The sequence below is a fragment of the Rhamphochromis sp. 'chilingali' genome, assembly GCF_963969265.1.
Source record: "Rhamphochromis sp. 'chilingali' genome assembly, chromosome: 21".
Classification (NCBI taxonomy): domain Eukaryota; kingdom Metazoa; phylum Chordata; class Actinopteri; order Cichliformes; family Cichlidae; genus Rhamphochromis; species Rhamphochromis sp. 'chilingali'.
In genome coordinates this window covers 21,844,099-21,965,994 of record NC_137949.1, presented here as the reverse complement: position 1 = coordinate 21,965,994, position 121,896 = coordinate 21,844,099, and the positions used below count along the sequence as shown (strand labels likewise).

The following is a 121,896-nucleotide window of genomic DNA, read 5'->3' as shown; positions in this document are numbered from 1 at the left end:
TAGTCTCTCACCGCGGGCCCCTAGGCAAAAACTAGGAGCCGTTCCATTTTGGCAGAGAGTGACTCCCACATTAATGATGACTGTCAAATGCCAACGTGGCTCACTATACCAGCTACCAGATGAAGTTAAGATGAGTCTCTTCGAGAAGCCACTATGCCTAAGGCTGTGCAACAGGTGTGTGTATATATGTGTTTTTGAATATTTGTATAAGAAACAGACTGAGAGTGAGAGAAAGAGAAAGTGTGTGGTAACCCCCTCGATCCCTGCAGCCCCATTTGAATTCTTGGGGCTTGTTATTTTAGCTTGCACTAAATGTTCGAGCGCTGACTACCCGCCAGAGAGAGAAAGACTGACACTAAGTTGGCTACGAAGCGCTCGGATGACAAAAAGGAGAGTGATGAAGTGGCAAACTGTAGAAAGGGGATATTCTTATATCGATGCCAAGATGAAACGGTCCCAGTTAAGACAAAAACAACAACACGAATCTACTGTTACAGGACACGCAACACACAATTATACAGTGACGAAAATGTGGGTTCATTTTTTCTTTTTATTTGTTACCAATACATGAAAGAACTGTCCAGTTGTTGTTTTTGATTTGAGGTTTTTTTTTCAGGAAGGTCTTAAAAAGGAAAATCCACACAACATTTTATCAATAAAACCTTGAAAACATATAAAACTCAGATTTTTTTTTGGAGGTACATTAAAAACAGAAGAATCCCATCGAATACTGTCCATTTTCATGGTGCAGGGTGCACCAAAACCTTCATATTTTCCATAGCACTTTTCTTGACAAAGCCAGAAAATGATTATTGAAAAAACTGAACTGCATGTTAAATTGTTGTTGTTGTTGTTTTTTTTTAAAATAACGTGGAAAACAGGAAGCTCTCAAAGATGTTGACAGTTTTGTGACTGATTGTCTCAGGCAGGACGGTTTGCCCCCAGCATCCAGTATAATTATGGAACGACATCAAAAGAGACTCTCCGCGTGCCTTTGCGATGCCATGGGCTTCTGGTGCCAAGTTTGATCCGTGTATTAAGAACAAACTGGCAAAAACATATGCATTAATAACTTTTGCAATAAGCTTTCATAACGTCAGTGTTCTTGTTAGACATTAAAACACTATTTCTGCTAAGGCTCAGTAGTACACGGATGAAGATAGGTGTAATCAATAAGCAGACTTCCAAGGAATCCTCCAAAAGTTGCAGTAGCACTGGGAGCAGTGCTTTGCTGCACAATGAGGTGTTCTTGAAGGCTGCTGAATTTAAATTTAAATATGATTTCTACTCTACACTATGTCTGAACTTCCTGATTGCATCTTGTATTTGCATTTATGAATACATATACCATAAAAAGATGAATATGTATATATATATATATTATAATGTGATAAAATAGGAGACTGGAGATTGATCGTTGTACAAACTCATCTATATATGTTCAAGTATAGCTGTAAATAGACAGAAATCAGGATAATCATAAAAATGCCTTCACTCTATTTTTGGTGTTTTATGTCATTTGAACACATTTCAAGTATTTCTATATAAATAGAGTTCATATTCTGAAGCGTTCAGCTCAGTCTACTTTGTCTTTGTCTATTTAATCTGTGATTGTTGCACCAAACCAGTGAGATGAGCCCAAAAAAGAAGAAAAACATGAGAACTACAACCAATGAAATGTGAAAACACTATGTTAATGCATGACTTCATTAGGAACACTGATTTGTCAATGATTTTAAACTCAATGAAGACTATTTTCAGGTATTAGAACAGTTCCTTCAGACTCAAAATGTGTTGTAGCATTTTGAATGTGGGAAATGAAAGCTGCATTTTAAAACATAATATAATGCTGATTTGGTAATTTGAGTTTTTTGTATTCAAGATAAAAAAAATATCGAATTTATTCCGATATGACTCTGATCAGGTAACGATACTTGCAGTAAGGCACAGTTCATAAGGCACCATTGTGGGGTTCCCTGTTTTGTTACCAGTTTCTCTGCAGCCACTCAGACACATATTCATAGACCAACAGCATTACTGCTCCACCTGTGAGAGAATATAAGAGAAGTACCCGTTGTGAATTTGATTTTCAGAGGCTTTACTTCCCCAGTGAGTTTCTGAGAGCAGGAACATGTGAAAAGCTTGTAGCACTTGTTTACAAAGGAGGTGGACGGTATCTCTAGCTCACTGTATTTCCATTTAAAGCTTATTATTGTGGAATATTATGTAAATACTGTTCCTTGGAATCTGCTGAGAAGGAAATAGTGTTTGCTACAGCCTTATTTCACTGGAAGCACTGCATGCAAAGTTGAAATGCTAATATGCTTAAGGGAAGGCTTTTTCTTGCTTAATCGCTCTCTTCACCAGCCTTATCTGCTGCAACAGGTGTGACAGATGTGAGGATGACAATGATTTCAATATTAACACGAGGAATTTTTTTTTTTCTTACCTGGTCCAAGCCTCATTATCTTGGGAACCAATCCCTTGTATAGTGCCAAATACCTGCAAAGAAAGGAAAGAAGAGCTGTAAGGTGTTAATGTGCAAAGATTTTAGCTAGAATCCAGTATATGTAAATCGTTTCAGTTTGCGTAATGGCTGTGCTGCGATGGAGTTGAAATGTAAATTAGTGCAAATGGAGTGGTGGTGTGTAAATTTTAGACTGCACATAAGTACTTCTCATGTGTCCTACTTCATATGTCAAATCCAGCACAACTCAGAGGCAAATTTTAAACCTCTGACATCACTTCATTTATTAAATATCATTTTAGATGCTTTGCAGATCTCAAAGAAAACCAATGTAAGTGAACTCTTGTGTATGATAATCTATTATCATTTGATCTAAAAAAGAAATTCAGAAGCTGCCTAGCAATTCATGAATCAAGCCCCAGCTTTATTAGATGTAATGTATGCAATGCATCAATACTTACAGTTCGCTATTATAATAAGCAAGTTCTGAATAGAGTCATTTTTACATGATAAATCTATTTGTTTTTGTAAGTGTTTGACTGATCTGAGTCCTTCCATATGCTGGTTGTATACATGCGCCTGTGCTCTTGCTTGTGAATGCATGAATGAGTATACATGTGAGAGCCTGTCTGTCAGTCTGTCTGTCTGCTGCGCTGCCTGTCTGTCACTCCATCAGGTATATAGGGTCCAGCGGCCAGCGCTACCGAGTACCTGCTCCTTAATGCATTCAAGGTGATCAGTGGCTGTCCGCCTCCGCCTCGTGCTCCCTGTCCCGCTCCCTGCCCCCGCCACTGATGGCGTTAATAAGGCTCGACCCACTTCCTCCCTGGCCCTCTGTCTGATTAGATTGACCCGTGGAGCGCCGTGCGGCTCGTTAGGGTCTGCTTAATGACGTCTCCCATAGGGACCACTAATTAGCTGGGACTGTGTTGTGTTAGAGAAGGGGACTGGATGTGGCGGATGGGGCACCATCCATGCACCCCTGCAACGACAACATTTCAGTGCCATTCTTGCAACAACCTCTATACTAACAACATCCACTAACTACAAACATATCGCTGGCCCTTGTCTAGCGGAGCAGCATGGGGGAAAGTGGAAAGCCTGAGGCAATTGCTAGCATAACATACATCTTTCCTTGAAGCTTCCATTTAGAGCTGTCATTCTTTGAGGCATGAAAATATGTTAACATTTACTAAACAACTGACAGGCTGCAGAAATGTATGATTGTACTCATGGGGAATACAGCCCAGAATCTAACATCATTATTTAGTTTCCATTCATTGGATCACAGTTTTGCATGAAGCTATTCGTGCTTTTTTGCTGTATTTAGTGTAGGAAAGTCACTCCACACAATCAAACCCTGCTAACTTGTAGCTCCAGCTGGTACATTTGTCTTCTCTGACAGCCAGTTTGGCAGATAACCAACTATCGACTGCTAACAAAACAGACAAAGTGGCTCATTAATTCTTGAATGAATCAGCATTCCAGCTTTTGTCCCGAACATCCCCTGTTTTTCTCCTCCCACATTTGTCCATACCCCTCTTCGCGGTACACTAGTGCCATGGTCTGGAAGCAGGTGCGGTACTTGATCTCTCCTGGCACTGGCTGGGGGCCCTGGATCCGGCTCTTGGCTACATCGAAGGGAATATTCACACAGGAGGAGATGGTCCCAGACAACAGGCCGATGGTAAACTTGCGCAGGAACTCTAGGGTAGGGTCCTGAAAAAGGAGGAGATAAAATTAGGTATGCCTTTTTAAGGGTGACACTTATATTTTTAAAGTGTGAACCACAGGGTTAAATTTGGTCCCATAAAACATAAACAGCAAATAGAGCTTTTGGAAATAAAAAGGAAAGTAGTGACAGGGAGTTGACAAAGTCAGCGCTGAGACATTACGTGTCTACGTCTATGAGCGAATGTGGGGGAGAGCATGAGGGGACTTGTGCATATGATTGCAAAGCTTGCATGAAAGCCCTGATCATTTTATGGTAGCGGGGGGCAGATTAGTGCTTCCTGACTGCAGTGCAGCATTCTGATTGGCTGAGCAGAAGCACATGTTCACCGGGGAGCCAAGACAGAGGATTTATAAACAGGGTTCATGCAGGCAGACTGGGGAGGCATATGGGGACAATTTGGGTAATTGGGCTGTGACTCGGCACAGGGGTATTACTGTACCAAAGAAGCCCAGACTCAGAGAGCTCTGACAGCTAATTGGCCAGGATATTTTTACAAATGACAGCAGCCTCTCTGGTCCAGGCCTTTCTCAAGCGGCTGGACACCCTGAGAGCCGTGGTAAATCAACAGCTAATCCCACTTTTTCTATTTTTTTTCAAGTGGGATGTGGAGAAGGGGGCAACGTAACTGTGGCCTAAGTACACCCATCAACCCACTTCCTAACAGCCTTAAGCAAACATCTCCTCACACATTCACTTGTGAATGATGGCAGTGTGCTATCTGCCTCCTCTGTTAGTCAAAAGGCCACATGAGAGAAACCTGGACTCGACAGTCTGAATTCGACTGCAGACAAGTTTGAGTTGCAAGCTCATTGCTCATGTTGCTGACACAAGGCCTTTGAAGAAACACCACTATCAGCTCAGCCTGTGAATTGCACAACGTCCGCAATATTTCTGCTTTTGCTGTCTCGACAATGGCCACTGTTAGCATCTAACAAACAGGATCGCTCCATCAATGTGCATCGAGACGGATAATTCCCAAAAAGCAACTGCCACAATCTAAGAAGGGAGCTATTTGAGTCATCCAGCCACATAATTATCATTCACAGAAGATGACCACTTGGTTTTCTGTACATCATGCGTCATTGGAAAAATGTTGAAAATTTAGCAGAGCCTGGCCTCCCACTGTAACCCTCCTCTTGAAAATAGTACAGTTGTCTGCTTCCAATTAGTTCATTGGAGTTAATCTAATGCTCCAGTTTGCACATGTGGAACTGGCGTATGGTAATGTTTCCATTAAACAAAATTAACTTTTGTTTGGGCCATCAGGAACTGCCGGATGTGTAATCTGAAACTTTGAGGATGTTATGAAGAGCAAACAGAAGAGGTATTAGTGGGGCTGATCTTACAAGTCCTCTCTGATTTTTGCTTCCTTCCCTCCATGCCAGTCAGGCTAACTAATAATACTGTTAAATACATTTGGTATTTCCCTGTGGCAAGGTTGTTGGCACACATGCATATCACATAGCCTATGGATAGCAAAAAAACTAGGTGTAGTCAAGGTTACCAATGTCAAAGCAAGGTTAAAGTGGTTTGGAAAAAAACCCCAAAACAAGTAAGTGTGTGATCATAGATTATGATTGGCATATTACTGGGTTGGTAGGAATAGCGTCCTTGACATTGAAGTAGAAGCCAAAGTAGATCATGTTGAAAACTCCATGGCGCCCCAGTGTTGATGTTAATCCTTTATTAAGGCCCCTCAGTCCAAAGCCGTCTGACTTAATTATCCGTCTTGCTTGGGCAAAGGAGGAGGGTTGCTGTATTGGAAAGATTGAATTCGAAAGAAACACATGTGAGCAGATTTCTATGGAAAGATGTGTAGATTACCAATATTTTACACATTATGACAATATTTGATTTCAGTCAACCTCTTTGAAGGAATCCCTGTTGGCCTGGAGACTGACTTTCACCACCTCGAATGGATTGATCACTAAAGCCTCAGTCAAGCCAGAACCAAGCCCTGCTGCAGACAGCGCCTAAAGGGGAGTTGGACGTGATTTAGGACTCAGAATGTGGAGATAATATTTGGGTAGAGACAGAGCAAACTAGATAAACTGATGAAGACAATGAAGAGTGACAACGTGTCCGGGTTACAAGAGCTGCCGTTGTTATTTCATTTCCAGAAACCTGAGTCTTTTTGTCTTGTCTAAAATATGTATTCGTCACAGCCATCATTGTTACTTCTTGACAAATGCTTTAAGACGCCTGTGTTTATCATCAGACAGAATGCCAGATGACAGATGGGAATGAGAGGAAGGTGAGTAGAAAGTAGGAATGTGAGCAAGGTAACAAACTTGCACTGAAGAAGCCAAAAAATTATTTTCTGCTTTCATTCATCTCATCACAATCAACATGCACTAATGTAGCACCGATTTTATACAACTGGCTGTTGCAACACTGCATGTACTTACATTGGTCTGTCTATTTCTGCATCTAAGTGTGTGTGTACATGTGTGTGTGTGTACATGTGTGCGTGCATGCGTGCATGCGTGCTCAGAGCGAGGCGTAATGGGAACATGTCAAGAACGTGTCTATAGCTCATTACTCTTCCTGCCTCTTTATCCTGCTGTCAGAGCCCCGGGACCCATCCTCTCAGACATGCCTCGCGATGTTTACACAGCCAGCGAGCCACGTTTTAATTCCTTATTTGTATTATTACTGTGTGTGTCCTCATTAATCAGAGTGAAGGCATTCAGCTGTGCCATGCTGAATAGGGGGGAAGAGAGAGCACCATTCACAACCAATCTGTAATTCACTTGCACTAATGATCTGATGTGATTACAGTACTTGATATGCGAGGGCCTCTGGGGGGAATGGGGTTAGAGGTACTTGAGGAAGAGGAAGGGGTGGAAAGAAGATAGTCAGAAGGAGGCATAAGAAGAGTGGGAAGAGGGCATGATGAATGGGACAGGTAAACATTACTCCAGAAATGGCTGTAAAAACAAGATGAGGATATTCTCCACGCTGGGGCGGCTTTGACACTGAGCTACAGGTAAGCCATCCATCATGGCTGACACTTGGCTGCCACCTGAATAGGTGGTGTGCGGTGACCACACCCCACCAATACAAATCTTTCTAGCTTAAAACTCTGACTCAATATAACAGAAAATCAATTACTCAAGAAGGATGAAACCTCTTCTTACCTCATGGCCTGTGGTGTAGCCAGTCTCCAGAATTAACAACCGCCAAGCAAGTTGGTCAAGTTGGTTTTAAAGTACTGTGTTAAATATTAGACTATTTTGGCTCTACTTCCAAACATCGGGGTTTGAAAGGAGTGGTGACTATGAAGTTTTGTGGGTTCATCTTAATTTAAGAGGCAATCTGTGTTTATGTCCAGGCTATAAAGAATCCCACCTGCTTAACTTGGGGATGAAGAGAAAAAGGTGCTACTATATAAACGATATAATCCCAGTGGGTTGTCCCAGTGTAGCCACGCTGCGATAAAATAACGTGATTAAAGTTAACTAAATGGGAACTTGAAATTTTAATACACTGATTTTTAACTGCCTTTTTTCTCGAATTGGGATTAGTTGCTGTTGGACGTGCAGTTGAGGTTGGGTAAACGATATTATCTGATCAGCTGTCTCAGTTGTTATGAATTCAACCTTTAGATCACTAGCATGTCACAAACTTTGCTGGACTCCTTTTGCTGTTTTAAATTGTAAGGTCTGACTTCCCATATGGCTGAGCTTATTTAAAAATGACTGAATGTCACAGCAGACAGGCAGTATTGTTACCGCCATAGCTTTTCTACTTGCTTTACATTCATTGTAGAATTGCAAAGTGATTTTTCGTCTGTGTCAGCAGTGAAGGGGCACACTCATTTTGTTTGAATAAGCATTAATCAAATTGTCAATGGACAAACCAGACTGCAGATTCCAGGATTATACCGAGTGCAAGCACTATGATTGCTGTTGTGACTCCAGGTTACAGATTTGGGTTGTCTTTTATATTAACACAACATACAGCATGGGCAAAACGCAGCACCTGCCCAATGTTAAGTCTGCACCGTAGTCTTATGGTAACTGTTGCTGTTATGCAACATTTAGCTCCTTCCTATCTTCAATTTAAAAAAAAATCTGAATAGATTCTCACACAGTGTGAGTCAATGAAATGAAAACAAAGTAATTATTACTTGTGTAATTTTAAAAAAGCCTTCTAATAAGCTGCCAGTTATACTGGATTAACACATACGTAGCAGCACCGAACAAACGCTTGTAGTTTTTGTGGCTGCTCTGTTGCTGGGAATGAAGCTCATAAAAGCAAAGGTTCAGCCAGAGACATGGAGTCATTAGTGCCACACTGATCACAGCTGATGTCCCAAACTGAGTGCCAACTACATATAAATGTTGCTTCATACATTTAAATGCTAAACTGAGGTGAAAGTGGAACATTCAGGGTTTGTTTCAGAAGTTCTAAAAATGACATTGACAGCTACATAAATGACTAAATGTGTGCTGAATTGCTCGCACTATGCCAACAGTATTAATTTAAGCTCTGGAAATCATTTCATGTTTATCTTGTCCAATGTGTGACCAAGATAAAAAACACAAAATGAGTAAGAATTTCCCTTCTAAACCTATTCCTTCATTACTAAAAGTTTTACATGAAACAGCACTGAAAATGAAATGTTAACAAGGACATTTACATTTTTATTAATTCATTTGCCTGGCAAAATTATTCTTGGCATTTGTCTTTGTTTTAAAAGCCTTTGGCAGGTGAGCTGTTTTTATACTCTAAAACATTATTCCAAATCCGGTGTGCGTGCGTATTTCTTTTTTCAAGTGAGAGTGTATTCAGGTGTCCCTGGATGGAAGACTCACCACACCGGGAGACAAAGGGGTCAAATTCAGCAACTTCTTGTACTGCTCAAAGGTGAAAAACTGCAGTGGGAAAGATCAGGATAAAAGCGCTGTCAGAAAGTGACATCTGTGCACACATACACACCCACATATGGTGTACATAAAGAAAGCTACCTTAAAAACACACAAAAGGAAAGGGGGAACTACATGAAGATTGCATGTATTTAGTAAACGAACATGAAATGACGGTACGCTTTGAATTTCAGACCTTGATCTTTGTGGAAAGACAAAAGTCTCAAAAGCAGACAGATCCACGGATCTGTTTATTTGACCAAGGGCAAAATGCCAGCAAGACTGTTTTAATCTGAGCTTTAATTTGTTTTCTGGCTCCAGACATTTCTCACCACCTAGCTTTGTTCTCAATGTGAGTGATTACCCCATCTTCTCAGTGTGAGTGCTTACTTTTAAAGTTCACACATCCTTGTTTCCAGCATCTCATTACAGAGGTGTTCTATGCCAAGCATCAGGGCCCTCTGCGCCACCCAACCCCCCGCTCACCCCAATCCCTGTCACCCCATTACACGTTAGCTCCAAATGCTAAACCTCATTACAAATATCCAAAGATGGCTCTCAAGAGATGGCTTTCTTTCAAATGCTTGTAAGTCAATATTTGGAAGACCAACAGAATGAACAGGAGTGGCTAAGGAGGCAGACATGGCAGAGGGCGTCATGTGTTTAATCAACACGTGTGTACCATGTTAGAACGATTGTGGTTTGAGTGTTTTCATATGGGAGTGAAGCAGTTTGCCAAGAAACCAGATCCTGAGCGTTGCATCATATGCCGAGAAGCTCTGCGGCCATCAGTGAACAAACGGCCATGTCCTTTGTCTCACCTTGACTGCTCTCTTTGGTGTCTCTGCCAGAATAGGAGGTAGGATTCCCTTGTAGAATCCAAATACTCTGTAGAAAGAGGAAATAAAATGTTTCTCTGTAAAGTGTAAAGTGTGTGTGTTAGTCCCCATAGGGAAATAGTTCCTCTGCATTTAACCCATGCACCCAGTGAAGCAGTGGGCAGCCACCAGTGCAGCGCCCGGGGAGCAGTGTGCAGGGACGGTACCTTGCTCAGGGGTACCTCAGGGTAGCCGTTCAGTGGAGTCGAACCCCCGACCTTCCGATCATGGGGCCACCACTCTACCTAATGAGCTATCCCTGCCCCTCTCTGGCACTGAATTCGACTTAAGTTTTTGTAAAATGTTAGTTTACTTTTACATTGTACGTGTAGTGTATCAACACTACACGTACATCGGATCAACCAAACTGCTGCTGAAATATCCTCTAATACACTGATAACTTTACATCAACTTATTATTCATCGTTGTAATGCAATACAGCTCAACACCACAGCAACTCTAACTTAGGATACAAAGTACAGATTGCATAGGATTTAGGAAGTTTTAGTTATGCATTTTGCCATGTTCCAAGACAAGTTTCAAATGGCTGCTCACTGATTTTCATATTGTATGGAAATAAGTGGAAGCCAATGAACGTCACAAGGCAGCGTGGTGCAGTGGACAGCACTGTCGCCTTGCATCAAGAAGCTTTAATCCACTATTCAGGGCTATGCATGCTTGATAAAGACTTGGCTTTGCGTGATGTCGCAGTGACTTGCTAGTCAAATTTGAGTTAAGGAATTCATACAATGTGCAGAATTCCTGTTTAAGGTTTATATAAAGGTTTAAAAATCACAAAGGGATTGGCGTGACATTTTCTCTTCCTCCTTATTCAGCAAGGCACATTTTCAGATATACTTTCAAACCACAAACCCTGGTAAACATGTTCTACATGAATATGCTGAGGAAATGATTTAAGGGTGTTTTTTCAGTATTTGATATGTTGGATATTTCAGAAGCAGTAGCTGTATAATTTTAGTCAATTTGGTCGTTTGCCTGTGCTCGATTATACATCCAGCCATGATTTAAGGCAGAGTCAGAGCCAGGAAAAATAATAAAATGATACAGTGAGTTATTCATATTGAGATGTGTACCTACATGGAACACAGGCTATATTTTGGAAAAGCGAATTTTATGTAATGCCTTCACAAACTAAATGAACAGATTGTTAAATTAGTCATTAACACACTTATTGGGTGCTTTTTTTGAATTATATACAAATCTCTTCTTAACCTTTCCATGCTGTGTTCAGATTCACTCAGATTCTTGGATATAAGCTGAGTTACCCTCTCATAGGTAAATGCCCCTTTGTAACCAGGTGAGGTATGTTAACGGCTGATGGAAAAGTAACAAAAGAGCACATATATAGATTCACACGAATGTCTGACTGGTTTTTGATGTACACATGCAAGAGGACAGTAGTAGGCTTTGTTTTGCACACTGCATGTTTCGTATACATTCAGAAGTGCACACACATGCATTTCCCACAGCCTTCAGTTAGGTCAAAACATGTTAGAACATTTAGGACATTTGTTTGAACTGGTCTAGTTTACATTAATGGGGCCAGATTGACATACTTTAACTTTTTCTTACTAGTAATATGTTGTTTTTGTCAAACTTTACCACGTGTGCCACAGGCTCCAGGTCTAAAACGCAGCACATCTGAAGCATCGGATACTTTGAGTCATTAGCTTTTGTGTTGATAGCAAACTGTTCCTGGCAACAGCTACCTCTCCTCCACTATTATCATTCCTAAATGTTGTTTTAAGGGGACTGTCTTGAATTAAAACAGGTAAAACAGGTTTAAATCTTCAAAGAAGGGAAGCAGCAGAGGCCACTACTCTTATACTATCAGTATAAAGGACAGGACAGGTCAGGACATTTTTATCCATAATAAATCAATCAATCTGAAGATGGGGTTATGCATGTGTAATTGCGATAAATATTTCAATAAATATTTTGTTTAATTGCCGTGCAAAGCTCAGGGCAACGATGTGTAAACACATAACAAACGTGTTGCTATGGAAAAACTACATTCTTTTGTGGTCACCACCCATCACAAGCTTTTTAGATTTCCCGCTTCCTTGTTTATTTACCATTGAGATATTTTCCATGATACAAATTCCATTCATGGAAAATGCAAAATATGCTCTTCGATCACAACGTTTCAAAGCTTCCTCTGTTCAATTTTTTTGTTGCTACCTTACTTCTTGAAAGAACACTTTCAAATGACATCAGTGGTTATTGTGAAACTGCAAGATGGCCTTAATAAAAAAAGTTTCATTCAGCTGTTTTCTTTTCTTTAAAAAAAAAAAATACAAAACAAAATAAATATTCCGTGGCTAGTTATCTGTGCCAGCTCTAACCTCGAAAAGTGAAAACACACATCAGTGAATCAGAGATGCACATTATGACATGCCCTTCATTACAATGTGGAATACAAGTCATTTTGAAGGAATAGTTACCAGAAACCTGATGGCGTTCTGAAGATTTACTTCTAAAACTCAAGGCTAATATTACAAAGTCTTTGCTATGCTACAAAATAAGAATTTCTCTTTCTCGACCTGCAGATAGAGACTCAAGTAGAGGCTCCAAATGTGGGTTGATGCACAGCTAAAAAAAAAAAGGTTCAGAGAAAAGACACGATTTACTCGGTATTTCTCAGTTGTTTCAGGAAATCATCTAGCCTCCCCCCCATTTGTCATCTAAACAAACACACCACCCTGACAGCAATTAATGGGACTAAGGAGTCAAAAACTAATCTTTTAGGCCTTTCCAAGGAGTTTACTGACAAATAAAAAGTAGCCTTATTACCAAAAATAATTTCTTTATCTAAAAATAAAAAATAATAGATAATAATATTCTGTAAATGTACACATGGTCATTAAATATTTGTTGTGGCGAAGGGAAAGCGAAACTATCAGAGAGGGCAAACTGATATTGAATACAAGTCAAAGAGGACAACATGGCGTGGCCGACTGTATCCTGTGAACAGCAGCACCAGCTCTGTTGTGGCAACATTCTCTAAAAGTCAACAGAGATGATCTTGGTTGATTGGGTACAAGTGTAAATATTTTTGCTGCTGGAACACATTTCCACTGACTATAACCTGAGACCGACAGGCGATTACGCTTGCACAGAATCCACAGCGGCGAGGGCGCCTAGCAAAAACAGCAGCAAACCACAACTAATTATCAAAAGACTTTTCATCAGGTGATCCAGCCTATTTGATCAACACCTGAAGCTACACAAGCAGCGCTGGCTCTGGGTAATTGAGCCCGCATTATCATGCCAGAGCAAGGGATTATCGCTGAGCAAAATGCTGCCTGGAAGCCAAAAATGAATCTCTTATATGGTTTGTGTAAACAAGTTATTTCAGTCAGACGGAAGGCCTTTCCCTCTCCTCTCTTTGTCCATGCAAATGGTGGCCACAGATTTCCCGGGTGTGGTCAGGCTGGGGAGCCACCAGGTGATGAAGGAGGAGTGAAATTTGTTACAGAACAAATATGGCCTCTAGTGAGTGGCCATCATTTGAATCCTTATTTGATTGCCAATGTAAAGTACACACTAAGTCCCTTTTTGTCTTTCCTAAACAAATGGCCTCCTGACACAGAGCGAGGGATGAGGGATGTGTATATCCCAGCATTAGTTGGGTGTACTTGTATGCTTGTGTGTGTAATTTGGCTTTCATTTTCATAAACCTTTCCTTTTTTAACAGCCTTCATCCATCTGGAGAGAAGCGTGTCAGTGACACAACTACACAAAAAAGACCAACTAAATAAATCCACTAACAGCGATACCAGTGACAGAAATAAAAACAGACAAAAATAGCGTAACAGTGAAAATGTGCAAACCTGGAAAGTTGCTGCGATTTACATTTTGGAACACACATTTTATTTTCACAGTCTTTGAGGAAACTGAAAAATGTTGCACAGGGAATATTTTAGCATTTCCTAGTGCCTGTTAAAACTTGACATTGCTCCTAACAGGAACTAAATAACAGAATTCCCAGTGGCCAGGATTAAATCCACCAAAACTGCTTCCGTTTATGCAACTTAGATGTCACCTAAGTCACGAATAGCTATAACTAGAATAAAAAAAACCCTGTGTTACTGACGTAAGAGATTGTACGATAAACACTTTTACCTGCTGTAACAAAAGGACGCTATAGCACATGTTGTGGTTGTCAGGGGTTTGAGATTTGGATTAATCTAGCACAGTCTGTAAGATAAGTAGGTTTAACAGTAGTTTAACAGTATACTGTTCTTTCTTGCTTTGATTCTGAATCATTAGTTTTTATTCATCTCTGGCTTTCTTCCACATTGTGTCTTTTGTCCTGACTCCCTCTGCTCACCCCTTACCGGTCGCGGCAGACGGCTGCCCCACCCTAAGCCTGGTTCATGTTTCTTCCACTTAAAAGGGAGTTTTTCCTTCCCACTGTTGCCAAATGTTTCCTCATAGTTGATCGTATGATTTTGAGGGTTTTCTTTCTAGTATTATTGGGTCTTTACCTTTCATTATAAAGCACCTTGAGGCAACTCTTGTTGGGATTTGGCACTATATAAATAGAATTGAGGATTAGATATATGTGTATTTTCCTTTATAAATGCAATGCAAGTAGGTCAGTTTAGGATCAAAACTAAAAACAGAAGAAAGCAGCTGGCCTTGACAATGTCTCTTTACCTCCTTACTATATCTCCATCAAAAGCTCACTAATAATCTTGGACTATCTTTCCTTTATAAGCTATAAAACTTAATTTCCCTTCAGAGATCCCAGTTATGCATGTTTCCAAAAATGCCAAATATTCCTTTAACCTATTCCTTTCACCGTCGCATTTCATACATGATCTGGATCATCATAATCGTATCTGCTCTTCTTCACACTACCACGAATGTATACATATTTTTTGCATGGGTGGTCCCAGCTGGATTCAACCCCACATCCCTCAACCCTACAGTGTTAGTTCCAGGCATTAGTCACTCATCTTCAGTATTTCCACCGTTCTCATGTAATGCATGGACCCTTTTAATATAACCATGGCCGCGCTTTGGGTCCCGACCCAGTCTCTGGATACCACACTAGCAAAGAATGCTAGAGAATAGAGTCTTTTTGTTTGCCTCCAGACGGAAACACTTAACACATGCTCACGCTGCTGCACCCACATGCAAAAAAAGAAAGAAGTGCAGACTGTAAGGCAATACACAACCAAGTGTTAGTGAGTGTAGTTCACACGGTCACACACTTATGAGCACAGCTACAGGATTTCATGCTATATTTTAGAGATGGCAAATGTAAAATTTTAACAGATATAACTCTTAATTCGTGTTAAGCATTCACGTGCATCTCCTTGTATATGAAATTAAATACTATAGGTGCAGCTATTGTGTCCAGGCTTGTGTCTTTCTTCAGCTTAGTCACTGAGCTCAACTTTAGAGCTCAGGTTTCCTCCCTCACCGCCTCAAAGAGGGAGAGAGAGAGTGAGAGAGAGGTCTGGTGTTGGCCCTGTTCTGCCATGAGCTGACGGGAGAAGTTTATTTTTAATAATAATTCTACAACAGTGGGGCCTAACATTATTTATATAAATTATAACTAAGTGGTTTGGCCTGTAGGTAATCCTCAATGTGCTACTGGGGAGTGATTACATACTCAGCAAAAATATACTGTTAATGATAATTGGTCGACAAGGAAGTGGATCTTCCGTATTCAGTGATTCTGCGGCACGTCTCGACTTTGTTAGATGAGATCACACTCAAACAGCACTCAAAAGCTTATGTTGATATTGTGAACGCCACGCTTTATGTCAACCATTTTATGTGCCAAAAGACTTCTCTGGAAATTCGTACAAGGTTAGTCCCGCAGGACACACCCAAAAAGTAGGCAAAGAAGCGTTAAATGTCACACTGTCAGCATGCGTATGGGGTGAAGAGGGCATGGCTACTGTAACAGCATAAGTGTGTGTGTTGAACTCCAGCCAACTGAGGATTTCTAACTGTCACTAGCCAGCCTCTTGCCTTGCGCTCACTCACACCTTGCAGCAGATCAACTTTATATCCGCAGTAAAGCTGTCGGCTCATCGTAAACAGAGCGAGTGGCAAACACTTTCTCCTACGCCTGCTCTATCTCACAGACCTGTGACAGGGCAGGCAGACGAGGAGGGAGCATGGCAGGATGGCTGTCTTTAGTTAGTCTACTCGTATCCTGTACGAGATACAGCGTATAATAAGGTATGTTCAGTGGTTTGCTGCACGATATTTTTGGAGGCTGACAGACACATCAGCCATTTTTAAGGAAGCCAAACTGTAATGCTCACATCCTTATAGCCACCAAACCACATAACTTTTGGTTACATTTAAATAAAGCAGCATGTTTGGAAGAAATGTCACTCACAGCATAGCTGACTACATACTTTTCTCCCTGATATGCTGTTAGTATGACAGCAACAGTAGCTTTTCCTAAGAATTAAAGACATAAAAAGCATAGCATACCTATGGACACAACAGCATAAGCAAACACCAAGTTTTTGGTGGCCAACTTAAAGTTTTGCCTTGATGTCACAGTACATTTTATTGTTCTAGGTTGTTGTAATAAAGATGCATTCATTGAGTTTGTGCTTGACTTTTGCCCCTCAAGGAACTATTAAAAAGAAATGAATTTAATAAGCATAGGCAAATAATGGCACTATCAACCTTTGTGTTTTTCATGTGCAGGAAAACAGAAAGACTCATGAGTGGCTTCCCGTGTTATTTTGAATCACTACTGAGGATAACCTACCCTTCACTCTGGAAAATTGTCCGGAAGCAGTGACCCAGGCTCTTGTAGCTGGTGGGGTCAGTGGTGCCTCTTTGGATCTGAAACCTGCAACAAGAAATTTCTGATTAAAAATTCAGTTACTTTAAATATTATGATCATCAGCTCCATCAACTTATGTTAACTCTGCATAGGGACTGTTATCATAGCTAGATGTTGGTTTCTTTTAATTTCTATCCTCATTTCCTGTGTAGGCTATACTCCGACATGGCTTCAAAAGCACAAATTTGAGCTTGTTTTCCCTCTATTTTCTTCCCTCTCTTTTTTCCCTCCTCCACTATGATGAGAGGCTCCTTCCACTCAGTGCAGGAGAGAACTTAAACATTTATTTAACCCAAATGATCCAATTAACCATGCAACACACCAGGACCAGGCCTTTTGCACAAAGCATTTCAGGTACTAACATGCCAGCAAGCCTATAGTAACAGCTCTTGAGTTACGTGTAAATTTTTAATACGATGGAGCCAGTCGAGTGACTTTTTGTTGTACAGCAAACATGCAGGTACCTCTCTAATAAAGTCTGGTGAGCTGTGTGTAAATCTTGAAAGAATGAATAGAAATCATGCTTGTTAGTGGTAAAGAGCTTCAGGTACTCATTTAAGACTCCTCATTTAACACCACTGTATGCCTTGGAATTAGAGAAAACATGACGAAATAACTAACGTCTTATATGTGAAATGAGATGATGACAACTGTGTTTAACAAGATGACAAAATCTAACTTGAAGATCTTAAATAACATTAGCAATTCTGAGGAGCGAAGCAGGAGACACGAGTAAAAAAAGCAGGCAGTAATGGGACAAGAGAAAGATTCCCTCCTCATATGGCTTCAACTTCTAGGTCACAAGGTCAGCAGTAAGTCGTCCACGCGGGTGCCTGATGGGGCCATAAAGAGCCCCCAGGTTCCAGTGGAGGGGAAGTTTAGTGGGGTGAGCGGCCTTTCATATCACTAACAGATTAACATCTTAGAGGGGTGTCCCTCAAATCCTATTTGGTGGATTCCCAAATAGCTTGTAACTGGTTCCTGAAAACTAGTAAAAACAGGATAATAAATAGATGTCTGACACCATATTAAAGACAAGAAGAAAAGAAGGACTCAAGGTATGAGATGATGGTGAAACAGGAGGTACTGGGAGGAGGCAAAGACCAAGAAGATTTAAGACCACAGGGGCTTGTAAACAAATTCAAATCTGGCTTAATTAGAGTCATATGATGAAGGGGTCAAGGATGGAAGGCACTCTGTCCTCAGTCTCCCCCTGTCTCCTTTGCTTGCCCTACTTCGACCCGAACTGGCCCTAAGAGAGTGAGGTTGGCAATGCCGTGGTCCAGTTCCAGCCCCCTGACTCCACTCGTAACCCCGGGGTCACCTCATTTCCTCATGGCCCTCTTCTACCCTGTCATAAAAGCCAGGGACCAAGCAGAAAGGCCCAGGGAGTAGAAGATAATAGGGATGAATATAAGAACTTATGGCAGCAGGGGAACTGTCAGGCCCCTGGCTAGGAAACTGCTTGTGTTGCTTTTCACAGCAACCAGTTGTAGAAAACAAGACCCAAAGCTTCAGTTGGTTGTGAGTGGATGTCCTGTTTGGGGGGATTTGTGCAGACAAAAAGCTCTAGTTTCTGTTAACACGGCCTCAGTGAATACAAAGATATACTGGTTGGCTGAAGAAGAGCAAAAGATATCCTTTATATTGCTCTGGCAGATTTGCTTGGCCTTGGAGTCAGCCCTGCAAGTCATAAACTCTACAGACGGAAGACCCAAGGAAAACCCTGGGGCTTCTTTAAAACACACTGCTTGGAGCATCTTCTTCAATCATCAGTGAAAGCTAATGGAGATACAGTATACCAAGAGGTGATGAAATCTGCAAGTTCATCAAGGCTCCCCCATTTGTTCTTCACCCACATCCTACTCTCTCTGTACTTGTGCTTTATAGGCCCAGAGCTACCCGGGAGAGGGTGAAGGCGAGGGCAGGTTGGTGATTCTGCAAACGAGACAACACTCTTGTTTAAATAATACGAAAGACCTCGTCCACCTGACCTCCAATACCTATAAAAGCACAAATGTCAGGCATCCACAAAGATGTCAAAAAGGTAAAGGAATGTGCAGTAGAAGGCTAGAGCCCCATTCTTTGTATTTTTATGGATAGCAGAGGAGTGTTTCAGGGCTTAGCAAGGCTATGCCCGCTCCCAGACCCTTGTGGTAATGGGCTTGAATGGGCCACCGACAAAATGGGCTGTCATCTCATAGGTGGTGAGATGTGGAGGTGAACCTACAGACTGTGTTAAAAAAAAAAAGCCTATAGGAAGGGGGTTGCTAGGTTGATTCAAGCGCATAGGTTTGACTGGGCAGATTTAAAAGCCTTTCTTAAGAGATATGGATATTCCCTTAAAAGAAATTAATAGCTGGATGAGTTTGATGACTTGCTATTTATTTAAAAACTCTTATTTATAGCTGTTCAGACAGACTGACATTTAATTAAAACACTAAGTAGAGAAGTAATGACCTAATCTACAACAGGCAGTTACCTATACCTATCTATTATACTGTAGTATTTCATATAGTGCAATTTTCCCCAAGTATGAATGTTTTATGATTTATGTGTTTTGCTGCGTATTTGGACTGGTTGCTACAGTGAGAGCCTTGATCTGCCCATGCCTTCTCTCTTGGAATGCCAAGTGCTTTGACAAAAAAGGAGAGAAACAAAAAATATGATTGAAGAAAAAGAAGAAGTGAATCACAAGGGGGAGGAATGAAAGTTGAGCAATTTCTCATGTTAGATCTGAAGTACATAAGACAATCCAGAAGGAAACATAAAGGGGAAGTCTATTTTTTACAACCAGACAGTTAATTTTAATGAGCAGGATCATAAAGATGGTAAAAGTCCATTGCATTGGTACATGAGGTTACGACCACATTTCCGACATAAATGGTCCAACATGGCAAATTCCTTCAATTGTGACTTTAGCCATACAGTCTTGCATCAGGGTAAAGAGCCAAAATAAAAGGCTCCCGTCTTATTGTTTTGACAACGGAGATGACTTAGTCCCACAGAGTAAATAGTGTGTTCGATTTAAAAAGCACCATAAATTAAGGTGTATCACACTTAAGTTTGATTTCAACTCATCTATGCCCTGTCCATAAAGAAATGAGCAAAGAAAAAATTGATATATTAAATCTATAATAAAACTGTTACAGGAAAAACTGAGAATAGGAGCAGAAGGGATATAAAGACAAACCTTTGGAGAACAGAATAGGAAAAAATATTAAAGGGGAAGAAGATGTGAGATGGGAGCTCAAGGGAAGTGATAAACTTTTGGTGCTTGCAACACGGCAGGCTGCCAGAGTTTGATCTGGACCAGGCCAGGTTAGGTTTCACCAGCACCCACTGGATCTGGGAAATCCCAAATTATACATGCAGTCTGGATATCAGAAAAAAAGTTAGTCTGGTTGTTAAAGGGGCTACAAAATCCTTCTGTCATTCTGGATTCTCTCTCACACTGATAAAACTGGTTCCTCTGAATCCCAGTGGTGATGTTGGGACTGTTTCGCTAGTCCAGATGTCTGCTCATATGCTGTGACCCTTGTGACCTGAGATCAGGCAGTGTTACTGGAGAAGAGCAAGAAAAAAAGCTGCATAAAACACCATGAGGCAGGGCCAGTCTAAGACTGGGACCTCAAATGCTTTGAGCATTACAAACTTCTGCTTGACTAAGAGATAACTCTGTGTTAGAGTGGACTGTGGCAAATTTAGAACGTGACTGCTGCAGAAGTGGATCAGATAGGTGGAAAAAATGAGCAGTCTTACCACCATTTCCAGAAAACGATTGCATAACAGGAAGGATTTCTTGGGTGTTTAATCTAGAGTCTTTTAAACTCTGCCAACTGCTGTTAGCTGAAATTATGGCGCTATGGTGCAGTTTTAATTATGGCATCATATAAAAGTAAAAGTAAAACAGTAAAACCTCTTTTGCAGGTTCTTCAAGTACAAATTAAGAACAAAGAAAAAAAACTCAGGTTACTATAACTCAATATTATTTTTTTTTATCATGGCTAAAACTAGACCAACTCTCTTTTTCGATAATTAAGGTACTAGTCTTTCGATTGATTATCTCATCAGTCATAGAGTAGTCCAGGAGAGGACAGTAGAAGCCACGGTTGGGAACTTCTGCAATATTGTTTAGACTCCCATGAGCTACCAACATGACATGTCTCAGCCTTGGCTCAGGTCTCGACTGAATTTGCCAATAATCATACTTAACCTCCTAGGACCTGACATTACATTTTGGGTTATTTAGACCAAAATACTAAATTTTACACAATAAGGGCCTGATATCCACTTACGAGGACATTATACTGCTACTGTTCTATGAAAATTTTAAACGAATATCCTCATATGTGGCTCTTATTTTTCTTAAAAACAAAAATAAGGTAAAAAAAAAAAAAAATCTGGTAATTCTTTGTTTTTACATTCATCGGGCCCCAATATGCCGAAATATCAAAGAGAAATTAAAAATGCATGCGGTGGAAGAGTTCGGGTCTTAGGAGGTTAAACTACAGAGGCCTTGTTTCAAGAAATTCAGTCATCTTGCTGTTATATTCTTCATTTGTTTAAACATTTGTGTCATGATGTTTTAGGGTGTAGATGCCAGTTTGTCTCAGGGCTTGTAATATTGTTATTTAAAGACTTACTGATCAGAAAGTTGTTGAAAAAGAGTCACCCAGCCACGTGTGGATAAAGAAGAATACTGTTACCTTTCTCTGTTGCTTTTCTTTCAACTTTCTTTTCATCACATATATCTCTTAAACTCTTTCTTGGACAAACTGCTATCTGCCCTTATCTGGTATCACTGACTAAGAAGTAAGCATAACGCTTTGTGCAAGTGCAGGCCACAGTAATTTTTACTGGACGCCATCCAGATCTTTTAGCTTAAATCCAGTTATTTTAAGAGCTTGAGTGACATGAAGAATTATGGATCTAGTCAGTGATGCAGACCTATGAAAGTTACAACCAAATCATGCCAAGGTTTTTAAATAAGTCTGGAATGCTTGAGCAGTGACTTCTTCTCACCCACAGGCCAGATCACTTTCAGAGCAATGTCAACTACATATTACACACCTTTGTGTAGTCCGGTGCAGTAAACATGCTTGGCTCTATCTGCCTAAACACTGCATGAAAAAATGGGAACAAACTTATACCTACGCTTTAGGCACTAGTACGAAATATCAATTTAATTGGATTTAAAAGATTTAATGACTGAAAGAAAAGAGGCAATCTAGAGAGTAAAGAAACTGCCAAACAACTACGAGTTGTTCCAAAGCAACAACAATTTGTGCTGAGCTTGAAATGTTGTGTTAGAGCGACTCCAATGTGGGAATAGCTTCTCGCGGGAGGCTGGAACTTTAGTAATAAATAAAGGATGCACAGACATGTATGTCTGAGTTTTGAAATGGTGCGGCAGGGGGGCAGCCGTGTGGTTGCAGCACAGTGAGGGTGTAGTGAAATCAAAGCCCTCTATGTTTTTACTCTGTAATTAGTGCACTGGAATGTGAACCTCTTCACTGATAATGAATACAGGTGCTCAACTACAAACACTGACAGGCCATATGCTCTTTACATGCACCTCTATAACACAAACTTCTATAATAATCCATATGACTGTTAGCTATAGCTCAAACAGCTGTGTGTAACTCTAGTAACATCTGTCACAACTGTAAAACTATGGGTGTGGTTTTTAAGGGCTTTTTTATGGTTGAAAGTCAGGTTAAAATAAGTGGGTAGTAACATCTTTCAGACATGCATGCCTTTCTGTTAATCCAACCAAAATGTAACATGTCAGCGGTTTGTCGAAATTTCCATTTAATCCACAATAGCCGTCAACCTAAATGGATTGTTTCTGTAACACTTCCAAAAAAAAGTCTGAATGAATACAGTCATATTGATGTAGGATGATTTTACATATGGGGTGAGTACCAATAAGGACGCCAAAGAACTTGATGATCTAACTCTAGACTTCATTCAGAAGAGTATGGTTTGAAACCAAGAAGAAATGTAGCTTTCTGGACAACAACACAAACAAAAGTTCTTGGGTTGCAAACTGGTGCAACGCCAAGAGCGCAACTGTTGTGCCTTCAGCTGAATATGAGAAAACCAGGCAACCAAACAGGATGACAAACAGACTGTAAGGATCATACAATATAAGCTATTTTTCTGTGATGTTTTGGCATGTTTGAATAAACCCGTGAAAAACACTGATGTAAAAGTCACCAATGTCACGATGACACAAATCTGGCTTGACTAAGCAGTGACTTGCCTGAAAAGAGATGGAACATTTCAGTTCTTAGTTCTTTGATATTTTAAACGTTTTTCATTAAAACTGCTCAACAGAAGGAAGGGTATATTCAGGGATATGTCACTGTTTTTCACTGAACTATTTTTGGACTTATTGATGGCGTCATCTTGGGAGAGCTGCCCACATATAACGCAAGAGCTGACAAACTTATTTGAAGGTGAAGTTGCACTTAAAGGAAGGTTAGAGGAAGGATCATGAGCCTTGTATTGTATTGCTTAAACTCCTTTTGATTTTTTAATGAATTTTATTTTTCACTGTGCAATACAATAAAGTCACAATGGAGCAACAGTTACAAAAAATCAAAAATAACACAAAATCACCATCAAAAAGTCAAACACCCATCATATAAAAGACAGAAGGATCTCATAATGTTTCAAAAGCAATTTAAAAAAAGATTTTTTACTCTATTTTTGCAGCATCTGCAGAAAGTTTAGTATAGTACTGCACAGGTTTTGGAAAAACTGTGGTTATGATGAACAAAGGTATAAGTTAGGCACATTAAAACACTTGGTAGGAGAAAGATTATGGTTACGGTTAACAAAACCACAAATGTTAATTGCAGGTCTGTGACAAAATGAACTGTCAGCATAAACGTGGGATGTATTGACCGATGCACCTCCTCAACCCACCGCACCCCTACTTTCTGCCTTTCTACATCGTTCGCATTTCAGTCAGGACCGCTTTAGCGAAAGAAAATTATTATTTCCATTTGCAGTAATTTATATTTGGTGGTTCTGTGCTGTTCTAGTAGTCTCTACCCACCCTTTAAAGTGCATCAATGGAAAAAAAGCCTGAAGCAGGAAAACCAGCAGTACAGCTCTCTAGGTTACAGAGGAGAGGAGGCATTAATGCCAACCTATATACACAGATACACAGGATGAAAAGAAAGAGTTGGTATGAAGGTGGGCTGCAAAGCTGCTTGCAGAGAAAGCAGTGAAGACAGACTAAAGTAGAGCATTGCGATTGCGGGGCGATCGTGGCTCAAGAGTTGGAAGTTCGCCTTGTAATCGGAAGGTTGCCGGTTCGAGCCCGGCTTGGACAGTCTCGGTCGTTGTGTCCTTGGGCAAGACACTTCACCCGTTGCCTACTGGTGGTGGTCAGAGGGCCCGGTGGCGCCAGCGTCTGGCAGCCTCGCCTCTGTCAGTGCGCCCCAGGGTGGCTGTGGCTACAATGTAGTTTGCCATCACGAATGTATGTGTGTGAATGGGTGGATGACTGGTTGTGTAAAGCGCTTTGGGGTCCTTAGGGACTAGTAAAGCACTATACAAATACAGGCCATTTACCATTTTTACCACTGCCATTTGAGTATACAGAATAGCATTAGTTATTATTAGCATTAGTAATACTATTCTACAATACCAGATGAACTATGATTGCTAGCTTAGCTTGACTTTGAGGATTGCCTCAACCTGTGCTATGCTCAATATGAGTAAAAATAATCAACATAATCATATAAATAATTATTCATAGTGTGTTATTAGGATGGCAGACTTGGTAAGTACAACAGTCTAATGAACCATATTACAAACACTTATGTTGAACTGCATTTTTCACCATTGAGAAATGCAAGCGAGCGTGACTAGGCTATGACTATTCATATTGTAGTCCTGCCAAATATGCAGTTCTGCTCTGCCCATGAAAAGAATTGCTCTCTGCCTTTTGAACTGGACTCACAACTAACTCACTCAAGCAATGCACTGACTAAGTTGAGTTTATCCTGCATTCGCCCGGCATGTGTCTAGCTTTACATGTTGAGCGAAGCCTTGCCCTGCGGACTGAGAGCGCTGGGGGGGATTAGAAGCCAGCTTGACTACCGCTGACCTGCCTTTCCTTTACAAGGAAAGATCAGCTATCAGACTGCTACTGCTTTGTGCCCTGCTGTTTGAGGGTTGTGTCAGGGATTCCTCCTTAAGTGCACAGGGGTTCACCAAACAGTTGGGGGCAAACAGACGTGGAGGGAGGAGGCCTGAAACCTCTCACTATCCTTAGTGCTGTCACATGTTGCCCAAAAAGCCTGGATGTCATCTGTCAAAGCCCTCATCAAAGAGCACTTTCAAGCTCAGCAAGTTTCATGCGTGCTGTGACCAAATGAAGGTAGTGTTTCCATGGATACTGCCCCAATTGAGGGCTAGTACCAGGTTTTTCTAATCAGGCTTGAAACAAGCTACTGGCAGGCTTAGTGGGTTGCAGTGACAGCCATGTCATACAACACAATTTACAGAATTGCACAATTCAATACAAATCTTCTAAACATGTACAACAGGGATCTAAAACAAAACATTATATAATCGCTCAACTAACTACAAATTCAGAAGAAAAGATGCAAGTTTAAACAATAGATTCCACATGATATTGATGAAGTAGTTATGTAATAAGGTTTATATTAACAACCGTAGTGGTTAAACAACAACAGGTTAACTGAGACGTTTGCTGAAAAACTGAAACCACAGAAGAATGCAAAAACACGAGAAAGCGTTTGTATTTAAAAGGTTAAAAAGTTGAATGAAGCGCAGTTAGAGGACAAAGAAAGAGACTTAGAGGAACAAACAAGGAATACGTAAGGAGAGGATACAAAAAACTAGAATGGCAAAAAGGCAGAATTGGTGCAGAGGGCGACAAGATAGAAAGAAGGAGTGGCTCCGTCAGAGCGATTGCTTAAAAAATATGGGGCCTTATTAAAACAAACACATCCGATCATGTATGCACTGTAGAAGCAAAAATAGCTTCCCTGTGACACAAGCTGCTTAGGCAGACACAGACATGAGGAAGGTGTGGTTTCATTCTCTGGAAGGAAGCACAGCATAAGGGTTGATGGGAAGCTGTTTCAGATGTGTGTGTGAGTATGTTTGCGCATGCATGTTTATAAGGGTGGAGCTCCATGTAACAGGATCTCAACATGAAGGGAAATGCGGGCTCATTGAGACTCTCTAATGAGAGGGGGAACCTGATCAGATTCAGATGGGGTGCCCCGAGCGCACAGCCCCCCTACAGAAAGTGCCGCCCGACACCCTTTGTTACCTCCAAGTGAGCTGAGAACAGCCCATGAACCATGTAACTAGGTGGTTTCCAGGTTAATGAAAAGCTGTAACTCCGGTCCCACTGTCTCTCTCGGCTAGAGTGACGACTGCCCTCCCCTTCCCATGTCGTATCACCCCCCCCCCCCCTTCTTCACCTCCACATTCCTGCCCATGTCCATGACGGGAGTATCAGGGTCAAGGGCAATTAACTTTGCTTTGTGCGAAGTATGCTTTATTTATATCTGAGGCTTTTTATTATCCAGAGGAGTGCACAATATAAGAAAAGTCAAAACCTCTGAGTGGTATATTTTAAATTAAATTATCTGAAATTGTATGACAATTAACAGAAATGTGCATTATATTACCAAAAGGGCAATTCACACTAAATTCACTTTGCAGTTAAGAATTTTTTTTATCAAGACATAACCTCTACTGATTCATTTGCTGCACAAAAATATAAAATGCTGTCTTGTGCCCAAGAAACTGTATGTTTAACTCTCTTTTAACGATGAAAGCGGTTGTAAGTCAAACTGATGGCAGGTGGGCTCAGCAGGAGTCCCTCAGATGTAAGATAGATGTACTTGTTAGCAAAGGTGAGTAACAGGAGTCATGGCTTGACTGGTCAGTAAACACACCACAGAGAGTTAAAGTGCAGCAACAAAGGCAAAAATACACACTGTGAGTCATCTGACAAGACTTTTACTTTTGCCCATATTTAAAGCAATGTCGAATGTGCTTTAATGAAATGCTGGCTATCATTACTCAAAAGTGCTTTAATAGATATGTAGAGCTATTACATTGTCTAGCTATTTCTTTATCTACCAAATCAGTCATCTTGGACGAGTAAAAGCTGCCAAATGGTCCGTGACATTACATTTTGTTGATTCATAACAGCAGTATTTGGCTACTGGTGGAGAAGCAAACTGCTGATGTTAGTCCTAAATCTGCAGTTCGCTCCCCCCGTCCCTGTGAAAGAGGAGAAAGCCAAATCCTCATTCGCAATACAGGTAAACATCAACTCCACGGCAGGTACACATTAGGGCGGGTTTACTACAAAAGAAAGAAAAAGGGAGAAAGAAAAAAAGGAAGAAAAAAAAGCTCCTTTGATTCTGTGTTGGTGGAAAAAAGTAAATTTACACCAGTTGCTGTTCAATTTGGACCGGTGGACAATAAAGCAGGAGCCAGTGCCTAATAAGAGCCATGCCTGAGAGAGAGAGGGAGAGACACAGAGAGCGAGAGAAACCCAGTGGAGGTGTGTCTGCGTCTCGGCTCCAAGGTTCCTGCTAATAGATTTCAGCTCCCTCAGTTTCCCAATTAGCTGGTATGTAATGCTTGGTTTATGAATTCATGTGTAGATACTAAGTGTTAGAACATGTGTGAACATGTACAGTGTGAATGCATATTTACACATACATGGCATTGTATGTGTACGGCAAAGATACAAGCTGTGTGTGTAATTATCACGCCAAATAAACAGCAACTACCTGTTGTTTATAAATTCATATACTGATTATAGTGGTGATTTAAATTAATTTTTAAAAATCCCCTATTTAAGACAGAAAGGAATCAGATTACACTGACCAATTCCCAGCCAAAATCTGCCTATCAACGTCAACACATGGCGACACAAACAGAAAACAAACAGATAAACCTGTCCAGTTTTAGTGCAGCTTTTACCACTTTTTAAGGAAGAGCATTACAAAGCAAATAGTGAGTGCACTTTTAACCCTGACCCTGTGTGAGGATGGACAGGCAGCGCTCAAGACTTACCTGTAATAAACCCCAATAGCTTCCACACATGACCATAAATCACACGGTATGCCTTCAAAGTATCGAATATCGACTAATACAACACCGCTCACCCCTGGCTTTTATCCCCCGTGCTTCCTTTTCTGTGTTCTGGTGGTGGCACTGCCTTTAAAGTGCAACCATCTCACTTTTTTAAAAGGCACGCCGAGCAATTTATTTACCAAGAAACTGCAGCCGTAAATGACAGAAAAAGCTGCACAATTTACGGACAAGTAGTGAATGGGGGTAGGGGGGCCCAGAACGAAGCCAGGGGTCTTGGCTGGGCCTGTGAAAGCCTATAAAGCTTTAGTAGTAGCCCACGACCTGTTTATGGCTGGCTGAGACGCTGTGGTGTGAGGCTCCTGATCACTCTGCAGCTCGTGACTGCTGCCGCTCTTGCATAACACACAAACAGGAGATGGTAACGGAAACAAGGCATTAAAACACTGCAAACAGATTCGGTGACATGGGCTTTATTCTGCAAGTCTCAGAAAGAAAAGGTCTGGGCCTTTTTTTTAAATAAGGTAACGAGGCAAAAAAAAGAAGAGTGACTTAAAAACAGAAAACATCTAACCTTAACATTGTGTGAGGAATAAATGGGTAAATGATGCATTTCATTTTCCACAAAACGTCTGAGGCTCTTGGCATTTGTCTTGGCCTGCTTAAATGTGGATTGCAGAACTGGCTTGGCATGCTGAGCTGGGGGACCTGGTATGCTCGGAACTTCACAGCATAGATGCAAATGCCCACCAAGAAGATTCAAGGCAGATGTGGACTGAAATGGCGTCCTTGTAAGTAGCCATTTGGTAAAGGTATTGCAGGAATTTTTTATTTTGAAAATGTGGCTCACCTCGTCTTCACCACATCGAGGGGATGCATCAAGCAGATCTCTACCAGACCTAAAAAAAGTAAAAAAAAAAAAAAAAAAAAAAAAAGAACAGTCAAGATTAGTCACTTTAAAAAGAATAGGTAATTCGGTCTCTATTTTCCTTGCTTTCGTTTTTGTTCACTGCACTGATGACTGCTTACGAATGAAGATAAATGAAAAGCATTTTTTATCAGTCACTGGATGATTTCCAACGGTTTCAAGATTGTATTTCTGCAAATGCACTCCTTCTGCGTTCTGCACAGACTGTTTACCAGCATGAAACCAAAGCCTGCTCAAACATGACTGGTCAATACAACTGGACTACAAACAGAAACCAGACATTTCTGATGGTTAAGACAGCATTAAGTATGTTGAAGAAAGATTCATTGGCAGCATACGTTTGTCAGAAATGAGAGTAATTGAAAATTATGAGTTTGAGTCTCTATAGTTTCAAGTTGGCTTTCCAAATGCTCAGCAATTGCTACTTAGTCTAAACTGAGCATATTTAGGTTTGGCACAGTCAACCCATGCACACAATTTTTTTTTAGAGATTTTAGTAAAACATAACTAAATGTGAATAAAATAATAAATAATCTACAAACAGTGATAACGTGACAAACGTTTATCAGTCTATTTTTTTGTTATGACTTTTTTGTCAGTCTTCTGTTTTTGTAAATCACATCAGTGCTGTGAGCCAATCAAATCTTCCACATAGATCATGTGAACTTGTAGATGTATGCGAAATCTCTGTGACCATCAGATAGCAACACAGTGTGTGTGACAGTCACCCTGTAAACAATCTGATAAGAAGCTTGTTTAACGTCTAACTGGGGAAAAACAGTGAATGTTCGTTCATGTGATATGTTTCGCTTTCATTTTAAACCCATTTAAATTGGAAAGTTCTGTAAAAATTACATTTTTTCATGTTTCTACCAAATGGTTTTGAGGTGCAACCCATGCAAGTCCAAGCAACTTTACATAAGAACCTCATCAGCACTCTGATTATCACTCTGCCTTTTGGAAACAGCAGCTACTTCAGTAATTCTCAGTTTTTTATGCATTGGTCTGAATGAGAGATCCGGCAAGACTTCTTTTTCTGTCCAAAAACCCTCTGAGTGCTGAAGCCACCGACTATATCACCCGTGCAAACCCAGTACATCAGCAATATGCCAGCAGAATCAATGCAGCCGGGTGATCATTGAAAGGCTCTGAGGTTTCACACACATGCTAACTATGTGCATCTGTGTTGAAAAGCCACTGCTTTGGCACGGAGGCTCTCTGACTCAATCAGGATTTTTTTTTTTGAACTGGCGATTCTCACTGCATCCCTTTACTGGGGCTCTGAGGGCTTCCCTTGCAGATTCCACTGTGTGTGTACACAGCTGCTGTGCAATATGGGGCCTTTCTAATTTGCTCAATTAAACATATTGTCTATAAAAGCGTGTGTCTTCTGGGGTTTTTCCAGGGAAGTAATTATCAAGTGAAATACCACAGTAAAAATTACTTTGTCTACAGTTGCATCTTAATGTACGAATGGGAGAACTAAGAAGCACTGAACCAAGTTGCCAGTGGCAGAGAGTCAAACAAAATTCCATCTGTTACGGCTCAGTTGACCTGACTTTGGTTCTTAATGACACTGCGCTGGAGAGGTAAATGCAACCGTCCATTGGACAGATTGTTTTCTGTCTTCTCTATTAATAGGCCTGATGTGAAGACGAGGCACGTCAAATCTTTCAACGGGTAATCAGATTACATGATGAAACCAAACCTGCCTGTTTGCTCGATCAGCCTGTGCACTTTCTGGGAAGTGACTGAACATGCTCAAGGTGATTGTATTTTATTGTTCAGCACTTTGGTCAGCCTTGGTTGTTTTTAAATGTGCTTTATAAATAAACTTGACTTGACTTGACTAGAGGAGGAAGTGCAAAGGGGAAAAAGAGACAACTTCTTCAAACAGTGGACACTTGTGAGGAAGGCAAACAAAGATAAAGACATACAACTCTCCCCAACTCATTGTGAGCCTCTGTGTGATCTAAGTTAAAAGTAAAGCAGGAGTCGCATGTAAAATAGGTCCAACACCACGCCATAGTCAGCAGAGCAGGATTGCTCCCGCATTAAGTGTAATGGAGGGAAAATGCAAAACGTATTTTCGTGAATTGATGTGGAAATGAAATATGAGTTAGCCATTACTACTTGTATCATAACAAAAGGTGCTACTACATTTTTATGGCTAAATAAAAGCCCGTGTCTCTAGGTTGTAGAATGAGCAGAGATTAAAACAAACCCGAAATTACACTGAAAACAACAGAGCAGAAAATCTATTAGTAATCTATTATTTACATTCTTTTAAAACCATGGAATACATTTTGCATCTGTGCGTATCTAAATAGAGAAAAAGACGAAGATGCTTCTTTTGGCCGTTGACTTATTCACAAGAAGTCGACACAGCAGGCGGCTCGGCACATTTCATTTGGCAGATTTTCCCCCACATGCTGTTCCTGATGCAACCCCACAGGAGATGTGTGTCTCCTCCAAAGGGACGTGTAAACCATTACACTATGGTGTGACTATCTGTGCACATCTGAATACTTTACTAAAATGATTACTTTAGTTTTTCAACCTCAGATTACAGGAAATCTGTCATCCAGTTTCCCATACATGGATTAAATGTAACCCTAGACTAACAGAAAAATCTAATCCCTACTGAAAAACAACTTTTGATTTAGGACTAGGTTTAATCTATGTATGGGAAACTGGGCCTAAAGGATACATAATTATAACCAAACCAGTATAAGTAGATACTCTTTACCAACTGACAGGTCTGCCACAGTATGCAATTTAGGTACAGCAATTCATGAGGTGTGTTTCACTTCTCAGGGTATCATTATGTAAGTCTAAGTGCATTATGGACCACAGCGTGTCAGTTAGCAATGTATGCTGCTTTGTTCCTCCAAGATGGCAGTTGCAAAACGATTAAGTGATGACAAGCACTAATGCAAAACTCAGCTGTGTTTGTCTGAGTATTTGTCTAACACCCTTGCAAACAGGACATCTGAAGAAGAGTTGATGGCAGATGAACTGACAGGCTGTGTGGACTTGAAGAAAAAAAATAAAGTTTGTGGCCATAATCCTAAACTGACCTCTACATGACATCTCACTCACACAGCAGTTTATTTATAAGACACTCCATAGTGATTTCCAGCAGTGCTGAAAAATCGATTCATTTGTATTAGAAATCAATTTTATATTAGCACATATAATCACACTGAAGTTTTCTATTTGTCAAAAAACCTGTAAACAGCAGCTACAGTAGTTGTATGCAACCAATTTGTGATTATTTTGATAACATATTTGCATTTTGGGAAAACTAGGTGGAATAAAAACAGAACAATGATGTGGCGTGTCCTCTCACTCAAAGTACAAAGAATACACTGCGAGAAAGGGCACAGCAATTACATAAGTGATGACAGGTCCACAAAAGATGCAAGTTGTTGCTGCAATAAATTCTGATTTATAGAGACTATTTTCAGAGAAGCAATTAATTCCAAACAATTATGTTAGACAGCTCATTTTTTTCCTGCTAATGTCCAATGGAAACACTTCATCAAACTGTCTCTGTGTAAAAAACCAAGTATGTAATTTCCTCGACATTCTCACACCGCTGTGCCCCAGTGTATCCTGCCTTTCTGTTCCAACTGCCAGTGCAAAATGCTTTTTAATCATACAGTGCGGCCATAGTGAACCCACACACTCTCGAGAGCACTTCACACTCAACAGTCTCTGATGCAGTCACCGAGCATGCTGAGGACGCACTAAAGGGATGATACTACTGAACTTTTCTTATATTTAGCCAGAGTTTGGCTGCAACTCTTTCTGCAATTGCTTCCCTCCTCCAGCTGCAAGGAGGAGCCTAATATTACAGTGACCCACCATCTGGTTGATGTTTATGGCTTTGCCATGCATCAGTGAGTTGCATATTAGAAAATTCCATTATTTAAAGGTTCTTTTATTTCTGATACACAATAGTACTGACAGCACATTGCAGACACACATACACACGCGGAGGCGCACGCGCTAATGGCAAAGGAGTGTCTGGAGCGCAGCCATTTAGAGACACTTAAATATACGCCGCCACACTTGTATTTCAGACACATGCATTCAAGGCTAAGATGCAGTGTGAAGGTGAACTGAGCAGTGGAAACAAAAGAGCTGGGCACAACATTAGGTGAATTTTATGCCCATCGCCAATGCAGAGTGGTGAAAAAGAGCTTTTATTTTGGCTCTCACATTCACCACATGTCTGAAAAACAATGAGGATCGGTGTTAAAAACTGCTGCATCACACCACAGTCAATCTTTTTTTTCCTACACAGTGCAGTGACTCTTTGGAGCAGAACCAACAAGTAGCTTCACTGGTAACACGGGTATTCAGACATTCCAGGTCGTCTGATAACTTGTCCAAAGAAAGAAGATCATACATCACACAGATGAGATGATTATCTTCATTGGTTTTGGCATGGGAATGCATACAGTTTGCTCCCACGCAAAAGTGAGAAAGAACAACAATAGCGCACCAGGGAATGATTGCTCAATGGGTGCAGGTGTCATCCATCTTGCCAAGACACACATTGAATGACTGTAATTCCCAGCAACCACAAGGAGAAGGTCACTGCTTGGAAGCAAGATTTTCCTTGTTTAATGGGCTAATACTTGAAAGACAAACTAGCTGGTTATTTCTCATGCTTACTTGACCCAATGAATGCTATAATCTCAAACAATGGCTTAAACACTACTTTCTTAACAATATTTATAATATATTAATTATTTAAATGTAATAATAACTTATTTTAATTAATTCTATAAAATACTGACACTTTGAAAGTTGTAAAGATGTCAAAATTATGTACACTTTGTTAGTGAAATATCATGAAGAGCACGAAGAGATTAAAAAAAAGGTGACAGATAAACAGCTTAGTGAATTTTTTTCTAATGCATTTTAAAACCGATCCAACATTGCTAATTGTTTTCCAAAACCAACGTATTACTTGGTTCATTGAGAGCCAGAGCAGAAAATCGCAGCTTGCTCTGTGGTTTCAAGGCATGACAAGAAGCATGAGTGTCATAATGACAAAGCGTCACCTTGCAGGCCGACTCGAGTTTTAACAAGGGCACCTGACTGAACCTGCAGGAAATATCTCATGCCTCCATGTCCTCCATTAATACCTTTCAAAACACATCGGACCTGGAATGCTAAACAAACCCTGCAAGGTGTTGCTCCACTGCAGTCACAAAGCTAACATGATATCCATCAGCAGCGAGGCTGGGCACGCTGATTTAGAAAATCAACTTAATTTTAAGCTCTTTTAAAGCAGAAAGAAGGGACAAAGGGACAAATGAAAGAAGAATGTTTTTGCGATCAGATAAATTAAAAAATGCAGCGGTAGAGATGATGAACTCATGGGAATCACCAGATAAGTAAGTCACGGTTTATTTTGGCTGCATCTTCACTTTCGTGCTATTTAACAAAACAAAACCCAATACACACACACACACACACGCGCACACACACACACACACACACACACACACACACACACACACACACACACACACATATATATATACGTATATATGTGAAAAATAAAATAAAAAAAACAAGGCAAATCGAGGAAGTGCATGATATAAATGTGACATAAAAGTGCCCAAATAACATGGGGTCTCCCTGTTTCGGTCAAGCCATTAAACTTTAGTTACTACCAAGTAAGGCAAACCATAGTACTGAAATACAGCCCTTGAGCCAAAGGTGTTTTCACAGAAAACAGCTGGTGTAATGGTTCCAAACTGATCACATTAAAACTGAAATGGAGTATAAACCATTTTCACCCAATCATAGCACAAGCTATCTGTCATAAGTGTATAATGATGCCACGGGGAGAAAGTGAAATGCCTTTCTAGAAAATAAACCTGTATATTACAGATAATTAAAAAGAGAGGTAACTAAAGTAGCCAAAAAGCATTTCTTCATTATCTAAAGGAATGATGAATAAGGAATCTTAGTGACTTTTTCTTCTAGGAATGGGTCATCTAAATCATATATGGAGAAACTTACTGCATATGAATTTATTTATTTAAAAGAAAGCTTAGTACATGTGGAAAAAGAAAGCCGAGAGAGTGAGCCTGAGAGAAAGACAGAGAGAGATAGACAGGGCTATTATGAGCTATTAATCACAAATATCACCAATCATGCTTCCTGTTGTGGGAGTGCAGAAGCTTCCCAGTTAAGTCCCCAAACACTCCCTAATTCTACACTTGAAAAAGCTCAAAGGGTGCTTAGAAAAACAAGCAGGGTCATCTCTAGTGACAGTGGGGGATTTTTTTTTTTTTTTTACCCCCCGGGGGCTCTGACATGAAGTGCAGGCATTCACACTTTCTCTGGGTCTGAGATGTCTACTACATCATAAGGCACACACTGTGGATATTCTCACCAAAGTTAAGCCATTGAAGCTAAAATATTGGATCTAAAAGGTTCAGGATGTTAAAACTAGAATTAAGTCATTTCTCTCCTTTGTAAGACAAACAAACTGTTACATACATTTATAGACATAAAGTATCTTCCATGTTGCAGTGCGGTGGAATTAAAAAGGGCAAAACTGGGAATTACAATGCTTGTAAACACTTCAAATTACTTTTCAAATCTTTAAGAACACATTCAGAGTTTCACCATCCCAGATAATTTTTATGCAATTCCTCTTCTATGTTAAAATAAATAAGTTCTTAATAACAAATGACACATTTCCTGTCTCCTGCAGAGCCTTGGCATGCCCTGTTTGCAGGTCAGAAGCCATAAATGCACGAGTTGGCAAGAAGTGAGTGAAAAAAAAGAATCCTTTCCCTTCACCTTATACTGCCGCCTTTTTGTGTAACAGTTGAGCAATTTCCATCAAATCAAACAGCTCCTTATTTTATTTATTTATTTTTCTGTTTTCTGGCCTTAATAAATGGTAGGAGGAAACAAACAAAGATTGCATTTATCATGGAATATGCTGACTAGAATATTACATTTGTAAATGATATATTGGTTATTCCATAAGTGTGCTGTCTCCAGTTTAGATTTATCTTGGAAGTCATGGCATATTTCCCCCACTGGCTATGCACAGGGAAAGCATGACTCTGTCTCTGTCTGTCAAACTTGAGATGAACTCTGTGATATTGATGGAAGTGTAAAGGTGAGTCAGGTGCATGTGCAGCTGACTGGGTCAACCTGAGCTGTCTGCCCTGACAGACAAACGATAGATATCAGTGTCAGTGTGAGAGCCTGCATCCTTCATTACTGTCACTGGTTTCTTAAAACCTGTGGTGACATCTTTTCTTTTTTCTCTACATGGCCATCTGTAGGAAAAACAATACGATGCAAATAGCTACACCGTGAAGGCGGAAGTGGCTATCAGGCGGAGAAGAAAAGGGTACAAAATGGATGCAAAACCTGGTGTAACTGATGTTTGACAGGAAGTGCTCCGTGTCCTCTCAGGGTGATTTCTTTCATGAGGATTGCTTTTTAAGCAAATTTTCTCCAACTCCTGCAGGACACCTGTCACCATCTAAATAAACTCTGTAATCCTCTAACAAAGGTTAGAGGGTGTGAAGTATGGCTCTACAAATATGAGCGCAACATGCAACTATAAACCCTTCAGGAGGTTTGAGCTGCTACATTGTCCACAGGAAACCAGTTGTTCCCCAACCTGTGGGTTGTGACAGGTCACGAGATAAAACGCTCCAACAGCAGTACTAAAAAAATTAAAAACATTTGACTATGTTATACTTGTTTCTCATACCATTAAACATACATTATTTTATTCTTTGTTTGTTACATTTTTAACATACTGAGACTTTTATTTCCGTCAAAAAGGAGAGACAAGTAGCTGGCGGAAGTATAGATCAGTATTTGTAACACAAACTCAATTGAAAAATGACAATACAATTGACAACAGAGCCACTAACAACTACAGTTCCTCTTAAACTTAAAAGTTCCTGAGCAAATTTAAGATTCAAAAAAGCTGTTTTACGTATACAGATGATTCATACATGTCATTAAAAAAAATTAAAAGGCACAGTAAGTCAAATGTAAATGCACTGAATATTTTTATATGTAAAATATAAAATATGGTTAAATATAATCTCCAAACAAAGCTGTCATTTTATTAAAAATAAGCGGTAAGCGTAGCACGGGCAACATTGTTAATACGTTTCCTTGCTACTTCACTACGATCCTTAAAATCTGGGTATCAGTCATTGTACCATCTTGCTAAATTAAAGGAATGACGACAGAGGGGATATTTTATTATATATATATTATATACGTGTTTAGATTTTTCTAGGCAAAGAATTAGGTTTAATTCACGCAAATATTTAATAAAAGAAATACCGGGATTTGAACTTCCACCATTATGTATGACAGACACAAACGTCTTAAGGATATGTTTTTATTTCCGGAGGCTTTGCAGCCACCCATTTCATTCAACTGCCTCTACAAGCCCAGTGTAACATCTGCCAAATCAGCAGGTGAAAACCATGTAATTTTTAACTCAAATTATATGTCCGAGGCTCATCAAATGTTTTCGCTTGAAAACATTAATAATTATTTTCACATCTCTTTACACATCCACTTTGTGTACTTTCCCTAAAAATAACCTGCTGGTGCGAAACCTCAGATTAAGCCTACAGGTCAGATCTGGCCAGGAAACAAAGTGCATGCTTCTTGACTGTTGGTACCAGTTGATTTTATTACTATGTATTATAATATTATATATAAATTAATTTGTGACAATATTATTTAGACGTAAGACATGTCTTTAAAAAAAGGAACTACAGCATTAAGAGATTTCACTTTCACACCATCTACACAGAGCCTTGATAGAGAGAGATTACAGGTAACCAAAACAGTGCAAAAACATAAACAGCTCGTCCCCCTCCACAAACTCCTCTCTACCATCATGACTTCAGACAATAACAAAGAAACTGAGATGTTTATTTTCTGCATTAAGTTTATGCTACAGTGGATTTGCACACTGAAATTGATATAGCCCTGAAATGACTCTCTGGATCAAAATATTTGACTGCTGTTGTCAAATGTCCTCTGTTTTTAAAAACAACTCTTTCAGCCATTATGCAGGCTGGCATGTGTGTATACGAGGTGCTAAGCTTGTTTAGTGCACATTATGTCAGCCTTTAGACATTATTTTGTGGTCATCACCCCACATTGTTCTAGTCTGCACATGTTAAATAATTACACTATTACACAACTCTCCTCCGCCATGTAATGACACTGGAGAAGAAAATGAGCAGTAAGCACTGCTACCGAAGTGTTGAAGAGCAAATTGATTCTTAGCTTATACTTGTTCCCCTGGGGGTACCTCTGATGTTCTCATACGTTAGGTGGAATGACTTTTGAGTATTTTCTCTAATCTAAAAAGCCTGATATATAGACTGTCACTATAACAAATGGACTACGAGCTATGACAGGCCAGCTTCACAGTACACACTACACAATTACCAACTGTGCCGTGGGGAAGGAGTGAAAACTAGCTAGAAAGTAAGCAGAGAAATCAAAATATAAACCAAAACTTGTGACAGAAATTAAAATTAGGAGTATTTATGTGCAGGGTTTAAATCATTTCTTTGAACTGAATTATTTTAATGGCATCAGCTAATGAGAGCATGTTGACAGTGTGGAAAAAAGCGGAAATTAACTGGAAGGGCGCAGAACTGTGCGTGGATGGTGTACATTCATCTTAAGAAACAGCAAATATTGCATTTATTGAGTTAATCATTTAGAGAATAATTATCCTTGTTTGTTGATAAATGAAAAAAGTATTATTGCTGAACACAGTAACAAACTACATCCCTCATACCTGAGATGGCAACAATGGCTAGAAATAACGCTCTTTGTTAAAAGCATCTTTGGATATCAATGGCTTTCCTCAGTACTAGTCTTACAGCAGAGTAATTGTTCTCCATCACTGAAGATAAAACCTGACCCTTTGTTATATAAGACACACCTACACACACACCACATGAACTTCTGCTTTTACAAAAATTGTTGCATAATTTTCACCCTCCGGTATAATACCTTTAAAAAGCTGTACTCTCGCACACACTTCTCTGCTTTTGTCTGTTAGAAAACAACCCCTATCAAAGCCAATTGGCTTAACTGGCAGTTGTGCTTCATTTGCAGATAAGTGGGCAAAAGACATGAGTCACTAGTTTGGCACAAATTCGGTGGAATTACCAAGGATGATTGGATCAAAAATGTATGACACCAGACACCAATGACTGCACCTGAATCAACTTGTGCGCTGCCAATCAGATCGGCACTTCAACCATCTATGCAAAAGAGGAGCAGCTGCATCGGAAAGTTTCCTTAAAAGTGCAAATAAGGGAGAATTTCACTTGACTGCAATATATCAATTTAGCCAGTTACAAAGCTTAAAATTTTGTCACCTGCTCCACTGACTTTGGCCAGGAGCTAAAAATTATGCTGAGAAAATCTATATATAATGATATAGCTTAAATAGATCACTTCATGGCTGAATTTTGAGTAAGCGATGACATTAAAACACATTTAATTAGCAACAATTTTATAGTTGCATATATCTAGCTTCTTCTGCATGGCTTAATATTTACACCAAAAAAAGTTGGGTTAATAATATGACCACATATTTTGGGATTCAGAATATTTTTAACTCTATTAATGTTTTAAATGTCCTCACACATTTTCATACATATAAAAATACATATATAATAGTGAGTTCAAAGTCAGTTCATATGAAACTTTAGCTTGGTTAGTTGGACACTCAAATGATAAGGCTTCAAGGTTATGCGATGTAAGACAAATAGGATTGAAACTACTGGGGTTTTGCTCTGATTTGAGATGCAAAGTGGCACCGAGGGGGTTTGCTAGGGCTGACTAGATGCAGTGGTGCTGGGAAAAACATCACGACTACTTCCTAGACGAGAATAAAAAAAGTCGCTGCTGACTACAATTTCACAGCTAAAATAACAACCTCTAGTATTTTTATGAAATTGTACAGATACACAGCACATGGGCCATTATGCCGAGTCTTTATATGCTGCTGAGTGATGTGGAGCAGAATGGTAAATGGGTAGTAAGTGGAGTTTTCACCACGTGCACTGCCAGCATTAACTTCACCGCCACGTCACCGCGTCGCTATAACATCACTTCTCTGGCTGTAACCTATAGTTCTTAGAAAATTCACGTTTTGTAAATAAAAATCACACCTCATCCCATCTTCAACCCCCAGAGGGGAGAGCTGTGTCATTACTGTCACCTAGTGGATGGATGTGAGACAGAGATGGAGTAATACACAAAGAGGTGAGAGAAAGAGAGAGGGGGGGGGGGGGGGGGGGGGGGGGGGTGGAAAGCACATGTGGCCATTGACAAAAGATGACTCTGCCTGAGAGAAAGGAAAGCAGCTGTAGAGACCCTATTTAATGTATCAAGGAAATGGGAAATTAACCACCAGTAGTCTGTGTCACTGTAATAACTGTAAGATTTTAGTATCTGCTATACAGTTGTCATAGACAATCAATTTTTCTTTGTTTTTAAAAAAAAATGGAGACAGAACTGACCGCTCGGCCAAAACAAGCATAAATTCCCCCGGAAGCTCACCTTAGTCCATAAAAGCTGATAATAGAGCCAATAATTGGGAGGGAACACCAATAATGGACTTTTAGTGAGGCAGTAAATTCTTTAATTAGTTGTTAACACCTTGTGTCTATATGCTGAAGTCCCCCCGTTACAAGCTGCTGTCTACAGCGGGCTGGATGGACACTAAGGCTGAAGCCCAGTGACTCATCTTTTAAAAAAGAGAAGACCATCACTTTCAGTGTTATAAGGCTGTTGAGCACCTGTGTGCTATAATGGCAAGCTGCTGGGAGACGTATAAAGCTAGAAAAGCTACCATGTGCAAAGTTGTAACTTTGCAGCTCAGGATCTAGTTTGAGGTTGAAAATACAGCCAGTGCAGAAATCTTCTGCGGACCCAGGCTTCATGCCACCTGGAAGAAAGCGCATTTTGGCTGACATTTCGGGACGCATCATGGTAGGGACGTTCTCCAAACATACAATCTTTGTGGGCACTGGGTAAGGCTGCAAGGTAGATAAATGCAAATGATGCAGGGACTGAAAAACCAGCGGACATTCCTGAAGAGTGATACCATCTTTCAGGCAACAAACTATCCATGGTAGAAGTGATACAGTAGGAAAGAGAGTGAAAAGGCTCACGGGGTGGTCTGTCCTTTTTGTTCTGGGCTGCCTGAAAAGTATAAGGGGCAAAAAGAGAAGAGCTACAAGGCTGCTATAGGAGTAGAAGACTCGCTGCAGTAGCAAAGGGGAAGTACCCGCATGGTTCCCCTCTTGTCTTAAGCCGAGAGAGTTAAAGGCAGGAAGCCATTACCAAGTGTAAATGCACTCAGCCATCACTGCTTAAACACAGTCAAAATATGTTCCAGCACTTGAAAACAGTGGGAGGAGGTTGTTCTTGTTTAAATGTCTCTTTTATATATAAGACTCTCATACAAGACATCCAACTGAACAGCTTCACACATATAGTCAGCAAGCTTGCTGTGTCTCTTTCCAAACATTGCATAATGCAGCTCCAGATGCACGCTGGTGGTTTGAGCCTGATGAGAGACCGTGATTATATTACATACGACCATGGTTGGATGCAGTAATTATGCAATCAGGAGCAAAGCTTTGTGTTTTGTCTATGATTTATCAACATTATTTGAAACGGGGTAATAAATTGTCACAGGCGGGTGGACAGGCAGGCTTATTGGCTTAAAGCGTGACAGGTCGTCGCTGACAGCTTTTGTTTTGGCAGATGGCCCAGTGCCACGTCGCTAACCCAGCATCAGGGAAACTATACTTGGGCCTAATCACAATACAGGCCTTATCCTCAGCCTATCAGTGCTTTCAAGGTCACAGATATACAAATACGAGATGTAGAGATAGGGTACCAGATGCAGAGAGGCTTTGCAAGGGAGAAACTGGTTCTGTCATGTGCTGTGTGAACTGAAAGTGCTGGGAGTAAAAAAAAAAAGAAAGAAAAAAAAAAGGTCAATTTAGGGAAATCCACCATAAACCAGAACAAACACAGCAGTATACCTGCAGTCTTAGACAGTTAAGTCAAGACTGCATACATGATCACATGCCACTCAGAGCTGGAAATGAGACTCCAGGCTCTCTAGATGTAGTCATTTAAGAGACAAACCGAGGCGCTGCTTCACTGACACTGAATGAGGGATCGACTTTTTGAATTGACTCAGTGTCCAAAGTGATGCAGAGAAAGGTCAAGCAAACATTCTCCGGGTCTCAGATTCATTGTCAGTGGAGCAGATCCGCGTTTTGTCTCTCTGATGGCCTCCGATTATAGCATTGGCTCTTCGGTTTCTGGCTTTGTGAGAAACTTGCTGCTGAAGGAAACAGACAGAACCAAAGGTCACACATGTACTGAGCAGCATTTAGAAGGAGCCTCTTTAAATATATACTCCAGGAGTATCACATAATGCACATGCATGAAAATCACTGTCAAAAAAAAGAGCTTACATGTAAGCTAACATGCTTTAATTCAAAGCTGCACCGAGTTAATTTCACATGTGTGGATGCCAAATTGTTAATGAAATTCAGCAACACGCAAAGGACGAAATAGCTCCATCATCCTGTAATTGAGGGGTCAGGATCTCCTCGTTGGACAAACTCCAGCTGAACCGTGCACGCTTGTGGTGGTCGCTTTTATCCTGCCATTTGGCAGAAAAGCTGAAATAACTCCAAACTGTCAGCAGAGAATTATGAATGAGAGGTGGGGGGGGGGGGGGGGGGGGGGGGGGGGGGGGGGGGGGGGTTTGTTGTTTTTTAAAAGGGGGGAGAAAGTCACACAGTAACCAGACTAACAATATTAAAAGGAGTTTTTCCCAAAACATAACATACACCGTTTAAAACCGATCCGTAAAATGAAATAAATCGCAAAAAGGAAAGTGCAACTGTTTTATTGAGTATTTTGGAGGATTTAAGTAAATTTAATTACAACGTAACTGAATCTTTAAAAAAAGTGAGATAAAACATCATAAATTTCAGTGACCATTTTTATTTTTGTGTCAAATGGAAACACAGTATTTTCTTTTGGATTTGGTTATGTAAAGGCTCATAAAACTAACAGATGACACCTTGGCTCCGATTCACGTCAATGTGTGAGGGCCGTTGTGTAGGCGCTAGTCAGGCCTTGGGACAGATCCTGACATGTCCTAAAAGGATCCATCAGTTTGCTTATGTTTAGCCATTACTGAAGCCAGTTTGGCAACAGCGCTCTAGCTGCATGGCCTGTGTACATTTGGAGCAAGAGTGAGCCGCTGCGGTGTGAGAGCAGCAAATGCTTTTTGGGCATCGACCTTGCTATGACAGATGCTAACGATGAACTCTTGACACTGGCTCAACGGGTTTATGTTCCACATGTGTGTCTCTGTTACTGTCTCTGGTTTCCAGAAGGCTGCCCTGACTGACTCACTGTGGACATGGGTATGCTGTGTATGTGCATATGTGTGTGTGTGTGTTGAGGCCAGGGTGAGATGAGAGGAGCAGCAGGATCTGTAGCTATCTGGGAGGTTGCGCATAATGACACACCGGGGACAGATTAGGTTCCTGTCCATCAGGGTTCCATCAGGAAGACTCTGATTTACAGCCATGCTGACCAGCCCGCTTGCCCTCCACCCAAAGCAAACATACACGAAAAACACCACTACCTCTGTGTGGAGGCAGCTGGTGGGCTCGCACACATGTTGCATTTGGCTACCTCACACTCCGGTCATTTTTTTTCTCTTTACTTTAATGTCAGCGTAGATTCCAATGCAGGACTGTGATGAAGCAAAAAGACAAGCTTAAAATCACAATTTGATGTGAAATTCTTTGAGTGTGTGCACACGTGTCTGACTAAGCATTCTACTTTAGGACTTACCTCCCCTGAACAGTGAAAGAAGGGAGATGGACAGATCCATTAAACAAGATGTCACCCCCAAACACAACAATGATTAATCACACGCTGCAAATTATAAGCACCTGTATGAATGGACGGCAAAGGTCTCTCCCACTGTCTGACTGCATGCTTTCACTCTCTCAGACAGACACCCCACCACCTCCACAAGCCCCTTCTTTTCTTGCTGACCCTCTGCACCCCCCTCCCAACCTCACTCATACCAACAGGAAGTCTGCGTGAAATGAAATAACTCACTGGGCACAGAAATGGCCATTTTAACTTTAACTCCCTATGATTTCTGACACTTAAATATTGTCTATTTTTTCCATCAAGGATACAGAAATTAAATTAAAAAATTAAATGCAAGAAAAAAACACAACGTGTAAAAAGAAAAAGGTAATTTTTTGTTCCTCTTCCAACAAGCTGAATTTGGTTTTTGAAGACTGTTCAAATATAGGTATTTGTTGTGCCTGAAAATGAATAAATAAATGAATGAAATGAATGAAAGACTGTGGCCCTCTGTGTAAAAATCACCTGAATTCATTATGCTAACAAGCTGGCCCTGCTGATGGGCACACTGGCTGATGTGAGGAAATGTGAGTTTGATTAATGTGGGCAAAATTGAGCTGTGCAGACTGCTCCCCAGCCCCAGTTAAAGGAGTCGCCTGCCATCAGGCTCAAAAGTCTGCGAGCTGCAGAGCGGCACTCCGACCAGAAGTCCTCCCAACACTTCACAGCAAATCTGCAGCAGACCTTACCTCTGTTGACACACAAAACAAAAGTGGCCCCTGCCTGGACCTGTGTTAATCTAACTGGCACACAGACCCCTAAATTAAAACCATATTTCTGATAGCTTACACAGTGAGAGAGATGTGCTTTGTGTTCTGCATGCAACTGAGCAACACAGAGCCCCCAGGTACCTGCCTGTACAGTGCTTCTCTCCAAATGTTTACTTTGGATCAGACTGGCAGCCGAATGGTTGCAATTGACCCTCTACCAGGACGAGTTAGAGAGTGAACATGAGCCTTTTCCTTCTGGGAAAAAACATGGAGGAAAGCCACACACTCCTGAGCACACGCACACACAAATATGCATATCAACTAAATGAGTAAGTTAAATCTACAATCATTATAATAATACAAGAAAACAAACTTTAAGAATACATTGTTATGGCTGAGTCAATGCCTCACAAAGCCTTTTTGCTCAAAATAAAAGTGTGGACTAAAATTTCATAAATAAGTTGGAAAGAGGCCAGAAAATGAGAGCCGTCTAAAAACAACAACAACCAGAAAACCTTGCACACACACAAAGTCCACCTGCCACAGGTGTTAAAGCTCAGGCCTGTTGAGGCTCAGTGTGGTGGAGAAAATGGTGGCTGGCACACAGGATTGTGTCAGACACTGTCACCACCAAAAACATTCAATTCTACAGACTCCGAGACCTCCTTTGCCATTGGTCATCCACTCAAGAACAGAGAGAGGCTAGGATGTGATGAGGGTTGCACAGAGGAGGCTTGCTGGCCCCATAGACTAAATAAAACCTCTTAATCCTCATAAACTACTCCATATGAGTATTACATCCCTAACTATGCACAGCTCTTCCAAGGGAATGGAACTCATTTTGTGGATACAACATTACCAGAATTCCTCCTGTAGCTGCCTGGCTTCCATAATGGGTTCCGTGTTCTGCTGAAGACCGCTCCATTGCGAACCCTCAATTTCCCCACAAATATTGATGACAGAACGCGCTTATGATGAAAAATGCCCCGGAAAATGTAAATGAGCGGGCTGGCTAGATGCAATGATTACCGTCTATGACTGAGTATGTGTGTTCGGACAGGGAGTGCATGTTGCCTGAAAAGGATACAAACTATGTGCATAAGCCCTTTAGGGATTTGTTGCACCACAAGAAGACGAAAAAAAAAAAAAACAGCAGACCTAACATGACACCCTCTTTCTAAACGTGATCATACAGGCCTCCACAGTTGATATGATTCATCAATAAAAATCACATTCAAAACAAACACGTTCATGTAAACATTTCCCTTGTCAGCTGGCCTATTCATTCTGAGCACGCAAGCCCTCTGAGCATACACCTGAGCAGTGTAAGCGTGCGTCGGCTCGGGCAGGAAACAAGGAGGGGGGCGTTTGGGAGGGGGGCAGGTAGGCGTTTCACTTCAGGCCAGTCATTTGTCACAATTGTCACTGAATGCACAAACACAAATTACTGAATTATAACTGCGGATGTGTGTGTCGTGCCTTGGCTAAATCAAAACAGCGCTGGGAGCTGTCATAACAGGGGCTGCGTGGTGTCTGGGCCACCATGGGGTGAGGGAGGGGAGGGTTGGGGTGGGGTCATAGTCAGAGTCAGTTTATGCGACTGCTGTTTAGGTTGTTAGGTGTTTATGGGGGTAAACACAATATGGATGCATGGCTGACTGACATGGAAGAGAAATCAAGTTTGTATAATAAACATCCAGATGCATATTAAAGGTGCAGCAGTTAGCATTTTGAAACACTAATACATCACTGTCACATTAACTTTGATATATTGGTATAACTGCTGTAAACAAATCATGGAAACATGCAGTAGCTGCCTCCCTGCTTCCTGAAAGAAAGACAATGAGGCTACTTTGTTGAAATGATTGCACAGAATACGCTTAAAGTCAGTGTGTCTTGGCGAAGCGAGGCATACGAAAATAATTCCTTGGGTTTGGGCTTATAATTTCTGAAAATATTTTTGTCTTTCAATCTAAAAGTTAAGATTTTTGAGGAACTGAGCCTTCTCACTAATTTCTAACAAAATTTGCCATCAGCTCAGTAACAACTCAGTAAGGCTACCAGATTGGTTAGCAATGCATTCATGAATACAGTCTAAGCATACGTTCTAAAACAGTAAATCAACGACAACCATTTTACTTCTGGATACAACAAAAGTGCCTCATCCATCTGCTAAAACAAAACACCCAGTGTGGATAAATGAGATATTGCCTTACACTGACTCACTCTATTGTGCAGCGAGCGTGTGTGTCGAGGTGAACCACACAGGTACGGTGGCCCAGACACAGGAAACGTATTAACATGGACCACCGTTTACTCTTCTAACCACACTGCATCCCACGGGGACATGGATAAAAAGCTCAAGCCAAAAACAAACACACACGCACACAAACACGCACGCACACAAATCCAAACATATAAATTCACATACACTAGACAGACAGGCACACATGAATTTTCAATATACACCCTACTTTTGAGCAATAAAACAGACTCTTATCCATAAAGAAATGCAGATATACAAACACACAAATCAAGCCATACACACAATTTCAGACATAAATGAAAATATTTACACATGCACGCATACACACCCTCGCTCTCCTTCAGATAAACTCTACAGAAGCTCACACAGAAAGAGACATTTTAACTAACAGAGAGAAGCACTAGTTTCTCTACCTCTGCATGTTAACACCTGTCCACACAGACATTCAGACATTCACAAACTATCCATTAACACCTACATAAAACACCTACAGGCGCCCGTACTCTATTAAAGGTCAGCACCCAGCTCCTCAATTTCATGGCCCATGTATGAGGGAGGCAAAGGTGATTGTGATGACAGAAGGGCATGCGAGCTGCACCGCTGCAGACACACATGCACATACCTGGAGAACATGCAAGAGACTGCCCCTGTAGGGCCATAGAAACATCTGTGTTATACATGTGATTCAAAATAAATGCAAAGTTAAGGAGATGAGAGATAGACAAAAAATAATTATAATAAGAAGGATTATTTTGATTTTCAACTCTTTGTCTTGGATTTCTCCATCTGTATTTATTCATATTCCTCTTTCTAAAAATTGGAAATATCTGCTTTCCAGTTTTTTGCTCCTTTTATCCAGCCAGGTCTTTTAGAGGTATCGAGTTATCCTCTTTGGCTATCCAACTCTCTCTCAACTCTCCTCTTCCCCCCACCCCCTGACTCAGGAACTATGTCTCTTCCATGGCTGGGAGGTTGTAATTTGTTACAGGCAGCTGGGAAGCAGAGTGGTCTCCCTCTTATCTGGACAAGGGATCACCAGGAAAATCATATCAGAGCGAAGGCGTGTTTAAATATAGCCGTAATTGCGGCAATCATTTCTTGCTGTCTCTTCGACCCCCACCTACTGCTTTAAAGGCCCCACCCTCCGTTCCCTTAACTTTCTCTCTCAAGCCTCCCCAACAGGCCCCCGCCATTCCCAATTCCCTGACGTTTTTTTTCCCCTTGGCTTTTCAGAACAACCTCCCTCTTCCCCAGCATTTCCTCTTCTAGTATCCAGTTAATCCTGGCTCGTGGTGTGGGCTGGGGGGCTGACAGTTGCATGACAAGGAATGTTTCCCTTTGTAAGAGCCTACTTCCTCCTTGCGCAGTTTTAGCCTAATTGAAATGTTTCCTATTGAGCTCAATCAAGGGGGCAATTACCTAATTATTCGCTTATGCCTAACTCGACCCAGTAGAGAGAGACTGAGAGGTGGAGTGAGGGGAGAGGGCTAAAAAGAGGGGACAGAGGAGGAGGTGGAATAGAGGACAGCGATATGAATTTTGAGATAAAGACAGGAAAATATGAGGAAAAATGTAAAGAGCAACTAAAGGAACAAATTAGTAGCCACATTTTTCTAACTGGGAATAGAATCTTAAAATGTACGGGTAGCAAGGAAAAGAGGTTAAAGCTGTGCAAAAGTGCAGAAAGGTTTTATAATTATCACATAATTATTAAATACTACTAAACATACTGCCTTTACAATGAGCCCCTCAACCCATGTAAATGAGGGGTGCTGCTCTGCACCCTCCATGAGGCTGGCATATAGGAACCTGCACCAGATTTCAATCTGGTGCAGGTTCTGGTTAGAACAGCCTGCTGTTGCCACCTTCAGTCCATACAGGCAGCACTGAAATCTTCCAGTCTGCAAAAAAAGCAGACTTTCTGGAGAGGTAGCAGAATGATAGTGAGGAACTCAACCACCGGGTCAGCCTAAGGAAACATGAGATGGGAAGGGTGGGGCTAGATAGCTGTGTCTATACTTTTAAAGGCTGTGGATTATTCACTAATAAAGTGATGGTGGAAAGCACTGCAATATTAAAATAAAAATATAAAAACAAATGCTGTATGTCCAGATATTTTTTATTTGAGAAAATGAAATAAACTCTTCTGCAAATATGTAAATCTTGTCATTAAGATCTTTTTAATACACTTTATGAAAAAGTTTCAGTATAGAGCACAAGGCTAGTTGAGATGACCATTTTTGCAGTGCATAGTGTAAGAAGGTGGTTCTCTGAGAAAGCATCTGGTTTTATGGGCTCATAAGAAAAAGTATTATCAAAGAGAGGAGCAAGGGGAACGGGGGAGACGAGAGGGAGACATTAAAGGAGCTGGAATGTTTTGTCCCGGCTTTGCCGGCCTCCAACACATTTAATAATGAGACAGGTAATAAAACACACTCACACTTGCACACTCAGATACACGCACACACACATACAACATGGCAATGGGAAGGTGTTTTCATACGTTTTCTTCTACACTCTACTGACATTAAAATAGATTGCCTATGTCATGTTCTAAACCATAATAAACAAACTTTTATAGCTCATTTGAAAATGGAGTAGGTTAAAAAGCAATCAGTACATCGTTAAAAGTATCCATCTTGTGAAAAGTAAAGCTTTACTTCTGAATAATTTATTTCAGCTCTGTGAATAATGTCTCTTAGCCATGTGAAGGATGGCATAAATATCACTACCTGTGTGAGAGACGCAGTGTATTTTCTGATGTGAATTCTGTCCTTCTTCTCTCTCATCTCCTATAGCCCGCCTCTAGCCGCAGCTTCAACAAGTGTTGGCTGGATGACTCTTAAATCAATCATTTAAATATATGGATAAATCAGCAAGCCGTCTGGGTTTAAGCACACATGCCGTAGCTTAATTCACCCGAGGAAACGAGCAAAGCAGCCATATTTCAGCCAACATGTGCACCACTGTTGTCTAAACAAGCGCTGCAAGGCAGGCCGCAGAGGAGGGTCCTGGCTGGAGGTCATGGAAAGCAGTTATAATGCATGCACACAAACTAAAAAAGAAGAAGAAAATAAATAAAAAAATAAATAAAAAAATAAATATAATATATATATATATATATATATATATATATATATATATATATATATATATATATATATATATATATATATATATATATATATATATATATATATGTATACATACACACACATATACATATACACACACACGCTCAGGCAGAGAAGAGAGCAAAGGCCCGGTGTTGAGGTCATGGAAATCAGATATAATGCTGCCTTTCACCAGGGAAAATGAGAGGAGCACTGGATCATACACTCAAAGTTGCTTTCCTGACAAGCAAGTGCGTGTATACATATGTGCATTCACAAATGCTTCGCAGTCTTAAAGACACACGAAAACAAGCAGGCAAACATACAACAGCACGCTATGCTCAGACACACACATGATCATGCTGACCTCTTCAGTCTGCAGAGAGAAGAAAAATGGAAGCTCACTCTCTCACAGGCTGGGTGGGCTGGTCAGCTGGACATAGTGGGGCAGTGCATCTGGGAATTCTGCTGAAATACTTTACACACGCAAATACTCACATTATAACGTCTCTATTTTCACAAGTTCACAGAAACTTGGTCTCAGCTCTTCCACCTCCCCTGCGTGCTAAAAGCAAGTCTGACAAGCTCAAAAAGATAGCGGTAGCAAAAGAAAGGGAAAAAAAGGAAAAAACAAAACAAGAGGAAGCCAAAATGGAGAAGAGAAGTAAGAAGAGGCCAAAACACAGAAGGAGGGAGCAGATCTGTGAGTCGTCCAGGTGGTCCTTACCCCTGGAGCCTGCATGGGTACTGCACTGATGTAAAGAGCAAAACCTGAAACCCATGCAAATGTGATCACCGGAGCCTTGATTGGAACGGCCGCATATGATTAAATATAATTGCAAAGAACCTTTTCCAAATGCTTTAGTGGTTTTAAAAAAGTAGGAAGGAAGGATTTAAAACCAATTCCAAGCCTTTTTTAGATAAATGCGCGAGAAAGAGAATGTTTGTGAGGAAAGACTATATTCTGCAGGACAGTGAGACAGAAGAAGATAACAACTTGATTTGCTTCTTTCAAATCGGGGCTGGTTGTTACATGCAAGCAATGAGCAGGGAGGATTTGCTGGCAGATAAAATACGCTGGGGTTCGGGGGCAGACCCGTCACACTTGGATGATTGATGGCTCAGTCTGAATGCTTAAGTCAACAGAGCATGAGCACGTCTCAGCAGCCCAGCCTAGGCCCTCCACTCAGCACCTATTCAAGGGTCAGGTGCTTCAGAACACACTCACTGTGCAACTGCTCCCATTATCTTATCACAGCCTGCACTGAGAAGCAAAGAAAAAACAGAGGGTCAGTTTTTAAAACAAAGACCATGAATTTTTAAATTTGCTGATTTTCATTTTTGAATGATGGCTCAAATTTTTCTCAGCTGTTCAAACTTTTTTTTCTTTTTTAATCCCAGTAGTTACAGTCCTGCTTTAGTTGCTGGGAATTTTATACAAATTTATAATGTTATGGAGAAATACTCATTTAATCCAGCATAGGTGTGTGCAGCTACTAGAGCAAGTGTCTATAGGTAAGACTGCAAGCACAGACAGAAAATATTTAGTGTCGATGTGCATGCACGTTTCTGTGCATGTGTGTGTCTAACCCTCCTTTGTGTGAAGAAGGATTTGGAGTGTTCTGGGTCACTTGCTCCAGGGGGGCTGGTGTCCACCATGGTGATTTGCAGGCTTTTCCACTTCAACACCTTGTCAACCAACCTCTCTAACCCTCTTCCAAAATCTCCACCCACCTTACTCCATCATGTCATGAAAGAATTCAGGTAAGAAATCTGGGAAGTACTTGTCACACTGGCTGTAATTAGAAATGTGGATCTCCTCATCTACATCTGGGAGAGATGAGCACAGTTTACAGTACACCATGAGGCCTCCCATAATTTGGAGGAAAACTTGGGTCTTATTTTCATAGTTTTGGCCATCTCTTCCATGTTTTATGATAACATTTTACTTACCAGACAAAATTTACTGCAGAGTGCAATCAGGGAAGTAACAGGAGCTGACAGATGGACAGACGATAACATGGTTTGGATAATATAATTAAAAAGGGAATTTGTTTACAACCTGTCTAAATGTCTGACCGCAAGTGGACAGCGTGTATAGTGTGTTTACAGATGATGCTGAGACCTCAAGTTGGTGGAGAAAAATTTTGAAAACTTAAAAAAAAACTAAACTCAAGTTATACAAGTTAATATAATCTAGTAATATGAAGCTGTTGTAAGGTTTAAACCAGTCCTTTTTCAGGATTATCGCTTGAGCAACCAGGCCACCCTGCCTGAGCGATGCACTGAAACTAAAAATTTTAAAAAGCAGCAGTTATCAGTTAGCTTTGGAACTGATGGACAACAAATAGTCTTGGAAAGTCACAGATAACTGCCTCAGAGTTCCATTATGATCTGTGCCTGTTAGGTTTCCACATGTCAAACTTGCATAAATTAAACGCAGATGCACTACACACACACACACACACACACACACACACACACACACACACACACACACACACACACACACACACACACACACACACACACACACACTTAGCTACAACAGTCTTCACTGAGAGTGTGTTTAAACAAAGTAAAATTAAATTGTGGAGATGAAGCTGGAGTTTGAAATGTGGTCCATGTGCCGAGCAAACATATGTTTAAAATGCAGCAGATATGTGCATATACAATGGCATGGAGGTGCCCGTTTTCTACTCTAACCCCCCAGCAAGACAGAAAGAAAGACAGAGGAGAAGAAAGAAGCAGAAATAGTCGGGAAGCAAAGAGCAGGAGACAAATCCAGACAGAAATGGTCTTGTGGTCTGAGTCATTTTGATCAGTGTGTTTGTCTTCTGCTCCAAATGAATGGCAGATGCTACAAGGTGGACTACTAACAACAGTCAAGGCTCCTTTAACAGATACACACACATACATGGAGTCTCTCCCTCTCTCACACACACAGGCAGACACAAACTCAACAGTATATAGTTTACCTATGTGATACAGTGTTGCTTCAATTTATGTTTGATTAGGAGCAGGCCTCAGTCATTAAGGAGGAGATAAAGCTTGAGGGGCGGAAGGAGAAGGAAACTGAGACAGTTTTGACATGCTGTAGGTCTCTGCTGGAATAGAGCTCAATAAATCGCCTGGATTTCAGGCTCTGTCATGGTTCCGCCCAGACCTTAATGTACATATTGTATGTGTGTGTTTGTGCAGGAGTCTACAGATGTCTCAGGAATAGGCGCACGGCCCTGACGGAACCTCCACACCCATGCATATATGAGTATATTGTATGTGTGTGCATGCCCAAGTGTCTTTTGTATGTATGTCTCTTCCTGTGGGGCCTGCAGCTGTGATGGGACCTACATCACAACACAAACACCAGGAAAATAGCTAAGAACGCAATCACTGGATCACACAAGATCACATTCAGTGACTCAGCAGGGGCCTGGGGAGCACTAACGAAACAATCACAAGTAGACAAAACACAAGGCAGCATGCACGTGCACGCACAGACACACAGACACACACACACACACACAGAGCAAAACAGGAACAGCATTTAACCTTCACTCTGTAGGGGGAATCTCATCTCTGATTTCCCCAATTTCCCTCCATTGATTTGCTCCCTGTTGGAGCCAGATGAGAATGAGGATGGCACAACAAAGGCTGGCGCTCTTGAGCTTCCCTCTGGTCATCAGTGTCCACATCGTCATCCTGACCAACTCCTCCACCCCCACCACCCCCCAATCCCTTTCTCACTCACCCACCCACTGCCACCCTTGGCCCCATGGGTTGGGTGCCTCCCAGCAGACTGGCTCGTCCTGATTGCGCCTGATTTGGGTTAAGTGATTATTACCCTGCTGCGGTTTGGGTAGGGACTCGCCCACATGCTGGAAACAAGGAAGGAGGGAGACATCTCCCTCTTAAACACACACACACACACTGCGTATTTAGGTGTGTATCTAAGGGTGAAGGGCAGAAAGAGAGAAACTACTCGAATGGGAAAAGATGACTGCAAATGACAAAAAAGGTTATATTAATGTGCATTTTCAACTCTATCATTATGCAAGTATTAGTAAGTGGTTCAGCTTTTCCAGCTGGGTGCCATTTAATCATTGCAGAGGATGAGATGATGAAACGTAGTGACATACCTAGCAGTCAAACCTCATAAAATGACAAATTTAAGCCATTTAATCTAATGAATACCTGATGTTTTTATTTTTATTAATTCAGAGCATTTCCAAAATACTCAGAGGACAAAAAGGGCACTTTTGGTCCTCAGAATCTTTTGGAATACCCTAAGGTTCTATTAACATGTAAATTTAGGAAGTATCAGTCATGCAAGATTTTTGATATATTTGGCTATAATTAATATGATTAAACATTGTAAGTTCCGTGAATAAGTTTGATATTGAATATTCTGTTTCTGGAAGAAAACAACAAATGCAGTTACTGTCATACCAGCCATAAAAGAAATCAGTTTCTGGTATTTGATGGAAGACAAAAATCAAGAAAAAGGATTTGTGATTGAAATGTTGGGGCAATACAGCTAAAAACAGAGAGACAGAAGTGATTTGGACATTTTTTCTATGACGACTTTGATCAAAACCAAAGCAAAGAAAAGCTATTCAAGATCTGAAAACCACTACTTTAGAGTTTAGAGGAGCAGAATGTTCCATGATTCAAGCAAGTCACTTTTTATTGTTTTTATCCTACTTTTCAACTTCATTCAAGCATGAAAAATGTATTGCAAGGCTTTCAATTTCTGCTGCTTTCGCTCTTTTATCCAAAAAATGACAGACAGAGACGGGCCGACTTTGGAGAAAAAACACACACACTATATATGCTAGAGCATCAATATAGCATAGTAACAAAGATGTCACAGGAGAAGCACAGAGGGAGGGAAAAAGCGAAAATGTTCCAAACACATATTTATGACCCAGAGTTAAACTGTCTCTCACTCTGTAATTCTCAGAGCTTTTTACTGCAGGCTGGGGGTGAACAAAGTGCACGTTCTGTTATTCTACCGTCCGTCTCGTCTTACATCCACCCATCAGATTTAGAGCTGAGGTTTCAGGGCCTCCACTATAGAGACTGAAGGCCTTTGGTGCATTAGGAACACCCTGAAAATTGGGTAGAGTTCAGGATGGGTTATGGGTTGCTATTCATATTCTCTTCCTTTCTGATTTGCTATTTCTGGACACACAGCATAGTTTCCTGAGCCAGTTCACTCTGAACTTGTGCTAAAATGTCATTTTTTGACAGATTCTTGGTTCAAATTGCTTCGATTATGATTTGCGACTCACGTAAGAATAATGAAACTTTGACTTTAGTTTATTGTGGCTGCTAAAATTAAAGTATTCACTCAGTTTAAAGGAAATTTAAAAAAAAAATAGGAATATTTTAGCAGAAATATTTTTGATATTTTTGACTTTTCATTACTTTTCCAGGCATTCACAAAAACCAGTGATATCTGACACTACAACTGTTTTTTGTCTAACACTTTAACCAGTAGTAATAAGCTTATATGTTTACATTTGCTTACACATGTGGCCACTCTGTGAATCCCATCATCTTCTTCAAATTAAAAGCAGCTTTCTTTTTGCTTAATTTACCTACCCTATCAGATGTTCTTATCATTATGAATTCAAGGTGTCCTGAGTTCACACTGCAGAAAATAAGCGAACAGCTGGAGTCCAGCTTTGGCTCCTTAAACATAGCCATGCTCGGGCCGTACAACTCCCAGCTAAGATACTCGGCCCAGAAGCACATGAAAAGAGAAAAAGCAATGAGTTCGAAAAGAATACACACAGAACCTCTGAACGGCGGGAAGCCAAAAAACACACCATAATCTAAACCATACCAATATAATCATGGTGGGAAAGATTCAGCAAAGCATGCACACCTGCTCAATGGAGAACGTCCATATGGGAGGGATATTTCACAAGTTCAACAATGAATTTTAATCACGGGGCTGCAGTGGACAGAATGCAAAGTAAATGTTAATGCCAAGAAAAGAGTTTAATCTAGGAAAATGTATTTGAATTACCAAAATGTTCCTAAAAAGAGCTGCGCGGCATAACAGTTTGTGTTACTTAAATAAAGATTTCTATAAGCAGTAACTGAATACAGCACATTAGCTTTCCTGCTTCTACGTTACCACAGCATACAGTTAGTAAAGGGGACACTTACTTATATGTATGCACTCACAAGCCACTATATTAGGTACACCTGTTCAACTGGTCATTAACATAAATATCTGATCAGCCAATCACATGACAGCAACTCAGTGGACTGAGGTATGTAGACAGGATCAAAATGACCCTCTGAAGTTCAGACTGAGCATCAGAATGGGGAAAAAGGGTGATTTTAGGTGACTTTGATTGTTGCATGGTTGCTGGTGTCAGCCAGCCTGTTCTATATATTTCAGAAGCTGGGATTTTCCCACACAACCATCTCTGTGTTTACAGAGAATGGTCTGAAAAAGAGAAAATAGCCATTTACAGCCCATCTGCTTAAAGCCCATCTGAAGACCACATTGGATGCTCCTCCTGCCAGCTAAAAGCAGGAAAATGAGGCTACAATTCACACAGGTTCACCAAAATTGAACAACAGAAGTGCTGATGGAACAGTCAGAATTTGGTGTAAACAACATAAAAGCATGGATCTGTTTGTATCAATGGTTCAGGCCCCTGTTGGTGGTGTAATGATGTTCTGGATTTTTGCTTGGCACACTATGGGCCCTTTGGTACCAATTAAATCATTAAACCAATTACATTTCAGAGCCTGTCTAGGGCTACGTTCACACTGCAGGTCTTAATGCTCAATTCCGATTTTTTGATCAAACCCGATTTTTTTGTCTGCTTGTTCACACTACAAATAAAATGCACACTAGTGTGAACTCGTCAAGTGAAGACGTCACACACAACGCGCTCTATTTAGAACCAGAGCAAACAATATTGTTTGACTGATGGCTCTTAATATAAAGACTTTGGACTTCACGTTTCCCAATTTTTGCTTTAAGTTATTAGGTTATTTACATAATATTGCTTATTGCTGTTTAAGAGAGGAGCAGTGCTTCAAAGGATAGTTGCAGATTTCTGTCAGAATCTGCAGATTATACAGTACAAATAAAATGTTCACGTTTCTCCAACGTTGTCTTCCCAACAGTTTCACTGACATCTACACTGGATGGCCAGGAAGCATTCGCGATGTCTTCTTGGGCGCTTCTCCAGAACTGATAATTGGCGTCTGTCTTGTGTCAGTGACGTAAAAGATGGATTTAATGCGACATGACCATTCAAACAGCAGTCGCTTTCTAAAACATCGGATATGTATTGGATTCAGTACCACATACGAAAGTGACCCAGATCGGATTTGAAAATATTGGATTTGTGCCGTTCACACTGTCATACCATGATCGGTTATGTGTCGTATAGGGTCAAAAAAATCAGATTTGATGCGCTTTCGCCTGCAGTGTGAACGTAGCCTAAGTATTGTTGCTGATCATGTCCATACCCTTATGACCACACTGTACCTGATGGATGTTTCAGGCAGGTTAATAGGGCATGTCACAAAAGTCACATCATCTCAAACTGGTTTCTTGAACATAATATTGATTTCACTGTACTCACATGGCTACGATAAAGTGTTTGATCAGTGTATATTTGCATGAACAAAACAAATCAAAGTGTATGTTAAGACACTGTCTTAACCCTCTCAAGGCAGGCGTTGCCGATTTGCAACAGTTAAAAGCTAACAACCTGATTACCCCACATACATATTTTATGAAGTTTTTTTACTCAGAAGTACCACTGCAGGAGTTGGTTGTGCATTAGCAACAAAAAGTTTAATTTGAGCCTGAGAGGATGATTACAATGTGACAAATGACCAACCTAAGCCTCAATGCTGATGCAGCTAAACACACACATACATGTTCAAACACACCTCCCTTCCAAACCACTAAAATAAAGAAATCATTCACTGAGGGATTTGTACTCGCATTATTACACAATAATAATATTGGGAAGAGGCCCAACAGTGTAATGAAACAACATGTTTCAGATAGCACTGGTGAAAAGCATGAACTCTCAGCCTTGTGGAGCATGGGTACAGAACTAAACCACACATAGCAAAAACCTGGTGCTAAATTTTGAGAAGCAAATTGGTCTGCTTTTAATTATGTAGAAAAGCAGTGAGACATTAAGGCTGGAATGCAGGGTGTGAATAGATTCTTCAACAGCAACTGATTTCAGATGTTTACTACGCATGAGCTGTTTTAAAAGTTGAAAATGGTGCACTAAAGTGGAAAACATAACACTGAACATTTTTTTTTTTTTTGGAAGAGGCAATAGATGAATTATGTCATGCATGGCATGCTGAATGAGTGCAGGAATACACTTCTCTTAAGATATCTGACATGACAACATGAAATACAGTATGGAAATGATAGCTAAGTAGATACTTAGGAGAGTGCTGTAAGAGTGCGCACTGCTAAATTTAACGAGTGAATCATCCCACCTCTCCAAGTCAAAACCTAGTAACATGTGATTGCATGGCCTGCTTCATACAACGTGAATATGCGTAAGTGTATTCTCAAGCAAATCAAAATTCTACATTGGGTCACTGGGGCATAATACAGCATTGCATATAGTTGTCTAAACAAGGGCAGAGGGGAGCAAAAACATCAGCTGAGAAGGGGAAGGGTAGACCACCAAGGTTATTCCTCCTCTCCATATTTACTTAAACTTTCATGGCTTGGCTGAGGTCCTACAGGGCCATCTTTCACCCCATGTTTTCCCCTCCTTCACACCCCAAAACAGCATGCAGCGGAAGTGGTTTCCTGTAGCAGCCGTCTGATAAGTATGTACATCCTAAACAGGTCAGCACATGTGAACACATACAAGGAGGGAAACAAATCCCTATTGGTCAGTTTGACCTGTGGATAAGGTCAAGCAAATGGGAATGTTTACCATCTTGGGGTTCTCACAGAGGAACGTAATCTGCTCAACTATCCCACTTTAATGAGCCCTAAAGGTTTGGCTGAAGTAGATGACTTTGAGTTTGCTTTCAGTGTTTCAATTTATTTTATTTTGGAAGTTGAATTTAGCTTTCTATCGCTGAACATGCATGCAAAACCTGGACAGCAAAGAGATGGAAAGTCTCCCTGTCTGACTGGGTGAGACAACTTATTTCTGGGGAGGAATGCTGTGGGTTCACCCTTCCCAGGGGACCCGAGACCAGGATGACTGCTTGTTTTCTTATGGTCCCCTGTGGTTCCCCTCAATGCCTATAACAGCACCAAATACACTAAAATCACTGAAAAATATTCTGATCATGACATCAGGTCACTAACCAGCCGTCTGTGTATTTTCATGAGGTGTAAGTAACTAAGACCTCCTTGTTAGAATATGCGTACTGCTATAGTGCACATCTTCACTCTACGCACGTAACCGACTTCCCACAGAGGTCTCGTGCTTTGACAGGGAAGGTGTGTGTGTGTGTGTGTGTGCGTGTGTATTTGTATGGGGGGGAGGCTGTGGAAAATAGAGGCAAGTTTTATGACCCATGTTCCTTGTCCTCCTGTAAAAATCACACCAGCCGTTTTCCAGCATCGCAGCAGCATCATCAGCCATGCAGCCAATGAAAACAATGGAGCGTGTGGAGAGGAAACAAGGCAAACAAAGAGGGGAAAAAAACCCTCTGAGACAGAAATACCTGCAGGTCTACTTTATATTTACACATCATCCTTTCCCTTCCCATCAGACACTGAGGTAGACCGCTTACCTACTCGCTCACATGTCAAAATCTTTAAGGAGCACACAACCTCAGAGAAGTTCTCATGGCTTTTCAGCAGCAATCCAACCTGGCAATCTTCCAGAGCCCTCTGTAGACATTTTTTGGGTTTGACCCAAAAGACCCCCCCTCCACAGAACAAAGATGCATCACTGCATAGACCCACCACATGTGTGTGGGTAAATGGGCACAGTTTTGTAATTCCATATTACCAAAGGAAAGCTGCCAGGCTACTCTGCCGTCACCCTAATTGTGATTGTCAAACTCTCTATTGAATTATGTGTAGAGAGGAGGAATGTATGTCTCTACTAAGCCTTGAAGATGAGAGAGCAGGAAACGCCAAAGTGGCTGTCCTGTGAGGTCCTGTCTACAGAGGTCGGATGAAGACATGCATTGTGTGTATGATTCATGTGCCACATTGCATTAGTATACAACAACGGCTGAGAGGAGGAGAGGGACAAGGCATTTGTATTCTCCTGTTCACGTAATACATGGTAACAAGGGTGATTTGCACAGTTAAATCAAAACCAACTGATGGTGACATTGAAATCTAATGCATCTTATGATGATGAAGCTCTTCAGTGTGCTTTGCATCGCAGCCCACTGTAAACCATTTGCTTCTCGGGAGACTCAGTCACTTGAGGTAACATGAAGAGTTAGTTAACCTGCGAGAGCGTGCTTGAACTCTAATGCGCTGCAGATGTAACCATCTTAGAAGTCACACTTTTTATTGAAAGCTGACTGCACTGTTGCTTCATTGCGCCTCTATCCCTTAAAGGAAATGTTTAGAGAATGACAATTGTGTCTGTTTATCTGGGGATGCAAGGAATGATACTGAGACCACTTTGATCAAGAGACACACACGTTTTGCGTTATAGTAACATGACTGTTTTGTTGGGGACGTTTAAGAAAGAACAGGCTGTAACCTCTGCTAAGGCAGCACTAACGTAGCCTAGGTGCAAGATACTGTAGATGCATGATAGGGGACTTCTGTGAAGGTTTCCAAAGGACATGCCTGCCAGGCAGCCACATTACTCATGTACTTGGAAAGTTTATTGTGAAATTGGCTATGCATTACAGGGACCTAATGTGGGCTGCTGGCAGTCCTGCACACTGCCTGTGGTGAGGCTATCTTACACAGTCAGTGGGATTTATCTGCTATTACGATCAGACCCACAGCAGACCTGCCTAAACACAACTTATCAAATATAACATCCAGCCTACGGAAAAACGCATGAGAGAAAGCTCAAGATGTGCGAACCGGGCCCAATCAGAAGCTAAAACCATGTGAGAAAGTAGAATCTAAGCATTAGATGCACCTCTTATTCTTCATCAAACATCCCCCCTCCTTCAAGGCTCCTCCTCATCCCCCCTTCCCTCTCAGACCACCCCCTTCACCGGCTCCATTGCTCCAGGAGATCCTATCATTTCTCCCGCAGACTAGATTTCTTGGGTGACTTCAAAGCTTGTTCACTAAGTGTTTAGAAGAATGCAATGGAAACAGGAAAATAATGTTCTGATTTCTGTAAACTTTATAACATCTGCTTTTGCTTAGTGCTGCTGCAGTGCGAAGCAGGGGCTCCATACTGTGTTCACTTTGGGTCACTTTTTTTCCCCACAGTTTAGCATTTGCGCTGTGTGCACAATGGGAAGTGAAAAAAAATTGTCTCTTGGATGAAGAATGTAATCTTAAGGGTAACAAAAATGACATTAATTAAGCTTTGGGAAAAGGAAAAGCGCTTTCACGTGGGCCAGTTTCATTCATTCCCGTGTCCTGTCACACATCATTTGAAAAGCAGGTAAGGATGAATCCCACAAGAAAGGTAATAGTTTACCCTTCGAAGACTTAATTTTCATTGCTGTTTGTGTAACCTTCATCTTCTGAGAATTCAGAGGATGCAATGAGTACATTTCCACTGAGAGGGAAAGGAACCAGGCGAGGCTTTGCGAGTGTCCCAAAAGGCCTGTGAGTAATGTTGTTGGCACCGTACAAGCATACACACAGACTAACGCTACCTCCTTGTGTATACACAAGATGACAAGCAGTTTTTAAGGCCAAGCCAGATAACTCCATCACAATCTCCCCATGCTAACAGGGCAGCATGACAAGAGTGCTGTGTATACACGCACAGCATCTGACTGGCAGCCTCGGGGCTCCTGTCTCCTTTCCCCTAACTCAATCATGCTCAGGTTTCACTCTCGCCCATCCGAGGCTAACTCGCTTCCTCTCTCTATCCCCTCATTCTACCCCCCATCCTTCAAGTCCTTAACCCACATCCCACCCATACAGTATTAGTTCCAAGTCCAATATACATGCGTTTCAAATCATCACGTAAAAGAGAAAATCTTACACCAAATGGCTATTCACATTATTGCATTTCCTAAAACTGAACTAGCCATTATGTCAAAATTAAAAAGGAATATATTGGAATTTAATACACTTTCAAAGGATAATCGCCAATACAGATTTATCCAGGCACTGCAAGATATTTTTAGTAGGATTCAGTCCAAGGCCAACACAGACACATGTGGAGCTTCAGAGACAGCAGCCTTAAACATTTAATTCTCCATGAACACAGTTAAAGGAAAAATCCTCCCTAAATCACCCTGACACTGCTGAAGAAAAATAAGCGCTGGCAGTGCACCTTGCACTTCTCCGTTTCATTGTTTGGTTGTATATTTTTCATATTCCAGGGAAAGTGCCAAAATATCAAAGGCATTAAGTCATGCTGAGCCATTTCCATTGCATATGTAAAGGCATCTGGCATGTTTTCAGGGAAATTTTTCACTCCTTTAAAACTTTAAATGTCAGGATTTGCTGTCACTCTCTCATCGTTTGAAAAGCCTTGTTTCCCTTCGAAATGTAACAGTTGAACACAGAAAAAGAGAAGGACGAGATGTCTACAAGCTGCAGTAAACCACAATACAAGTCGGTACACAGCATCTTGCTGCCCACAAAATACTGTATATTGACGTCTCCTGTTAGCAAGCCAAGAAAACAGTCTGTCTGACCTGACAGATTTGGTACACATACATACAGAAATGTTCCTCTCAGAGCAGAACTTTCATCAGGTGGGTTAGATTTTATATGGCCTATTTGAGACCGAGATTTCGTTTCTTTTAAAAAAGTTGCTGGAAACAATGCAAACCTTTACTCAACTTTTAAAAACAAAAATCATCAGTGCTATCTATATTTAAAACAACAACAAAAAACATTTGTTTTAAACTAGATGGGCAGCTTGCTGAAAAGAACTTTTATTAAATTACTTATTTGTAACAATCAACTCAATAAAGTGTCTTTGCCTACAGTCAAAGTTTTGGGTTATTATCTCAAAACATTGACTCAATAATTCAAAATCTTGAGTTACATATCTCTAAATTTGAACTTAGAAGTGACTCAAATTTTTAAGATAGTCAAAAAATTTAAATTTTGAGATAATAACCCCACATTATTTGTCTTTAGCTGTGTAAACAACTTTCCATGGAAATCATAATCTTACTATAAATGCTAATTTATATTAGGGCTGCCACAAACGATTATTTTGATAGTCGACTAGTCACCGATTATTTTTGCGATTAGTCGACTAATCAGATCATGCATCCATTGAACGTAAAACGTACAGCTTATTGCACTAGCAAGCATCTGCTCTTATATAACTATCATTAGCTTACAGCTTTAAGTGTTTAAGGTATGTGCTAACTAAAAATAAAGACAAGATGATAGTTTATTAAATTTTAATAAAATGTGCAGATTGTTTCAGTGGAGTTTAATAAATTCAGCCGTCTGCTCCTTGCTATCTAAAATATAACAGGACACCGGAGTATATACTCAAACTATAACTTAAATCTCAGCCAAACCAATTTACTCAGGAACAAATAAAATATTGAAAAAAGCGCCTTGAACCCCGGCTAGCTATCAAGCTGGTGGGTAACAGACGTCTCCAAAAATGTCGAAGCGCTTTTGAAAATATGTGGTGTCTTGATAACCTGAGCAGATATTTGAAGTTTACACAGCTACATTCTCACCTGAAAATATGTTAAACATTTATTTTGTGACCCAGAAAGAATAATAAGAGTAATGTTAAAACTAACTAGCTGCCGCCATTGTTGGAAACTGAGCAGGGCCGTGCTATGAATTCTGGGATAGATTGGGCCACGAAGTATACAGTGGGGCAAAAAAGTATTTAGTCAGCCACCGACTGTGCAAGTTCCCCCACTTAAAATGATGACAGAGGTCAGTAATTTGCACCAGAGGTACACTTCAACTGTGAGAGACAGAATGTGAAAAAAAAATAAATCCATGAATCCACATGGTAGGATTTGTAAAGAATTTATTCGTAAATCAGGGTGGAAAATAAGTATTTGGTCAATAACAAAAATACAACTCAATACTTTGTAACATAACCTTTGTTGGCAATAACAGAGGTCAAACGTTTACTATAGGTCTTTGCCAGGTTTGCACACACAGTAGCTGGTATTTTGGCCCATTCCTCCATGCAGATCTTCTCGAGAGCAGTGATGTTTTGGGGCTGTCGCCGAGCAACACGGACTTTCAACTCCCGCCACAGATTTTCTATGGGGTTGAGGTCTGGAGACTGGCTAGGCCACTCCAGGACTTTCAAATGCTTCTTACGGAGCCACTCCTTTGTTGCCTGGGCGGTGTGTTTTGGATCATTGTCATGTTGGAAGACCCAGCCTCGTTTCATCTTCAAAGTTCTCACTGATGGAAGGAGGTTTTGGCTCAAAATCTCACGATACGTGGCCCCATTCATTCTGTCCTTAACACGGATCAGTCGTCCTGTCCCCTTGGCAGAAAAACAGCCCCATAGCATGATGTTTCCACCCCCATGCTTCACAGTAGGTATGGTGTTCTTGGGATGCAACTCAGTATTCTTCTTCCTCCAAACACGACGAGTTGAGTTTATACCAAAAAGTTCTACTTTGGTTTCATCTGACCACATGACATTCTCCCAGTCCTCTGCTGTATCATCCATGTGCTCTCTGGCAAACTTCAGACGGGCCTGGACATGCACTGGCTTCAGCAGCGGAACACGTCTGGCACTGCGGGATTTGATTCCCTGCCGTTGTAGTGTGTTACTGATGGTGACCTTTGTTACTTTGGTCCCAGCTCTCTGCAGGTCATTCACCAGGTCCCCCCGTGTGGTTCTGGGATCTTTGCTCACCGTTCTCATGATCATTTTGACCCCACGGGATGAGATCTTGCGTGGAACCCCAGATCGAGGGAGATTATCAGTGGTCTTGTATGTCTTCCATTTTCTGATGATTGCTCCCACAGTTGATTTTTTTCACACCAAGCTGCTTGCCTATTGTAGATTCACTCTTCCCAGTCTGGTGCAGGTCTACAATACTTTTCCTGGTGTCTTTCGAAAGCTCTTTGGTCTTGGCCATGGCGGAGTTTGGAGTCTGACTGTTTGAGGCTGTGGACAGGTGTCTTTTATACAAATGATAAGTTTAAACAGGTGCCATTCATACAGGTAACGAGTGGGGGACAGAAAAGCTTCGTACAGAAGACATTACAGGTCTGTGAGAGCCAGAGATTTTCCTTGTTTGAGGTGACCAAATACTTATTTTCCACCCTAATTTACGAATAAATTCTTTACAAATCCTACCATGTGGATTCATGGATTTTTTTTTCACATTCTGTCTCTCACAGTTGAAGTGTACCTCTGGTGCAAATTACTGACCTCTGTCATCATTTTAAGTGGGGGAACTTGCACAATCGGTGGCTGACTAAATACTTTTTTGCCCCACTGTATATGACCAAATAGGAACATTTTTATTTTCCCCTCTGTCTTGTTATAATGTTGAATAATGGCCAGAAAAATGTTTAGGCAGAATATTTCCATAACGATATTAAAATGTAATATAAAAATGAACTTTAATATGCACTGGAAACATGACACGGTTAGTATCTCAAAAGGGGAACGCGCAAAGTACATTTCAAATAATTTATTTGCTCACTAAGCAGAACGCTGGCAGTACTCAGAGGTACATTCAAATTAAACCAGGCCACAAGCTGGTGGGGGGCAAATCCTTGTCAAGCCAGTGTGAAACTGAACATGTGCCGAGCCCAGACGATCCAGCCCTGCTCTGTTCTGTGTAAGTTAGGACTTTACGCATGCACTTGTAGAAACTGTGACAATGCCATTTTGTTTACAGCACTTTTTTTTGCTAGCAGTGTTTAAAGGTTAATAAGTTACAGATGAAGTGTCAAGTTTGTTTCTAGGATGAGGAAGTAATGCAGTGAGGATGTTAAACACTATACAAGTTAAGAGGGTCAAGTGCAATGTATTGTTAGACTGAGTAGGGATGAGTGTAAAGCCCACTTACACATATACTGCATGTTTGTTTGCAGGAATGCAGGCATTATATTCTCCTTCATATGAGAACATTAGATAGAAGAAGCAAGCATATCTAATTGTGTGCATACAACACATTCAGTGGTCAAGGAATGCCCTGAATGTTTTCTAAACTAATCTGGTGTATTTTCTTTTCCTCGTTTTCAAAAACTCAGTCAAGGGAAAACAGAAAATGAGAAAAAATAAACACGGAGGAGAGTTGCAGACCTACAGCAGGGAGTAGCAGAAAAACAACACAGACTATATGAGACTATTTTTTTCCTTGTATTTGTTGATGTCATCAAAAATGTCTGAAATAATTAGTTAATGATTAATGACTAACAATAATTGATAATAATCATATTTTTTTGTAAAAATCCAGTTAACTTCAACAAAGCTTTCTATACTACCAAAGCTCCCAAAACTTGCTATAAAATATATATGACATACCTTCAAACAATCTTATCTTTCAGCTCTTAAAGCCAAAGTAATTGTAACTTGAAATTGAAAATTAATACTATATTTGAATGTTACTATGGAAACACTGGAGCCCGAACTTGACAGAGGTTCAAGAGGCAAGCAGGCAGTGACACTTTCCCTAATGACCATCTTTTGCAGTTGGCCGTGTCTATCAGGCAGACGGGGGAGGAGTTTAAGTGCTGCTAATTTTCCCTGGTCGTGGGTAAACATTAATTTCATGGCCAGTTGGAGTCAGTATGTGTCTGTCTTAATTGAACTGCAAAAAAAGTGACATCTTTTCTGTCCAATGGCTCGCCTTCTAACTGTCACATCCTTCTCCCCAAACTAACTCCATCCAGGTCCAGCCATTTGCTTCCTGCTTTAGACGCCCACTCCTATGATGAATGGGCCCAAGCTCCATTCAATTACGCCCAAAGTGCGAAGACGCAGGGACAATGGAAACTGGCCTCAGCAGTGCAGCGCAGACCCGCAGCATTCTTCGCAACAATTTAGTCTAATTAGCATCAAGTCCAGCCCCATCCATCATACTCCTCAAGAAACATAAACAAACTGTCAGCTCTAGCGTAACAAACAGATCGGCCAGCTACTTAGCACAAATTATTCTTACATGAAACGCAGCTTCTCAGGCAACCCCTCCCCCCATTCAGGCCATCTGGGGGAATGGAGAGCTATTAAAATTGAAGACATATGTTTCAGTCAAGTTCAACTCTCTAGAGTGCCACAGTGGACACAGTGACAGTTCACTCTGCTGGCTCGAGTCTGACGCGTTGCGGCTGCAGGACTCACTGAAAGCAATGTGGTGACCAGAATTCGTTTTTGCAAGGGGGTCTGTGTATTACACAGACAGTGCACATATGCAGACATGTCACATATATGTGCTTTTGTGTACAGTATAAGAAATATACTGTACATGTGTGTGCATGTCCATAAGTATTACTAAAACAATTTTGGTGTATAAGCCATGGTTTCATGCGTTTCCCATGTATTTTCAAACCCAAGCACTACATACATATATACATATATATATACATATATACATATATATATACATATATACATATATATATATACACATATATAAAAAAGGGTCAATAACCTCAAAGATGCTGCAACTATTAAGCAACTGAAATGACTCATAAATTTACGCTGTTTTATTGAACTGAACGGACATTTGAGTCCACTTTTATATCTAACAAGAAATTTGTCACAAAAAACAAGAAAAAGCCTACAATCAGGTAAAGAACATCACTGCCTTCTTATAAATGCCAAAGCCAGAGAAACTATCATCAAGGTCCTATTAATGCAAATAAAAATTAACTGTGATTTTGAGTAGACGCAAACTACACAAATGAAAAGTTTACACAATCAACACTTAACAAAACCAGAAACCGTTTGATCACATTTAAGATTTTAGCTTTTGATTGACTTTTAAGTGGCTGCCTGACCCACCAAGGAAATGGGCCAACCAAATTTAAAACATTCCTTTGGTTAAAAAAAAAATGCCATTGAAGATATGCTGTGGTTGCATTAAAATACAATTAGGCACATTCCTCTTACGCTTATCTTGGTGCTTATAATCAGTTATGAGGCCTGTATGATAAACAAGTGTAAATACATTATCTTTAATGAATTCAAAAATTTTAAAAACGTCTTATTAGAATGAAACCAGTGCAATAAAAAGCCACATCTCTGCTGACTGGTGTAAAGTGAACTAAGCTATACAGTAAGCTTGTTTTAGAGTGACCATGTGCTGCATTGGACCTCCACCAATCCTACTCTCAAAAAAAAAAAAAAAAAAAAATGAGCCTCTACGGGGACCATGCTTAATTTGTCGATTTTCCATTTCCTTTTAGATGTTCTGCAGAGTGTGAAATGCTTTGCTAATTATCTAGGAAGTTTGGCAGGCGAGGCTTGTTGTTTTTAAAGCGCTGATGGCAAGCCTCACTCGTCCCCGCAAAGAAGGATCTGTGCAGACTCACAATGACAAAAAAACCAGACCACTCCTCATACCAGCTGTTAACAGAAAATAATGTTCAACAAAGACGCAAAATTGTTACTTTGTGCTAATTTTTCTTTAACGTACTTCTTGCACAAGTGACGATGGTTAAATCTTTCAAAACAAAACCAAAGAAGCTGAAAGTGAGAGAGATTTTGACAGGCAGGCTGCAGAGGAGCTGGATGCTTGGCCAAGGTGAGACTGCAGGGTTATTCTAATCAAGCTAATTCCCAGCAAACCTCAAAATGATGTCATCCAGTGTTTGGTCATTAGAGATTCCTGTCAAGAGGCCAAGACTAATTCTCATTCGGTCGTGAATCCAGCTCACCTACTTTTTCTTTACAATCATCTTTTTTTCTTTTTTTTTTTTTAAACAGAGAAATTAAAAAGACGCACATTGTATAAAACTACGCGCAGGGAGGGATCAGTTTCTCTACAATGACTAATAAATGGATTACATTTGTCGTGTAGTCAGCTCACAGCATCTCAGCCTAATTCACATACATGCAAAACCACCCTTTTCCCCCTTGCTTTCCCACAAAGCTCAATTTTTCATGTAGGACTTTTATGCAGAGCTTTACGCCCCGTTTCTTCCCTGATGGGTATCACTCACAAGCCGTTAAGCTTCTGAACTGCTCTTTGGCCCATACTGTCAGATCTGTGACTCAGCTCGCAGAGTGATTCTCAGATCCAATGCACAACTGGATCAGAGGAGCGAGTGCCAGTGCTGTCTTGTGTTTTCTTTTTATCCTGCGGCCACTCCCAGATCTTTCTGAGCTCTTGTTTTTCATCTCCTCTTAACTACTTGTCTTTAATGTACCCTTTTCAATGACCACATCAGTTTGTCCGCACGCTTTGTAGCATGGCAGGCTAGGCACAGCAACGATGGTCATACAAGTTGTATCTTGTACTTGGACCACTTAAATCCAGCCTTCATATACACAGATCAGCCATAACGTTAAAGCCACACCGTTTAGGTCCTCTAGGGGTTTAATTTCAGTTTGGTTAAAACGCCAATTTTTCTTAAAAGGGGATGAATAAAAAAAAAAAAAAACTCCCAGAGATTTATTTATTTATTTTACACCACAAGCCTGGATTTTTAATCAAGAATAAAAGCAAAAAAAAAGAGAAAAAAAGCTGTATTATTGAGATTTATTTCACACATTATCAGAGCAGTCTTTAAACTTTACGGCTTTCAGCAGACTAACATGCTTATACTACACAACGGCTTCACATGAGCTTCTTCACCTGGAAGATGGAACTGCGATGGGACCATTTGTAAGAAGATTATGGTCTTGGTTTCAGAATTGTTACAGTCCACGTTTAACCAGTTGGTGCATGAAGATATAACCTCTGGGTCTCAGCAGGGAATTCCTTGGGTGTTGTGGTTGTGGTGTGAGACATCTGGAATCAGATTTGTCACAGTACATTTATGGATGTTTGACTGGATTCTTGTTGGGGAGTTTGGAGGCTACTGGTCTCCCACAAGCCCCCAGTTGGCCTGCAGGGAGCGAGTGCTATTGAGGAGCGATGTTAACATGAGGAGTGTGTATAATTATAATTTATTATATCAAGATGATCAATGCTGTTTATTTTACTTGCTGTCAGTGGTTGTACGTTAACTGAAATATTAAAGAGTCCCAACCAGGGCTGAAACTAATGATTATTATCATTATTAATTAGTGTGTCAAAGATCTCCTGGACTAATTCTTTAATTGATGAAAACGCCAGATATTCTCTGAAAGGCTGCAAATTGTTTGTCAGTTAAACTGTTCTCTCATAATTTATCATAAGGCTGATTGATCAAAGAGTCTTATTTTGTTAGACACGAAGACTAAAATCCCAAAAGTTGCAGTTTAGCATTATTGGATACAGAGAAACTCACCAAGCCTTATAGAAAATGAATTTTGGGAAGATTTGACTCCTCGTTTGGTACACTGGCTCTTGGTAAATTTTTCAGTCAATTCAAATTAATTAGTCAACAAAATTTAAAGTCCTCCTTCTGGTATTATTGTTAAAATGGACTTCCCTCTCCTGAAAAGCTCTTGTATGTCTGGCAATCCATGACATGACATTGCATTATCAATATTATCAATATTATCCTGTTAGGTTAAAAAAAAAAAACTTTTTTTTTGAGTATTTTTCTTCTTCAGTTATCCAAATATTTTTAATGTATAGTAGACAACTGTCTTGAAATGTATTACAGAGTCTCTGATACCATTGTTATTATGGGCAACGTATCATATTGCAGAATGGTATCATATTGTAACTTACTTTGTGGTTCTCGCTACTTCTTAATATTTATAAACACAGCCCTTGGGCATCATAATGGCCATGAAATTAGCTTTGCTGCAGAAATAAGTAAGTTAGTAATTAATTAATCAGTATGTAATTAAAGAAAGTAAAGTTATAGCAGAGGGGAACAACTGATAATAATTTTTAATTGTGATTTAATGACTCATCATTTTATTAAAATCTTATTTTTTCTTTTTAAAATTATTAAAAGTTAGACATGCCTAGTAAGTTTGGTCAATTAAGTAATAAGTAATAATTAACGCTGATATTTTTCTTTCTTTTTGGGATTGCTACTTTATGATATTTCCTTTAGTGAAAGACAAACTTCTTTATATGGTAGAGTAATACCAACAAATGGAAACTCTGACTGTACAGCACAGGTTGATGATGCTGTGAAATAAAGTGAAGCCACAGAAACCACATTTGCTTTTCACATTTATTTCTCCTGCTGTTGTTGCATACTGCCAACTTACTGCATATAGTGTAATAAGCTAAATATTATGTGGGTTGTGTATGTTTACAGGTCCACACAAACACTGTCAAGCCACCTTAAGGAGGCTGCAGAAAAATAACTCTCCTGATCTACCATACTGCTCACCATGTGATGAAGCTGACTAAAGCATTTCATATACACACAGGCCTGGCACAGTACAGTAAATCACTCCCTCTACTGACGGTAGTAGGAGAGCTGCTGCATTTCAGGTGCAGTTCATCTGGCAGAAGTTTCAGAGGCCTGCCTCCAGAGAAAGAAAACAAACCCCTGATCTGCTTTCCCGCGAACGGCTCCCAGCGAGCCAGCCAGCGGCCTCCAGGAGGTTGTCCAGCCACTCCGGCCCCTCGGACCAGGATGTTTGGGTTAGAAAATGACTTTGCTACTCCCTCAGCCCCTTTCTCTAATTGCCCCAAGGGTAATTACCTTGTCTCCCTTCCACTTAAGAAAAACCAAGAGCCATACTGTTATTGTATCAAGTAGAAAGCAAAGTTTTCAAAAATTAGTAATATTGTTCTAATCATTATCACAGTTACTAGAATAATAAATGTATTAAATTTGAAAATGTAGGCGATGTAAATATCAATGAACTATTAAAATAAAGAGTAGTAACAACCGGTGGTCTAATAACAGATCTACTTACTTTCTCCTGTTTATACAGCGGCTTACAGAATGACCTAAAATAATCCAGCAGAAAATACTTTACTAACACCTTAACATAATCACAATAAAAACAAAAATTTGCCAAACCGCAGTTGTCTAAATAAGATCACTCAAGACTTTTCCCACAATTAAAAAAAAACACAACAAAAAAAAACTACTCTCGCTTTAAATTCTAAATATGATGGCGAGTGTGGGGGGGGGGGGGGCTATAATCGCAGAAGCATGACTGTGTCATTCTGCCTTCCTCAGCCTCGGGACTGATAGATTGGTGCCGAGTGCAGTTTCTCCCTTGGGTGTGATATATCAGGCTGCAACGGTCCAAGTACCATTATGAAACACACCCGAGAGTACCGCAATTCAGGAAAGACCAGAACACCAACGGAGCTCTCGAAAGATTTCGCCTTGTGCGGTATAGGCAAAGATGCAGGAAAATGTTCTGACTGATTCCCCTCTAACTTCAACAAACCACGTGCAGACCTGGAAAACACAAATTTGGGTTATGGAGGTAAATAAAACTTCTAATCAGAATATGGAAAATTATAGGCTCAATGGAAAAAAAATTATCAGTGCTAATATGTAAGTGAGAAAAGGAGTAGCGTTACATGTTGAAAAACACGCTCAGCTATAGTTATTGTTGGATTCACATTCTCCTTTTGAAGACAGTAACATCAGTGCTTCGCTATAGAAACAGCTGTCCACCTGTGTGTTCCTTTAAAGCTTCTGGGGGATTCTTATCGAGAAAGCATCTGTTAGAGCCTCTGATTACAGAGCTGCCCAGCTGAGCGCTCGCACTGTCAGACCACTGATAACTTAACCGTCCTCTGTCCCATTTCTCGGCCACTGCTTTCCCCCTGGACGTGCTTCAAACACCGCGGAGCTGCCAGGCCAGCGCCCTGTGAGGTCTCTGTTCTACTGAAAGCATCTCAGTGTGAAATCTTGTTTTAAAACTCACACGGGCTATAGAAAATACACTCTGTGTCGCATCTGAGTCACGATTTGGATCTCAGAGTGGGATGAAACAATTTTAAAGAATTGTTGTGCTGAAGGAAAGCTTGGATGCCTTTCAGAATAAATATAGACAAAGTCTGCTGCACACCTTAGTCTTACTGGTAATACTAACATTTCCAGTGACACCTGCAGCAAACTAAACACAGATGTGAAGGATATCTCAGACTTTGAGAGTTCTGGTAAAATGAAATCATTTGCACATGCATATGAAAGGATCCACACAGTTATCCCCCTTCATATTACCTGAAAACCCATTACCATAACCATGCTTTACTACTAAAAGTGCAGATGAGAAAAGAAAAAAATGCTTAACTCAACACACGAGTCAAAACTAATCATATTCATGAAATAATTTAACCACATTGTTCTCTAAAAAGAAAACATTTTAATCCTCATTAAATAGCAAATTAATGCCCACATTTGAAAAGCCTGGATTGTTTTCTTTCTTCTATGAACAGATGTTTTACGCTCTGTCTTTTTCTCAGAAATAAAAACCAGATACATTCAGAATGCACCGTCTTCAGACCCACAGCCTTAACCAACAGATGAACATTAACACACTAACTCGCTGCTCTTTTCTACAACTTAGCAGCTTCCTTTCCATCTCTGCTGCTTATCCTTATTTCAAATAAATTGAAAAGAACTGGTGCATACCTCTCACTGTTCTTCACAAACTCTTTCCAGACTGTGACATTTGTGTCCACTTTGATTTTACTGCAGAACTCTTTGATTTCAAAATGATAATGAAATGGTAAACAAATTCCTAGCATGACCTTTCATTCCGTTTTGTTTCTCATTATCAGATTTTTCCTCATCCTCTGCCAGAGTCCACTTAACTATGTCATCCTCCGACCACTCAAGATCAGAAATAATACAAAGTGTCTATAAATTTGAGCTTCCCTAATTAAAGCCTTGCCCCAAGACATGTTCCTCGCATGGCCACCAGGCACGGGATACGTCCCCTGAAACGACACAAATTGGCCCATGAGCACAACAAATTACATTATGATTACTGCACTGGCCCAAATGCTGTTCATCTTGATAGAGTTAACCCAAAGTGGCTAAGCCTGTCTCCCAACTGCAGAGCTAAAAAGGGGAGAAAGAATTACAGTTTTTGGCCAGGGCTTACTGTAAAAACCTGTGTTGTAAATTTCCAGCTCATCCAGAGAATCACAGGGCAGACACACACAAAGCTCACATCCATCAATGCATACACACACACACACACACACACACAAATACATATACACAGAAAAAGCCATGTAATTCAGGGTTTTTAGTTTGTCCGGTTTTGTTTTTGTTTTTTTGACAGTACTTATTATGTTTATTTATATTTCAGTGCTTACAGCAGGAGCATGGAGGGTTTGTAATTACAGTATCTGAACTCTTGTATCAAATTCAGTTGAAATAACATGAGGTTTGCCGTGGCCTTGGCTTTTTTGAGGGGAGAAGATTTCCTGTAACAAAACAAAAACTATTAAACAAGCGATCAAAAGTCAGTGAGCCTGAAAAATTAGCATTAGGAATCCATCCAGTGGTTACCTCTACCACAGTAGAACAGGCCCACATGTCTGACCTGCTACCAACTGTGGCTATGAGTTACAGGGCAGGAGGTTAAATGCCCAATTCAAGACTTTTCAACACATGTCAGTGTTCATAGGGAACAAGGTGGTAGAGGATAAACAGAGGACATGCTGCTCTTGAGTCAAAATCCTCAAAAATCAGAATGTTAAAATGTAATTTGGAAATTTTCATAAAGTTTAAAGGTAGAAATGTCTAGGAGGTCTAGGAGGGATGGAGGGATGACTGACAGCTGCTCTCCAAAGAAAGAATTTGTTTCTACTGTGACTTAATTGCGAGGTTGAAGACTCAAAAATATATCTGAAAACATAATCCAGATGCATGCAGAACACACACACACTCACTTAAGTATATCTATTTCCTTGGATGCATTTGCACGCATGTCCGCGCAAACACTTGCAATTATATCCCATTTCCCAGCATAAATTTCTCATCTGGATGCACATACACGCAAAAACAAACAAACAAACAAACACATACACTTGACCATTTTGTGGCATGAAAACACAGCCCCCACACACGCACAGCCATTTCCTTCACACGAATGCATAATTCAGCTGCACACATACACACACCTAAACACAGAGTTGATTCTCACAACTGTAAATGCAACATTTCTTACAAGGTCACTCTCTTTCTGCCCCCTTCACTACTTAGTCTAAGTGCTCAATTAAGCATAGCTTGTTGTGCTGATTTTCCTCCCAGTTTTATTATTGTTGCCATGTGCTGCTCTATGTATGCCTTCACTTTTCACTTCTGAATTTTGGTGTGATCTCAGTGGGCCCTACACATCTGTCCTCCACCTAGTTTAGCATTCTATTTTATGCTCCCCACACATACAGTGCAAAATGATGACGTGTACGGCTGGCACGCTGACTAGTAAAGTGTCGTGTGGCGAAAGGTGTAGAGGCTCTTTGTGATCATCCTGTTTGCAGTATGAAATCATTGCAATGATGCAATGAAACACCATTTGTGCCACAATCTAAAAATCAGCTGCCTGTAGTGCACTGTGCTGTTTTTAATAAAAAGTACCTCTAAATAGAAGGCAATGATCCAGAGAAAGCCTCCCATGTTGAGCAATCATAATTTTCTTCCTGAATCCATACTTACCATAACAGCATAATTATTATTATTATTCTAAGAACTTGTATGTATGATAAATGTCCTGTGAGTGCAGGCTGTTAGGCCGGGCTTGCTAAGATGTATGCACGGTACCACAACTTAATAGTGCAATGATGCTTAATAAACAGAAGCATCATCGCACAGATCAGACTGACTATAACTGGTTGCAATCAAGTTGTTGCAATAGCGGCATCCAAAATCACTGTTTTAACAATTCCAGCAAATAATTACTGGGAGAACCGGGACAGCTGAATTATGCAGTCTTGAATGCTCATGCTGAGAATGTCAGGAGAATGTTGTGGGGTCTTTGCATTTGACCTTCCATGCATGCACAAAATAGGAGATCCGCTTCAATCACATTCGCACTACTTCAAACTTCAAACACTGTCTGGCTTAGACAAGGACGCTTCCTGAATAGAGCATTGAGGAATTAATATACACACATGCACAGACTTTGAATTTACAACCAGTGTCAGACATTTGTTTTCTCATGAACATCAGAGTTGCAGTGCACACACAGACACATACACATATTTAATATGTATATGGGATATATATATATATATATATACACACACACACACACATACACACACACACACACACATACATACACACACACACACACACACACACAATTTAATACATTTATTTTTTAAAGAGACTATAGTTTGCGTATTCTTTAATGTCACCCACACACCAATAAAGCATGTGGTGGACAATCATAATGTTTATAGCTGTTTGCTTTGGGGGGAAATAACTATAGGCTCAATTATCATCAATTAAAATCAAAGATTTACTATGCATTAAAAAGCCCGAAATGACATTAAGTGTTAGAATGGCTGCAAAAGATTGGCATAATAGAACACTGTATGCATTTATGCGGCTGTTTCATAAATTAGGCAGTTTTGTATCAATCATGTATCCCGCTGGATTTTCCCTGACTAACAATGCTGATTCAGAAGTCATTGCAGTGCGCGCGTCCTCCCCTGGCTCCCTCTCAAAGTTTAAACCGTGCGCGTAACCGTGCGAGCTCGAGCAAGTACTATCCGGTAATTCTCGCGTCTTGGCTGGACTCATTTCACACACAGCCTTCCTCTGGGTGCTCTCTCCCCAACGCTTGGCCTCCTCCGACCCCCAGAAACTCCACCAGTGAAACATTTTCATAAATCATGTCGTTAAGATAACGTCGGGAGCGCGTCTGGAGCTCATACGTCACATCACATCATAACACACTAAATAGGGATTTTTTTTTAATAGTCTTACCTGCCAGCTGACGGATTAACGTCTTAAATGCATCAGTAAGATACAGGAATATGTTACACCTTAACCTAACTCTACTATGCTTTTCAAAAGATAATTTAAAAAGAAAAATAGAGATTGTTTAAATCCATTTGAATTTCGTAAGCTTTACGTTTTACACTGAGAGACTACAGGCCTGTTCACTTTTGAATTTAGCGTTAAGGACTCTATGTTCTAAGGTTTGACAGAGACCGATCTCACTCGGAGTCGGAAAATTTCAGTGAATATTGATGGCTCTTGTCAAAATAACGATGATTCACATGCAGCCTAAAGCCTTGTAAGACATTTAACTCGAAGACACGGCTAAAGTGAAACAGTGAAGATTGTGCTGCTGGAATTAAGAGTTAAATTCTACTTTAATACCATAATCAACGAGGCTACTCTAGCGATTATGCACTTTTAAATGAAGAAAATGGATGTTTAGATTGTTTTCAATGTAGGGTAACTAAAATATTTCAGACACAGGCGTGTACTGCTGTGAAAACGCAGTTGCAACGCTTGTAGCGGGGAGTCGGGGTGCACGACCGCCTGCACCCTGTCTCTTAACGCAGAAGGAAGAAGCTGAGGTTCCTCACGTCTGTCTCGAAACGAAAAATCACCATGATGTCTGCTTTGTGCGCGTAAGTAGTGGACAATATGCTTTTGGGAGATGTTACAGCTGTTTTTGGACTATAGGATCATTTTGTTTGTTAAAATATACCTTACTGATTTTTTTTTAAGTTTCATTTAAGATCTAAGGGCTAATTCGGGCCTAATCATACCGATCTAAAATATATCAACCGACGCCAAATTGTGCAAAAGCATTCATTATTTGATCATCAAAATCTCAGCGCCAGTTAACCTTTTGGCTTCTAACTATTTTGGGATGCGAGGCATTTGTAGTGCATTAATTAGACTACCATTAAACTTGATGCCTGTTCGCATTCAGCTAATTTCTTATGGCATTGTGATCATTCACATCTACCGGGGAAGGTAATTAGTTAACGGAGATAATAAATCTTCGGTGTTTGTTTTAGGATTGATTGGTGTGTTGTACTTCTTCCATATTAAATGAGGGGTTACTTTAATTACATGCTGCACACCCTGAAGCGTGCAATTTATTCCTAAAGAAACATCGTGGAGAATTTCACTCGGATTCATGTGTGAGATCACTTCGATCGAGAAATCAGTTCGTCTATCAGACAGAAAGATTCCAGCAGGTATTCGTGTTAAATCCCGCTTCTTCTTTTTAAAGAGAAGAAAACACACGTGTCCGGTTAAGTAGTCATCCTTCAGCACTATCATGGCTCATTTTAGCCAAGCCATCCACGACCCCATGGGTGGACATGTGTCTGTCAAAGACGGAGTAAAAAAATGTATAAGGGTGCTTTTTAATCTAAGCCAAAACACATATTAAATATGAGTGATGTGAGCCGCCACATGCCCTAGGCTGAGACAAAAAAGAAGAAAAAATGATGAGAGGCAGAGAGAGCTGATTTAGAGGAATAGGCCAAGAAGCACCCCATCCAGAATCAACATTACTTCAAACATGAGGTCATCTAAACATCTGTCTACAACATGTCCGCCGGGAGTTCAATCAAAGCCCTGCTGAAACATGTAGGCTACAATTGTTTCTGGAAATAAATATTAGGCCTAATTCGGCTGTGATTGGTGCAGCCGCTCGGGAATCGCGGAGAAAAAACACTCTTCCTTAACTGCGCGTCTCTGTCAGTGGATAACCCCCACCACTGCAAAGACACACACACACGTAGCCTATGCGCACACACTTTGGTTTGACTTTATTTGATTCCTCCTCTCCTCTTTTCTTCCTCTCCTACATTTAGGTTAAGTGGCTTTATTTGTTCTTTCCCGACTGATTTCAGGTCCGCTGTTTAAAACCAATTATATCAAAGGAGCTGCGGTGCGGTCTGAGCGAGGCTCTGACAGTCTGGAGGGAGAGCTGCAGTAATCACACGCGGGGCGTCTGTCTCATGTCGTCACAGTCCATTTGCTGGAGACGGATCGATTTACTCATGGAGTTTTAAAAAAGCATCTACCGAGGAAATAACAAAGGACTTTGAGAAAACATTACAGCAAAGAGCATGTAACTGGATAGATTTTCTATTTTTATATTTTTGGTCCATTCGGTACTTAATCATAATGACTGCATTATTTTAATATTTATACTCTTTCAATGTTTTCCTTCTCTTTCTTTTTTTTTTTTTAGCTTAAAGGAAATTATTACTATACTATATGCCTTGTTCCCCCTCCAAATAAGAAAACACGTTTTTAAGCTGCCTTTAAGATGCAGCACAAATGGCTACTGTCTCCTTGCATCCAAAGGTAGTGACTGAAGCTTGGCCTCTAAAAAGTTGCAACTTCCCTTTACCAAGAAACTAAACATAACATGCAACTACTACCCCCTTGTGGATAAAGTTTGAATGACCATTAAAAAGTAATAAAAAATATGTATAAAATTATATATATATGAACGAACTGATAAACGACAATGGTCATTTTACCTATTTTGGTAAAAATTTACTAATTTACAATAGTAAATTTAAAATAAATAAATAAAACTAGCTGTAAAATCATACTGCTCTTTATCTTTTAGTATATTTTAGTCAGATATGTTACAAAAACAAGAATTAGGCAGTTTTGGGTGGATAAGTTTAATGTTGAGTTTGTATAAATAAGCAAATAAACCAGTGTTACATTAAATAAACGAATGAATACATTTAAATCTGTAACAAAAAAACAACAACAAAAAACCCACATTTTTAATCAATGTAAACTAAGTAAAACAAGCAACCCCACTGTGGAAGCTAAACTGAATTATTTTATAATTCTAACCATAATAATTCTGTTGTGATAATATGTGGAATGTAGACCTATTGCAAACGCACTGGTAACAACAATGAACAATTTCCTCAACTTCTACTTTATAAGATTCATTTGTAAATATTGTCTACTCTCTTATTTTGTTGTGTCAACAATGCAGTTGTTTAACACACCCTCACACAATACAGAGTACATGCTGCTCCTCAAAAGATGGGCCTAAAACTACTAACCGCGACTAAGATTTAAACTTTGTGAGGAAGGAGAGACTGAAATTAATGTTTCAGTTTTGTTTAAAAACAAAATAATTTGCAAAAAAGTGTATTTCACAGAAACTCGATATTCACCAAAAAACATATTGAAACAGACACACAGACTCCACAAACTGTCAGCTTATCACAGGAAAGAAGTTCACAACCCGTCTTTACAAAGAAATGGAGCCCAGTTAGAGTGTTGACCCTATAAAAAGGTCAAAAATAGCTGCTTGCACCTAGAATGCCAAGCTGAAATCAGATCACTTTACAGAGTGACGAATACAGCTTTCTTCGCTCAAACCGCATTTAACTAAAGCCCTGTGACCAGGTTGTACATAAATTATCTCCAGTCTCCCTGTTAACACAGAATCAAGATTTTCAAAAAAGTTAAAACAGTGAGGTCTTTCTCTTCTGGTATAACCCTCTGCCCCCTGAACGCCCCCATCACAGATGAGTGCGAATCAAGACAGAAGGTTGTCAGACCCAGGGGGCTTGTGAGGAATCGACAAGGATAGACAAGCTGCAATAATATAATATAACACCTCATTTCATATATATATCTATATCTATATAGATATATAGATATAGATATATTTATTTGCCTTTAAATTGATAATGACAAATATGGCACAGGAACAAACCGGTCACAAAAGGCCTCTACTCACTTTTAGCTTTAACCACATAAAAAGTAAGAACAATGGCATGACAACTGAAACACCAGTTTAGCCAATAACAGAAGACTGCAAGTCAGCAAAATTGGCATGCACATAAAAAACGAGACTGATGAAATAGAATACGTGTTTTAGGCTTCACTTTCACCTCGAAAGACAATCTTTTGATGAAAGGAGGCGAATATAATGTTGAGCAAGAGGTTTCGTAGGCATTTGTAAAGTTACTGGGTTTGACTCTATAGCTAATCCGTGTGATGAAGTAATTTACATTTTTTTATTGTTTCAATACAAATGCAAAAGAAATATAAATACTGCACGCAATATTAATATAAATATGGAAGTGCAATGTAAATATTGCTCCGAAATACTGAGAGAAAATTGCGAATGATTCAAACAATATTTTGGCATATCAAAAGTGAATATTATATTAGTCCAGTCTTTAAATATTTAGGAAATATATTCTTAAACTGGAAGATTAAGATAAAAACTATATGTAGACAAAAAATAAATCATAGATAAAGTCAGTGAGGAGGACATCAGCAACAACATGAAAAATAACATTATATAGACAAACCAAATGGTTTGTCTATATAAAAAAAAAAAAACATTTTGCTAATTTTTTTGCAAAATAATGAGCAATCCTGCAACTGCAAAACCGCCACTTCAGTCTACAAACAAACAATGGCTAGAGGAACACAACTACCTTGATGTCTAAATAAACATATAATATTCATGTTAAAGGTTGAGTTAATGTAGACAAAAATCAGCTTTTAGAAAATGAAAATTTCGCCATAAAAGAAATTCTGTTGGAATGACTGCATCCTTGTATGCATTAAAAGACTTTAACAAAGCATCCACAACTTTCTTTTTCTCCCCCTCACATCCAATGCAGAAATCCACACAAACCACAAGTTCAAACTGTCAGACAGTGAGCTGCACATCAAGAGTAATGGAAACTAAAGCTGAAGTTTCACAGTGGTTCTTTTTAAAGGGTAAATGATTACTCAAATTCAATGACTAACTGTGCAAATCTTTAACCAAAGACATTCCAGCAACTGCAGAATCACTGACAACAGCGGAGACTTCTGCTTATTTGTTCAAATCATTCCCTGGCTATCCTACAATATAAGCAAAATAAAAACTATAGTTTTATATATACACATCTCACAAAAATGTACCAGTATAAAGAACAGTGGACGCACAGTTTCTAACGCAGTGAACCACAACCAGTGTGTGGCCAATTTCAACATTTCAAATGTAACGCATTTCACATTCACCACTCAGAAAGTGTTGTGAAGCAAGACAAAGACAAAACAAAGCTCAGTTCTGCTCCCTTTCTGGTTAGGCATGGTGTCTTTCATACAGAATTAAAACTCATAATCCTGAAGTGACAGAACCCCAGTTTGACTCTGATGTCTAAGTTTTATATAACACTTAAAATTAAGAGATAAACGAGCAAATTAAATACATAATTAAATTTAAAATTAAGAAAGAGCCTTTTTCTAAGCTGATGAACTTTAAAGTCTCTTTTTTTCAAAAATATAAATATAGTTAAATTAATTAAATCCTAATTAACCCCTGTTTAATTTGAGAGTCTTTAGGAAAAACTGTTCTAGCACCAAAGTTATCAAATATTTCAATATTTTGAGACAAGGCTAATCGAATATTGAAACATGGTAATGAACAGTATATTTGCATAATGACTGAAATCTAGCACCACTGATTAACAATTAGCTGTTAACATGTGGTGCTAGTTTGCAATTATGCAAACATGCTGTTTATGAGGTTGGGAAACCTGCAGTCAGCTGAGAATGAAGAAGTCACTTGGATGAGTGACGCTACGTTACTTTTTTTAGGAAACCATAAAAGCGTTAGTAAACTATCCCTTCTCACTGTGAAATTTAATTAACTTTCATTTGATTAGATATATAATAAGACCACTAATTACTATTGCCTTCTTTTTATGAAGTGTGACTATCTCTAGCCAGACACATTGAAATTGGCTATAAAGATCTCCTCTTTTAAAATAAGCAGTGAATCCATCTGTATATCCCCGACTATGCAAACCCAGCAACCCACTTCCATCATGGTGTCAGATGAAGGTAAATAAATCACAACCCAAGTGATTTAACTTGAAACATAAAAACGCAAAAATAGAACAACTCATTTTGCACTCCACAAATATGTAAATAGTACAGCCTTGAGGTCCCTGGGATTTTCTAAAGGTTTAAAACCAATTTGAGTATTTTTTTTTGCAAGCACTTCTGAAGACATTAAAAACGGTTAACTTCTTCAGCTTCTTCTAGGTTTATCACAGAAATATCTGAGAGTTGCTGGTGTAAAACTGACAGATTGGACTTCAACACATTTAACCTTGCCGATCTTAGGCAAACAGTCTTAGAAAAAAATCAGCATAATTTCAAAACTGCTGTAACCAGATGTGCATACTTCACTGCTCCTCATATCCACCTTTAATGTAACATAACTTTTAGCAACTTTAATGGAAGTCTGCCTCTCTCTCCATCCTTCAGTGGAGTGCTCACTAAGAAGAATATCATCACTCTACTGAGTTTCTATTTTGAAAATGTTACTCAACTGATAAACAAATGCAGATTTTGATCTGGGAGCCAATCAATAACGCGCATCTCCAAGACTATTAGCCTACTACATATCTAAGGAAAACAAATAGTGATAGAAAACAACTTGCATGGAAGTTATACTTTTAATAACAGTGATGTCAAAATGAGCATTTACCTAATTTCTTTGTCTAAACCGGTACTGAATAAGCTTGTCCAGCAATAATATCGTTCAGCAATTTATTAAAGCTGAAAGCTAAGTTGATTAGCAGTTGCGCGCATGCGCACAATTGGCTTTATGTCCCGGTGTGCAAATTCAGCATTTGAGGAGGGTGGGAATTATCTTGGCAGCACAAGAAAATCTTTGGGCTCCACGGACAACGAGAAACAGTTAGTAGCTTAATGAGAAAGTAGTGGAGAAGTGCGTCGGTGCTTTTCGTGTAGCGATGCTGCTTTCACGTCGCTACGTTCACGCTTTCAGAAGTGTCAAGGGATTTCAATAAATCGTCTAAAAATCATTAAAAGTTAAACCATGGTTGGACTTACCAGCGGATCCACCGGCGATGACCTGACGAGAGGCTTCTCGGAGCATGCTCTGTGGCTTTGTGGCTGTCATTTTTAGTGTTTTTAGATGCCCTGTCACAGAAAACACGGCCATACGCTGTTACACGCCCTGTAAGGTTACTGCTACTGTGGCGTTAATGCTGTATTACACCTACGTCGGTGCTGATTAACTCGCAACAAACCTGTGGATTTCGTGCTCTTCGGTGAGGCTGCTCGGTGGTGTCCTGCCCCGTGCGGCTCACGGTTGACTCAGAGGTTCCTCTGCTCCTGTAGCGGCAGCCCAAGCTGGAGACAGCGCAGCAGCGCTATCTATCCGAGTGCTCACGGGCTAGGCTAGGCTAGGCTAGGCTAATATGGAGTAGTTACCCCCCCCACGGGCCCACACTTACCTCTCCACTCTCTGAATAGTTTAATTTAATCCAGCCACCGATAAACGTAAAGCAAATAATCCTATGTATAGATAATTAATATGCACTTAGTGCTTTATATTAAACAAAGGCAGCTATTAAATCTTTATGCATTGTTTATATTACAAATGCAGGCGTTTTAATTAAATTAATTATAATCCTATAATATTAGATGGGTCAAAGCCCTGGTGTGCACGCCAGAATGAGACCACTCACGAGCACTATTCGTGGTTTTCAGGGGTTTGGGGATCTAGAAGCAACACACTATACAATACCTCTTCAATAAATTAATAAAATAAAATCAGATATTGACACACACACACACACACCCGGCATCTATGGTGTAATTGCCATGCACCGTGAACTCAGACGTCACTCGGTAGAAGTCAACGTGAAAACACAGCAGTGGGGCAAGTCAGATTACACATTAGTCAAACAGCTTTGTGGTGCAAGGTCCATGTGATGTGGTGTTGTACAAGTGTGTAAATAGGTCAGCTAAAGACAAATTTGGAAATTATCCCATTTGTCCAAAGTTCATATTTGAAAGTGTTTATAACGGTTTAAAGTCATGCATTTTGTTTTATCTGTAGAATGCATGCATATCTGCATAATATCTGCGCGAGCCCTTTTGTAATGTACCGACATTGTGATCCATAGAGGTCAATTAAGAGCAGGTGCTGTAGATTCCCATTGCTTTTCCAGTTAAATGTGTTGTTTTACAAAGATGTGAAATGTATGTAGGACTCACACTGTTGAATCCCTGTAACATTATTTATTGTATATTTATACGTTTGAATAGGGTCATTTTTTGTGTAGTGCTGAGTTGAGTATTTTTACTCTTCACAATATAATTTGTTCTGTTATTCAAACTTTTTTCTTCCTCCAGCACTGTTTTTTTCTTATTTTTCTTTTTTGTCTCTGTGTTACTTTTAAGCAAATTGATGCATTTAGGATGCCAAACTGCACTCTGAAGAAACTAGTTAAGAAATATCACCTGCTTTGTGTATTTTTAAAGAACATAAGGTTACAGAGAAAACAGCAAAGGGTAAACTCTGGATGACTTTGTGAAGTAAACAGTCAGATACGAACACAATGTTTTTAAACTATGTACAGACATCCTCCTTTGCAAACATTAGTCTAGTTAAACACACACACCCAGTAAGACTTTCAAGGTAAGCAAATGTTCATCTACAGCTACAACATTGAGATTGTTTGCTATAAATTCAAATAGAGCATGTGGCCTTATTGCACCATGGATAAAGTGCAAAAGATATTCTTTTTTGTTTAGAAATGAAGGCATGTAGAAATTTAGCAGTGAGCCCTATAATAGAATTTCATTTTGTATGAGAGTAGTTATGGAACAACAAGAGCTCCAGACAAGCTATAAAAATCTGGAATTTATAGCATACATTTGGCAGGAAAATACCATTACCACTTTGACCTCCTTGGATAAGAAAAAACAGAGCATGATAATATATACTTGGAAGGCTGTGTACAACCAGCACAGAAGGTAAGTTTATGGACAAAATGAATGAGAGAAGAAGTTCTGTGCTCTCCAAGGGACGCTTTGGCTAGAACACGATTCTTGTCACCATTGCTTAAACCTTCTGATTCATGATTAAACTTTATAGTACTTAGTAGCAGGAGTGTTTCATAAGGGAAAGCCAGTGGAACATTTGTTCCAGGAAAAGAAAATAGGACAAGTGTTAATAGCATTTAAAATGTTTCTACCATTTCCTTAGACACATAATTAATAAAAATGGAAGCACGCCTAGTCATGCCAGGTGGCCGCCCATCCCTGAGCCCAACTCAACAGAGATTTCTTCCTGTTAAACGGGAGTTTTTCCTTCCCACTCTTGCCAATTGCTTGCTCCTAGAGGGTTGTCTGACTGTTGGGGGTTTCTCTTTGCTATTGCAGGGTCTTTATCTTACAATATAAAACACCTAGAGGCAACTGATGTTGTGATTTGATGCTATTTAAATAAAACAATTGAAAATTGAATTTTAAAAAAAATGTACTTAGTTGCAATACTTTCTACCACTCTGAAGTATTAAATAGTCTACATAACAAAATTTATACAAAACTGGAGCTAAAAAAAAAAGTCAGGAATTTATCATTTATTTTAATAACCACACACAGACATATAAGCTACATCTTTTAAACAATTGCAACATATGTCAATACAGTAACCAGACGTACTCTGCTACACAAAGGAAACTACATTTTCCCCACACAAATGTGACATTTGTGGTAAACATTTCCTAATGTTATGGAGAAATAAATAGCTATTATGAACATAAGCAAGACAGTGGTTTATCCAAAACAGTTCAAGTCATTATAATATTTTGATAGCTCTTTTAAAAAAAAAAAAAAAAAAGAAAGAAAGTGTTCTCTCCTTTTGTTTGCCTGATGATCTATTAAAAATAATGTAATTTTAAATATACTGTATGTTTAGTGTAATTAGGGAAGACCATTTTGTCTTATTGTGAAAGAACAAAGCAAGAAAATACTATCAATTCACTGTTTCCAGTAACTCAAGAGTCAAATATTTTTCCAACTTTCAACTTTTTAGACTATTTTTCAACTAAATCTGAATCTGTCCATTTGCTAGAGAGACATCTGTGAGGGGCATCAACTGAAATTTCTGACATTTGCAGGACAAAATATTTCATTAATTAGATCATTGAGAAATTAGTCATTTCAATCTACCATATTAATTGCTATTTGCTGCCCTACATTAGTCAAATATTATATTATGGGTAATTAACAGATTAAAATGTATGAATCTGTCCTAAAATACGCAACATTAGCTCCTTTCTAAACGAGCAGCAGCTCTTCATCATATTCAGACTCTTGCTTCATTGTCATTTACTTTTGATCGCTGATGATGAAAAATTCTAGTGACACACAGGCAGACAAATTATGACTTCTGCAAGTGGGAACATCGAGTATCATCAAGTCCTCAGATCATTACAGTATTTCAGGAATGGTTCTGATGTCCAATTTCAACACTGAATTCCCAAGTGAACTAGCACCTATGAAATGCAAAGTTGAAACACCTGTGTTGAAATAAATAGTCTAAAAGACTGATCCTGACATTTCTAATTCTAACTCTTAATAAGAACAACAACAATAATAAAAACTTTAATAAAAGTACCTCTTCTGTAAGAATGAAAACTCAGGACATGCAACCCAGTGCACTCCAGATGAATGCAAAGTAATAGTAACTGCTGCCATCAAACCTCCCTCTACTAACAGTCTTTCTCAATTTTTTTTTATTTTCGCAATTCACAGTAGCGTGGGGCCCTTGGTGGTGTAGTTCATGGTTGGGAAGTGCCTGCTGTCTGCATCCCAGTGACTGAGGGGCTGGTGAGAGGCAGATGGGAGGCTGGGGTTCCAGTGGTTAATGTAGCTGGCCATGAGCAGAGTCAGCTCCAGTATCTGACATGAGAGTGAAAATAGATTTTAACAACCTAAAGTCAATGATATTAATGAGTTTTATGTAATTCAGGTGAGCTGGAAGCCCAGAAAATGCAAGAAAGCCAACTGAATATGTTTACCTTGATTAGGTAAATGCAATCTGACCACAAATAGATATATAATTACAATGATAAAAGCAGGAAGTATACCTTAGGTTTAGGCATTGCAAAGACCAGCTTCTCCACGCTCTTCTTCCCGGCTCCAGCCTCCCTCTGTTGGCTCGTGACCACCATGAAATCATCACGACAACCACCAAAGGTAATCACAGACTGGTAGGAGTACGTGACCAGAGTGTGCTGAAAAAAAGGAGCATTGCCAGTGTGAAATCTGCAGTGAAGTGGATATAAACAGAATTCATGTTCAGATTTTATTGCTGACCCCATTATATAGTATGGAATTCACTTAGGAAATCATTTTGGTTTCTCCTTCTTTTTGAGGAGTAAATTGAGTGTGAAGATATGTGACATAATTTCCAGCAACTTATTCTGATTTTCACTTTGTTTTCTCCCATTTCTTTCTGAAGGCACATGGTCTGCACGCCAGACCAAGAATGAAATGAATCAACATGAGCTGCAGAAAATTACAGAGCTCACGTTAGCATAGTTTACATGATGGAACTGCTGTGTGTCAGGGTCAAGTATGTCAATTCAGAGGCTGGCCGTTTTATTTTCCTTGGGATTTCTGGTGTTCGAAACACCACAGAACGAAAATCATTCCAGACCAGTGGGTCAAGAAAGCTTTGCAGCTGTGTCCTATCCAGCTGCTGCAGCAGTTAAAAGCTATCTCTAGATTTAACAGTTATAAAGTCAAGCCGGAAATTCAATAAAAGAATGGACTTTCTAAATTCTAAATTGTTCTGGCAGCAGATTTTATTCTGAAAACACATGACAGGATGGTCTGCTCAGCTTGAAACTCACCATTGTGTAGTCCAGCACACACAATCCATCCTCATTGACTGCCAGCCACACCTGGCTCTGCTCAATAGTAGAGGGGGGTACAGGCTGTGGACAGGGGAAACAAAGAAGGGTCGTTTTACAGATGTTATACAGCTTCGTCTCAAACAGGTTTGGGCTTGAAAGCTTAGTTCAAGGTTTTGGTTCAAAATGATCTAAGTATGCTTTTTGGTTTTGATGAAGAATCACATCAAGACCGACATTTAAAGATTGATTAGACAAACAGGAGGCGATAAAGTTCACATAGAATAACATCAGTAACAAAACAACAGAAGACATGTATTCAACTTTTTTTTTTGTTACCTTGGCACTGAAGAGCTTGGCTCCAAACAAAGGCCATTTCCGAGCCACAGTTAGGTATATTCTTACACACTCGGATGCACTGCACCCACGCAGCATTGACCACTTAGTGGCGAGACGCTCGGTAAGGTCTCTGAGAGGATAAAAGGAACAGTGGTGAGTTAAAATATGGCAGGATAACAAAGCTTTATAAAGTTCTCAGATCAGGTTCTAGATTAAGAAATTGTGGAATGGCACGTTTATTTGTTTTTGGGGTTTTTTTTCTTTACTTGAGCTGCTCTGAGCTGCAGTCCTGTTTGTAGCGTTTTGGGTAGAAGCGTTCTAAGGCTTGAAGGAGAATTATTTGAGATTTAGGCTGAGAAGAGCCAGAGGGAGAGGAGGCACCTGGTCTGTCCAAATCACCATGTTCAACCTGGAGGACAAAAGAAAACAGATAGTTAGAAGACAAAAAGGCTTTCGAAAACGCACAAAATCATACATTTCAGCACTGTAGATAAAAGAATAGCATTTTTTTCCTTCCAAAAAGTCTCTTTTTCTTGATAGAATTGTTACAGACCTGGGCCAAGAGGGCAGCCACTTCAAGAGCCAGCTCTTTGTTTACAGGAAAATGGCCTTGCTGGACTTCATCATTCACCTGGTATGCCAGCAGGAGGCGCTCTCGCTCCATTTCTCCCTTTACCTGAGATCTGAAATACAACCTGCATACAAGAGCATATTGTTATTAAGGCCGTTTTCTTGGGAGAAACTGAAAATTGAGATATAACATCAGCATATTTCACTTTGCAGTCTATAACATTTTTTAAAAAAATCTTTAAATACATCTCTATGACTATAGAGTAAAAGTACAATGTTGCTGATGTGTTTGAGTGCTACAAAATTGAGATATGAAAATAGAAGTCATACCTGTTCTTGTATGTTAGCCGTACAATCCGTGTTCCTTCATTTTTCCCAGGATGCAGCTCCTTTAGAGCCTGTTCCCATTTGGAAATAACATCACAGATCTGGGAAAAGCAAAAGTTAGTCTCAAGTCATACAAGCACACATTTTTTCACTCATGTTACAGTGAGCTGGTGATCTAGAGATTCTGATTTGTACACAAACTCTTATATACAGTGCATTGCATGAGCCAGACAGACCTATACTTCTGTGGAATGGTGGATTCTTTTAACAACAATAATTAAAAAAATCTAGAGGCACTACTTTAAATATGACTGGGTAGAATTAAAACACAGAAAGGTTGTCCTATACTAGACCACATCCTAAGTTGTCAAAAAATGTTTGGACAGTGTAAATTTGCCAAAAAATAATCCCACTACTCACTACTGATCCTCTAACTTATTAGAAAATTTGAGACAGATGATCTACCTTCAAACCACAGAGCCAAAAACCATCAGTGATTTCTGTACAGCAGCTTTCTCCCATCTACTAATGGTCTGTGACCCACAGCCCTACCTTGGCAGATGGCTGCAGGCAGTGCTCCAGGTCTTTGCCAGATGGATCATCAGTGAAGAGGGCAAATCCAGTCAGCTGTGGTTTCCTCATGCTAATCCTCTGGTTCAGCGTGTTGAGGAACTCCTCCACTGTAGTCGACCCATCGAATCCCACTACCTATAGTAGAAAACAAAGGACACAGCTGGCACTGAGTTTCAGATTCTGCAGTGGTTGCAGGAGTTTGTAGTTCCAATGGCAGTCAAAAAACTGCAACAGCAGATTAGAAATGTAACAGAAATAAAAAGGAGGTTCATTTTCCAAAAAGGACATATACAAAGTACAGTTGGGAAGGTATAGATGCAAACTAAAATATATACAACTAAAGGAAAGCCTAGAGGAAATTTGTGCATGAAGAATGTATTATTTGCTTCTCGAAACAGGGGTATAGTCATTACAACACCTGTGCTAGCTACCTGGTAAGCTATGTGTTACCTGGTAGGTGTTGTTCATGAAATGAACTGGGATGCTGAAAGGTAGTGAATGGTGGTAGGGGTTCCGCAAAAGGATGGAAACTATCTCCATACGTGAAGGTTTAGCCTCCCGCTCTCCATTCTGCAGAGTTCGCTCCAAAGATCTCTGACAATACACTGCATATTTCCCCACCTCACTCCTGTATGTGGTGGGAAAAAGGGAAAAGATAATTAGAAGAGGTTTTTATGTATTGGGAGTTTTTCTGCTATATTTTAAGGTGTGGATTAAGTTAGCTCACCTTGGGTTAGCATTGCGTTGCAGATACTGTCTCAGGTACCACAGAAAATGTTGCTGAGGGAGGAACAGAGCCACACACAAAGACAACAGCTGCCAGCACTGCAGGGAGAGATAGAAAAAGAAGACATATTTTAACTAACGCGTTTTATCTTAAAATATATTTTTAAAAAATACATTTTTTAAAAATATATTTTAAGTACATAAAAAAGTACATTTAAAAATTAATGTCTGAGCGCTTTAAACATGGCTCCTGACTCTTTACTGTGTAGTGGGTTGACCTGTGTGAGAGAGTAGTTGTGTGGCGTCCGACAGTTGGTCTGTTTGATGAGCTGACAGTAAATTTCATTCTGCAGCTCTGGGTGGTTCAGGCACACTTGCAAAGCATTCTGGGCCAGCGAGGTGTGGTAATCAATAGATGGAGACTCAACCAGCACATTGATGAAGAGCTGACAGGACTGCAAAATGTCAAAGAAACAAAATTTAATGGCACTGAGCTACCAACAGGTGGAGACAAACACAAACCCAGAAACCTGAACACAAAAGTAAGGGACAAATATTGAAAGCAACTTAAAACAGTTAAATTAATACAGGATTGGGTGATCATAACACTCGGGTGATGAAAACAACAAAAAATATCCCAGCATGAGGTCAAGAAGAGCTCCAGTGTAAGGGGGGGAAAAGGGTGAATGTCATTACTTTGTTCTCATTCAGTGTGACAGCTGAAGACAAAGACGCCATTTAACAGGTTTAATCAGTCTTGTCAGTCTCATTAATACTTCAAAGACATGAAGTAGAGCATAGACTTGAAAAGCATGCAACGTCCTTTCATTCAGTTTCATTGTGTGTGTTTGGGACAATTTTTAAGGCTGGATGGTCAGAGAGAGCCGATCTATTCAGCCATCAATCCTAATGTAGTTGGTGGGGCTGTGAAGCATAAATTGGAAGGAAGGGGCTTCTGGTTGACATGAGAGGAAAAGAATCTGCCATCTCCCTACAAGGTCCTTGTTCTGCTCTGATCCCATTTCTTCTTCCCTATCGTGTAGTTTCCATATCCATTGCTGTCACTCTGTGAAGGCCTTGACCTCCCATGTCTCCTCTTAAAAGAGGGCTACCTTCACGCTGGCTCTAAACCACAGGAACAGTTAGCTTCAATGAAAGCAGATAATCAAGGCCATTATCTATCTTCAACACTTTTGATGAGCTGGGCCCCTCGGTCCTCAGCCTTTGATCTGGTTTAGTGGCAGGAGGGGTGGGGGGGGGGGGGGGGGGGGGGAGAGACTGCTGCAGAGCTCATCCAAGAGTACAAGGGGTTAAAGAGGGGGACAAACTGGAGTGGGATGGATGATGTCTTGAACAGATCCTCACAGTGAGTGGGAGATAGAGAAGTGGAAAGGGATTCCGAGAAAGGGATAAAAGGGAAAAGCATAATCAAAAGTAAGTGGGATGGAACAAAAGAAAGAGAAGGGTGAGAGGTGGGCACACTGACCTTGAAAAGCTTGAGAGCCTCTGTCTGCAGAGCTTCAGAGGGCAGCGTGGTGAGAGGCGAGCGGAGACCCTCCTTACAGAAGCTCAAGGCCTCACTCTTCCACAACACAGACTCTGGGAAAAGACGGTGAAAGAAACACATATATAAAAAGGCACAAATATAACACGAGTACACACGGACAAACAAAGATTGAGTTTCAAAGCTTTAATGACTCAACAGCTGATAAAAATTCATATACGGTGCTACAGTCTCAAACAGTGTCTGCAATTTAGATCAAAATAACATGCAGCATGCTAGTGTGTGCATTTATACCCACTTATAGATATTCTAAGCCAGGGGTGTCAAACATAAGGCCTGGGGGCCAGAATTGGCCCAGCAAAGACACCAAACTGGCCCACTGGGCACTCTGGAAAATATGAACTGCAATTTTGCAAGTTTTATAGCTTATCATAATGAACAAGTCCTGCATCATGGCTATTCATACTATATCAAAGTAATCAACCAATAAACATTGTTCCTGGTTTTATCTACTATAGAAGTGTCTAAAAAATGAACTTTTTTGTCAACGAGCAAAACAATTCTGCTGTATAATTACAAGACAATTTGGCCGATGAGTTACCAGAGCTGTTTTTGTAATTTTACACATTACAAAAATTTACACATTTTACATTTTTTTTAGAATTTAAGTCCAAAGCCAGCCAGGGGATGGAATCAAACTCAAGACATTCTTACTGTGAGGCAACAGTGCTAATCGATGAAATCTAATAAATGAAATGACGTCACCTGATTGGCAGCCTATATAACCTGGCTTCCTTTCAAGACGGCTCTCTCTATTCCTTGAAGGCTGCTGCCTTTGAGGCACCCAACTTGATTTTCATTTACTTTGGTTTGATTGAGTTATAGTTCTCCCATTTTTATTCACCTTTTGTCAGATTATGATAATAAATTTGCTTAATGAAAATTGTTATTGTGTTGCTCTCTCTTCTTTTAATGTACTTGAGTGAGCCAGCCATAACAAGCGGGGGCTTGTCCAGGATAAAGTACAAACTTTTGTAACAAAGTAACCGCTGTTTTGGGTTACTAAAACACTATCTTACGAGCTAATGATAGTGACTATGCGATTATAACACCCTGGTGTTTTCCTGTTAATTATCTGCTGTCAATAATTAAAATCAAATAACAACATCAGAAAAAAACAGAAAGGTTTGGATATGATTGAACTATTTTTGTTGAGAAATATGGATTTCTTACCAGGGTCTCCGTCAGCATCAAGCAGTTTACCAATGAGCTGCTCATACTCTGTGCCTACTTTGAAGGCTGCATTGCTACAAGCTGCTACAGTCAGGTGATACAACCAGGTATCCTATGTAAAATAAAACATACTAATTAATATGAAAACAGAATTTTATTTCTTTTTTTGAATGAAAAACAACTCATTAACATATTTATTGTTGGACTACCTTCTCCTGTTTGGTGCCAATGAGCAGATATGTAGGACTCTGGTCTCTCGGTTGGACCACTAAGGTGTAGTGGGAGGAGAGAAAACCTCGAGAGCCTGCCTCATAGTCCTCATCTGAATCGCAGGAGCGATCTACTTCCTGAACTGATGCCTCCCGCATTTGCAGCTGACCCAGAGGAAGCTGAAAAAGAGAAAGGCAAATCAGCATCAGCTAGGGAGCACTAAAATAAGTCTTGTCATGTCAGGAGTAGAGAGATGTTTGTTTAATAGACCTTGTCCTCCTGGTTGCGATAGTAGTAGAAAACCTTTCCAACCAAAGAACACCACACTAGTTTTGAGTGGCCGTGTTTGACCTGAAAGCACAAGACAAAAAAATAAGCAAAGTTTCAGGACAAATCCAAAGTTACCAGGAAGTTACTCACTACAATGAATCTATGATATTAGAAAGCTTGTGAATTTCTAGACAGACTGAAATATGATCATTAGGAAATTTCTGCTTCTGTCCATCTGTTGGGAAGCCAGTGTGAAAATCACTTAAGAAGTAAAGTGCAAGCTAATTCCTGCCAAAAGAAAACAGTCCATCCACATACACGACTCCCCTGCTGCATTCATTCAGTGTCATATTAAACAGTGATGCAGCTGGAGATGATAATCACATGTCATTTTCCCGAGAAGGGGTTCTTTCAAAGCGTTTCTTGTATCTGAATGGAGCAATGATGTCACTGGAGGATGCCTTCCAGACAAAGCCAGCTGTGCTTCCCTCAGAAGGGGGTTATCGAGGTTAACTAAGCTCTGAGAGGAAGAACATCCCCAGCCTTATCTGTTATCATGTCACAACAGATCAAAGCCAACTCACAGGAAGGGAGTATGGTGTTGGTGAGAGGACAAGGGCTCCATCATCTTAGCTTGGGGTTGTCAGTCATCTGCCAGTAAGTCATCAAACACACACGCACGCGTCAGCTGTTTAAGTGTTTTAATTTTAGCAAAACAAGCAGGCCTCAGTTAAGAAAAGGCAGGGGGAGACTAGAGGAAGGTGGAAGGAAAGAGGAAAGAAGCTCTGCAGTGTTCCAACAGCTCTAATCTTGTGGTGTTGTCCCAACATGAAGGAGTTCTTTTAAGAATCTGCTTTAAGAGTGCTCTATTCGATCCTCACTTAAAGAGTGCCCACTGTATTATGGATTATATCTGCCATGTTTTCCTGCATTGTCTTTAAAAGACAAAACGCTTCTAAAAGCCTATAAAAAATATATGTTTTTGAGTGTTATACAACTACCCCAACAAGCAGAACTTTAATATCATATCGAAATACTTTGCTTCCTACTTTGAGATTCGGATGACAAGATTGTTAAAGTTGTGATTGTCAGTGTGATCTTTGATATAACTTTTAGCACTGCACAAATCTGAATGCACTCTCACCAGAGGCCCACATATGATCACTGTGCAGTCTCTTATCCATCTTTATATTTTGTTTGGTTCACTAGAACTAAAAATGTTTAAATAATGACTTCTGACCTTCGTAAGCCAACCTCTCACAGAGGGCTTTGCAGTCGTCTCCATGGTAAGTGGGCTACTAGCCTGGACTTTGAGTATATTCTGCAGAACCCTGATCCACTCCTCCAGGATGTTGGGTGAATCCGCGGTCAGATAGAAGGTCTTCTTCTCTGTAATCAGCTGATTAGATGGAAAAGAGAAATATGGGAAAAATGCTAAGCCAAGCCAACTGAGACAGCAGCATCATGTCAGAAGAGATCAGAATCAGCTTTTGAAGAGCCATGAAAACATTCCAGTCCGATGCTATACCTGATGTCATCTCAGGCCGCTTCTGTGGTATGCAGCAGTAAAGCTCTGTTGTTATTTAGTGCTATATTAAGCACGCTGTGTGTGAATGAGCATCCTAGTGCAAAGTCTGTCTCTTTTTTTTCTTACAGTTTTAAAACTGTGGATTCTAACCAATAATTTAAATGCTTTGAGTAGTAGTGCCAATTTTGGGTATCCTATGTTTGGGATCTCTTACAGAAAAGCAGTGTGTTTGCACTCACTTGAAATGTCTGCGTTCCTTCTCCACGTACTATACAGCAGGAAGAGTTTAGCTCAATCTGACCCTGAGGTTTCCTGATCACGTCACTCTGAAAACACATGCGTAAAAACATCACAACTTCTGTCCAAGATTATACAGAAATACAACCAAAAAAACAAACAAACCCAAAAAACAAAGAATGCAGTGAGCACGAATGAACATTTTTGTTAAATTTAGATATAAAAGTTGTAAATAACGCATGCCTTTACTGCAGCCATCCTGTACTTAAACACACCAATCTTAGAAATATTTCTACAATGTTTTCCATGCAGGCTGAAAAACCTTAGAAGGAAGCAGACAGGCATGCTCGAAGCGAGACACACTCACAGGAGATTTGTAGTACAGGATCTCTCCATTCCTCAGGATGAACCAGCGGCGCTTCCAGGCTTTCACCTGACTGCCCATCTTGAGCAGATATCCAGACTTCTCCAGCATCTCCTACAGACATAAACAGCACAGGTAAAGTTATACTCAATAACTGTGACTGATTAATTGCTGGTATACTAGTGATTATCTTGATTAAAGAGTTTAAAGTGGAGGTGCCTCTACTCACAGGCCCAGTGCTCTCACAAGAGTAGGATGAGGTCCGCTGGACTTTATGCTCTGGTTCAGAGTAGTCACTGTCTAGGGAGTAGGCATCAGGAGGAATGGCATAATCGCTCTCTGAACTGATGGAGGACATGGACACACCTGGGGTACCAGAGAATCATGGGGAAAACAGAAGAAGACACAGAGGCAAGGTAACTTAAGGAGTGTTGGTAAAGGCCAACATTGCAATTAAATATTCATATTTTACAGAGAACAAAAGATTCAAGACTATTGCACTGTTGCAATGCAGTTTTTTGCATATATTGGTTTTTTTTCTGTGCCGTCTGCACTGTAATCCATAACAATCACCTCTCTTGACAGCTCTCGGGCTGCCAGGGACGCTTCCCTTCCTATCAGGGCTCAGAATGGAGGTTCGCACGCTGGCCAGAGAGCTGCTATCGTCCTCCGACCCAGAGTCATCATCTGGCAGAGGCACACTGCTGATCTGAGTGGCTTTCTACAGCACACAAAATAAAATAACACAGATGAAAGGTGGTGTTGTGCAACACATAGTGTGTTAGGCTGTATATTAGCATCCAAACTGGACAAAGTTAAGCAAATGTGAAAACGCAAAGAAAATTTCACTCACCCCTTTCAGTGTGGTGTATACTGGTACGCTGATATTCTTATAGATCAGCTGAGTGAATGGGCCTGCTGCTGGATACTGGGGTAAGTTGGATCCTGCAGCGTAAACATGTATTAAAGGACAAGGAACATTTTTAACAAGGTCTATGCTTATTTTAGGGTTATATGCCCCATAGACATGTTTGGAGTAGTGGTCTGTGTAGCACTGATTTCTAGCTCTGTTCCACTTATTAACTACATTAGAGATATGGCCAATGTGATGTCATCCAGTCAACAAAGTCGGCATGAGGATTTTAGCCACTGCTGCCTTTTTGTTTCAAACTGAATGCAACAAACAAAGTCAAACCCAAGGGACACTACACCCATGAGTTAGCCATAACCTAAAACATACCCTTGGTTTACCATCCTTTTTTACTCCAAACGGCCATAATTTACAAAATGGTAAATGGGCTGATTCTTATATAGCGCTTTTCTAATCTAAGCCCTTTATATAACTTGCCTTGTTCACATAAGCACTTATTTTTATGCTCTTTCCATGCAAGTCCTTTCTATCTAATGTTCACATGCATTCATACTCAGATGGATGCATCAGAGAGCAACTTGGGGTTAGTATCTTGCCCAATGATATTTGGCTTGCAGACTGGAGCAAACAGGGATTGAACCCCCAACCTTCTGATTAGTAGGTGACCTGCTCTACCTCCTGTCATGTTGTATTCAATTAGACACACTAGTAACTGAAACACTAAACTCAGATTCAGAAGGCTGAGTGGTTGTTTTCCCGTAAGCTTCTATACAGTCTGATCTGAGGAGCTGCCTCTCTCTGGCTATTAGAGTTTTAAGGCACTTTTCAGATGATAAACGGCCTATGGTTCAAAATAAAAAGTTCAAATCCACCGGCACTTTTACGAAGAGGTCTTTGAGTGAGAGAGAGAGCGGGGAAAACAGTGCATGTAACCAACTGCAGATCTGCTGCCCACCATGGGTTAAAGTGGGTTGGAATGATACAGAAATCCATTCTGGCACCTTCAGTTAATGAGTAACTAATTGGTGGTTTAAGTTCGTTTAATACAAAGTGGTTTCATCTGCAAATTGGTGGTCATTTTAGCTGATGCCACAGAGACATTTAAATCGCTACATGATTCCGCCGTACACATTTATGACACGTGAACGTTTTCCATGCAGCTGTCTGCTAGCTAAGGATACAGTGTCTGTATTTTCCAGGAAGATGAAACATTAGTTGTGTGATAGCTTTACTGTCTGAAATAAAGAAAGATATATATAAAAAAAAGAGAAAAGACAAGAGGAAGATATTCTTTAAAAAGGTAAGAACTAAACAGCAAGTAACATTATGTAATCTGGAAATTTAAAGCTTATATCCAAGTAGCCATAATGGCTCATGTCACATGCGTGTATGGGTTGTAAAATATAGTTGAGCAGGAAACAACCTCGGAACCAGCAGGAGCACAGGTCAGCCAATCACAGCCTGTGTACAAAGAAAATCTACCGGAGCTCACAACAGAAATGATTATGTCATTTATTTCTAAGTGTCAAAAGACTTAAAAAAATGCACAATTATGAGTAGATTAACTGGGATTAAATAAACTATGATCAGAATACAGTATACAGTAGTGAGGACAGTGAGTAAAGTAAAAGGAAAAAACAGTAATCCAGTTTGCTAGTATCAAAAGAGTCTCCAACATTTTCCAGCAGTCCTTTGCTACAATCAAAATCGATTTTAGCCACATTAGCCATGACACAACCGAGTATCTTCCAATTGTTTGAGATTATTATTATTATTATTTTAAATTAATGATTCCTCTGGCTCGTCAGTTCTTTAGAAGAAAACAGTGCATGAAGACACTCCTGCAGCTTTTTCTCTCAACAGGTGATCCAGGAGTTTTTTTTTCTTCTTTCGCTCTTTAAGTGCCCTTTCTCACTGTCCCTCTTCCCCTCTGTTTTTTTCCATCATCTTTCTTTCTCCCTTTCCTATCCCCTAGTCATGTGTCTCCCGTCTGTAACAACTGAAAATAAAATAAAATAAATAATAACAACAAAGGTCGATCAAATGGACCAATACGGCAAGGCCGTGATGATCCACTTGGTAAAGTAAATCCATTGGGTATCCTCGTTGGCCTTCAGACAACAATTCTGACGGCTAAAGTACCAAATGGGACAGGCAAAAAAAATTAATAAATAAATCATTTTTTTCTGTTCTAACGACAACATCGGACTTCAGCATACTGCGTTACAGGCCGAGCAGGATCTGCTGTGACTTTGCCCCAGTGGGTGTGTCTTGCGCTCCCCTTGGCAGCTGACTCCAATCAGCAATGAGATCATATGGATAAACCCAGACAGTGGACAGCTACAGTGGCAGAGTGTCTTGGCTGTATACATCTGCTCAGTGGAGATAAAGATTTTTTGTTTGTGTATCATTAGACATTTTAACTTTATTCTAACTGTTGTTGTTCTCTTCCTTCACTTGATCATGATAGCAACTTGTCTCTTTTTGGTTAACTAATAATTACAGTAATAATAATAATAATAACAATGAAAATAATAATATTCAGCTTTGTTTTCCTCCTAACTTTGCTCCCTTGCCATCTTTGTTTCAATGCACTCTTACTTCCACACATCTGTGCTAGCTGTGTTAGCCTTCTGCAACTCCAAAGTTTGGTAACCTTCTGCAACACCAGCAAACGTCAAAGACGAATGAGCAGTGTTTTAAGGCCAGCATGTTTCTTGTCAACCAGAATCCATCTATTGCCCCTGACCAGGACTTTTAGCAAATCTAATAAAGCACATCAGTCATTGTCAGGATGTTGATTAATATATGTATTTTAACTGTGCTTCATTTCACACTAAGAACATTTTTTAATGCATTTTACCATTTTAAAAAGGTAAAAAGTACTCTACTATAAAGTAAGACAAGTCAGGACAAATCCATTTTTACACATTTTTCTATCCACTGAAAGGAAATTTTTAAATTATCTTCATGTAAAACAAAGTTTAAACAAATTACTTCCCATGGTTTAATTGGGTGGATACCTGAATTTGCCTGCCACTGATGCAGCTTAAGAGAAAAACATGCCTGGAAGCTGAAAAAGCTGAGCAAGCAGCAACTTAATCCATAACAGTGATTTGGCAGTCAGCTGCATGTACATAGCAGTTACAAATTTCAATCGTCCAAGTGCTGTCAAACTTTAGCTCCTGCATCCTGACAAAATGGATGATGTTGCAGCAATAATTACACCCAGACCAAATCCTTTCATCGCAGCTGATTAAAAAGCAGCCTCTCTATATACCCCCCCTCCAAGGCTCTAAATAAAGACAAGGTAGGGAGGGGGCAGTCCTCCTGGAGATCAGCCCACACCTGCACAGGTGTGTGGAGCCTCAGGCCAAAGGAAGTGACATCAAAAGCAGCAATGACAGATCCAAACAGACCCCGCTCAACCCACACATCAGCTTAAGCATCAGCTGAATGACATGCCTCTTCACAGTACTGACTCACTTCCCACAACAGAAGCACCACCACCCAAGCTGAAGACACAGATGCAGAACAATGAGCACAAACCCAATGTTATAGTGGAGAAAATCTTTTTTCTGGCATCCTGATTACAGACTTTAATTCCTTGTTATAGTATAACCGTTTTGATGACTGAGTGGATGACTAGCTTCTTGCTTCTGGGTGCAGGGGACTCACCTCGTCCAGGGCTTCTGCCTCCAAGACTGGCCTCTGACACTCTCATTCCTGACTTAGCCACAGCGTAGATCCGACTCTCCTGCAGAAAGCAACACAGTCAGAAATATTCATGATTATTCAACTTAAACATGACTACCACCTTCAAAGAGACAGATAGGTATTTTGGCACTTGGTAAATCTTTAAGGAAACAGCGTGACATACTGCAAAACATTAAGAAAATTAAGGTAATGCATGCATTAAAAAACAAACAAACACAACAAAAAACAAGAAGCATTCATATGTTGCATATTTAATACTTGTCTCTCATACCCACGAAGGGAATCGATGTAAAGGCGGTGTTGGCGGTTTGAGAACTTCCGGATCTAATCGGTCTAACTCTTCTGCAAGCCCCACAAATGAAACCCCATCCCGGGACAGCTCATCTGACGCTGGGCCCTCCACTACTCCATCCATGCTGTCTGGGAGCCCATCATCAATGTCGGTCTCTTCCACAACCTGAGAGAAAGGTGAAGAGGTGGTGCCTGCGCTCTTAAGAGTGGAGGAGGTGGAAGAAGGTGTCATAATGTCTATGTTAACATTGAGGTGGTGGAGTTTGTCCAGGCTGGGCTGAGGCTGGCTGTAGTGCTTCTTGACCAGCTGGATGCTGTCTCTGGGGGTGAGGGGAGTCCGTACCTTAGGTAGCGTCATGCTGGTGCCTGACTGGTTACCCAGTGGCTGGTGAGGTTTGGGAAAGGGATTGCTGGTGGAGGGGGAACGAGACAGCAGCACACTGTTGGGTGCCATTATAAAAGACGACTCTGGAGAACTTGATCCATGTGCCATCTCGTAGGCCGAAGATGAAGATGAAGAGGATGAGGATGAATGAAGGCACTGAGAGCGAAACTTGCTATTGAGCTCATCAGATGAGTTGTCTCTGTCAGAGGACCCTGCCTGACCCTCTGTAAGCTCTGGTGCACTGATGGAAACAGAAGTGTTGCTCCGACTCTGAGAGAGAAGATCATGAGTGAGGTCTCCGAGGCAAATCCCTTTACTGACTTGTTCAGGAGTCCTTTTCACATCTGAGGAAATACAAGAGTGTGATTAAATCTGAGACAGCCTATTAAAGAAGCGGAGAATGCTGATAAAAATGGTTTATTACATTTGTTTATCACAGAGTGCCACGCTTCAAGGAGCTAGACTTTCTTGTAATTTTTCAAAGTGGCCTTGAGCAATACTTTTCTGGGATTTCTGATGGTGTTTTAAAGGTTTTCTTGGGACACTGGATGCTTTTTCACTCATTATCATTCCAGTCCTGAAGAATGATTCATTGGCTTGTTAACTCACCTAACTCTGGCCTATGAATCATTCAAGCATAAAAAAAAGGCGCCTAACCCAAGGGATGAGCCAGTGATGTATCAACATGGAACAGACAACTTAGCAACACACCAATTTCTAATTGTATCCTTAGCCAATTTGTTACTGTCAGCCACTCACAAAAACACATAATTTCCACCAATTTCTTTAGCTGAATTGATGACATGCCAAAGATAACAGTTTGACAGGCATAAAACAGTATTTTTGCACCAACTAGGTCATTCCCAAATAGCCATTATCCAAAACTGCATATTTCAGCATCGTGTGCAGTGTGTGATTAAAAGAAATTGAGCAAACAACATGTGGAGAACAAAAGAAGAAGTGGTAGACCTAAATAAAATCTCCAGCAGATGAGCAGTATTTGAAAAGTTATGGATTGGCCTTGTCAGACCATCATCGTGTCAGCAACATCACTGAAGCAGTGTGGGATCCAGACTGAGAGCAAAACAAAAGGCAACAAACATCCAAAGAAAAGCTTTGGATGTCCTTCATGAAACCCGGAGAACTATTCCTGAAGGCTATTTAGCGCATTAGAAGAAAGCTTGCCTAAGAGAGTTCAGCCTGTGTTGCAGAATAAAGGTGGTCATACCAAATACAGACTTTCAAGCTTGTTAGAATTGTAAACACTGTAGTTCCATTTGTGTTTCCATGTATTAATAAATCACTGGACCCATTTCCCTAGCATAATATAAAGAAATGAGGAGTGTCTCAAGACTTTTTCACAATATTTTATTCATATTATTTAAAAATTACTCTTTGATTTTTTTTATATTGGACTAATAAGCAGCAATAAACATTTTGGATACCCATCTGAATTTGTAATGGTTTAAAATCAGCCTCAAGTTTCCCCCCATTGTTACTGGTTCTACCTGGTCATGCGATGTGCCCAGCTTGCATTCCTTCCCCATCCCAGCATAATACAAATTAAGGACAGCACACCTGCTGGTGGGGTCTTGATGTTTGAGCTGGCCCTGCGGGAACCTGTCTGTCTCCAGCTGTCATCTTGGGCAGGTGGTGTGCCAGGGCAGCTGGGAGGAAATAGGGGGCTGTTGGGCACCAGGTGTGTATCCATTACCGGGGAAGTGGCCGGGGATGCAGAGGATGTAGGTTTCTCTAAGAGGGCTAGAAAAGAAAGACAACGCCACTATATTTTGAAGTCTGAGATCTCAAGTGTTTCTCTACTTTGACTTTTATAGTTTATAGTCTCTAAACACCTGCACAGTACTCACATTGCAGTTTGTCTTGCAGCAACATTATCTGTTCTGTCTGCTTCAGGTTCGCCATTTTCAGCTGCTGGTTTTCTTGCTCCATCTGTAACTCAGCATATATGCGACATTAACCATAATTAACATTAAGTCAATGTACTACTACTACTAATAAACTATATAAACAAGTTATTAGGGATGCATCCATACATATGTTACCTCTCTTAGCTTAAAGGTGACCCAGTCTTTAATCTTGGCAGCCTTCTCCTCAATGACTTTTGCCTCCTGGGCTCTGACTAAGATCTATAAGCCAGAGAAAACAGGTTTTGTGGAATTTTTCAACATACACTTCATGAACATAAATGGACATTTCTGTTCTTTATCTGATGGCTCCAGACATACCTGTTTTTCCAGCTGCATCTCTAATCTCTTTATTACAGCATCTTTCTCTTGAACCTGATTGGTCAGCTCTTGATACTTTCTGTACAGCGAGCTCTCGGATTCATTGGTTTGTATGTTTGCAGACTTCAGCTTCTCTTCCATGACATGGATCTGAAATACATAATTAGAGGAGTGAATGCACACGCAGGGCCAAAAGACAGCTCAAATTTACGTGGTTGTTTAATTTTGATGGGCACTACACAAAGCCAAAAGAACAGTTTTCTAAGCTCTTAGGTATTTATCGTTTTTTAAAAACAAGAAAAAAGAAAAAGAAAGAAAGAGAAGAAATGGTGCCATTAAATTACCACTTGGGGAAAACACCTGGAGCAGACAGTAATGACAGCAAATTAGAGATTAAACCTGACACCAAAAGTGGCTGAGTATGTGTGATATCTATGAGGATTGTAATCCTAAAACCACACAATCCTTTTATTAAGTCCCATTAAAGGCTTACAAAAAAACTGTCAGGTCAGGCTGGATTTTCTTTTGCTGTAATAATATACAGACACCGTTCACCTACTAAAGATGAGTACAGTGAGTCAAGTATAAGCTGAAATGGTGCCCAGCTACCTGTTTTTCAGCATGCTCAGCCCGCTGGTCAGCCTCGGTCACTCTCTGCTCCAGCTCCTGCATCTGAAGCACGGACAAAAGATGAGGTTAAAATGGTTTCTGACTTGGGTCAGCTGTCTCTGTTTGCCAAGGAAGTGGGTTGAAGGCTTGGGTGGTCAAGGGAAAATCCCAGGCTCTCACTAAGTTAAAGGTTGACTTCTTGCCCTCTGTGAAAAGTTATGTTTAATTTAAAGATTAAAAACCATCTACAGGTGCTATTAACACAGATCATACAGGCCTTGTTGTACGGATGTAACTCCAAGCTAGAAGTTTGCCTGGTATACAAGCAAACACCTGCAAGAGTGTGCAAAAGTAACACACTTAGTCCTTAATAATCACTACTACTACTGAAAAGACATTTAAAAGATGAATGTAGTGAGACATTTTTAACAGAGCAGCTATAATAGGAAAGCATTTTAATAGATGGGACATTTCAGAATTAGTAACAGGACAGTGAAAGTGGCAGAGAAAGTAAAATAAAGGGTAATGAGGATTCAACAAAGTCTGAGGACATCTAACAATGAATTACACCTTGAGCAAAAGGACATAGGCATACTGCAGTCATAGCTGAGAGGCCCTCAGACGAGGCTGAACATCTTTCACTCTACTACTTCTGGTCAAACACAAGTGTGATGGAATAATGCTAGGGTGTGTGCACAAGCTTGCGTCACCTTTTGTGCAAGCATGCATACTCATGCTTTCAAAGGCAAACACTGTCCATCCTGCAAGTATGCACACATCTGCAAGGACTGTCTCTCTCAAACACACACACATACAGAGAAGTGTTTGCACAGAATACACAGGACACCTTTTCTTACGAGGTCAGTGACCCTGCTGAAAGGAGAACAAACATACTAATGGATTCACTCTGCTTGAGAGATGCATTTGAATTCCTCTCGAAATTTTTGTTCCCCTTTTCTTTGTCTCTCTCAATCTTCCTTTATGCCTTCTCATCACCTCGACAAAGGCCCCCTGATTCCCAGAATCCAACATTCACAACATTTGAACACTTCCCCGCAGCCAGCTTAACACTCACTAAAGCCAGAGCACATCTGCAATGGGAGATGTGGGTGGAGACTGATGGTTAGTGGTTGGATGACTGCTCACCTCAAGGTCAAAAGCCTTCATCATGAGTCAAGCTCAACCCATACTTGTCTTTATTTAACAAAACGGAATCGGAAGAGGCTAAAAAGGACTTTAGGTAATGGCAAAGTACTGCAGAGGTCACAGTCTGGACTTCTCTGCCACACAGTTTTCACAGGTACAAAGAACCTTCGAAGGAACTCTACCTTGGGAAGTTCTGGGAAAATAGCACTTTTCTAAAAGGATAAGAACTCTGGGAGTGCTTAACATTTTTAACTGATTGAGTATTTGGAACATTTGATTTAGTTTTTGAAACATTGTTGCAGTTTATCGATACTTCAACACAAGTTTCAGCAGAAAGCATGCAACACACGGACCAATGAAAAGGTTCAGATTGTATTAATTATTTACGCTTCTTCTTCCGGCTGGTTAGTTAAGGGGTTACCACAGTAGATCACCCGTCATCCCCCTTCTGTCATACTAACCATCTAAATGCCCATAAATTCATGGATCCTTCTTTCCATTTTTATTGTTTCCTCCAAATGTGTCTTCTCTCTCTTCACTGTCTTCAGCCAACAGTCGGACGGTTTCCACCAAGCCCAAGCCGGCCAACAACACAAGAGGCGGTCATTATTAACCTAACTCATATGAAATTCTTATTGATCATCTGCATGTTTGATTTGCCAAAGATTTTATGCCAGATGCCCTTCCTCGAGCAACCCTCCCTATTTATCCAGGCTTAGGACCAGCATTAGGAGCACACTGGCTTGTGCCTGAAGAAATGCCTCATCGTGTTTAGTGGACAGAAGGAGTTGGTTGTTTGATTGTGGGTCATGGGATTAAAGTAAAATCTAGCAAACACTCTTAATGTAAACCCTCCTGTGTGGTCTTTACAGAAAGTCAAATTGTACACATAAGGCGCTAGAACTACAGTCATAAATTAGTTTGATCAAAGTAATATGGAGTGACAATGATAAATGAACAGGAATGCTTTTGAATACAGTTTTTAAACAGTCTGTGCTGTTGCAGCGATAAAAATAAACCGAGTGCTTGGATTGATTTGATTAGTCAGTCTATATAATCAAATGGCTAAGCTGATGGCAACAAACTGACCTTAAGCCTTGAGATATGGATACAGACAGTGTAATCTGGAACTGTTATTTAAGCTCTGGTTGTTTAGTTATGGAACAGTCCAACTGAAGTCCGAGTTGCTTAACAGGAGTGACACAGTTATATTAGCTATTCTGAATCGGTCAGCCCACAGTGCAACACATCACCTTGTGCTGCTGAGAATTCTTAAAATAGATAAGCTGGAAATTAAATTTTGCAGTTGTTTCTCTAAAGTTATTCTTTAGAGAAAGAACTAGTAAGCAGTTGATAAACTACACTGTTCCCAATCCTTTAAATCCACACTAATTTGACTAGCAATTACTGCCTTAGTGGCCAAAGATATGACCCCAGAAAAACACATCAGTGAGCCACACTTTTGCACTGGGTAGTTTATTTGGAGTCGGACCCACATACATGTCTTACTGTCATAAATACTCTATAGGGTAGCCAATCCATAACTGAAAATAGTCTCCAACAAATGCACCTCCCATTTGTGTAATGTAAAACTTGAGAACCCAGCTGTTTAACTCTTTTTAAAGGATATGCTGATAATAATGTTACCAGATTCATCCTTCAGTGTGTGTCTCTCACACACTCGCAGGCAAAACCTTGTAGGTAATTTTGTTTTAGGTTTATATTGACTGTGTCTTTCCCTCATGGGAATTCATGCGGGACTGATAACAGAGTGGTGGAGATAAAATGAAAGCAGGCAAGAGACAGCAGATCATCCATTTCCCAGGCAGCTAACAGATATGTCACAACTAAAGATCTGTTTGCTTTTGCTGCCAAAACCAAGTGACAGAAATCTGAGCCCACAGATTGTATTTCAAGCCAGCTGGCTTGATTATCTAAATCGGAGATTCTCCTCCATTCCCAACCCAGACTCGCCTCTACCAAAATCATTTTCATTCTGTTGCTTTAAAACATTTGCACTCATGTCAGTAAGATAGATCTATTGGGCTCAATAACTGCAAGAGGTTCTGTGGTGGCAAAACAAACCCAAAACATCACCCCTCCACCACCGTGCTTGACAGTTAGTATGAGATGTCTGTGCTGATATGCTGTGTTTATGGTGCTGCACATTATGACCAAAGATCTCCGTGGTCTTGGAGATGTACGGAATAAGGATGCATTTCATTTTTCACAGGACTGGATAACTGTGAAAATGTTTTTTACATGACTGTATTCTTTAAGGATCCCAAAATGTCATAGTTACAATTAATTTTCTTTTCTTTTCTAATACTTATGGTTAACACTGATCACAAGGGCCACTACATTACATTACAGAGAAAACTGTAAAAGATAAACCGTCTAAAAACGGGTTTCACAGTAAAAAATTTGCCTACTGAGGCGTTTCACCTGCCTCCCAATGTTAAACATCAACTTTGCACAGTTGACAGCTAAACTATCCCACTCAGTTATTAAATATTAATAAACCGCTTTTTTCCCCTCAAAACAAGTTAAAGAAATAAAATACTGAGAAATGATAATAATACACGCATAAATACGTGAGGTGAGCATTAGGCACCGGTTGCCATTATGCATTTCCTTATGTTTAAATTAACTTTTTACAATGAAACATGCATGGACATGGGGAAAAGAGGTAATTTTATCAGCAAGACAGACGATAAAATGTCAGAAGGTTTCATAGGCTACAAAGAAGTTAAACAGTCTTTATATCAAGTCCAGACTTTTACAGTTAAACTATTAAAAAGGCGGCTGATCCAAACAAGTCTCCTCATGAAAATAAATGTTTATGCACACCAGTGTGTACTTGGTGACCTCTCTGCAGCCCTCCTTGCTGACTGAGAACACTTGTCTAAGTCAGATAACAGCATTTTACTCCTGGGGCCATGTAAGGCTTATGGGAGAGATTAATTCAATTTGTCCAGCATCCAATTAGCCAAGTAATGAAAGGAAACCTAGAAGTGGGAAGGCCACCCAATTTAAAAATTCCTCTGAATGAGGTATAGCCAGGACTGCCTAATTAGATGTGAAACTCTAAACTTTCTGGATTTACCTCCTCAAAGCTCCAAATCCACCAACTCCCATTGAGGTTTCTGATTGAACTTTTCATCTAAAAGTCACCTCTTGTGAAGGGTCCCTCTGACTTCTAAAGTTTTCTTTTCTGTACAGAGTTAAAAAAAAATGTATTTGTTAAAAATGCTGTGAATGGCAGGTCAGTTGTAACTAAATGTATTATTTTAGTCATTTCTAGGGAGGATTTTATTGCTTTGATCACTTCAGTCAGTGTGTTTAAATGAAGTTTGCTAGTTTTGTTTCCTTTAGATTACCGTTCATTTGTTAACATGTATGCCCTCCCTTCAAATTATTAACTTTGGCTTTTTGGTGGCTCCAAAAGCTGCATTTGCTATTTTAGAAACTCTTCAATTCTTATGGAGAAGTTTCTTTTTTTTAGGCTAACTGCCAACCACCATAGGTTACACTTTCCCAGTCTACAGTTAAAACTCAAACAAATTCCTGAATGCAGTAATCTTCCTGTTACACTCCTCGCATAGCAAATGGGGCATCTCCTTCCCTCTTTCTTTTCTCCTTCACTCTCCGTCAGCCTCTCGAGATAAATGCCATGTCACAGGCAACCGCGTCAATTTTTTTTTTTTTCATGTTTTTCCATACCAAAGTGGGTCAATGTGTAAAACACTCCTAACTTGGCAAGAGAGGAGATGAAGAGCGTGAAGCAGTCTTTCCAAACAGCAATAACATGACGGAATGGTAGTCACTCAGCACCCTCCCCCCTCAAGAAAGCTCAGAAAAAACACACTCAGCAGCACGGGACTCCACTTAAACCCAGCTCCGCACTGTGTTTGTGTTTGTCAGAGTTTACAGTGTGTGTATATGTTTATAACAGAGCGAGCGAAGGAGTAAGTGAGAGATTGATTAACCTTTTCACAGAAAAACGAATGTTTTAGCAGCATTGCCAAAAAGAACATTTAACAATGAATGTGTGGTTTTTATTGGACAGAAAATGAGAAAGAGAGTAATTAGTCACTTTTCAAAAAAATAAAAACTTTGAACTCTCGTGTTTTAGAAATGAGAAACAAACAGTGAGAATATACAGTATAGCTCCCTCACACATGCACTCCAGGCCTGAGCTTTTCTAGTCATTACATGGCGCAGCTGCATGCATCTGACATTGAACTGATTTCACCCTTGCAGGCTCCAAGCACAAATTATGTCTGATCTTAAAGGTACAGTGTGTAATATCTCTGCTAGATGTCGGAGATTGGAGGTTACAGTCAACTTAATTCTGTTTTCTTACCCCTCCTAACTCAAGTGCATAATCCTAACAGTAGGACAGAAAACTCTGGCTGCTGTTTATCTGTGACAAGTGGGCGCTGTCAGTCTGCAGTTTACCTCAGCTGGTGTCCACTGTTATTTACTCTGGAGTAGATTGTAAACTTTATGAAAGGAGACGGTATACGAGTCGATGAGGCAACTTCTGTCGATGACAGTGAAACTCATGCGAGTTCTTGAACTTTTCTATCGGTAATCTCTGCTATTTTTGGTACAACACCTTTTGTCTGATTTCACCCAGCAAGAGCCAGTAACTACCTGAACTAGTGGTGGGTGGATCGATCCAAATATTGATTATATCAATACCAAGTCGGCAACGGTATTGGATCGATACTAGCCTGGTGAGATCGATTCTTTACTTTAAGTTCCGCTCTTGTTTGCAATGCTGTGGTTTCAGGAAAGACAAAGAAGCCTGGTCGCCGGACTCACTGCTGCTATGTCAGCACAGAACAGGCACACTTTGCTCCCCCTACCCCCTCTTGTGTTTAGCTGTTGCGCTGTCACGTGACGTGACTAAGGCTACGTCCACACTAATGCGTTTTCATTTGAAAACGCATCATTTTCTCTCTGTTTCGGCCTCCCGTCCACACCGAGACGGCGTTTTCCCCGAGTAAAAACGCGCTCTTGAAAAAGCATACAGTTCAAAACTGAGCTGTCCCGTCGCAGTGTGGACACTCAAAAACGCAGACTTTCAAAAACGATGATGCATTTTAGTCATGTGATGCAGTCATGTGACCAATTACACAAAGATAGCGCAGGGCATTATACAGCAGTTGTTTTGTTTGCTCTCAGACAGCCCTATTAAAGATTAATATCAGTCTGTACATGCTCCAGATAGCTTTTCTTCAAATTATTTAATTCTCACTCGCTTTGGTAACTTTGTACTTTTTGTGTTACTTGCAGCAACAACTCCACCTCATTGTTAGTCCATTTAAAAAACTCGGTGCTTTTCCTCGACCTTTTGCCGCGACGTTTCAAAGAGCCGGAAAGTAAATAAACGGCAGACAGAAATGAGGCAGGTAGAATCTTCTTGCGTTTCACGCATGCGCAGTACTAGAACGTAAGCATTTTCGTCCGTTTCAGTGTAGACGCACAACTCTGTGAAAACGACTGAAAACGCTAGTGTGGATGTGGAGTGTTTTCAGACGGAAACGCCGTTTTCAAATCTATCCGGGCTAGTGTGGACATAGTCTTAGACGCTTTGGGGGAGGGGTTAAGTTGTTTACATAATATTTATATTTTCACCAGTTGTTGTTTGTTGTTGTTGAGAATTTTAATTGTAATTTTTGTATTATAGTTTCTCAACAGTACTTGTTTGTTTTCATTTGTTTACTGGTTTGCATGCATCCACCTTATTTATTGAAAAGTATCGGTATCGGCGATACTGGCCTGTATTTACTTGGTATCGGATCGATACCAAAATATGCAGTATCACACACCACTACTGTGAACCGTTGCCAACCAATCAAGGAATACAGATTTTTCCCTAGCATGTCCAGTATTGATGTTTTGCAGACATGTGACCACTAACCATGTGACATTAACTTGTGGGCAATCATACTGACAATGTAGGGTCAAGTAAATAAAATCACAGACACCCAGGCCTAGAGTCTAATCTGCTAACCATGTGGCAACCACTAGTCGTGAGGGAAAAATTAATATTCTGACTGATTTTGAGTAGCTATGAGTAGTTCCTTCAGCAATCACAAGGAAAATGATTCCTAAAGCCCCAGCCTGCAGACCAATCAGTGACCTCCTGGCAACTGTCTCTTCAGAAACTTTTTCACACTTTTTCATGTTTTAATATCACTGAGTTACTAGGTAGTGAGTATTTGCAATGCGGTGAATACGATGTGAAATTAAACCATGGCAGTCTGTATCAACCAAAGCAATCACTCAGAGGTTTTTGGTTCAGCGTCTTCTTTATGGTTTCATCCGACAAAAGCCAGCAACATCCAGGAAGTAGTGTCAATAGGTCGGGGAACACAAATCTTTCCGTAGCAGCCTGTGGTTGTATTACATCCGATATGGTGGACAACTTTCACATAACGTGCACAGTACTTGATACCAATACCCAGGAAAATCCTTGATACCATAGGGAAAGAAATTAAGAGGTTGCTTTATAAAGAGCTAAGCAATATAAACAATAACATCAGTAACAATATTGTGTTTAAGTTAGATTACTGTAGTTCATTTGCAATTTAACAGTAACATACAAGATGAACTCGGTTGCGCTCAATATTAATTTTATCTCTTTATAAGCTTATTGGTGCAGCCATCCACAACAATTACAGGGTTATGTCTGGACTGTAAACGTACTGCTGACTGACTGACCGAACCACTCCACAAATCTGGAAGTGCAAATGATAAAGCAAGTGAACACTGTGGCAAATAAAAGTACCTGAAAGCTATTCCGAACTCAAAACCCGTCCATATGTAAATCAGATCAACACAAAAATTGATTTCTGCTGCTAAACTCATGCTTTCCTCTAATCCAAACATTTCCAGTTTTACCAACAAATCTTAAGCAGAAAGCTGAATCTCCTGATGACAGCTGATTACTTTCCAAAGTGTCTGGTAGACAGGCTTTACAACAGCCACAGTTTTACAAGCATTTGGCCAGCGATTGGCGGTTATTTCCCCAGCTTGAGGGTAAGCACCAGAAGTGAGTTAAACGGTAAATATTCCTTTTGGCTTAAACTGCAGCCAACCTCTGATGACACACAATGAGTGGACTGAGTGTTTACCAAATAAGCTGGATAAGCTCATCTGTCTTCCCTCGCACTCATAAACATACAGTCATCCAAACCTGTATTTCTAACTGAGTCACGTGCTTTAATAGTTTCCTCATGCACAAAACACTTTAAACACACTGCCAGATCACAAGAAGAAGAAGGTGATGAAGCAATGTGATCTGAGTGTTTGTTCAGAACATCTAGCGGCATGTCTAATTTTGCAGATCAAAGTAGCATGATAAGTTTAAATCAAATTTCCATAATATTATGGTTCAAAAAGCCAAAAGCAGTTCATACTAAACTATTCATGCCACATCACTGCTATATTAGGCTCAAACTTTAAAACTCAGGCTTTAAAACTCAGTCCTTACCAAAAAAAATGGTTCTGAGGCTTGTAAACCAATATTTTATGATAAATTTACCACGTTTTTGTTTGACAGATTTCTTGGTAGCACAGTCAGGCATCTATCTACCAACCTCCAACTCTACCACCTGAGCCACAGCCGCACACATGTTTAACCTTGTACAAAAACTAATAAGACAGGATTTGAGCTCCACTACATGACAGCTATAACTGTGTCACTTTGACTGAATAAGGATCAGATTATAAAGGCCCCATAAGAGCTTGACTGGTGTTGAAATGGGAATCATTCTTGTGTATTAAGGAATTTACACTTGGTGATAAGTAACTGCACACTCCTCTAAAAACTTAGAGTATAATGCCGTCTAGAACTATTGGCCTGTTCAGTACTGTCAACTCCTTGTATGCATTTCTAGCCTACTTGTTTGCCATCATTTTTTAATTTATCAGCAACAGCATAACCACCCCAATGGAAGGACTCATAGATGTGATCAAAATCAAGGAGATTGCAAAAAACTTTCGGAATGGATATGAGGGTCAAATATGTTTTGATAATGCTCCATGCACAACCATGAACGCTGGCAACAATGTAGCCATTTATGTAGGTCACATTTTAGACTCTACAGAGAATCACGTCTGAACTCTAAATCAGTCTCGTGTTAACCGCTACACCATGGAGCCACTTAAACTTCTTTTGGCTGCTCCATTATTTGCATAGTCACCTCATTGTAGACACACTTCCTGACGCCACTCTTCCAGGGGTTTTGCATCTCTTCCCAGTCCCAAAACCATTCACATGCAATCGAAATGTCTTAACCAATACACCATGGAGTACTAATTAAGCTCTCAATTACACTTTTAACAAAATGAAATGAACAAATTAGCATTTGCACTAAGTTCTAAAGCAACATTACCATATTTCTATGTTACTGTAGTATAACTCTGAACCTGTAAGAGTTGGAAAATTGTGCCAATAACTGTTAAACGTCCCAAATGTCAATACAGTTCTAGTGTCTTTTAAAGAGGGAGTAGTAAATGAGTGAATAAGAGAATGATTTGGGGATTTTGGGCAGAGTTTCTATGTGTAACTACTACCCATGATGCTTTTCACTCTCACCTTCTCTGCCAGCAGCTCTCGGATTTTCCCTGCCTGGAGCCGGAACCTCAGCAGCTGCATTTCAAGAGCGATACAGCGTTTCTGCCAATCCACACTGGCCGCTCCAGCGGCTCCTGCCCCGCTGCTCTCCAACACGTCAGCCATGGCGAGAATTCAGGGCTCTTCCTCTGGACTGAAATACAGAAAACACAAATCTGCTTGTAAACTTTGGGCCTGCATGGTTTGACTTTAATAGTTATGAATGGGCTGCACAAACTTGAAAATTTGCAAATTTGATCAAAGACTGAAAATGACATCCCTGAGCAGGAGGTTAAAAAAAAAAAAATCATCCTGGAAAGGCATTTCCCTACGAGGCTCAGCTTCTGTTTTCATTTACAGCACAAAACCTTTGCTGACCACACTTCCCATGATTCACTGACGAAACGTGAGTAAGGAAAATACTAACAATGAATCCACAATGACACAAGTTTAATGAAAGCTTCCTCTTACTTTCTGTGTTGCTTTGTGACACATAAAAAGAAACCTACATGCAAACACAAGTGTTAGGCACATAAATAAACATTGTAGAGAGATCACCACAGGATTATTTTTTATTTGCCTTTCCTATTGGAGTGGAGGGCCCACTCCTGAAGAAATTCTATGACTCTGTTGTGGCTTCTGCTATCTTTTATGGCGTGGTCTGCTGGGGCGGCAGCATCTCTGCTGGGGACAGGAAGAGACTGAACAGGGTGATCCGAAGGGCCAGCTCTGTTCTAGGATGCCCTCTGGACCCAGTGGAGGTGGTGAGTGACAGGAGAATGGCGGCTAAGCTGTCATCCCTGATGGACAACATCTCCCACCCCATGCAGCAGACTGTGACAGCACTGAGCAGCTCCTTCAGTGGGAGACTGCGGCACCCACGGTGTGGGACGGAGAGATTTCGCAGGTCTTTCCTCCCCACTGCTGTCAGACTCCATAATAAAGACTTTAACTGATCAAGCACACACATCCATACATATGCAATAATACTAAGTGCAATAATCCTTTCTGTCATCGTTGTATTTTTACTCAGTTGTATATAGTATTTGTATTCTATTTTTATCTTATTGTATATTTATTTTATTTTATTCTACTGTATATAGTATTTTATTTTATTCTATTCTGTACAGTTGTGTACTGTATTTATTCTTATTGTATTCTAATTTTTGCCTCATAACTTTTGCACTGTCCACTTCCTGCTGTGACAAAACAAATTTCCCACGTGTGGGACTAATAAAGGTTATCTTATCTTATCTTATCTTATTCTTTCTTAGTCTCTGCACATGCCCACACACACTGAACAAAACCTCAGCAGGGAGACTTTTTGTCAGTGGGGGAGCCGGTTCATGTGTACTGGCTCTCAGGTCTGCCAGCCACAAAGCAGGTCAGTGCTCTGCTTTTTAGCCAAATTACCTACTAACCCAATCCCCTGCCCTCCCCCCTATGCAATCCCTTCTTAATTACAAGGAAGGAGCAAAACGGGATCCTGTGCAGCACAATAGTGTCTTTCTGCATGACAGTCCCATCACAGCTAAAAAGGAGGGGGCACCAGCTTGCTGCAGCAAAGAAAGGAGGAAAGAATGTGTGACAGTGAATGGACCGAGCTCTGAATGTGGGAAACTGGGGCGCTTAAGTTGTTTTTACCTGAGGACGATTGACTGGTGGCTTTTTTTCCCTCGACAAGATACTCATTTAAAAAGGTTAAAGGCCTGCTGTGTGAACATCCCGAAATAAAAGTAGTTCTAATGATCAGCTTTGAGGTTGTGTGCCTAATGTGCAGGTTTGTGTGAACATTTTCACATCAAAATGAAAACAAATGAAGCTCAAGGAAGTTATAAAAGCTGAGTTTTCAGACAGAAAGACATCCAGTCTCAAAGTGCAGCCAGACACCATCAGCAGAACAGCAGACGTTCAAAGTCCGGCAACTATAACTGCAACATGGCGCTCCCTACAATTAGCATGCTCGTAAATACAGGCCTAGAAAACAAATTACAGAAGTCATGCGAGTGGAGGTTTTACCAGCCAACCGCTGTGCCCAGCCTGGACAGTCAAGGTCCATCTACCAAGAGTTCCCCTGTGTCTCTGTCTCTCTCTGGGGCAAACTGGAGGGTATGAAGGTCATGCAAAGCCAGACGCCATTGTGGGTAAGAGGTTGGATCCCTTGGCTTGAATAAGCCCTTCTGGGTCATACTGTGCAGAACAGGGAAAGACAACGCCAGATGCTCCTCCAGGAGCTAAAACAGCTGGGTGTAAACAAGCCATTTGCTTGTTAAACACTCTCAGCACTGCTATGCTAATTCTCCCTGAACCAATTCCTTTAGTGCTCTTTGCTTGTTGGAGACATTAAAGGTTGTTAAAGCTAAGGGCAACCTGTGCCAGGATCCCAGTTGAATAATCAGCAAGTGTAAAGTTAAACTTGCTCAAGGTGAGGAGGGAAGGCAAATAAAGATTACAGAAATGTTTTCTGCTCACTTCCTCAGAGTGCATGCAGATAAAAATCAACCCCACAACACCAGCTTGTCAAGAATTAGTTTATTCTCAAGGTGTGTGGGAGCAATACAGCCCAACGTGAATTAAACTGGAGTCATTTTATCCTTTTCAAGTATAGCCCTCAATCATGGGATGGTTTACAGCAATGCAGAAGGCAATTTTCCACTGAGTCTAGTGTTAAATATGATCTGATAAATACTATTCTCTACTCAAGTATCGTCTCTTGTGCTGGAAACATTCAGGTGGTAGGGGTAGAAAGAAAGAAAGTCAAGACAACAAAAACAAGCTTTCCAGGATCTGCACGGTAGATCCATGTTTGGTAACACTTGGGCCACCCAGAGCGGACTGTGTGGGGAGATGCATGCGAGGGATGTAGCGCAGAACGGCGAGTGCTCTCCTGGCAGCAGATAGATGTGAAGGCCCTGGGAGCTTCTCTACTTCCATCTAGCTGCAAGAACTTGCACACAGCCACAGCCAGAGCAAACACTGGGAAAGACGTCTGGATGGAAACGCCACCGCAACGATCCCAGCAGGATAGTTTCTACGCCTGCCATAGGAGACGACCGCTTCCCACTGACGGTTATACTGCAGTATTCCTCAAACTGAGTGAGATTTGGTATTCAGTAAGGAGAGGTTTTATTCATAATCACAGATTGAAATAAAGGAATTTGTGTGGACAGCGTGTGAATGCACCTTTGCCATTCTGCGCGCAAAAAAAAAAGGAGTCTCAAGTCGGTCCTTTCGTTGACATGAACCTCTTTAATCACCACGTATTCAAACACACACTCCGCGGTCAGTCGTAACTCTTCAGCGCTTGCTTACCAGAGCACAGGCAGGCGCAGATGGAGATACACAGAGGACTAGATTGGAAACAGACACATGTGCGTGCACACCACTGACACACTGCTGAGCATGCAGCTGTGGTGATGTAAGTGATTAGGTGGTTCAGTCATATCATCCCCACCAGACATTTCAAATCCCCGATGTTGTTGTCTCCACAGAGGTCCAACTTGGCTTCCCTGCGTTTTGGCATGTCCCCCCACTTTGAAAAAGACTCCCATGAGACAGCACAGCAGCGTGTGCGTAAATCTGGGTCAGTCACAGCAGATTTGTGTCAGCGTGGCAGATCCCTCTGTGCATGAGAGCTGACACAGAAAACCTATCCGAGAGCACGAGGAGTCAAGTGTGGGTGTTTTAAATATTGCCTTATCGTCTCCTCGGTGGCCTCATGTGTTTAACAAAGGGGGACCACTGTTGACTCCCATCTGGTCAGGTAGGCCTCACACTTTATATTTTTTTTAAGAATCAGTGCCTCACTGTTTATTAACCTTTGACCCGATTCATGATAGAAACATAGAAAAACAACATCATTTGCTGTTGTTTTTATAGTTATACTCAAAGGGTAACTTTACAATTCTAAAATTACACATTTAAACCACTGCAGAGCCTTGTGGATGTTTTTAGGCTATTTTTAAAATCTCAACTACACCTCACCTTTATCCTCCCCAGTTATCTTATCTGTCTTGTCTTACTCACCTCTCCTCCAACACCTCTCACTTTCCATCCTCCTCCCTTCTTTCCTCCACATCCTCTCCTCCTCTTCCTAACCTTTGCCAGCAAGAAAACCTGCAGCTCTCTCCCAGCCCAGGTTAATGACAGGCCTCAGCAAACTGACCACACTCATTATCAGTCTCGGGCTTAAATACAGGCCCTGACATTCCTCTGCACTGAGGTGTAAACATCTACCTCTGCAACTCTTCTGTCCTTTGCACACACTTTTAAGTCCTGGCTTCTGCAGTTATCGCTGCAGGGCATAGAAAGCCTTTGCTTTTGACATAAAATCCAAGAGTTATAGCAGGAGACACGCTTAAACACACTGTGTGGAACGGAATATGAATATATATATATATATATATATATATATATATATATATATATATATATATATATCGGGTCTATATATCAGCCTGAGAATGTGTTAAATCACAGCAATAGCCCCTGCCGGAGAAGTCAGTTTGATCTGGAGCAGCAATGTGAGCCTTTACGATTTCCCCACATGTTAAAAAAGATGATGGGATTTTTAAAAAAAGAAAAGCTGCGCACTTTACTCTAAGGTCATGCAAACCCAATGCAACAGATGTTATTTCCTTCTTACTTCACATGCAGACATCGCAGTTTTAATATACGCATTTAGAGCTAACCCAAGGGCGAGACATTATACGAAAAAAGGTCCACAAGGAACAGGTGTGTGCACAGCTCAGCAGCACAGCATCAACCGTAAAGCGTAGGTCTGCAGAAACAAAAAAAAAGTTAACCGAGCCATCAGGAACCTCTCAAAATACACAGGCGTCTTTTGTCCCCAGCAGCCTCCTGCACGCGACTTTATTTAATTTTGCAAGATCATAAAATTCCGCGAGTGACTGAAGATATAAATGAAATAGATCACTTAATGTCATGTGCTTTTAAAACGGACCACTGTAAGGCTTCTTTACCTTGTGACTTCGTTGTTTATGCCCACCTCTCAGTCGAGTCTCTCCTCTCACGGACACCTTCCCCGGCAACTCGTCGCAACTCGGCTCATAACGTCTCCGTCACCGCGTCGACTTCCACTCGCTTCTCTCATTCATTTCTTTGCTTTCATGTCTTGTGTCGGTCCGTCCCGGTGCCGTCCTTCGTTTTCCTTCGGAGCGCAGCGACTTCAGTGCAACTCACTCACAGCTCCATTCAACAGACACATCCCATTTTCCTTTAAAGGGCCGAATGCGGGATCAAATTTCTCCAGGAGTCAGGCCCCCCTCTTGTGCGCAGAAGCTGCTCAGGATATTGCATTAAGGCAGACTTGGGTTTTCCCTTTAGGATGTAAACAAAGAGCAGTGAATATTACTTTGCTGAAGAAGAAGAAAATCCCTATAGTCTATAAACCCGAGGTGAGATGAAACAGCTTCATGTTTTAAGGCCAAGGATGTTGTAAAAATGGGGCGACAGGAGATGTCAGGTCACCCCAATTTTTATTTAGAATACATCATCAAAAAATCTTAAGAAAGTTTTACAGTAGTTCATTATTAGTTCTTTTAGATTTTCAGTCTGAACCATAGTGGTTGGTCTACTGCTGATAAATTTCGAGCATTGGCAAAAAGCATGCCTGCCTTTTCTCCCTCAGTTTAGCCTGTCGATTATCAAACATATTTCATGTAAAAATGTTTGAGAATTAATCAGAATTTATCTCTTACTTTAAAGAAACGTTTGAGAAGTAGGAGAAGTATGGCAGCAAATACTACTGTTCAGGTTTGTTGATGTTGGACCTGACCTGCCACAAGGTTCACTTTTGGGGCCTTTACTGTTTTTGTTATATCTGCACCCTCTTCAGTACACTTTGAACATTTTCAAGGACATTTCTTATCACTGGTATGTTGATGACATTCAGTTATATATCTCTATTTAGTTACAAAATGTTTCTAAGCTACAGATCTAACATAGTTGCTTAGACTCAACTAACAGTTGAATGGCTGACAACAATCCTTGTTTGTGCGCCTAACAGATTTGTGTCAAAGTTAATGAAAGCTCTAGGTCCTCTTGCCACTTCTGCTATATCTTCTATCAGGAAGATTGATCACTTTGGTTGTTAACGTTAAATCTCTGGTTCACTTTAGCTTTCTTCACTTAAGAAATATTGCCAAGTTGAATTTCTTATGTCATGCTTGGCGTTGGAAATTTATCTTCCTCACTTAATTTCATCACATTACAAAACTTCCCTGGAACATCTGCAGAATTATCTGAATGCTGCTCCAAGACTTGTTGGTCACGCCCTTGCTGACCCAGCTGCACTGGCTCCCCAGTAACTTCAGAGTCCACTTCAGGATTATGTTTTTAACTTTAAGAGCTCCGAGCAGCGGCACACATCAGTGAACTTGAGGTCCTTGACCTCATGTGTTCAGCAGCCGCTGGCTGTGCAGCAAGAGCACAAAGCTGATAACTAAATGTGACAAACTCGTCTTTTCAAACTTGCTTTTTGGTAACCTTTGTTCTGATATCCTTGCATTTTTGTTGTGAAGTACCTTTTACTTTTAAAATAACATTTTAAAAGCAGCTTGTATATTACAGCTGATATCAAGAATTTAAAGACCACCATGTGTGAGCACTAAAAAGTCCAAATTTGAGGTTTTAAGTAGCCTAATTACAGTTTGTATGTTTATTGGCAAAGCTTGCAGGCTGGGCTTTACTGGAATCAAAAGTTGTTAAACCAATGTGTGGTGCTTTGCCACTGTAGTGAATAATTATCTAGGCAGTAAAAGAATTGTTAGGGGATCATTTGGGAGTAGCTGAAAACACACCAACGAAATACAAGTAGGCTCAGGTCTTGCATCCCCTTCAGAGTCCTGGTCTTATTTCCTTAAACCTCAGAAGGATTCCCTCAAATGTCAGAAGTAGTTCAGATTCAAGCGGCTTTAATCAGCAGTGTAGTCTGAAAACAAATGGGGCCTAATCAGAAAGCCAGACTAGTGGCCCTGGTGGGAAGATCGGTTTCTACTCATGGACTTTGCATATCTCCATCTGGAACGTTTTATAGTGTCTCTCTGTCTGTCTGTGCATTTCAAATGCTGCATGTTATACCCAAATAAAAAAATCATCAGTAGCAAGCTTCCTTTTACATTTACACAGCATCTGATACTAAGCAGCAGCAGCAGTTCAGTTTCAAGTCGCTCAGTGTAATAACAAAACAGCAACAATAAAAAGATCGAATTAAAATATGGCCAAAAATGGATCTGTGGCATATTTTATTTTAAAGTTGGTTTGTTAATGTAACAAGCATGCAGTGGTGAGACACGCCCTGCTTCGTCCGCTGACTGATGTAGTAAATACAGAGGGCATGCATGAAGACAT

General features: G+C 40.3%; 2 protein-coding genes across 3 annotated transcripts; both read right to left on the bottom strand.

Moving 5' to 3' along the window:
- Nucleotides 1-1,439: 1,439 nt before the first annotated feature.
- Nucleotides 1,440-84,278, bottom strand: slc25a21 (solute carrier family 25 member 21). Its single transcript, XM_080870088.1, has 11 exons — nucleotides 84,125-84,278; nucleotides 83,925-84,014; nucleotides 28,764-28,812; nucleotides 16,724-16,807; nucleotides 9,895-9,961; nucleotides 9,023-9,082; nucleotides 6,068-6,175; nucleotides 5,792-5,956; nucleotides 4,005-4,186; nucleotides 2,450-2,502; nucleotides 1,440-2,046 (listed from the first exon to the last, which is right to left on the bottom strand). Exons 2-11 carry the CDS (start codon nucleotides 83,992-83,994, stop codon nucleotides 1,985-1,987), a joined length of 900 nt encoding a protein of 299 aa, XP_080726214.1. The 5' UTR covers nucleotides 83,995-84,014; nucleotides 84,125-84,278; the 3' UTR covers nucleotides 1,440-1,984.
- Nucleotides 84,279-86,458: 2,180 nt separating this feature from the next.
- plekhh1 (pleckstrin homology domain containing, family H (with MyTH4 domain) member 1) lies at nucleotides 86,459-119,790 on the bottom strand. 2 transcript variants are annotated; one of them, XM_080870868.1, is made up of 30 exons: nucleotides 119,534-119,790; nucleotides 114,508-114,679; nucleotides 104,748-104,810; nucleotides 104,139-104,288; nucleotides 103,956-104,039; nucleotides 103,761-103,842; nucleotides 103,471-103,653; nucleotides 101,488-102,236; nucleotides 101,178-101,256; nucleotides 97,482-97,573; nucleotides 97,202-97,349; nucleotides 96,858-96,994; nucleotides 96,632-96,742; nucleotides 96,267-96,353; nucleotides 95,740-95,898; nucleotides 94,500-94,580; nucleotides 94,229-94,408; nucleotides 94,020-94,131; nucleotides 92,769-92,881; nucleotides 91,561-91,737; nucleotides 91,284-91,381; nucleotides 91,007-91,184; nucleotides 90,536-90,691; nucleotides 89,987-90,084; nucleotides 89,640-89,781; nucleotides 89,353-89,495; nucleotides 89,087-89,216; nucleotides 88,748-88,831; nucleotides 87,980-88,126; nucleotides 86,459-87,791 (listed from the first exon to the last, which is right to left on the bottom strand). In XM_080870868.1, the coding sequence occupies exons 2-30, from the start codon at nucleotides 114,649-114,651 to the stop codon at nucleotides 87,639-87,641; spliced, it is 4,260 nt and encodes a 1,419-aa protein (XP_080726994.1). In that variant the 5' UTR covers nucleotides 114,652-114,679; nucleotides 119,534-119,790; the 3' UTR covers nucleotides 86,459-87,638. The 2 variants fall into 2 exon arrangements, with proteins under 2 accessions (XP_080726994.1, XP_080726993.1); XM_080870867.1 differs by having other exon boundaries at nucleotides 119,508-119,788.
- Between the last annotated feature and the right edge of the window lie 2,106 nt (nucleotides 119,791-121,896).

Excerpts from the sequence above, each read along its gene's own strand:
- plekhh1 (XM_080870868.1), bottom strand. The coding sequence starts at position 114,651 with ATGGCTGACGTGTTGGAGAGCAGCGGGGCAGGAGCCGCTGGAGCGGCC. Across the intron at positions 91,382-91,560 it reads ACAACTACTCTCTCACACAG|TGCTGGCAGCTGTTGTCTTT; the intron begins GTCAACCCACTA and ends CTCTCCCTGCAG. Across the intron at positions 91,185-91,283 it reads CAACGCAATGCTAACCCAAG|GAGTGAGGTGGGGAAATATG; the intron begins GTGAGCTAACTT and ends CACCACATACAG.
- slc25a21 (XM_080870088.1), bottom strand. The coding sequence starts at position 83,994 with ATGACAGCCACAAAGCCACAGAGCATGCTCCGAGAAGCCTCTCGTCAG. Across the intron at positions 9,962-16,723 it reads ACAATTTTCCAGAGTGAAGG|AGTATTTGGATTCTACAAGG; the intron begins GTAGGTTATCCT and ends CTCTTTCTACAG. Across the intron at positions 6,176-9,022 it reads CCCCTTTGTCTCCCGGTGTG|GCGCTGTCTGCAGCAGGGCT; the intron begins GTGAGTCTTCCA and ends ACTCCCCTTTAG.